At 37.1% G+C, this 144,179-nt stretch overlaps 4 protein-coding genes and 1 pseudogene across 5 annotated transcripts; 2 read left to right on the top strand and 3 right to left on the bottom strand.

Moving 5' to 3' along the window:
- Nucleotides 1-7,222: 7,222 nt before the first annotated feature.
- Nucleotides 7,223-58,388, top strand: LOC149820238 (K(+) efflux antiporter 4-like). The gene is made up of 20 exons (XM_089983885.1): nt 7,223-7,516; nt 9,917-9,960; nt 11,557-11,624; nt 11,779-11,857; nt 12,007-12,068; nt 12,153-12,228; nt 12,396-12,470; nt 14,565-14,636; nt 14,772-14,855; nt 15,910-15,978; nt 16,560-16,637; nt 16,724-16,812; nt 40,326-40,422; nt 40,566-40,619; nt 43,164-43,259; nt 44,407-44,595; nt 44,685-44,762; nt 57,533-57,577; nt 57,656-57,748; nt 57,840-58,388. The coding sequence occupies exons 1-20, from the start codon at nt 7,303-7,305 to the stop codon at nt 57,918-57,920; spliced, it is 1,743 nt and encodes a 580-aa protein (XP_089840011.1). The 5' UTR covers nt 7,223-7,302; the 3' UTR covers nt 57,921-58,388.
- Nucleotides 58,389-60,106: 1,718 nt separating this feature from the next.
- On the bottom strand, nt 60,107-61,813 carry LOC149820239 (transcription factor KUA1-like). Its single transcript, XM_089982401.1, has 3 exons — nt 61,506-61,813; nt 60,716-60,909; nt 60,107-60,646 (listed from the first exon to the last, which is right to left on the bottom strand). The coding sequence occupies exons 1-3, from the start codon at nt 61,759-61,761 to the stop codon at nt 60,245-60,247; spliced, it is 852 nt and encodes a 283-aa protein (XP_089838527.1). The 5' UTR covers nt 61,762-61,813; the 3' UTR covers nt 60,107-60,244.
- A 30,389-nt stretch (nt 61,814-92,202) lies between these two features.
- Nucleotides 92,203-106,627, bottom strand: LOC149820240 (putative glycosyltransferase At5g03795). Its single transcript, XM_089982262.1, has 6 exons — nt 106,424-106,627; nt 106,040-106,327; nt 104,440-104,726; nt 102,982-103,214; nt 94,886-95,043; nt 92,203-92,738 (listed from the first exon to the last, which is right to left on the bottom strand). Exons 1-6 carry the CDS (start codon nt 106,595-106,597, stop codon nt 92,637-92,639), a joined length of 1,242 nt encoding a protein of 413 aa, XP_089838388.1. The 5' UTR covers nt 106,598-106,627; the 3' UTR covers nt 92,203-92,636.
- Nucleotides 106,628-114,911: 8,284 nt separating this feature from the next.
- Nucleotides 114,912-125,265, top strand: LOC149820241 (inactive protein kinase SELMODRAFT_444075-like; annotated as a pseudogene).
- Nucleotides 125,266-135,499: 10,234 nt separating this feature from the next.
- LOC149820242 (abscisic acid receptor PYL2-like) lies at nt 135,500-138,352 on the bottom strand. Of its 2 annotated transcripts, none has more exons than XM_089982377.1 (2): nt 137,692-138,352; nt 135,500-135,834 (listed from the first exon to the last, which is right to left on the bottom strand). In XM_089982377.1, the coding sequence occupies exons 1-2, from the start codon at nt 138,269-138,271 to the stop codon at nt 135,821-135,823; spliced, it is 594 nt and encodes a 197-aa protein (XP_089838503.1). In that variant the 5' UTR covers nt 138,272-138,352; the 3' UTR covers nt 135,500-135,820. The 2 variants fall into 2 exon arrangements, with proteins under 2 accessions (XP_089838503.1, XP_089838502.1); XM_089982376.1 differs by having other exon boundaries at nt 137,683-138,352.
- Nucleotides 138,353-144,179: the final 5,827 nt, after the last annotated feature.

The following is a 144,179-nucleotide window of genomic DNA, read 5'->3' on the forward strand; positions in this document are numbered from 1 at the left end:
AGTTTGAATCACTACCTTAGTTGACTAACTTTACCCCCAAAAGAACAGAGTGAACTGAAGTCTTAAACTTGAACTTTTGATGTAGGAGTGTCAATTAGCAACAACACGATAAAGGTTATGGTTGTAATCTTTAGGGGCAACGCGTTAAAGGTCATGCACTCGAATCTTGTTTCATGAGTGACTTCAGGAATAACCCAATTCCTTAAACTGTGGCCACACAATCACACTCACATAGATGGGCTTCTTCAGAGATGCACTGCTAACATCTCGCCTAGAAGGCTTTGAACCCATTTAGAGTTTTAACTCTTCCTTAACTTGCAGCTACAACACCTTTCCAAAGTAATCAGAGGAACAAACACAGATATATAGTATCTCATAAATAAGGTGCTATCCAGTTTACCCTACAGGTTGTTATTACCACATTGAACCTACTTTGTGGGATCTCCACTCAGATAGGTTGGGTTGCTACTGTAGATGAGCTACGGATGGGTTTCAGTCTCATCCCCTCTCTGGATTTCAGAACTAATGACTTATCTAGTCCTTTTATTAATGGATCAGTTGTGTTCTCTTTGGATCCAACATAGTCCACAACAACCACTAACTGAGACACCAGTTCCCTTACAGATTTTATTCCGACTTGGATGTGTCTTCTCTGATTTTGGTTATATTTTGTGCTTTTAATTTTTGCAATTGTGGCCATATTGTCACAATGCACAGATATTGGAGGAATTGGTTTGCTCATTAAAGAAAGTTCCTCAAGAAGTCCCTTTAACCATTCAGCTTTCAATCTTGTGATATCTAAAGTACAAAGTTCAACCTCAAAAGTAGACCGTGACAAGATGGTCTGCTTTACTGATCTCCAGGCGACTGCGGCACCACCCAAGGTAAATACATAACCTATCACGTCATAACTCCCAGAGTTCATGGCTATCTAGCTCACGTCACTATATCCCTCAAGAACTGCAAGGAATCTCTTGTAATGCAAACTCAAGGAAATAGTTTCTTTCAAGTACCTAAGTACCCTGTCTAATGCCTTCCAATGAGTGCGATTTGGACAACTTGTGTATCTACTTAATTTTGTTACGGAGAACGAAATATCCGGTCTCGTGCAATTTGTTAGATACATTAAACTTTCAATAATCTGGGAATACCTTAATTGAGACACAAGAACACTAGTCATATTCTTATTAAGAGGAATAGAAGAGTCATATAGAGTTGCTATAGATCTCCCTTGGTTAAAACCAAATTTTTTAAGTACTTTCTCAACAAAGTAAGATTGAGAAATGACTATCCCTTCAGCTGAATGAGTCAGCTTTAAGCCTAATGTCACATTTGCAACACCCATATCCTTCATATCAAACTTACTATTAAGAAACGACTTTGTCTCATTCACAATTCTTATATTGGAACCAAACAATAGAATATCATATATATACAGGCATAAAATAATACACCCATCACTTTTAACTTTACAATAAACACACTTATCAGATTAATTGACAACAAAGCTAAATGATAAAATAACATTATCAAACTTCTCATGTCATTGTTTAGGGGCTTGTTTTAATCAATATAATGACCTAACAAGTCTACAAACTTTGTTTTCATTACCAGAAGTCATATAACCCTCAGGTTGATCTATATAGATCTCTTCTTCAAGATCGTCATGCAAGAAAGCGGTCTTCACATCCATTTGATGGACCGAAAGAACATAAATGGAAGCCAATACAATAAACACCCTAATTGTGGTCATCCGAGTAACCAGAGAATGGTTGTCAAAATAATCTATTCTCTCTTTTTGTTTGAACCCCTTAGCAACCAGTCTTACCTTATACTTGTCAATGGATCCATCTGGTTTCAACTTCTTCTTAAAGATCCATTTGCACCAAATAGTGGAACTACCACGAGGGAGGTCAACCAGTTCCCAAGTGCCATTAGAGACAATGGAGTCTATTTCACTCTTTATGGCTTCTTTCCAATACCTTGCTTTAGGTGAAGCCATTGCATCTTAGAAAGTGAGAGGATCATCCTCGATAAGGTAAGTGATAAAATCACTTCCCAAATCCTTGGTAATCCGTGGTCTTTTGCTTCTTTTAGGTTTAGTCATTTCCTCAGACTCAATGGGTCTAGGATGAGAACAAGATAGTTTTACCCCCACATTTGTCATCCTTTCCACATGTCCGGGAATAGAACTAGAAGTTGAATGTATATCTAAAGTAGAAAGATTCTGAGGTACACCAACTTTCATGGGAAATACATCCTCAAAGAATATAGCTTCTTGAAGCTCAACAATAGAGTTTACATCTATGTCAGATATCTCAGACTTAATTACTAAGAACTTATAGGCATAGTTGTTCTCTACATAACCCAAAAAAAAAACATTTACGGTTTTAGGACCCAACTTCTTCCTGTTGTGTTCTGGGACAAGTACCTTTGTAAGGCACCCCACACTTTAAGGTATTTTAAACTCGATTTCCTATTTTTTCAGAGTTCAAAAGAGTTATTGTCCTTATGATTCTAAGAAACTCTATTCAGAATATGACAAACTGTATTCAGAGCATCCCTCCATATATAGGTAGGTAATCTAGAACTTCCAAGTAGAGCATTTATCATGTGAGTTAGAGTTCTATTCTTTCTTTCTGCAATCCCATTAGATTGAGGAGAATATAGAGCAGTAAACTTATGGACTATGCCAACAAATTTGCAATATTTATTGAGTTCATTAGAGGTATATTCCCCCCCTCTATAAGACCTCAATCTTATAAGTTTTCTATCAGTTTGTGTTTCTGCTTTATTCTTAAAATTAAGAAACTTATCAGAAGGTTCATCTTTTGATTTTAGCAAATACTCATAACAATATTTAGTGTCATCATTTATAAAAGTGATAAAATAATTTTTATGATTTCTGATTAACACTCCATTAAACTCACAGATATCTGTGTGCACCAGATCCAATATTTCATAATCTCTAACAATCGTATGAAATAATTTCCTACATTATTTTGCTTGCACACAAATTTTACATTTTTTAGTTTTATCAATGGAATGCTCAGAAATCATTTTCAAGTTCATCATGTGTTTCACAAAATTGAAATTCACATGACCTAATCTATTATGCCACAAATCAGATGATTCTATTTATATGCAACATTAGACAATGAATCAAAAGAAACAATATTTTCTAATTTATCACTGCAAACATGTTCAACATGAAGTTTAAACAAACCATCATCTAAATACACCTTGCTAAAAAATGTTTCAGAATGTAAAATAACAATTTTATTACATTTAAAGTTAAATTCATAACCCTCTCTAACAAGACATGAACCACTTAGAATGTTTCTTCTAACTACAGACATATGGTGCACTCTGTGTAAAGATAGAACTCATCCTAAAGGAAACTTCAGATCCACACATCTAATCCCTAACACTTTTGCAGCCGTTGAATTGCCCATAGTCACGAATCTGCCTGCAACAGCCTAGTATGAGACAAAGACAGACTTATCAGCACAAACGTGCACATTAGCCTCAATGTCAACCAGCCACTCAGTTGCCTCATAAACGTGATAGATTTGCGGGTTAATAGAAACATACCCAGTACTGGTCCCAACGACCTCAATCACCATGTTGACTTGAGGCGTTTCATCTATGGTCACATGAGCTTTGGCCTTCTTGGAAGGACATTCCTTAGCCCACTGCTCAACCTGCCCACAGTTCCAGCATAGTTTGTTCTTTGTTTTTTTCTGGATTTTGGCCTTAGGTTTAAACTGATTTTTCATTGCAGATTTCGGTTTTTGTCCCTTGCCCTTAAAAGATCCGGTCATCAAGTTTACTTTAGGTTGTTCAGTTGGCATCACGACCTGCTTCTGGCTCCTATGCTCTTCTTCAATGGTAATGGCTACCATAAAATCATCCAGGGAGATCTTCCTTCTACAATGCTTGAGAGACATACAAAAGTCTACCCAAGACTTAGGAAATTTCTCCACGATGGTCATAACTTGAAACTTCTCAGGAAGTTTCATATCAGCCTCAGCTAAACTATGGAGCAACAATAGAAACTCGTATGCCTGCTCAGTGACCGACTTACCCTCAACCATCTGATATTTCAGAAACTTGGCAACCAAGTACTTTTCAAGACCTTGGTCTTCAGTATTGTACTTTTTGTCAAGTTGATCCCATAGGCCTTTAGCAGTGGTAGGCGAAAAACATTATACATCGAACAACGTGTTGGATAGAGCCAACATTATGCAACCACGACATATACTGTCCTTTTCTTTCCACTCTACAGCCGCAGTGACCGCAACAGGGTCAGGGTCAGTTTCAGAAACTAAGGGCAGTCGAGTTCTAGAACAGATAACAACCCTATCATTGTAAACCATATTTTCATGCGTTGCTGCCAACGCTTGAAATTCTGACCGACAAACTTTTTTGGCATACCGGACATGTCCACTTTTGGTACAAAAGCAGAAAAAGTTGACATGCTTAGAATCTTCTCTAAGGCTGTTGGATCGTTTTTTAGATCACGCAGTTTCACAATCAACATCATGATATAAACATGATATAAATCAAGATATGCAGCAAAATACACATCATGATTAACAATAAATCGAAACAGAAACATGGAGCAAACATGTCAGTTTCCGCATCATACCAAAATCCAAACAACAGCATAGGAACAACCAGATGCAAAGAACAAAATAAAAATAATACAAACATGTTTAGATTATGTAATAGGCTAAAGCGTACGAAAGTACTCCCTTTAGAGAAGATTCACCCCCACATACAGTGCAAACCGGGTCTGGCATCCTTCCCCCTGAATACAATAGCCTCGATGATCAAAACCGGTGCACTCTGACAGATCGTCCTTCAAAGACAACCGCTACGAACCGAAATTGCAGAAAAACCCCTTCAGGGAAACTCAGAAGAGAGAGAGAGCGAGAGCAACAGGGAAAAAGAAAACACATAGCCTTTCTTCAGAATTCTGTGCGTCTAGGATATGCGTAACTCCAGCCCTAACCACACTTTTATAACCCACGAACGGTTATAAAACGTGGAAGAAGCTCTTTACGGAATCTGAAACACCGAGACCCGTTAACGGACTCTGAAGAGTCGAGATCCGTTAACGAAATACGAAGAGACAAGACCCATTAACGGGCATGGACTACGAGGAGTCGTGACCCGTAATCATTTCTCATAACCCATTAAAGCATCCAAATAAACATAGAAACTTTGGGCAAAAAAGTACTTTGGTGAGCCCGACCCGGCACAGATAGGCGTGCACGCATGCGTGTGTGGTAGTTATCCTAACCTATTGTTCTCAGGAACAAGTGTAAGAGTTTGCATTTAGGTTATAAAGCCTACAACAAACTTAAACACCTTCAATATAAGACTATTCCACGTCATCAAGTCCAACCTTTTCCAAAAAGGAAAACAACCCACTTTTTTTTTTCATTTGAATTCTCTCTTAGCTCCTCTTATTGCACCCAACAGAGGGAATCTCAACTATATCCTTAACTCTAGGAAAGAGTTTTGCTACATTTGGTAACCTTCCTTGGTTATCTTTCTGCCAAACTACCAGTGTGCCGACCTTATCTGTGTATCTACTTGGATCTGGATCAGTCCTCTTTTGATCCAGTTCAGTTGTTTGTGTTAGCTGATTCCTATGTACCTTAACATGGACTTACTATCATTGTCATGCCTAGAGGATCAACCAATGAAAGTAGAAGAATTGCAGAACCGTGGGCGTGTTTCAGTGGTACCCAAGAACAAAAAATTAGATTTTATCAATCAGATATCATCCACTCTAAGAAGTTCTGGGTGGAATTTCAATTTATCTGACAGAATCATACAGTAAATATGTTTTTTCTTTTCAGTAAGACACTTGTGAAATAAGGTGAAGAGGAATCCCCACGTTCAGGTGAGGCCAAAAAAACTTCAAAACTGTTTGAGAGTCGTGAAAGTGCCAAATCTATCATGATGAACTGCCAAACACCTGGTTGGAGTTGGTAATACCTTAAACTCCGTGGTTTTTTTGGCAAAAACATGGAAACCATTTTTACACTCCAATGCAAGTGTTGCACAATTGAAGCTAAAAATTTGGCATTAAAATTTAGCCCGCGACAGCAAGGCTCCCAAACACAGCCTTACCTAATTCCCCAACACCCCCGACTGTGTGCATGCATGTGGCAATAATATAATGATATGATTATTCCCTATGGCAAAGGGACGGAACCAATGACAACTTTTCTTAAAAGTCGCTCCATGTTACCAAAAAGGCTCTTTATAAGCACAAATGTAGGAAACGCCCCTCGTCACCACATCACACACACGCTTGGTGCCTTCCAAAACGGTCTGCATCATCACTACCTCTCCTTGACTCATCCAAATGCTTTGCCGTTTTAGTCATTAGAAATATGTGGGCATGGCTAAAGTTGAAACTGACTAATAGTTGTAGGTTAGGACTGGGTAATGGGTATTGAGTTTTGCATCTGAATCAAACTCCAGTGGTAAATAAATTCTGAACCTGATTTTACATGCAAATGTGAGATTACAAAGTGGTTGGATCTGGGTTCAGATTTAGCTAATTTTTATCCAACTCTAGATCAGAATTCAAATTGCATTATGTTAGATATGATTAGTTTGGACTGCTTTCGATTGCTTACTAAAAACACAAAGAAAACCGCTAGAAATTACATGGACAATGTGTTGAAAACAATTAAAACACGTACCCTAGACATGAGTCTTGGTCAAGTTGACCAAGTGCACCTACATCATCTATATTTGACAAGCCCGGCCGGATCTTTCAAGATTCAATAGGCAGAACCAAGCCAACAAAAACTAAAACAACAGAAGTGGGTCAATGTGTAAATATCGTATCGTATGATATAAACATAGTCTAAAGAATAATCTAAAGCTCGATGAAACATGGTTCGGATCCTGTGATCAAGTTTGCATCGACCAAAGTCCAAACGAGCCAAACATTGGTACAAGCAGCACCAAAGCCAATGCAGGAATTGGTCCAAAGACGGCCCAAAGCACAGACCTGGTCAAAAAATGAGTCAAGGACCAACATGAGAGACGGAAGTGACTCACGACGAATGGCAATTCCTATATTTCCAAACATTTAGGAGCCTTTTCTCGTAATTTCTGTAAGCCGAGCAAAACATTACCTGTTTCCCGAATCTGCCCCTCTATAAATACCGCACCGGATCTCTTCCACCGTGCCTATACTTCAACCACTAACTCCTCCCATTGGATGGCCGGAAACCACCACCGTCTCCGCCCGTCTCCACCTCCCTCAAGATGAGGTGCTCTCTCGCTGTACCCCTCTCCTTTCTTCTCGTCTTCCTCCTCCTCTTCCTTTCCTTCTCTTCCTCGTCCGCCTCCGTCCGTCACTCTTTCGCCGTCGAGGATCAGCGGGACGCCGGGAGCAACGCCACCGCGAAGGAGGACAGCTTCGCGGATATCATCGATCGAGCCCTAGAGAAGGAATTCTCAGAGAGTGAGCATCCCGGTGGTAAGCGTGGATCCGATCTCTGACGCAGCTCCGTTCGATCTCTGACTTTCTGTTTCGCTCGCTTTTGCTCTTTGATTCTGCAATGTGTAGACGTGGAGCGGCTGTCTAGTATTGATGTTTGCTCTGTTTTAACTGATACGTTATGTTGATCGTTTGGAAGGGGTTTTGAGGGGTCATGCTGTCTGGATCCGGTGGATTTCGAGTGAATTCAAGTTTTTGGAATGTGGAGTCGGAAATTCCTCTTCGTTACTTATTTTTGAATGAATTTTTGAGATTGTTATGTAAATCATAAAATTCAGTTTTTTTTTTCTGTTCCAGTCACATTTGATAGAAATGGTAATACTTGTGTTTGATTTACACTAGTTTTTAGGATCAACGCAACATTCCGGCCTTATTATAGTGCTGAAATCAAAGGTGGGATCTTGAGTTGCTCTCTTGGTTGCTTTGTTAGGTCTATGGATGGATTAGGATGACATTTTGTTCTCTAGATGGAAATATTTGGCTGTCTTATTTTTGCACAGAATTCCCGATGTTGATCAGTAACCGGGAATTCACACTTGTTAGAGGAATTAACTTGGGAAACAGGATAGGAAGATAGAGGTTAAAGAGGTGAAAGTTGTTGCATGGAAGCAGTAGTTAGAGGTGTGGAATTTTCAGGTGGATTTAGGAAGGAAAAAATTGAGTTGGTGGACTTTTACGGGGTGTAGAAGGTTGAATTTCGTGCCAAAATCTTTGATTGAATTACCAGACTTGTTTTCAGTTGTCTGGTTCAACTTTTGTCATTGTCTGCACCTGTTCGCCATCCTTCAGGTTATTATAGGTAGGCCTCACGCTTTTGTCTCGTCAACCATTTGTTCCACATGGAAGTCCACTTGTCTTGTGTGCTTCTTTCCTTGTGGCATTGCTTTATTGGGACACAGAAAAGCTATCCAAGTTTTCTGTTAGTATGATTATTTCAATATTCAGATGTTTAGATACATCTTTCATTTGCTACTTTTCATTTTTCAGTTATTTTTTGGACGTTTAGGCCTGCTCCTCAAATATCATATCTAAATATTTCATTGTTGAGTTCAGACATATTGCATATGGCATCCGGCTTAGTTAAAGCTGGTCCTTACTCAAGCTTTACGGGACAAAATGAGCCTAACTTGGGCTGAGTCTTTCCCTATGTTTGATAAACCTGCATGTTTCAATCTGAACTCAACCTGATGCATGCCCTACCTGAACTAGTGCATATTGCTTAAAACTGAAGATCTAACAATCTATTCTACCAGGATGAAACTTATTGGGAATATGTAATAAGGACTCAGGTATCTGAAAAGTGAAACTCATATATTAGACTGTTCCTCGTCTGCACATGTTATATTATACGTAATGAATGCTAGTGCACCCCCACATATTTTATCTGTAAGAAAAAAAGTTTCATACACATTGTGCTATAATATTAATGATAGCACAAAAAGGGTATGCACTTCGGGAGTCTTAATAGTGGCACTGAGTTAAACATGGTTACTGCACCCATATTTTAAGGCATATATCGTTTAAATATGTGTTCAATATCGAATGCTTTTACTATAGCACCAATATTAACTTTTTTATTTACTGTTATTGTGAGAAATTAAAAAAGCTTTACTGAAAGAAATTTTCATGAGAATTTTGAAAAACCATTAAATTGAGTTTCTATAATTGTTGCAACTTATTGTAAGAATAATGAGTCATGTTATTTTTAAAGTATCATGAGAAAACATTCTATTTTTATAAGATTTTAAACTTTGTTATTAAATAAATTGCAATATTTTTGGGGAACCCCACTGTTTTTTTTGTTCTATTTCAATTTGCCTTACAAGTATCATTCTAATACTAATATTGATTATTAGGATTTCTGCACTGTAGCTTATTTCTGTCATAGGGTTTTTGTTGCTTGCAGCATAAAAGACACATCTTGTGCTTTCTTCATTTCAAGTTTTGCTTTGCCAAAGGTTGCAATAACCTCATCCAGGTTGACTGTTGTTTGTCCAAGTATATATGGAGTGAAGGCTGTTATGCAATATGAATTCTTTCTTATTTCATGTTCTAGGGCATGAAATATGCTTCATAAGAATAGTGGACAAGTTAATATAGTCCTTGTTGCTATTGTCATCACCGCAACAACCACTATCACCATGATCATCATCATCATCATCAGCACATTGCTATTCTTTTTATTGCTTATTATTACTATTACAACTACCACTATTTTTTCTATTATTATGACTGTAAGGGGCTGGCTGTTGTCATATGTTGAAATAAGTTTAAGGTTGATTATTTTCTGTTCCTAATTTATTGAGGTTAGCAATTTTGTCTTTATTTATTTATTTTCCATTGGCTAACAATGCACTGGACATTTGGTGCATGTGCCAGAAACAGATGCGGGTAGCTTCAACAACACGGTGGCTGAACAACAGGTGATAAGCGTGAAGTTTTACTGATTTACTGATCCAATATGAACATTAATTATTGTATGTATTTAGGTTTTTAGATCTGGCTTCAAAAAAGAAAAGAACAAATTGATAATGAGGAAGTGACTCTAAACTTTTTAATATTATCTGGTATAGTGATTATTTGAATGAATATGCATGATTTGCCATCAATGATAAGTTAGCGAACTATAATGTATATTCAGCATCTTGAGTGCTATCTCATGATTGAGACAGTAACAAAAATCAGGGACAAAGATGCCGAGGATGTGGTATCACTTTTGTCTTATTTTATTATGTTCTTTGTGTTGAGCTTATTCGCTGGCTATAGTATTGATGCCATGTCAACCTCCTTGAAGTTGATGCAATTTTAAAATCTAAAAAGAATTGGCTTGTTAAGAAAAAAGAGACAAATATGCTTTTCAATTTATCTAAAGTTGAAAAAATACTTTTCTTCTTGGGGTCTATTTTTTAGTAATTAATTCAATCTATAACTTCGTAAACTCAAGTTTGAAAGTTGTAAAGAGGTCCTTTTGTTCATTCCATTCACATCCTTCTTTTTTCACCAAAGTTCTACTTTCATTGTCTGCACTTCCAACATTTTGTTTTGAGGGCCCTATCGCTGACAAGGCCCATTGATAGGGCTTTATCCCAGTGGAAATTTCTTACTCAGGAAGAGGCCATGAAACACCTGGACAATGCAATGCAAAATTGGAATACCGTTATGCAAAAAGAAAAGAAAAGAATAGAAAAGCAGTTGCAAGACCATAAAAAGCAACACACATTATTAGTTAATATTGCTTTATAAAAGGCTCTTATGATCAAATTGCTATGCAAGACCATACATACTTGTCTGGCATAGGCAATGATAGCAATTGTTTGGGACTATGTCATTGCTGGCAGATGTCATTTTGCTGAACTTTATAATTTCTTGTCCATCATAAGTCTTCATTTAAATCTGAATCCCAGGTGAAAGCTGATGATTGGAGCATATTAGGTTCTAGGCTGAAAAATTCTACTTAATTTTTTTTGAGCCAAGGACAAGTCCCGTGTCGTCGTTGCAGGAAATGTTACTACAATCAAACTGTCACATTGTGAAGTGCTTTAATCAGGAGACTTCAACTCAAAAAACTGTTAGATGCTAGCTTTTCAGAAAATGCAATGATACCTTGAGCATTCATTCTCACGTTTGTGAAAATGCTGATTGACCACTACTACCTCATGGCTTTGGGTGTTGTAGATATCATAGGCTGCATCCAAGTAAAAGTTTCTTGTGTCCAAAACCATGAAAATGGTGGCTACAATTTGTAGGTCAGACTCAGAACAATTCTCTTGTTGCATGGATTGTATAAGATAGCTCATTTCTTACTTTGTGGTTTCATTTGTTACATTTATATCCAGTTATCCTTGTGCTAAAAGCATACTTGCTTGTGTTGCAAATGCTGTACATGCCTCTTCTGCCATGTATTTGGAAGAAATCTTTTTATTGTTAGCTGAACCTGTAATTCTAGCTCCATTTGTTGCATCTAGTTGCCCAAAGAACATATTATCTCAACTTTTCTTATTATTTATCTATGTTTTCAGGCGGTTCTAGAAACTGTTGCCCGAGTTACTCGTGACAAGCCCAAGAAAAATGAGACCAAAGAAGAGAAGTAATAGTCCCTTTTTCTAGTTCCAAAATGGTTTTCTTTTTCTTTTTTAAATTTTATGCTAGAAACTTAGAAATATAATCTTATTGATGAGAATAGCAATTCTGTTTGGGAGTCATACATTGGGTGTATTTTAACTCCTTCCGAAATTGACCAGGTCATTTCAACTTCATGATGTTTTCAACTTAGATAATGAGAACAGAGCAGATGATATGCCGACTTTAATAGACAGAAAGGTTTTCTTCAGTTGTCTTTCTTGCTTCCATCCAGTTTGTCTTAGCAATACTGCATTTGATGTCTCACCAGCTAATTTTGTTCACAATATATTGTTCTAGTAATATTTTATCATGAGAAGTCAATGTAAGTTCTTTTGAATGGATTTCAGGACAATGTGTTTATTATATCAAAGCCCAAGTCAAAGTATCCTGTTCTGCAGCTGGACCTAAGGTGTGGCTTTCTAATGGTTATACACAAGAGCCTGATGGTTACAATAGAGTGTTGACTGCTACTTACTGCTTTAATGCCTTGCAGGTTGATATCGGATCTGGTAGTTGTCATTGTATCTGCAACATGTGGTGGCATTGCATTTGCTTGTGCTGGACAACCGGTCAGAACATTGGCACCTGAATTTAAATTCATGATGAATGTTTGAACATAATGTTTTTGATGTATTTGTTGTCAATTTTTTCTTAGCACATTTTAATTCAAGTTCCTGAATGTGTAACTCCCTACAGTGGAATTTATCTTTTTTCCTCTTTTTTTCAAAAATTTCAGGTTATTACTGGATATTTGCTGGCAGGATCCGTCATTGGGCCTGGAGGGCTAAGCTTTGTAAGCGAAATGGTCCAAGTAGGTCTCTATCATTGTTGAATCTACACATATATGTAACCTTCATAAAACTTTTTTGTCTGAGTTGATTGGTTTGACTAAATTCACTGGAATTTGAAAAGCTGTGAGGAAAATATCTGGCTAAGAAAAGTATATTCATGGAAATATGTGCCAAAAGTAGAAGCATATTGACTGATTGATATAGGTTTATATCATTTTTAATTTGTTAAAGTGGCTGCCGTTTTCCCTTTGAGGCAAAAGAAAATACATTAATAAGTAAATCTGCACAGGGGTGATCAGAGTTCCCAATGAACTTAGATAATTCCATGCTGTATTTTGAACTCTTTTAGGTGCCTCTGTTTCATTGACATTTAAATGTTTTCAACTTGCTTTTTAGGCTTGTTGAAACATACTGATTATTATTAAATTTTCCAATATCTGGTAGGCATAAGACCAAGTCAATGAGGTCATGGAATACCAAGATAAAAGTAAAAGGATGAGAAACAGGAGTGAAGGCACTGGAAAGGATCTATTATTAGTATGAATAGGAATGAATTCTTGCCATGTAGGTCCTAATCCAGCATTTATTAACTAAAATATATTATGGATGTTCAAATCCAGATTCTTTTTTATCATAAAGCAGAGAGGTTCCTGTTGCAGAGCTGATTTTGGTCAAATTACATGTGTGATAGTTTTGAAACTTTGCACACGTTTTAGACATACTAAACTCAATTCTCCTTGAATGTGAGCATTTCTGGACTCTTGGATCAAGTGCTATCATCATCCGATTGAGACTGGAAATTCTGCACTCTGCTCACTGTAAAATATACCGAATTTGATCTCTGTTGCTCATTTGGTTTGAAGGCTTTCCAGTTTCTGGATCGAGTTGAATTTTTTTCCTGGAGCAAGATTAGAGTGTGTAGATAGTGATAGAGCTCTTGATTTCATTATTTGGAGTCTGAACAATGGAGGTTTGATAGGATATGTGCAGCAGTTCAGTTTCACTCTGTTTTCTGCTCTGCTTAGTGATAGTTTGAGCTTGCACAAGGCAGTCCATGCAGTTCATAAATTTGTGAAATTATCTGCATTGTGCACATTTGCCTTCCCCAACTGGCTCTTTTGTGAGATATAATTGGTTCCAACAAGGATATAACATGATTTAACAACAAAGCAGCTTTTGTAGCGCATGCACATAAATCTGAAGATTGTTCACTTTAATGTATTCAAGGACCTGCTCTTTTAGGTTCTACTTTTAATAAGAGGACTCTTACATTATCTTTAGACCTAAACCATGATAGTGTGTTGCAATCCTATTTGTTGTTTCCTTCATTTTGTTTCATTACTAGAATTGATTTATTCAAAAACTATATGCTATGTAACACGGACTCTTCTAACAGGGCACCGCACCCGCGTCGCACCCACATCCATGCGGGTGCGACACTTGGACACCACTTCCTTTGTGTCAAGTAAAGTCAACCACACTGGGATCCATTTCTGTCCAAAAGTAGATTCAGTTAACCCTAACCAAGTTCAGTTTTATCTATCTATCTATCTATCTATCTATCTATCTATCTATCTATCTATATATATATATATATATATATATATATATATATATATATATATATATATACATAAATGCACACATACACAGTGTTGTCTTAAAACTGTTAAAATTATATATATACCCTCCCCGCACCCCCACACCCATGTTTTTTTTAAGTATATACCCGTATCCACACTCGCATCCGCACCCGCACCCGTGTCCGCACCCGCACCTATATGACATAGAGTATATGTATGCTGGTCTTGTTGCTTGACCTAAAAGGCACTTGAATTAAGTTGTTCAAACTTCAAGTGTTTAGTCCATTTCTCCTTTCCATTAGAATGTCTTCATATACTTAACTTACATTACTCATAGGATTGTTACTTTTCTGCTTTATCATATGCTCTTGTATCCATTTTTAAACAACACACAAAACTGTCAAGCTTGATAATGTTAGTTGCACTTATGTTGTCATTGCTGTACTTGTTGCTACTGTAACTTTAATGAGCTATAAATTGGGGATATCAGTGTTTCCTTTTAGTTTCTCAAACTTCTGATTCTGGCTGTAGGTTGAGACTGTTGCCCAGTTTGGTGTAATTTTTCTTCTATTTGCACTGGGGCTTGAGTTCTCCATGACAAAGGTTAGTTTCTGTGTGCAGATTCATGTTTTCTTCATATCTTGTGTGTGTGTATGTGCATGCGTGCATGCATAGGTTTTTTTTTATCATGTTACCTTTTTGGTTGTGAATTGACTTGGTATTCCATGGTTTCTGTAGATTCGTGTAGTTCGAGCAGTTGCTGTTCTTGGAGGGATACTCCAAATTTCTCTTTTCATGTGCTTATGTGGCATAACTGCCTCAGTATGTCCGACTCCGAAATCTTGACTATTTTGCAGACCTTCTCTTTGCATAGCCATTTCCTAGTAAATTTGATTCATCAGGTTAATGCACTAACAAAATTAGTACAATACGTATAGTTTCCAGATCAAAAGACTGCTTCTACTATGAAAGTGTATGGTGTATCTGCTAGAAATAAATCCCTTCTTACTTGAACAATTGAACATCAGATGCCATTGTCAGTGTGGCTACATATTTTGGGTTTGAGTTTGCATATTTCAGAGCTGATATGTTGAAACAATGGGAATGTTAAAGAAGTTCACAATCATGGTAAAACGATAATAGACTGAACTTAGCTTGTTCATCTTTTATTTCTTATGGAAGATGTAGAATCTATGTTTTTTAAATCTTTTCATGAAGCATTTGGACTCAACCCCATGATTGTTTATCTAAAACAAAGTTTCGTGAATGTTCATTTGATTGAGCTGAACTTTGAATGGCTTTTCACTTCTTTGATTCGATATAATTTGTCTGAGCTGTAATTTTTTGCCGTCATCTGCCATGGTTTATTTGGTGATGCTATTTGTGGAGATATGATAGAAGACAAACCAAATGTTCATGCACAGTCTATGATTAATTTATTACATACTTTCTATCATGGCCTAGTTGGTATTCAAGCATGAAAATACCTTGCTCTGTCCTAGCCCTTTCTTTTTTTATTTACATATTTCTGGTATTTGTTGCATATATTATATGTTTATTTTTATGAGGTACTGCACGCATTGCATGCTTCTTTAACATACATTAAGGAGATACTGCAACCTTCGATGCTGATTATTTCTTGAAGCTATTTGGCTTATTATATTTCTGTAATTCTCCTACCCTTGAGACATCTAGACCATTTCTTTGCCCCTCGTTTTAGGAGATAAGGCTCAGCTGTTCTAAGTAATAAAAGATTGAAAGTACATCCCTCTGTTTTTTTGTTGCAAAATATTGCATGTTTCTACTTGTTCCAATTGTGAGAAATATCTCTGTTCTCTTAACTACTTGTGTTCTATCATGTATGTGCTTTTTGCAGTTATGTGGTGGTAAAGCCTCAGAAGGGGTATTTGTGGGCACATTCTTGTCTATGTCTTCAACAGCTGTGGTAGTTTACCGAACCCTCTGTGTTGTAATTTTTTGGGATTTTACATGATTCACCAAGTCTGGTCCAAATCGATTCAGATTCTATTTTCATTGCCAAATCCGACCCCACTATTTAATCGGATGTAGAAATTCATGTTGTAATCAGGCCATATTGTATAGGCATCTATGCACAAAGTCTGTAATATGTTGGAAGATGATTACTCATCCACCTCTACTTACAGCTCGGAAATGCATTACCTAAATTATAACTGCATTAATTTGTGATGGCTGGCATTTACAGCCATCTTTGTCTGAAAAGTTTACCTTTGTCTTCAAGCGACTTCCTTTGTGGGGTACTTTTTAAGACTTGAATTCTGAAGATAAATTCCTTTATGTCATGCAAATTTGTTCCAAACTATCTAGCATTTTGCTGACTTGGAAGCTTATTTCGAACAATTCTAGATAGAACTTCTCTTGAGGAAAAGTTGTAGTGCTATTCATTTCAATTTAATATCCCAAGAGATTATATCTTTTTGACAAACAGACTGTTCTTATTCAGGTTTTATATCTTGTTTAACAAGCAGACTGTTTTTCCTTATCCAGGTTTTGAAGTTCTTGATGGAAAGAAACAGTGTCAATGCACTTCATGGTCAAGTTACTGTTGGAACCCTTATCCTCCAGGTAATAACCTTCCTCTTTCCTGTTATTCTTCAGTTTACATGTTAGATGGTATTTAGAGATCAGTGAAAGCTGTCCTTGCAAACCAGGATTGTGCTGTTGGATTGCTGTTTGCCCTTCTTCCAGTTCTGGGTGGTAATGCTGGAGTTCTTCAAGGAATAATATCCATGACTAAATCGTAAGTGGCTTAAACTCTTCATGGCTACCTTTTCTCTTAACTGCATTTTGCGAAAAGTAATTCTGTTGTTTTACTCATCAAGATACTGTATACCAGCTATTTTTACAAATTTCCTTTTTAGATATATATGTTTAATTGTTGATGTTCACAAAATTCAGTGGATGTTAACATGTTTGGGTAGTGTGAGTCATGGTAACATTGTCGACTATATATAGCCAATGAATGTGTGTTCACTTCTTCCACCAAAACCTTGCTGTAATAGAAAGTACAAGCCAAAACTTAGCTATCTATATGCCACTATTTATGACTCAAGTAAAAGCACAAAATTTACACTTGCCTTTTGATCCAATGTCCAAACAAAGCACATGCTAATCAAGGGATATCTGCAAATGGTTAGGTTTTGAGACTTATGTGTCATATGTATACCATCCTTATGTGCTGCCCTTTTTTATTGTATTTATATGTACACAGCATTCTTTTCAGGGGTATTTTTGCACTTTCTCAGGTAGTGTAGAGTCAACAGTTTTTGTCCTGTAGTGGGTACAGGGCATGTCCCTTTATACGTCTGTGTTCTGTTTTCAAATAGAATGAAGTTTCTTCTTGTTTTTGCTCCTCTTTCACTCTTGTTGTTTCAGTGTTGATATGCTATCAGAGCCATTTCAGACCTTGTGAGAGTGATTTTGTTGATCATCTAGAAGGGAAAGAAGAGAAGAAACTCAATTCTGTCATTTGGGCCCTGCCTCATTTTTTGTGCCCTAAGAAAAGGATGTCTGTACAAAAGTTGCAGAATCACTTGATTAAGGTAGCCATTTTCTAGATCTTGATTTTAGAAGACCAACGAATAAAAAATCAGTTCTATCGGAGCTGTATTGGATTTATTTCAGATTTTCAAGTAATTTTTAAATAGTGGTTATTAGAGTGCAGATTTAATGTTTCTGCACATTGCAGTTTAATTGATGGGTTTTGATAGTTGCAACTGATGCATTAGGGTTGTTTTTGGTATTGGATCATCAGAAAATTGATTTTGAGAAGGATCTTTGCATATTTTGGGAGTTTTATACTTGCTTTGGGTTGATTCTTGCAAGCGGTAAACTGGTTTACTGCAGCTGAAGGTATCGGCTATAGTATATTGCCTTTCTTTGGTTGTATATGCACTGTTTTTTAGTTTGGGTGAGGATAATAGTGCATTTGGACATCATTGGCTTGTTTAGCTATAATCTTTGAGCAGTTTTTCCTTGAGATTGTGCATAAGTAGTTTAGCGTTGGTCTTGTATTTGGGTGTTTGCAAGTGTTATCTCTCTTGAAGTCTATTGATGCTATTGTATTTGGTTGTGCAGTTGTTTGTTGCTGCTGGGTCATGAATCTGGCCATTTATTTTCAGTTGTGCGGTGTTTCTTGCATACGTGTAGTGATATGGGAGTGATTGTCTTGGTATACTCCTTGGGATTTTACTGAAGCTGTGAGATTCACATTGCAACTTGTGTAGTTGGGACTTCTTCTTTTAGGGTACGTTTGGTTCGATCACATGAGATTCACTTCCTCGTACACTTTAGAAAGTGAATCTCATTTGCTTTTTTTGCAAAAGCAACCAAACACAAAAAGTACCCTCGTGAGAAAGTGAATCTCATTTGCCTTTGCAAATGAGTTGTTTTAGAAAGTGAATCTCATTTGTGTGAGAACTCGAAGCTCATGAGACCTCATGAGATTTAGAAAGTGAATCTCATTTGCACAGTACCCCACAAGCAACCAAACATACCCTTAGTATACAACATATTGGATTTGGTTTTGCTGTGTTGCATATTGTCTCTTGTGCAGACGTTGAATTTGTAGTTTGGGGGTTTAAAGAGTCTGAAGGAGATTATTCAGGTCATTCAAGTGAAATTCGATAGGACTAATTTCATATATTGGGGCTGATATTGTGCATATCATTGTATTTGGGGTGTATCGTCTGTGGATACATATCTTTTGGAGCTGATATAAATTTGTGGCTTGGATGGTGCGGTAATTAGTTGCCCCTTGCATTGTTCTTGGCTATTTTGTTGCTGTTATTATTAGTTTTGTGCAAGAAATTTATTGTGTAATTGGAGGTTGTGAATGTGATGGAGAAGGGAGATTTGATTCGGTTTGACCAAACAAAGTTTGATGGGATCCATGAATCTGTTTGTTATAATGGTGGATTCAATGATGAGAGGATTACTATGTCAAGAGCATCCAGAGGTGACATGAGTGGCATAAGATATCACTCTTGCAAAGAAATGGGGCATACAAAGCGATGTCGCGCTGCATTGAAAAAGAAGAGTAGAGGTTCTGCAACTTAGTTCATTGGAGAGAGTCCTAGGGACAAGAATGAAAAAATGGATGGTAGTGAAAATACTCAGCCTTCTAACTTGTTTGTGGGAGGGTTCTTTTTAGCATTCTAGTAGGAGTCAACTACAAATTTTTGAGTTGATGCGACAGATGCATGGAGAGATTTTCTAGTTGCAACACTTAACTCAGTCTTGTCCAGAGTTGCCAGTCGAGAAAGCGGGAGCGGGAAGCGATACGGGAAGCGAGGCACTTCTAAAATTTTAGGAAGCGGGAAGCACGGGATGTCTTAGGAGCGAATCAGGAAGCGTCTCGGAAGCGACCTAGGAAGCGTCTCAGAAGCGACCTAAGAAGCGATAAGGAAGCGACATAGGATTCGAGTGAGAAGCGAAAGGGAAGCGAATAAGAATTGAAAGGGAAGCGAAAGTGTAATTATAATATTATATAATTTTTTATTTTATCAAAAAATAAGATTTATGTCATCATTAACAAAATAAAACATGTATCTAAGACAATAAATAATATAAGTTGTAATTATCTAACAAATGCATCATATTGCAACTGTTAAGCATTTAAAAAATCATACATCAAGAGAACATCATAATTCGCATTCTTGTTGCAACTATTTAACAAATGTATGCAAGCACTAAATAATGCATTAAGAAAACAATTAAATTTGATTAAAAAGTGTACATTTTTCAATGAAAGAATCAAATGACTTGTTATTTGATGTTGTGATTGTTGTAAATCTTGTCATCTCTGCAACATAGAAAATGAGAAATCAATAAACTCAAAGATTACATAGAGATATGGTTAAATTTTTAAGCTATAAATTTCTAAACTGTAAATTATAAGCTACAAAGTTCTAAACTCTAAACTTAAAATTAACATAATCCACTACACTTCATCATGCAAGATTCAAAATAAAAGTACGTATCAAACCAACAAAATATTACAAGACCATGACAAAAAAGTAACATTAAAGTTTTTAAGTTGGACTACTCCAACTACATCATCAAAAAAATAATTAATAATTCAAGAGTTCATTAATCTGTCATCTTTCTCTTTCCCTTCAAGTCAACAATAGATCGCGAACTTTCTGCATCATCACATGTTTCTTGTCCTCCACGACCATGTCTTCTGCTCCTTCCTTCATTTCCTATAATGAATACATTAAAAAATAAAAATGTTCAAAAACCATAATTTAAAATATAAAAAACACAATATCAACATACCTTGCCTAGGTCTCCTGCTAAAGAAGCGATCAATCCGACCTTGAGGAACTGATGGTCGCTCTTGTATATCTGCAGTTATATTAGCTCTGTTGGATTGATTTGTATCCTCTTCAACTTTATTTGTACATATGATTATTGGAGGTAATGAAGCTTTTGTTTGTGCATCTTTGGGTTTGGATTTGGAAATAATGCTTGATTGTTGTGCACTATCATCCAAATCTCTCCAACGCATGTCCTCTACTCTCAACGTATTTTCTTCTACAATAGGAAGTTCTGGATTGATATCCTATTTTCAACTAGGTTCTTCTTTGTAGTGATTGTTGCACCTTTTTATAACAAGAATATAAAATATGAATGGTAATATATAATCAATGATAAAAAAAGAGAAAAAAAATACCAAAACAAAAGTACAACATAATTTAATCATACCTGTCAATCAATCAAAGATTGGAATGAATATACACTAAGGTATCAACACGATCTTCATTGAGCCCATTTCTTTTAACATTGTGAATATAACTACAGGTGCTCCACACTCTTTCTGCAGAAGATGTGCTAATAGGTTGAAATAAAACCTTAATGGCTAATGCTTTCAACTCAGGTGTATCACTACCATAAAAACGCCACCAATTAAGCACCGACATTGTAGGATTCAGTGCATCTATTCTTGCTGTATTTCGGCTAAATTTTCCACTTCTTGATGCAAAAGCCATAAGTTGTGACCTATAAAGTGTAGATAACTCTTCATTTCCAATAGATATCACTTCAAGCGTGAGCATTGCACCATCTAAGATATCATTATCCTTTTCTGCAAAAACTATAACAAGAAAATGCAAATGAAATAATAAAATAATTAAATCATTAAACTTTAAACTTTATTAAATAGATAGAATAAAATTTTTACCAGGAGAAACTCGTTTGACCCCTCCTGCTGCTGGAATCTTGAAATACTCTGACTCGTAATATTTTGGAGTAAGCATGTGGGCTAGACTATGGAGAGGCACAATCATTCTATCCCATCTATTTGAGACAATCTTATGAATCTTTTCATACAAATCTGGTTGTCCTTTTAGATTGTCTTTGATTTCCCCCAACATGTTGTCCATGCCTTCATACACTTCACCAATTATAGGGCCTTTCTGATTACAAAATTTAATCATCTTATATATGAGTTTTGTAATCAATAATGCTAAACATACAGAATCCCAATATTCTTCGTCAAGAACAATTGTTTTTGTTATAACAGCCCTTTTTTTCATAGTTTCATCCGTGCATGACTGCTTCCACTCGCTCCATCTATCTGAAATTACTGTGAGCCTCAAGCTCTTCCTCACATTAAGCAAGCGCTTTAAAGTAGTATAATGTGAAGCAAACCTTGTTTTTGCAATCTTTATTAACTATAATTTTTCATTGCTTCTAAAGATTGCTAGTGCCTTTGAATGATTTGTAATATACTTCACAATTTCTTTACTCTGCAAATATGTTTCTCCCAACCAATGAAACTCATGTGCCAAATCCTTAAAAATCAAATTAAGTGTGTGCACAACACAAGGTGACAAAAAAATATACTTATACGTTTGTTTTAATTCTTCACCTGCTAACTTGCAATTTGTTGTATTGTCTGTAATTACTTGCACTACATTAGAAGGCCCTACAAGTCTAAATGCCGTCTTCAAAAACTCGGCAATGTTTGCAGCTGACTATTGCACATTAGAAAAATCGCTTGCATATAAGAACATCGAGCCACAGTTTGAGGCAAGTATATTTATCAAGTGTTTGTTCTTGATATTTGTCCAACCGTCGGAGACAATGGAAACTCCAAACCCTCAAACTTTTCTCGAAATTCATTTAACTCTCTGTGAACACACTCTTTCTCACTGTCAAGCAACGTTGTTCGCGCTTTTTCATATGATGGGGGTTTATATCCAGGCACTTTACTAACTGCAGATATCATCTCTTCCCAATATGGTGATCGAAGCACATTGAAAGGTATGCCATTTGCACACAAAAATCTGATAATTTTGTGATCTAGATCATTTCTTTCTACCTTGTTAAAGGTATCACGAATATCAACTGTTTTTCGGCTTCCACTAGATGATGTAGTTATACTAATAGGCTTCTTCGGATTATCAATTATTGATCTCCTCAACTCAAATGCACTTGATGAAACCTCCGCTCTGCGAACTTGCCTCTTAATTTTTTTTTGCCAATTCTGCATTTTTTGCAACTATAGGGCAAAAGGCAATCCCAACACTTTGTCCCTTTGAAGATCCCATGAGCTGTGCAAAAACTCGAGTATATGACTCATGATAAATATTTTTGCAGTGCCTGCACATAAAAACCTGGGTTTCACCTTGATTTCCTTGCCCACTCTTCTTTTGTTTCAATACATGGCGCCATAGCACTCTTGTTTTATGCATGCTAGGTGGTTCATCATCTTGGTCGTCTTCAGAATAGTAGTCATCCAAGTCATATTCTTCTTCATCTTCCTCATCAAAACAATTTTCATTTTTGTCCTCAAATTGATATGGATAATCAGAAGACCTCTTGGTCTTGCCCTTTCTTGCATTGTCCTTCCCAACACCACTAGACGATTCATGCTCCAAATTGTACAATGAATCATCATCGTCATCATAATTATCGTGATCATAGCTTGTGATGGTCATTAATGAAGCAAATAACAGGCAAATATACCTGCATCATAAAAGTATAGGAATCATTTTAGAACACTTTAAAAAAACTATTATTAATAACAAAAGATGGAGAGTGGAATGCAGAAACAAAACGGAAAAAAAAGATACCCAAAGTGAACCATGAACGTCCCTTGCAATCGAATTCCCGTAAAATACCGTGGGGTTTACTAAACAACTTCAATGTCAACGCACATAAACTAATCATGCTCATTTCTTAAAATAATCCAGACAATATGTATCACACACAGCTTCGCAGTCACAATCTAAATTTCAGAACTGTGAAACCAATCAGATTTCCTTTTTCTAATAGCATTAACACCCGTAATGAATACAGAGGAAAGCATCAAGCCTTAAAATTCAAGTTTAATTAAACTAAATCTCAAACAAACCTGACAGTTGAAAGTTGAAACACCACAGATTTAATTTAAACCAGGAAATCACAAATAGGTAGAAGCCTGATAAATCCAATCTAAAAAGAACTGCAAACTATAATTCTATTTATTCTTATCAAAAATTTTGGTTTAATGCCCATCAAATCAAATTTAACGAATCAGTACATGAATCAACCAAGAGTCCAAGACTCAATGCATATAGCAAAATTTGTGTATAAAACCCATAAGGTTATATATATGATTCTTGAAAACCTGTCCGTAATAAACATCGGAACACAAACATTGATCAATCGATTTAACTACAATCAGTTTGAAACTGTGAACCCATTTTAGAAGGATGCATATTAAAAATCTATAACGCCAATCAATTTATTTCAAACAGAAACAATCTTGATCATTCGTGAACCTAGTACAAGAAACTAGCAGATCAACATTTAAACCAACATATCTAATTTAAACAGAATTAAAATCTCAGCAAAAGTCCTTAAAAGAAATTAGATCTTTTTATGTTCATCTAAAACCCAAATCAGAAAACTGATACCCGAATCAGCAAAGACAGTCAGTGTTCTGCCCGTATCACAGGGGGTGTACCCACAGCTATTCCTATACAAGGGGGCGATAGCCCCTATTCAAGTCTATACAAGGAAACAATCTTGATCATTCGAGTCTAAAGCCCATATCACAGGGGGTGTACCAACATATCTATGGTAACTGCGCTCGCTGATTCCACGTATCACAGTCTAATATTTTTTTATCGTCTGAACAACCAAGAATAGTGGATGAGAGAGGAGAGCGAAGAGGTCGCCGGACGTCAGTGGATGAGAGAGGAGAACATACCTGAACAGAGACATTGCCAACGTCGCTCGAGGAGGTCTTCGGTCGTCGGATGTCAACAAAGGAGGAGGTCACCGGTCGTCGGAGGTCACCGGTCGTCGGAGGTCACCGGTCGTTGGAGGTCGCCGATCGTTAGAGGTCGCAGATCGTCGGAGGTCGCTGATCGGAGGAGGTCGCCAGTCGTCGGAGGTCGCCGATCGTCGGAGGTCGTCGGTGGCCGAAAATGAGAGAGAGAGAGAGAGAGAGAGAGAGAGAGAGAGAGAGAGAGAGAGAGAGAGAGAGAGAGAGAGAACCCTAAGCCTTCGTTATTAAGTTTTCACGATTTTTTAAAATGTCCATTTTGCCCTTATTCCGAAAAATAATTTTTTTAGTTTCTTGTTTTTCACGTGTTAATTTCGTTTTTAAAAAGGGTAAAAAAGATATTTCGTAAATGCGTCCACCTTTCAAGGGGGACGCGTCCCCCTTTAAAGGGAAACACGTACCCCATGAAAGGGGGACACGTCTCCCTTTAAAGGGGTGCGTGTTTCCCTTTAAAGGGGGACACGTTTCTTCTTTTTTACGTGCGCTTCCCCTTATGCATGTGCGTTTCCGGTAACTCTGGTCTTGTCCCTTCTCCAACTTTCTCTTTTGTTCCCACTTCCTCTTTCGACATTGCTTGGGTGACTGATAGACTCAAGATCATCATGTCACATGATTGCTCATGAGTCCTTCATAGCCAATTATCAGGCTTGCAGTGGTACCTTTTGCACTGCAGATGAATGACTCCTTCATGGCTATATCCAAAGTTGGGTCTATTACTCCCAATTCTTGTCCTGGGAGTAAATTGAATATTTCACGGGTTTACCATGTCCCTTCTATTGCAATGAATCTTGTTTATGTTGGCCAAATTACTAAGTTTAATTGTACTTTTACCTTCTGTCCTGTTGATTGTGTTGTGCAAGAGGAGACTTGTATTACTTAGACTGGTTGGATATGAGTTCCCAAAGAAGCTATGAAGTTAGTCTAGTAGCTGCAGTTGTGGATGAGTTAGTTTTGTGGCACCAAAGATTATGTTATATCTCTAGCTCTAGGTTGCAACATTTGGTTCTTTTAAAAAAAGGTTGCAACATTTGGTGTCTATTGGTAGTTTAGGTGGGTCAAAGTTAGTTGTGTCAAGGCATGTGCAAGAGTGTGGGAGTTGTAGGATGGTGAAGGATCACACATTGCCATTTGTGACTAGAGATAGGGAATATGATAGTCCTTTCAATCTTGTTTATTCAGATGTGTGGGGTTCCTTACCTGTCCTGTCCGAAGGGGTTTGTTATATTTTTCCACCTTTATTGATGACTACACAAGATATACTTGTGTATATTTCATGAGAAGAAGTGAACTCTTTGAGATCTTCAAAAAGTTTTGTTCCATGATTGAAACTTAGTTATTAGCTAAGATTAAGACTCTTTAAACTGACTTTGGTGGTCAATATGTCAGTTTTGTGTTTGAGAAGTTCGTGCAGGAAAAAGAATAGACCATAAAAGTCTTATCCTTATACTCTTGAGCAAACAAAGTGGTTGAAAGGAAGAACAAACATATTTTGGAGACAACGAGAGTTCTTCTCTTTGGAGGTTGTGTGTCAAAAGCTTATTGGGCTGATGTAGTTCAGTTGGCTATCTATCAGATAAACCTTATGCCATCAAGCATTCTTAAGGGTGTTAAAATATAGTTTGCGTATGGATTTGGATCCAGATCCATACGCATGGTATGTTAATTGAAAACACATGTTGTATATTACTCATTAATGGCATCCTTGTAATATCTTTGATATTACAAGGATAGTTATATACCTGCTTTATACATATGAAGATTAGGGCTTGGAGGTCGAGCAATTGAGTGCCGCCCCAGCCGATTGTCTCTCTCTCTCTCTCTCTACTTTCCTATGCAGGCTGAACCACAGACTACGAAGTCTCATATGGTATCAAAGCGTAGGGTTGCGGAATCCTGTTAGAGGCCTGTTCAGCGAGATTTGTAAAACCAGGTTTTGGCTCGTCTTCTCCTTTCTCATTCTTTCCTTTATTGAAACTCGTCCCCTTATTGAAACTCGTCTCCTACCCTTATTGAAACTCGTCATCCCTATTGAAACTCGGCTCTTCAATCTGTCTATTGCAACTCCCAATCTGTTGCAACTCCCAATCTCAAACAGGCTCTTCAATTTTCCCTTTTCTCATTCTCTCCTTTATTGAAATTCGACTCTTCAATCTGTCTATTGCAACTCCCAATCTGTTGCAACTCCCAATCTCAATTTTTTTTTATTCTCCTCTCTGACTGCAGCCATAAACCTCTTAACGTCTGTCAGTTTTAATAAAACTGCAACTCATCTCCCCATCTGTCACTTATTGCAACTCTCTTTTGTTTTCCACTTTTAACGTGTCAGTTTTTTTTATTATTCATTCTTTGATTCTAGAATTTTTTTTCCTTTATTGCTATTTAGTGTCCCCTGTGCAACGCCTACAGGCAGATTGTAACTGTTTACAATCTCGATTCTGTTTAAAAAAAAGGTTATTTCCAGATATCGGTTGCACAGGTACATGTCTTGTTGAAGTTCTCCTGATTGATTAAGTGATCTCAAGCCTGTTTGTTTCTTCCATTCGTTTTGTTTGCTTATTCATTGTTCCATTGATATGGATTACTCATCGTCATCCGGTCCCTCTGCAAATTTCTTGAGTCATCTCGTTATAGAAAAACTTACTCATTCTAATTTTTTGACTTGGAAGAGGCAAATCCTTCCTTTTATACGGAGTTAGGATCTCGATGAACATCTGGATGGTTTAGTTCCTATACCACCATAACTTATTTTGCAGGAAACCAAGGATGAGAAGGATGACACAATTACCATCTCTATTAAGAATCCAGAGTATACAGCTTGGAGGAAGCGGGATCAGTCTTTGGTTGCTTATATTACGTCAACACTCTCTCAAGAAGTGTTGGTTACTCTTTCAGATGATTGCACTGCGGCAGATCTCTGGAGTAAGCTGTCCCAAACATATTCTCAGATATCAGAAGCCCGAGTTATGTACTTAAAAAATGAATTTCAAAGTTTGAAGAAAGGCTCCATGACAGTCATGGAATACATAGGCCGCTTGAAGAGTATTACTGATCAATTGGCGGTTATTGAAAGTGCTATTGCAGATAAAGATAAAGTTCAACAACTTCTCAATGGATTGGGCTCTGATTTTGACATGCTTACTACAACTTTATCATGCCTTCCACAGTTGCCCACTTTTGACGATCTTCAAGCGAAACTTCTCTATCATGAGATAATTATGAAACAAAGGGCAGAAGGAAATGAATCAGCTCGTCCTCATTCAGTTTTGGCCATGGACACTTCTGTAGGTTTTGGACGAGGGAATGGAGGGCATCAAGGAGGCAGAGGCCGCAGACGTTTTGGGCAGGGAGGACGTGGTATCTTGCCTACACCTAATATTTCAGGGGTTTTTAGTACAGGGAATCAGAGGAGAGTGCCCACTTGTTTCTTATGTAACAAAAGAGGACATGTGAAAGCTGATTGTTGGTTTAATCTACAGAACAGAGGAAAAATAAACAAAATTGAGAATAAATCAGCTACCACTGTGGACACAAAAGTGCCATCCACAGATGTGCAACAAATTTTGTTATCAGCATTGTCACAGATGACAATCAAGCAAAATGAACAAGGCGAATGGTATGTTGATTCAGGTGCCGTCACACATGTTACGGGTAATGCGGGTAAGTTATCTCACTTATTGCCTTATTTTGAAAAGGTAGCATAGTTACGGGAGATGGAACTTATCACTCCATTAGTCATACTGGCAGTGCACATATCCCTATGTCAAAGTCCTCACTTCACTTGTCCAATGTACTTACTCCCAATATTAAAAAGAACATTGTTTCTGTAGCTAAACTTGTTGACGATATGAATTCTTCCGTCGAATTTACTTCCTCTTCTGTTTATGTTAAGGATCTACGAACGAAGGAGACGTTCGCTAAGGGGGAGCGACAAGGAAACATGTACGTCTTCAAGGAGATTCCTTCAGTGTCTTCGTCTTCAGTCCCAATTCTCCAGTTGAAGTCGTCCAAGCATTCTTCAGTGTCTTCACCTTCAGGGTCTTTGTTTTTCCCTTCATTGGAAGTTTTTAATTCATCTCATTGTAATAAGTCAGATATTTGGCATAGTCGTTTGGGACATTGTAGTCGGGGTTTCGTTGAAAATCTTGTATCTGATGGTCTCCTTCCAGAGTCTAGTTTATGTTCATTTTTTGGTAATGATAATAAATGTTCTTCATGCGAACTCTGCAAAAGTCATGTTCTTCCTTTTCATATTATAAATAAAAGAGCTTCAAAGCCATTTGAGATTATTTGTTCTGATGTTTGGGGACCCGCACCTATTCCTTCTCTTTCTGGCAGTCGTTACTATGTTATCTTTATTGATTCTTATTCCCGTTATACTTGGATATATTTCTTAAAACACAAGCATGAAGTTTTTCAAATATTTCGGGAATTCCATTCGATGGTCAAAACAAAGTTTGCTTGTGATATTGTGCATTTACAATGTGATGGTGGAGGAGAGTATTCATCGAACGAGTTTATTGCCTTTCTTCGAGATAAATGAATAAGTCGACAGGTTTCTTGCCCTCATACTCCTCAACAAAATGGGGTTGCGGAGAGGAAACACATGCATATTGTCGAGAGCGCGATGAGCATGTTACATGATAGCAATGTGCCCGTTAGTCTCTGGACAGAAGTTTTTCACACATATGTTCATATCATAAATCGTCTTCCTATGGCACTTTTGGATCGGAAATCTCCCTATTATACTTTATTCGGGCAAAATCCCTCTTAGGATGAGCTGCGTGTTTTTGGTTGTGTATGTTATATACATGTTGATTCATCTCTGCGAAATAAGTTTCAGGACAAGGCTATCAAGTGCAGATTTGTTGGGTATGCAGATGAATACAAAGGTTATCGTTGCTATGATCCTACTACAAAACGTATTAGGACCTCCAGAAATGTTGTTTTTGACGAACAAAATTTTCAGGTCAATGACTCTGCAGCGTTGCCATCTCGAGAATTAGAAGTATATGATCCATGGATGAGCACAGATCTTTTTGCTAATACAGGAGAAACATGTTAGACAAATTGTCCTTCCTTCGGCTTGAGTAGGGAGTTGAATGATTCACAAATACATGTTGAATTATCTCCAGTTGAGCCACCCCCAGTAGAACGCTTCTCTGGGCAGATATACACTAGACGGGACAAAAATACAGAGCCGAGGAATGTGAAAAGCATCGCCAATGATCCAGCTCAAAGGCCGCCATACATTAAGCATTCTATTCAACGATGGGTGAGTTATGAGACCTTCTTCCTTGATTTCCAGTTGTTTATGTCTCAGCTCACAAAACAGGATGAACCAACTTGTTTTAATCAAGCTCTTCAATCCCGTCATTGGACTGAAGCTATGAATGAAGAAATGAAAGCTCTTCATGAATGCCAGACTTGGGAAATAGTCCCTCGGCCAGAAGGAAAGAATGTAGTTGGCTCAAAATGGGTTTATAAAACAAAGTATAAGCCTGAAGGAAGCATTGACAGATATAAGGCACAACTTGTTCCTCTAGGATTCACACAACAATATGGTGAAGACTACGATGAAACTTTTAGTCCGGTAGTCAAAATGGGTATTATTCGTGTCATCATATCCCTAGCAGTCGATCGAGGTTGGAGCCTTAGCCAGATGGATGTTAAAAATGCATTTTTGCATGGAACTTTAAAGGAAGAAGTGTATATGGAGCAACCTCCTGGTTATGCCGAGAAGGATCCTACTGCCTGGGTGTGCAAACTAAGAAAATTTCTGTATGGGTTGAAACAGGCGTCCCGTTCCTGGTTTGAAAGTTTCTCTATGCAAATTCAGAGTTATGGTTTTAGAAGATGCTCTCTGGATCACTCACTCTTTATTTACCAAAAGGCAGACATTGTTATACTTCTTCTTATATATGTTGATGACATTGTGATCACTGGGAGTTCAGATAATCATGTGCAAGACGTGAAGCAATTTTTAATGAAAACTTTCAAGATGAAAGATTTAGGGGAGTTGAGGTACTTTCTTGGTGTGAAAGTTGACAGACAACAAGACACATTGACACTCATGCAACAAAAATACACTCTTGACCTTCTGGAAAGAGCCGGGATGACGAATTGCAAACCAGTCAGTACTCCTAGTGTATTACATCAAAGGCCGAGCTCTGAAGATGGTCATCTTTGTGTCAATCCTACAACGTATAGAAGTCTCGTGGGGATGTTACAGTACTTTACCTTTACCAGACCTGATATAGTTTATGCTGTCAATCAGGTATCCCAGTTTATGCATGCTCCAACGGAGGGTCATATGGAAGCTGTGAACCGCATTCTACGCTATTTAAAAGGAACTATAGGAGACGGACTTGTTTATCGCAAGAACGATAATCTGCATAGAGGACATGAACTCATCACTTATACAGACGTAGATTGGGCAGGGGATCCAGATGAGAGACGATCTGTCTCTGGATATTGTGTATATATTGGACACAATTTAGTGTCCTGGAGCAGCAGAAAACAAAAGGCAGTGGCACGATCGAGTACAGATGCTGAATACAGATTGATGGCTGCAGGCACGGCAGAAGCCACATGGATTAGACACTTATTGAGTGATCTTGGGGAGACAATTATTCGATCTTTTCTTCTATGTGACAATCAAAGCGCAATAAACATTGCATGTAATCCTATCCAGCATAGTAGAACGAAGCACATTGAGATTGATCAACAATTCATACGGCAGAAAGTCGAGATGAAGGAGATAGAACTACGTCATGTTCGAACAGAAGATCAAGTGGCAGACTTGTTTACCAAGGGGTTAACAGGACGTCAATTTTGGCTATTGAAGAGCAAGTTGTACATGCTCCAAAATCACGTACAACTTGAGGGAGGGTGTTAAAATATAGTTTGCGTATGGATCTGGATCCAGATCCATACGCATGGTATGTTAATTGAAAACACATGTTGTATATTACTCATTAATGGCATCCTTGTAATATCTCTGATATTACAAGGATAGTTGTATACATGCTTTATACATATGAAGATTAGGGCTTGGAGGTCGAGCAATTGAGTGCCGCCCCAGCCGATTGTCTCTCTCTCTCTCTACTTTCCTGTGCAGGCTGAACCACAGACTACGAAGTCTCATAAAGGGTACATCTCCTCTTCAAAAGTTATATACGATGGTTCCAAATTATAAAATGATGAAGGCATTTGGATGTACCTGTTTTGTGCTTCTATCTAACAGATATAGAGACAAACGATCTCCCAAAACTGTTAAATATTGCTTTCTTAGTTTTTTCAATGGTCAAAACTGTAAATCAGGGATGCGTCACCAGAGATTGAGAGAAGGAAGAAGCGAGATAGGAGAAGAAGAGGGCTACAACAATACTTCACACACACCCTTTATGGGTCATGGGTTCTTTTTAATATATTGATGCTACATGTACAATAATGGCCCTAAAACTAATGTATAAAATCTCTTATATAAGAGGGGAAAAACAGGAAACACAAGAATACATAAAAGGGCGTTACATTAGGATGTCAGTCTGGATCCAGAACCAAAGTGTCACATCTCAATAGCCTCCCACAAGTTGTATATGGTGAAAACCATGGACAACTTGCTCTTCAAGTACCAAAATCTTTGCTTACTTAGTCTCTTTGTGAATATATCAACCACTTGATCTTGAGTCCCAACAAACTAAGATGTAATCTTCCTACTTTCTATCTTGCTTCTGATAGAGTGTTGATCTATTTAAATATGTTTGGTCCTTCCATGCTGAATTGGATTAAGTGAGATCTTAATCGCGCTTTGATTATCACAAAACAATATGAAAGTTGGCATCTGTCGATTTAAATAAGATAATAAATACCTAATCCATGTTACCTCCGATGAAGTTGCAGTCATTGACGGTACTGGAATGAGTCACCGCCTTTTGTTTCTTGCTGCTCTATGAAACTAATTTTTTTTCAATAAAGACACAATACCCAGAAACTGATCTTTAATCTGGGTTCCCTGCTCAGTCCGCATTTAAAAGGTCGTCACTGTTATCATGTTCTCACCACTATCCCTTTTTTGATAACAAAGTCCATCTCCAAGCGTACCTTTCAAATATCTAAGTATCCTCTTAATTGCTTCAACATGACTGGTTTGTGGACAATGCATGAATTATGAAACTTGTTCCACTATATATACAACGTCAAGACGGGTAAAGGTGAGATATTGGAGTATACCTACAATACTCCTATACCTTGTAGGATCATCATAAATCTTGCCTTCCTCACGTCCAAGTTTCTGCTGCAATACACTTGGAGTCAACAATGACTTATAATCCTTCATTCCAACTTTGTTGAGTAGATCAATGGCATACTTGTGTTGAGTCAGTATTAATGCATCTTTTCTCCTATCAACTTCTACACCCAAGAAGTATTTGAGACCTCCCCGATCCTTCATTTTAAATCTTCGACTCAACACCTCCTTGATCTCGTTAATACGCTCTTCAAAGACCCCTTAACTATGATATCATCAGTATATATTAGCAACACAGTTATTCATCCTTGACCTTTATAAATAAAAAGAGAATGATCCAGATGGGATCTGCGGAAGTCATGTTTCTGAATTTTTCAAACCATGATTTGGATGCTTGTTTGAGACCATATATGGCCCTGTTTAGCTTACACACATAATTGGTGGGATTCTTTTCACTGTACACTTGTGCCTGTTCCATGTATACTTCTTCTTTGAGGTCTCCATGCAAGAAGGCATTTTGACATCTAATTGGCTCAAAAACCAACCATGATCAACAGCTAGAGAGAAAATGACTCGAATTGTTGTCATTTTCACTACCGGACTGAAGATTTTTTCATAATCCAATCCATGTTCTTGAGTAAATCCCTTTGCAACTAGCCTTGCTTTGTATCTTTCTATGCTGCCATTTGGTTTGTATTTGATTTTGAACACCCATTTTGATCCAACAACATTCTTTAATGCAGTCCTTTTGACAACATCCCAAGTCTTGTATTCATATAACGCTTGCATTTCTTTATTCATGGCTTCAATCCATTTGTTGGCTTTTGCAACTTGATTATAAGACCGAAATTCTTCTTGTTTAGAAATAATAGTAAAAAATGCTTGATGTTCAACACTAAAACTCTTATAGCTTACCCATCTATCAATAGGATGTCAAACTCTTTCAGAACTCTTGCTATTTGGGCATTTTGATCATTCTGCAGTTCAATGGTTCCTTGCTCCAAATCATTTTCTGGATTATCTCTGTCCCTGCGGCTGTACACGATACCTTTGAACTTACCATCTACTGAATCTGATTTATTGATTTGTTGCCTTATAACAGACTACTCTTCTACTCTGTCTCCTGAATCGACAAGCTCACTATTAACTTCATCAGCTTCATCGTACTCTGTAACTGGCTCCACAGGAAACAAACTCACTCATCTAAGGCTGGTATAGCTGATTTGATCGTGATTGTCCACTTTCAAACTTGTCCTTGGAATCAAAATTCAGTTCATTAAAGACAACGTTCCTTGAAATACAAATACATACAAATACACATGTTCTCAACATCTAACATCTATACCCTTTATAATCGTCAGCATATCAAACAAATTTACAGATCTATGCTCTCTTATCAAACTTGGTTCTCAAAGATGCATCAATATGAACATGTTAATTATATAGACTATTGTAAGAAACTCTTCAATCTAGAGGAACAAAGGGATTCACCCTTCATGTATCATGACAAGAGCACTTTCCACTATGTGCTTGTGTTTTATCTCAGCAAGTCCATTTTTCTGAGGTGCCTGGAAACAAGACACTCTTCGATTGACTTCATTTTGTTTAAGATATTCAATAAAATTATTTGAAGAGTACTTGACCCTACCATCACACTGAAAATTAAGAATTGGTAGTGAAAATTGATTGTGAATCAATGCATGAAAGTTTTTAAATATTTTAAAAACTTCATGTTTGTGCTTCATAAAATATATCGAAGTATACCGAGAATAATTATCAATGAAAGTAACGTAATATCGACTCCTTGAGGAAGAAGTATTAGGAGCCGGTCCCCATACATCAGATTGAACAATTTCAAATAATTTAGAATCTCTTTTATTTATAGAAACAAAAGGTAATACATGACTTTTTGACACTTGATAACTTGGACAAACTTTATTGCTGGACTCTTGACTCAGACTTGACTGTGAAACTATACCACTAGAGACAAGCTTTTCAACAAAAGCCTTATTACAATGTGCTAGGCATCTATGCCAGTCTCTTGGCTGATTTGACTATGACTCATTCACAAAACAAGGAGAAAAAGTGCTTCTTAAGTTTTCAGCGGGCTTGTTCTGAATACAAACTGACAAATTGCCTTTTTCCTTCAACGAACGTCCTCTTCATGTGAAGATCCTTCACATAAACATGAGTAAAATCGACACAAGAGTTGGTATCATCAACAAGTTTAGAAATGAAAACAAGATTCTTTTTTATATTAGGATCAAGAAAGACATTAGACAATTGAAGACTGGAATTGGACATGGGAATAAATATTTTTCCGGTGTATGTGATGGGGTGACAGTTGCCATCTCCAGTAATAACTCTATCTTTACTAAAGTAAAGAGTCAAGTTTTTAAATTTACCTTCATCCCTGGTAATATGATTCGCTGCTCATCAGTCCACATACCGAACTCTTTGAATGTTCTGTTTCATATTCAGCCTTGCAATGGCAGCCAATAGAAGCTGCTTATCCATCGGTAACTGCTGCTCTGTGCTTGATCTCTCTGATTTGCTTGCTGCATTCTTCGCATGTGAGTTGGTTTCTCCAGTATACCTTGGGTTATCTTTAAACCAACAGTTAGCTTTAACATGACCCGACTTCTTAAAGATGAAACATGTGGAGATTTTCCTGCATTGATAGGGGATAAGAGGAGTATTGGAAAGGTGAAGCAGATTTGCATACCTCCTCTTCCTCTCCCGTACTACGTAGCCGACATGAGTATGGCTATCTGATGTAGCTAATTAACTCTGTTGTACCTGTCAAATTCATCTCAAAATGAAGTAGTTTGGGATGCAAGGGTTCGAACGTGGGCAGCACATCTAAACATGACAAAGTGGTGTAGAGAACATTATACTCAGCCCTGAGCCCATTAAGGCCCGTTGCACCTTGTCTTTATTAGGAATCTTACATCCGACCATGACAAGCTGATCCGTTATTTCCTTTATCTTATTCAAGAACTCTTTCTTCAAGTACATAATCCTAGCCTCCTAAACTTATGTTTCAACAAGCGTAGCTCATAGCTCCATGGTTGTGCAATCGTCATGAATACTCACTAAGACCTCCTGTGACGATGTGGACATGATATAAGCAACAAGTGCTTGATCACGCTTCATCCAGGACACATATTCCGGATTTCGAACATGAATACTAGCAATAATAACCCCTTTTCATCATTTTCTTCCCGCAGGACAAATTCTAGTGGGATTTTAATTGACTCATCCAGGTCTTTTGAAAGATCTTAGCTTCGAATAAAGTGAATTATCTGTCTCTTCCAGGTAAGGAAATTGGAAGTAGTCAGTTTTTCTTAAACTAGATGGTTAAGAAAGCTAGCTGATAAGACTGACGAAGAAGGAGAAGAATCCATAGCAAATGAAATAACAAACAAAATAACTACTTGAATGCTGCTGTCAAATAAATCAAGATGGACTGAAAGGTTCAATCGCAAACAATACGCTGGTCTGTTTTTTTTTTTTTTTGCAGGACAAACTCAGTTACGAAAAAGCATTTATCAGCAGAAACAAATCGATATTTTCAGTTTCTAAGCAAGAATTCTAAATCTATTGGAACCATGTTCACTCAAATCATGGAGGCCCTTCATTCATTAATAAAAAACTCTTTTTTCTCCAATGCCTCGATTTTTACATCTTCGCCTCCCGGTAAGGTTTCATGGCTTTTGGATTATGGAGACTCATTTTATATGACTACATTCCTCTTTACTTTCCGAATGTTGCGCTAATTGAACACCAAAAAATGTTTTTACCGCCGATGGATCCTATCTTAGCATAAAAAGCATTGAAAATTTTGAAAACACTTCGAAATTCTCTATTCCAAAAGTTAGACTTGTCTTAAAACTAAATTTAAATCTTTTATCTGTTTCACAAATTACCGACCATGGGTATAGTGTCTCATTTTCTTCCAAAAAGTGTTTTGTGCATGATCCAGATTGGAGAAGGCAATAGAGAAGGAAACATTTACTACATGGATCGTCTTATTCCAAAAATCTATTTTTGTTATAATGTTCAAAATGTAAATTTAGCTTTATGGCACCAAAGATTGGGACATCCTAGTTTGTCAAAATTATCTTATGTACCCCATTTAAGCAAATTTTGTAATAAATTTTTTTATTGTGATGATTATTTTATTGGCAAAATGAAGACTCTCATTTCCAAAAAGAACCTTCTTTTCTTCTAAACTATTTGAATTAGTGCAGTCGGATGTACGGGGACCTTCTCCCATTTTATATTATGGTGGTTTTTCTTATTATGTTATATTTGTTGATGACTGTACTAGATACTCATAGATATACTTTCTTAGGCATAAAAATAAGGTTTTTGAGAACTTTAAAAATACTATAACTTTATCAAAATTCAATTTCAGACCAATTTTTTTATCTTTCGCTCCGTCTTTAGGGGAGAATTTATGTCAAATGATTTCAAAACTTATTTTGAAAATAATGGAATTATTCATCAAAGATCATGTGCCTATACTCTTCAACAAAACAGATTAGCTTAGAGAAAACATAGGCACGTAATTGAAACTATTAGAAATCTCTTAATTGCAAAAGATGTTTCAAAACTTTTTTAGGTTGAAGCGTGTTTAACGACCGTATATCTTATCAATCGACTCTCGTTGTCTAAGCTTCAAAACATCTCCTTATGAAAAACTTTTCAAAGTTTCTCTCGAATATCTTAGATTAAGTCCTTTTGGATGCAAGTGTTTTGTTCTCACTGACAAAAATGATAAATTCTCTCCGAAAGTCATATTGTGTGCTTTCTTTGAATATGGAGAAACTCAAAAAGAGTTTAGATGTTTTGATTTAAAAAATAAAAAACTATACATATCTAGGAATGATCGTTTTCTGGAAAATGAAAGTTTTTTTTCAAAGTATGCCTGAGAAAGACTCCGAGTATTCTTTTTTGCTTGAATTATTGCCTCGATGTAAGAGTGATTCTTCGTATGAGAATGATAGAGAAAAAGAGCCTCAATCAAATCAGGATGGTGAAAACATTGAAACTGGAGGACCTAGTATAATTCAATATAAAAGACGCGACATTGATAGTCAACCAAATGCCTTAGAAAGGTACTCTACCTTAGAAAACCAACCGACTGAAGTCGTCAGGAGATCATATAGGACTTTTAGACCCCCTGATAGATTTGTTTCGTATGAATCCTTCTCACTTCAATATAGGGCTTGTCTAGCTAGGGTTTGGCCTTATTTTGAACCTTTCACATATAAACTAGCAAAAGAATATTTTGAATGTGTAAAAGCTATGAATGAAGAATTAGGAGCACTCGAAAAATCCATGACTTAGAAAGTTTATGATTTGTCTAAAGGTAAGAAAACTATAGGATGTAGATGGGTGTATAAAGTTAAAACTAAAAGTGATGGCACCTTAGAAAGAAACAAGGCTCAATTAGTTGCTGAAGGGTATGCACAAAAATACAGAATAGACTACGATGAGACATTTGCACCAGTAACTAGGATGACTTCAGTTAGGACCCTTATTGTTGTTGTTGCTATTAAAGGTTGACCTATATACCAAATGGCTGTTAGAAATGCATTTTTAAATGAAGATTTAAAAGAAGAGGTTTATATGGATTCACCTCTTGGATATGAAATCCTCTCTAGTAAGGTAATTCGATTGAGAAAAGCTCTTTATGGTTTGAAACAACCACCTAAAGCCTGGTATGATCACTTTAGTTATGTTATGCTAAAGATTGATTTTAAGTCTTATTATACTGATACTGCTATGCTTACTAAGAAATTTGATGCAGGGATTATTATACTTTTCTTTTATGTTGATGATATGATCATTATAGGTGAAGACAAAAAGGTAGTAAAATATATTAAATGTATCCTCAAAAAATATTTTGAAATGACTGATCTTGGATTTTTCAGGTTTTTTTTTGGAATTGAGGTTGCTTACTCTCCTGGAGGATACTTGCTTTTCAAACCAAGTTTACTAATGATATTATTGACAGGTCAGACATTATTGATGAAAAGATGGTGGACAGACCTGAAGTTATTAATGCCGAGATGAAGATTGATGATGGGACACTTCTAGATGATCCTACTCCCTATCGCCAAATGATTGACACCTTAGATTATTTAACTATTACTAGGCCTTATATTGCACATGCAATTCACACTGCTAACAAATTCAAACATTCTCTCACTACAGATCATATGAGTGTTGTAATGTGAATTGTTAGATATCTACAAACCTCTACCTCTAGAGGTCTTTTGTTATCCTCCTCTTCCTCTTTTGAGTTGATTGCTTATTCTAACTCAGATTGCAGAGGAGATTCAAATGATCGATGCTCAATTATTGGTTTTTGTTGGTGATTCTCTAGTGTCGTGGAAGTGCAAAAAACAACAAAAAATATTATTATCATCTACTGAGGCCTAGTACCGTACAATGGCTACTACAACATCAAAGATCGTTTGGTTGTGAAGATTGCTTGAAGACATGAGCATTCATCTTGAGACACTCTCAAGATTGTGTTGTGATAATAAGAGTGCAATGTACATAGCTCCATGCATTTCCTGAAAGAACTAAACATATAGAAATGAATTGTCATTATTTCGTGCATCACCCTACCTTATGTGTAATTCTGAGTATATCAACTAACAGACTTCTTCACCAAGGCGCTTCTGTCACCGCGATTTTATTTTCTTCTTGACAAACTTTCGGTGATCACACCGTAAATTTGAGGAAGGGTGTTAAAATGTATTGTGTATATGCTATATATATATATATTTCACTATGTAAGTAAACTGAAATACCCATAAAGGGTATTTCAATCATTTCATGTTGTAATAGGAGTCAGTCCACTAGAGACTGACCAGTTTTTCTTTTTTCAGACTTTTTTTATTTTGATTGTGACAGCTGACAACTGCAGTTGCAGCTGCAGCTGACAACTGACATCTGATTGGGAGCTGGTCCAACTGGCTGTTGGACCCAACAACTAGTTGGGCCAGCCCCTTTATGCACCCTCTCAATAAAATTCTTATTATTTTTTATGTTCTTGCTCTCTTTTGAAAGTTTGTGTGATTAGCCCTTAGTGCCTCTTTGTATTTGGCTCATTAGTAGCTCTTGTTCTTATGAGTGTACACCTTTGTAGCCACATTATGGCATTGTATTTGTGCACTTGTTCTTTCATTACAACCTTGATCATGCTCCGACGATTTCCTGATGGGTATAAGATCATGGGTGAGCAGCTATTGAAAGAAGGGGAGAGGTTAAGAAAAAGGCACACGTCTTGAAGTAAGGATAGATTTGTCGTTACTTTTTCATGCTAAAAATGTACTTTTAAGCAAATGACAAAAAATCCCAATAAAAAATTACAAGAAAGCCATTTTCAGGGGCATATAGCATATCAAAATCAATTGTGAATGTTATTAGAATGCACAAACGGTTGTGCACTGTAACACTTGCCATTATATATATATATATATATATATATATATATATATATATATATATATTGAAATGCATTTCGTGTTTCATGGTGCTTGACCATTGCTTAATGAATAGCAGGAAAAAATATGAAACATATTCCAGCTTCTGTAGTTTTTGTGGTGGAACTTTCTGTGTAGCTTCATCATTGGAAAGTTTGCTATGCTATTTGTTAATATGAATTATGGCATCTGTTTATTAATTGATCTTTTGTTGATCTTTGTAGGGTAATTCTGTTGTGTGCATTCTTGTCTATTTTGGCCATATTGTCCCGTACTTGTGTGCCTTGGTTTCTTAAGCTGATGATAAGCCTGTCCTCGGAGGTAATTGGTGTGCCTGTTTGATGAATAATTTTCTTCAGTCTCTTTTGTGAAATGATTTGTCAATATAAAATGTGCCTTTATTGCATTTCAATTTCCATAAATGTACTGATTATGATTTTGATTAGTACTGATTTATGTTGCAGACCAATGAACTCTATCAACTGGCTTCAGTCGCCTTTTGCTTGCTTGTTGCTTGGGTTTGTCCCTTAACATTTAGGAGCTTTTGGAAGTTCTTTCATCTATACTCTTTAGTCATGTCTGATTCTCATCTAGTTCTATTTATTTTTATACCATATGGTGATCGCTTGGTAGTGAAAGCTGGTAAACCCCTCAGTTTTATTGCATGTACGTTGTGTGTGTTCTAAACTTTTTCTGCATCAGCAATGTTGATGATCACAAAGCACCTTTCCTTTAGCATAATGTGGGATAGAGAATAGTGAACTTAACTATTGGGACATTCAGAAAGAAAGGAAAATAAGTTGGAAGCATCTGATACACCTCAAGAACTATAAATCGTTGCCAAATCTAAAAACTGTAAGCCCTGTTGTGACTACAGTTGCCATTAACCAAGATCACTTTGATGATAAATGATGAGCTACAACATAAACTTGTTGAATTGATCCACTGATTATCTTTAAATAACTGAACTGTCATTGGATCTTGTTATAATTAGATCGGCAACCTTTTCAAATATGATAGAAAACTATATGCAGCCAACACTCACTATAGTATCTTCAGTTGATCAAAGCAAACATTTGCTTACTGTAACTATGCCAGATAATGAGGACCAGCCTATGTTACTTGCAGGCATGGGTACACAGTATTGGACACAGCTGTTTTAGAAAACTAGATACATGGACATGACTATATATAAAAGAGAGAAAGAGAGAAAAGTAATTAAGTAAAAAATAACAGAACTATTTCAAAAGAAAAATGAGATCCTCAGTTCTTTCTTTTCTATGTGGCAGCACACAATTCATCAAATTTGTGAAAAAGGAGAATTAGTTCTTAAATGGGACTGAGCGGGGCTCGACTGTGGTAACAGAGAGAGAGAGAGAGAGAGAGAGAGAGAGAGAGAGAGAGAGAGAGAGAGAGAGAGAGAGAGAGAGAGAGAGAGAGAGAGAGAGAGAGAGAGTCTTTTTACGAATTAGGTTGACTCCAACATAGAGAGCCCTTTCTGTAGAGTGAAGAGGCATGCTTACTCTTATATGGAGGGAAAATATGGTTTAAACAAGGTTGGCACAGTGTATCGGATGTCTAAAATGCTCAAAGAGTGTTGGACACACGACACCAAGTGTCCATTTTTTTTCTTGCACACTTTTATGTTGAAAAATAAAATGTCTAGGAGTGTTGGTGTCGATGTCCAAGTGTCCAAGTGTCGGACACCGATGCGTTGGCCCTCCATAAGTCTCAAGGTAACATAGGGGCCAACCAATTGCTGTGAAAAAATGAAATGAAAAGGCCTCCTAGGTGCTTCTGAGAGGAGCATGAACATTGCCTCCTATATTCTTTCAACTGAGATGGATATTTTAAGCGGAAATTAGCACTGCCGGAAAAGTACCTGGAAGTTTTTATGCTTTTGATGATAATATTTAGTTAGGAAAAATTGGAAAAGAATAGGTTTCTTAAAAAATGCGATAGGAAGAATGAAATTGTGAAAATGAAGTAATCTTAACTTTTTCTCTCAAAAACCGTTTCTTAATAATTTCTTTTTGTACTATTATTAATGGGCCAAGAATTGCAGCTGTAGAAAGGAGGTTACAAGTGCACAATGTGTTGAATAACATTATTTTTGCTAAAATCATTTCCTTATTTTTAAAATTACACCTTTGGAGTTGGCTTTTATTTTGACTTTTTCTTGTGCACTCATTACTGGGAGACTCTTTTCTAGGAATATGATACTTGTGATTTTTGGGTAAAGTTGGACACTAGTGGCATTATCCTTGTATTAACATAAAATCACACTCCCACTCTAATATATTGTATAGTTGACCACTATGTTACATAATGACCATAGCCAGCTTCTTTGCATGCTTGTTATTATATACTGGCCTATGGAACTTTCAATTTTTACTGTCACAAATATTGGTATCGCTATATCTCCGCAAGGCTATTTCTCGCGATATTATGGGTTTGGTGATAAATCTCAGAAAAATCTCGGGGCTTAAAAAATATAAAAATAACAAAAATAAGTAAGAAAATATCATGTTTAGACAAAAAAATACATAAATAATAAAAGAAATAAGTAAAAAATGTAAAAGAAAGAAGAAAAACATATTTAAAATATAAAAAATAAATTAAAACAGTAAAACTAATTGATAATATCACGAGAATATTGTGGTATTATCAAATTGGCAATATTTTCAAAGCATCACAATATTTTACCTATATTACCGTTTGCTGAATTTACAGCGATAATATCGTGATATTTTGAAAATATCGCCAATATCTGTGACTATGTTTTTACTTTCTTCCTCACTCAGGCTGGAAGGATTTTTCTTTGTTGTTGTAATTCATTATATTTTGGAACTTATAAGGATGCAGATATTTAACATATTCTCCTTGTTCTCTTTCTGTTATCCTGCTATTTTTCTGCAAAAGTTAAACTGTTTATGTTTTATCATGTTTGTATTACATGTCATATTGGTTTGGACTAGAATACAGCTTTAATACTTTTTGTCCTTGAGTTTCATTTTCATCAAAAGAATGTACTTAAACCATACTGTTTTTTGTGCACTCAGTGTAGTGACAAACTGGGTTTGAGCCTCGAATTGGGATCGTTTGCTGCTGGAGTGATGATATCGACCACCGATCTTGCACAACATACACTTGAACAAGTATGGGTTTACTTTATATTTCTCGGTTAAATAGTCGATGTTATTTAACATTTTATATGCAGTCTTTATTACCATATTAACTTTGTTTTGTTTTGCTCTTTGTTAAGTTATCTTCACTTGATTCTATGTTTCACCAGATTGAATTTCACATTATTGGAAAAAATATGCATAGAAATTATGGATGGTCATGGAACTTTTTGATGCCAGCTATTGATCAAGATGGCAAATTGTTACTTGATCATGCTTAGGTCTGCCAAGTTGCCAACAGGTCGGTCAGGGCCAGGTCAAAGTTGATCCGGACCCGCCTATATAACTAATAGCTGGTTCGGGTTTTGTTGGGTCACGAGAATAGAATCCCAAACCTGGACCTGCATAATTTTAGAATTTTATTTTTATTAAATATATATAAAATACTTGGGCCAGGTTGGGTACCTGGAAAAAATCATGACCCAAGCCCGTCCCACATATTGTTTGGGTCGGGTTCACGACAACCTGAATATTATTCAGGTCGGCATTTTCCATGCCCATAATAGGAATTCGGGATCGGGTACCCGATGCAAACTGGACCGTTGACAGCCCTAACCATGCTTGATATAGTAAGCGATTCTGCATCATTAAGTACTTCAAAATGCAGATGTTGACTATATGAGAAATTTTGGTATATATTTGGTTTATATTTGGTAGTTTCAGAACTTTTATTGGGAGGCTGTAGGCTTTTAGCTTGCAACATATATGGGTTGCAGTTCATGGGTCTCTATGTTCCCAAAGAACCTAGTGCATTAGAGTTGCACACATCATATAATGTGCACACTGTGTGTGTCTGCTTGTATTCAGTCATGTATCTGATTTCTCTTTGATGTAAAGTTCAATGGTTTTTCTTTTCTTGTTTGACTTTCAGTTTAAAATATACAATGCATACAGCTTAGACAAGGCACATTGGTGTACTGGGGATTTTCTTTTGGCTACCTATTTTATTTTGTTACATGAGCAGTTTCAAAATTTCATAGTCTGCCCCTCTATATGAGCTTATGTGAATTTCATATCATTATTATTTATTATTTAAAGAGTAAGTTACTGATTTTATATTGTTGGTAGTTCCATCATATCCTTCAATATGCTCATTCATGGTATTTGATTCTGCCAACAGGTTGAACCCATTCGCAACTTTTTTGCTGCATTATTTCTTGCCAGCATTGGAATGCTGATTCATGTTCAATTCCTGTGGAATCATGTGGATATTTTACTAGCGGCTGTGATTTTGGTAATAATTATAAAAACAATTATTATCGGTTCAGTAGTCAAGGGATTTGGCTACAGCAACAGGACTGCTTTTCTGGTAAGAGTTCCTTTTCTTCTGTTTCTGTAAACTTCTTCTTGCCCTTTTCTTTCTTTTGGAGAGCTGAATTCTTTAGTTTGATTGTGCAGGTTGGCATGTCTTTGGCACAGATTGGGGAATTTGCTTTTGTTCTTCTTAGTCGTGCCTCCAATCTTCATCTTATTGAGGTTTGCTTTGATGGACATAAAGCCCCCTTCTAATCTCAGATCAGCCAAACTTGGCTTAGTGACTCAAACAACTAAAAGAGGAATGGTTATTTTGTTTTATAATATCAAGCAAAAAGGAAAAAAAAAGTGTAAGAACAAAAAGTTCACTTAAAAATATGGAATAATCATCGAGTCAGCAAATGACTTGGTTGAAAAATGAATTTTGCATATTATTTTTACAATGCCATAGGATAACTCATGACCCAGGGCTGGTAAAATGAGTCGTGGGGAAAACTCAGACAATTACTGGAAAAAACTGAATTGTACTTAGCTCTCAACTCACTGAGTGGCTGGCCTTGAGTTGAATTAGCCAACTCATGGGAAGATCCAGTGAGTTTGTGAACCGTGTGTTAAAATGTACCTCATATATATATATATATATGTATATATAAATATATATATTACATCAATACCCGATAGGGGTATTTTTGTAATTTTACATAGTTGTTTTACAAAACAACTATTTTGTTTAAATGTAAATTTCTTTCTTTATTTTTTTGTTTTTATTTTTGTATTTTTTAGAACCAAAGAGGGGCTCCAACCATAGAGTCGTTGGAGCCCCTAACGGTCACAAATGTGACCGTTGGGGGCTCCCAACGACTCCATGGGAGCCCCCTTTTGGCTCTTCTTTTGAGGCCCTTTGGCCCTCCTTTTTCCTCCTCTCCCTCTTGTATAAATAGGGGTGAACCCCTTGTGTATTTTCATTCTTGAGAGCTTCCTCTCTTCTCAATAAGAGGCTTTTTATATTGTTGCCTTCTTAAAGGCTTGTGCTTGTATTGTCCCTTTGTGGACTTGTGATATTGTCTCTTTTATTTGTTGTAAGTGCTTGTATGCACTCTTTATATTTCCGCAATATCTCATTACACCGTGATCCTAAACTTACATGACCATGATGTAATCAGTGTCATCTTGACTCTATCAATCAAGGCAACAAGAATGTTCAATGTGATCATAATTTTTTCTAGGATTCAGTGGTCCTTCTCATACATACTAAATCAATCAATCCAGTTGAAGGTTTACCATTATAATTGTCTTATAGTGATAGTTCTTGATGGATCCATCAGTAACTAATAGTCAACCTGAGCTGATATCGAAAAAAAAAAGTCAACATGAGCAGATTGCTTTTCTGGGGGGATAAAAATAAAAAAGAAATGAAAAGAAAAAGTCTGCCTACTGAGAGGCCTCCATTTGTTTCATTCTTATGGGAGTGTGGAGAGACAAATTTATTTGTTGCTGGGGTTTAGCACGCACCTTTACTCCATCATTAAATGCAGTGTTAAGAGTGATGGGCTCTATGTGACCAAGTTTGGAGGGTGGAGTCTTGTTGTTTGTCTTGTTCTTATCAAAGTGCAAGGCCTATCTTTGCAAGTATGAGATGATGGACCAAGTCTTGATCCATCTTCCCTTCTTTAGAAAGGGTAGGTTCTCTTAAGATTTGGGATCTTCAATGAACTTTTGCAATACACTTTGAAGCTGATAGTTCAGAATCTTCAGATACATGAACAGATGGGTTTCTGGTTGTTAGCATGTTGTGGAAAGTATGCAAGGGAGCAGAGTCTAGTCATGCTCATTTTTAGAAACCCTTGCAAGAAAATGTTGGCTGGTTTAACAGGATAACAGTTCAGTGTCACCATGGCTATTGCATAGTGTGTGCGGTTGTGGGCATGGGAGAGGATACTGTTAGAATTGTATTTGTATCGGATATGGATCCGATATTGGATCCATATCCGAGCGTATGCTTTCCCCATGCTTGGGCGGTGGCATACTTGTAATTCTGTATATTTTTCATGTATTTTGTTCAGTAGTGTTAGATCCTATATATATCTTATTAAGAGAGGGTCACGATACTTTTAACGTGCCCTACTTTCCATTTGGCATCCTCCTCTTCTCCCCCTCTCCTCTCTTCTCTTTATTTTGTATTTTCAGATTGAAGGCTATTCTCCAAAGCTTGAAGGCGCACTATCTTGAAGCCCTATTCAGATTCTTTCATGGTATCAGAGCAACCCACGATCGACGCCTGTTTCTCCAGCCACGAGCGAGTCTTCTCCAGCCACGATCGACGAACTGCTGAGTTACGTCTGCCTTCTTCATCACGCCTGTCAACCAGGCCACGATCTGCTGAGTTTGATCTTCATTCTTCAGCCGAGTGCCTGATCCTCATCCTTCAGCCGAGTGCCTGATTCTTCAGCCGAGTGCCTGATCCTCATCCTTCAGCCGAGTGCCTGATCCTTCAGTCGAGTACCTTTGGAAACGCAAATATTATATCAGCATAATCATGTCCACCCTCTCTTCGAGTTTTCTCTCCCAACTCATCTCCCAAAAGTTAACCCATTCCAACTATTTGACGTGGAAACGTCAGATAGTCCCTTTCATTAAGAGCCATTGTCTATATGGTCATATTGATGGCTCTACTCCAGCCCCGCATGAATTGATTTTGGGTGAAACAAAGGATGCTACTAGTTCGGTGACTGCTACAGATAATATCCCTAATCCAGCATATGCCGTATGGATGGCACATGATCAGGCTTTAGTTGCTTATATTACTTCTACCCTCTCTGAAGAAGTGCTTGCAGGTATAGATGATGATATCTCAGCTTTTCAACTATGGAATACGCTTGCAAATACATACTCTCAAGTTTCAGAAGCTAGATATCTTCAATTGAAGCGTCAATTTCAAAGCATAAATAGAGGCTCCAGATCTGTACTTGAGTATCTCTATGAGATTAAAAATGTAAGCGATCAACTTGCTGTTATTGGCCATCCTATTTCAGACAAGGATAAAGTTCAGCAGGCTCTTAGTGGTCTAGGGTCAGAGTTTGATATATTTTGCACTGCTCTGGAGGTTCTCCCTGTCTTACCCTCTTTTGAAGACTTAAAGGCAAAATTGATCCAGCATGAGGCTAGTAGAGTTCACAGGCATGATGCTTCCATTTCTACTTCGCCCAGTATTTTAGTTACTTCTACACATGGTGTGTCAGGACAACGTGCACATACTTGGGCTCATACATCCGGACAAGGAAAGGGTATTCTTCCTACTCCTCAGGGCAGCACTCTTGTTAACATGCCAAAGCGTATCCCTACATGTTTCTATTGCAACAAGAGAGGACATGTTAAATCTGAATGTTGGCACAATCCTCAGAACAAAGCTAAGGGAGGTCGACGTGATCACAGGCCAACCCCCTCTATCATTTCTAGAGCGTCTTCCTCCTCATTCACGCCTGATGCACAACAACTCTTAATGACAACTATTTCTAATCTGAATCTCAAGCAAAATGATGATGGTGTCTGGTATGTGGATTCTGGTGCTGCCGCCCATGTGACTGATGATGCAGGTAAACTCTCTAGTGCATCTCCATATTTAGCAAAAGGTTCTGTAGTTACAGGTGATGGCACTCACCACAAAATTACTCACATTGGTAATGCATATGTTTCTTTGCCGCATACTTCTCTTCCTTTACACAATGTTTTAGTCGTCCCTAATGTCAAGAAAAACATTATTTCAGTATCTAAACTCATTGATGACTCTTCCACATCAGTTGAATTCACTCCTTCTTCTGTTTTTGTCAAGGATCCTCTCACCAAGACGATATTCGCTGAAGGAATTCGTGAAGGCAACATGTACGTCCTCAAAGAAGCTCCTCCAGTGTCCAAGTCCAGTTCATCTGTTTCTTTTCCTATCAGTCCGAATGAAGTCAATTTGACTCAAATTGATATGCCGTCCATTTGGCATAATCGATTAGGCCATTGTAGTCATTCTTTTATTTCTAGCCTTGTTAATAATGGATTGTTGCACAAATCCAGTCTGAGACCTGTTAGTGAGTCAGGCATGTGCTCAAGCTGTCAACTTTGTAAGAGTCATGCCCTTCCTTTTAATTCCATCAATAAAAGAGCTTCTAAATTGTTTGAAACGATTTACTCTGATGTTTGGGGACCAGCTCCTGTCTCATCTCCTTCCGGCAGTAGATACTATGTCATTTTTGTTGATTCTTTTTCTCGCTATACATGGATACACTTCATAAAACACAAATCTGAAGTGTTCCGTTTGTTTAGCCAATTTCATGCCCTCATCCAAAATAAATTTTCATCCAACATAGTGCATTTTCAATGTGATGGTGGTGGTGAATATTTATCATCTGAATTTACTAAATACTTGCTAAATCATGGCATCACTAGACAAATATCTTGTCCACACACACCACAGCAAAATGGCATTGCAGAACGCAAGCACCAACACATTGTAGAGACTGCCTTAAGCATGCTCCATGACACTGATCTCCCTATGACTCTATGGACTGAGGCATTTCACACGGCCGTTTATGTTATAAATCGATTGCCTTTAGCTCTTCTCGCAGGGAAATCTCCTTTCTTTCTTTTGAATCATGAGCATCCTAAGTATGATGAGCTTCGGGTTTTTGGATGCATTTGCTATGTTCATGTTGATTCCAGCCTCCGGAACAAACTTCAGGCTCGGGCTATAATGTGTCAGTTTGTGGGCTATGCAGACCATTATCGAGGCTATAGGTGCTATAATCCCCTAACAGGCCGTATACATATTTCAAGACATGTTGTTTTTGATGAACTCAGATTGCAGTTTCACACTTCTTCCAAGGCTATTCATGATTCAGCGTCCAGACTATATGATCCATGGTTATGTGCTAATATCTTAGGCGATGGGATTCAACCGACCACTTTTCCAGCCCCTTCTGACAGTACTCACATTGAAGCAGAAATGTCTGATGCCCAGATGGATAGTACTCACATTGAAGCAGACATGTCTGATACTCAGATGGCTGATCCTCCTTTAGACAGATTTTCTGGCTTGGTTTATTCTCGTCGCACTCCTGCCTCTACTACTGATTCTGTCATTGTTCCTTCTCATCCACGAAGGTCCACTCGAGCGAGACATCCCGTGGATAGATGAATAAGCTATAACACTTTCACTTTGGATTTTCAGCTTTTTATGACCAGTTTGCATAAACAGACTGAACCAAAGTGTTATTCTCAGGCCTCTCAAAATTCCCGTTGGATTGAAGCCATGAATGAAGAAATGGAAGCCTTGAATGAATGTCAAACATGGGAAGTCGTTCCACGGCCAAGGGATAAGAATGTTGTTGGGTCTAAATGGGTTTATAAAATCAAATATAAACCAGATGGCAGTATTGATAGGTATAAAGCTCGTCTTGTGGCTAGAGGTTTCACTCAACAACATGGGGAAGATTATGATGAGACTTTCAGCCCTGTTGTTAAGATGAGTACCATTTGTGAGAAATCAGATGTGGGAGTCACCTTACTATCGTAGCAAGAGATAGAGAGAGAGGTAAGAGGGAAGAGAGAAAAAAAAAATGTTGGGCGGCAATGGGATCTTCTCCCCTTTCCATTGATATTTATATGCTGTACAAGTGGTACAATACAGTACAGTGGTACAATACAGTACAGTATGCTGTACAAGTGGTACAATACAGTACAGTGGTACAATACAGTACAGTGGTACAATACAGTACATGAAATATATCCATTTACATATACATATTTAACAGCCTCCCTCAAGTTGAGGATGATCTTCAATCATGCTCAACTTGCCCTTAAGTAACCAAAATTGATGACTAACCAATCCTTTGGTGAAGATGTCTGCCACTTGGTCTTCTGATCTGACATACGAAGCCTCAATTTCTTCTGTTTCAATCTTTTGTCTAACAAAATGCTGATCAATCTCAATGTGCTTCGTGCGACAATGATGAATAGGGTTAAAAGAAATATTAATGGCACTTTGATTATCACATAAAAGCAGAGAGGAAGAGATGGGTTCATTCAACTCTTGAAGAAGATGCCGTACCCAAGTGACATCAGCTGTCCCTGCTGCCATTGCCCTGTACTCTGCCTCAGTGCTGGATTTAGCAATGGCCTTTTGTTTCTTACTACTCCAAGTGACAATATTTGGGCCAATGAAAACACAATATCCTGAAACCGACCTACGCTCATCAGGGTCCCCACCCCAATCTGCATCACAATATGTAAGTAAACGGTGTCCTGTAGTGAAGCTTTCATCTTTGTGATAGAGCAATCCATCTCCAATAGTCCCTTTCAGATATCTGAGAATACGCTTAATACATTCCATATGACAATCAGTGGGAGCATGCATAAACTGAGATGCTTGATTTACAGCATAAGCAATGTCAGGTCTTGTAAATGTAAGATATTGCAACATACCAACAATGCGGCGATATAAAGTGGAATCATGATATAATTGGCCTTCTTTTGCACTAAACTTATGATTTAAGACAGATGGGGTGCTGAGAGGTTTACAATTAATCATACCAGTGGTGTGAAGAATGTCAAGAGTATACGTGTGTTGACTTAGAGTGAGTCGATCATCTTGCCTATCGACTTCAACTCCCAAGAAGTATCGCAATGGGCCTAAGTCCTTCATCTTAAATTTGGCCATGAGTAAAGACTTGACCAAGGCAATATGTGCATCATCACTCCCAGTGATAATGATGTCATCAACATATATAAGAACCCAAGTAGTAACATGATCATTCTTATACATAAATAAAGAATGATCAAGTATACTCTTAGAAAAGCCATGCTGCTGAATTTCCATGGAGAAACTCTCAAACCAAGACCGAGATGCCTGTTTTAAACCATAAAGAGACCTTCTCAATTTACAAACCCATGTAGCCGCATCATGTTCACTATATCCAGGAGGTTGCTCCATATACACCTCTTCCTTCAAGTCCCCATGTAGGAACACATTCTTGACATCCAACTGGCTAAGAGACCAACCATGCTGAAGTGCCAAAGTGAGGATCACACGAATGGTGCCAATTTTGACAACAGGGCTAAAAGTTTCCTCATAATCTTGCCCATATTGTTGTGTGAATCCGCGTGCAACAAGGCGAGCTTTATATCTTTCAATGCTACCATCTGGTTTACGCTTGATCTTGTAAACCCATTTGGAACCAACAACATTTCTATCAACAGGTCGAGGAACAATATCCCATGTATGACATTCATGAAGTGCTGCCATTTCTTCGTTCATAGCTTCAACCCAAGCTCGAGAATGGGCTGCCTGATGGAAAGTAGACGGCTCTTTCTCTTTGGCCACATTGGTTAGAAACAACTGAAAGTCAAGAGAAAAATTGTTGTAACTAACCCAACGATGGATAGGATGCCTTTCACGTGTGGATCGTCGAAGAGGGGGAGCCTCGTGAGATGGAGTTGGAGGGGCTCCTCGACGGGCATAAACCAAACCTGAAAACCGTGAAGGTGCATCCTGGATGATGGAGTTGTCTGCTTCAAACTGAATTGGTTCATCAACAACAGGATCTCTGATAGTCATATAGCAAAGTATCACAAAGCCATGGATCATAAGTAGTTTGCTCATATACCTGAGAAGTATCACAAGTGCTGAAATGGTCATCATCAAAAACAACATTTCTAGACACCTTAATCTTACCCAAAATAGGATCATAACATCTATATCCTTTATACCCATCAGCATATCCCAGAAATCTGCACTGAACTGCTCTGTCCTGAAACTTGTTACGTAAAGAATGATCCACATGGGCATAACAAATGCATCCGAAAGCATGCAAATAATCATAAGAAGGGTGAGAACCGTGAAGCAAATAATAAGGAGACTGATCTCCTAATAATTCCATAGGCAACCTGTTAATGATATGCACTGCAATGTGAAAGGCCTCAGTCCAAAGAGAGAAAGAAATATCAATATTGTGCATCATACTTAACGCGGTTTCAACAATATGCCGATGCTTACGTTCTGCTACTCCATTCTGTTGTGGAGTGTAAGGACAAGAGGAGTTACGTGTGATGCCATGGTCCTTTAAATATTCACTAAAATCATGAGATATGTATTCTCCACCACCGTCACACTGGAAATAAGTGATATTTGAATTGAAAAGGTTCTGAACAAGAGCATGGAATTGTTTGAAAAGTTTGAACACTTCAGATTTAGATTTCATAAAGTAAATCCAAGTGTAACGAGTGAAAGAGTCAAGAAATAACACATAATAACGAGAGCCAGATAGAGATGAAACAGGAGCTGGGCCCCAAACATCAGAGTGAATAATTTCAAATGGCTTGGAAGCTCTTTTATTGATACTTTGAAAGGGAAGTACATGACTCTTGCAGACATTACAACTAGGACACTTATGATGTAATTTGACTTTGGGAATAAAACCCTGAGAAGACAATTTGTCAAGGAACCCTTGACTACAATGACCTAACCGACGATGCCAAGAAACTGGCTTATTACATTGCATAACAGAAGAAGACTGACTCAAATAAGCAGGAAAAGATGGAGTCACGGTAGATGACGTCTTCAAAGTCCCGGGGGCTGCTTCGAAGACGTACATGTTTCTGCGTCGTTCACCCTTAGCGAGCATCTTCTTGGTTCGAAGGTCCTTAAGACAAACAGAAGACGGAGTAAATTCCATGGATGAATTTGTTTCATCAACCAATTTAGAAACAGATAAAATGTTTTTCTCAATGGCAGGAGTGAGTAAGACATTTTTCAATGGTAGTGTAGATTGTGACAAAGAGAGAGATGCATTTCCAGTATGAGAAATAGGGTGATGGGAACCATCTCCCGTGACAATAGTGCCAGTGCCAATATAAGGAACCATGTTGGAAAGTTTACCTGCATCAGAAGTAACATGTGCGGCTGCTCCAGAATCAATATACCAAACTCCATCATCATTCTGACGCAAATTCATGTTGTTAAATGCAGTCATCAGAATTTGTTGCACATCATGTGGCAACCCTGCACTCTGTCCCTGATCAGTACCCTGATGTGCTCGAAAATTTCCTTGCGGTTGCCCCTGAAACTGTCTAACATTCATCTGTCCAGCTCTTGGTCCTGGCCTCCCTGCCTTGTTGCGATTCTGTGGGTTGTGCCAACAATCTGCTTTCACATGGCCACGCTTGTTGCAATGGAAGCAAGTAGGGACACGGGTACCTCTAGTGGCAGGTGGAGCAGTAGGAGTAGGAAGGAGTCCTCCACGGCCCATATGAGCAGCAGGTGGACGAAATGAGGTAGACCCAGATGTAAACATGACAGGATGAGGATCATCAATAAGATGATCTTGAGTCAAACTAACTTCATACTGTAGGAGTTTGGCCTGTAAATCCTCAAAGCATGGAAGTGTAGAGGCAACCTGTAATGCAGTGCAAAACATACGATATTGGGGCCCAAGGCTTCCCAATACCTGCTGAACAACATCTCTGTCAGAAACAGGATATCCAATAGCGGTCAACTGATCAATGATAATTTTGATATCCCCTAGAAATTCAGTAATGGTCTTAGTTCCCTTTCGCATAGATTGGAACTGCCATTTCAGTTGAAGTGCACGTGATTCAGAAACCTGTGAATAAGAGTGAGCAAGATGTCTCCATAGTTCTGCAGCAGTAAAATGGTCAGAGATAGTTTGTAATATACGATCAGATAACGTGGCAGTCAAATAGGCAACCACAGATTGGTCCTTCTGAAACCAAACATCATACGCAGGATTTGGAATAGCAATGCAACTCACCTTCCCATCATTACCAGTTACCTCTTGCGTAATAGTCATAGGTGGGGCGGGTGATCCCCCATCCAGATGCCCGGAAAGACCATGACTTCGGATAAACGGCAGAATTTGGCGTTTCCAAAGTAAGTAGTTATCATGAGTTAATTTGTGAGAAACAAGTTGAGAAAGAAATCCGGGGCTGATTTTAGAATCCATAAGGAAGAAGATCAAGGATGAATCAAACAGCACGACAGAAATTCGTAGGTTGTACGGACAGAACCATACAGACAGAAATTTTTGAGTTTTGGAAATCACGATTTTTCAGTTAATCGTGCAGAATGTACGATTTATCAACTATATTGCAAGAAATAGATAAGAAATCACAAGAAGTTTGAGAAAAGCGGCACTTTTGAGAAATGAGGGTTCCCAAATTTGGGGAAAACAAAAATTAGGGTTGATAAAATTGGGGATAACAGAATATGTAAGAAGGAAAAGATGCACGATATGAGGAAATGAAGAAACGACGTCGAAATATAGTGATTCAACGGAGAAACAACAGAGAAAAGATGAAAAAAACACTTTCCTTGAGAACGCCCAAAAACGCACGTCAAGGTCCTTAGGGGCCTTCCAGATGATCGTGATTACCACGCCCTTGGCTCTGATACCATGTGAGAAATCAGATGTGGGAGTCACCTTACTATCGTAGCAAGAGATAGAGAGAGAGGTAAGAGGGAAGAGAGAAAAAAAAATGTTGGGCGGCAATGGGATCTTCTCCCCTTTCCATTGATATTTATATGCTGTACAAGTGGTACAATACAGTACAGTGGTACAATACAGTACAGTATGCTGTACAAGTGGTACAATACAGTACAGTGGTACAATACAGTACAGTGGTACAATACAGTACATGAAATATATCCATTTACATATACATATTTAACACCATTCGAGTTATTCTCTCTCTTGCTGTTACTTTTGGATGGTCATTACATCAACTTGATGTCAAAAATGCTTTTCTTCATGGTTTCCTCAAAGAGGACGTCTACATGGAACAGCCACCAGGATATGCTACTAATGATTCTAATCTATGGGTATGCAAGTTGCACAAGTCATTATATGGATTAAAACAGGCTTCTCGTTCATGGTTTGAAAGGTTCTCCCTTCACATTCAAGAAGCTGGTTTTCAGAAGAGTGCTCTTGATCATTCTCTTTTTATCTATCACAAAGGAGGGATCACTACTTGGTTATTGATATATGTGGATGACATTGTTCTCACGGGAAATACTTCCTCTCATATCGTCCAAATCAAAGAAGTGTTAGAACAACACTTCAAAATGAAAGATCTTGGGGACCTCAGATATTTTTTGGGTGTTGAATTAGACAGGACTGAGGATTCCCTCACTCTTTCTCAACACAAGTATGCCCTTGATATTCTCACATCCTCTGGTATGTCTGATTGTAAGCCCATTAACACGCCCAGCGTTTTGCATGCAAAGTTGAACGTTTCAGATGGCAGTCCTGCATATCCTGTTCCAACCCTTTACCGCAGTATTGTTGGGAAACTTCAATATTTGACATTCACTCGGCCCGACATTGTATATGCTGTCAATCAAGTTTCCCAGTTTATGCATGCTCCCACAGACACTCATATGGAAGCTGTCAAGCGTATCTTACGTTATCTCAAGGGGACTATTGGCGATGGACTTACTTATAAACGCATGTCTCCTACTGTGGATGGTCATATTATCTCTACTTACACTGATGCTGATTGGGGAAGCGATCTTGATGAACGCCGATCTGTTTCTGGCTATTGTGTCTTTCTCAATTCTAATCTTGTCTGTTGGAGTAGTCGCAGACAACGCGCCATTGCAAAATCAAGCACAGAAGCTGAATATAGGGCCATGGCTGCTGGCACTGCCGATGCTACTTGGCTTCGTCACCTCCTTGGGGAATTATCTCTTCCTATTGCTCAATCTTCCATGCTGGTTGACAATCAAAGTGCCATTAAAATTTCATTCAATCCCATACTTCACAGTCGTACCAAGCACATTGAGATTGATCAACATTTCATTCGTCAGAAAATAGAAGATGAGGAAATCTCCCCTGCATATATACATACTTCTGAACAAGTTGTTGATCTTTTCACCAAAGGACTCACTGGATCACATTTTTGGCATTTGAAGAACAAGTTGGGCATGATGAAAACTCATGCACAACTTGAGGGGGGATGTTAGAATTGTATTTGTATCGGATATGGATCCGATATTGGATCCATATCCGAGCGTATGCTTTCCCCATTCTTGGGCGGTGGCATACTTGTAATCCTGTATATTTTTCATGTATTTTGTTCAGTAGTGTTAGATCCTATATATATCTTATTAAGAGAGGGCCACGATACTTTTAACGTGCCCTACTTTCCATTTGGCATCCTCCTCTTCTCCCCCTCTCCTCTCTTCTCTTTATTTTGTATTTTCAGATTGAAGGCTATTCTCCAAAGCTTGAAGGCGCACTATCTTGAAGCCCTATTCAGATTCTTTCAGATACTGTTTCTCTGTCTCATGTATTTCTACTGCAACATGTCAGTTGTCTGTTTTCTGTATAATTTACACAGCAGAACAAATCTGAATAAAACTTAACTATTGCCTTTTTCTCAAAAAAAAAAAGGGATAACGGTTACTGGAAGATAACTTGAATTGTTGCAGCCTCTTGAGCTCTCTGGCACTAAGCTTTGATACTAGTAGCATCTAGGAGTTTGGAACAAGAGCATCAGTTTTAGTTCTTCGGATGATCATGGATGTATTCATCTTTGACTGTTGCCACTGTTTCTTGGGCACTATCTGTTGCTATTTATTTGGTTCCTTCTCAAGAACCATTCCTCTAAGGGGTAACATGCATTTAGTGATGTTTCTTGAATAAGCATTGAAGTTGTGATATAAGGGGGCCTGTTGAGCATAATTATTTTGCTTGTTCTATAATCACCCTCTTATTAAAGTGCAGTACTGAATTATGGTTTAGCTGGGGTTTCTTATTTTATAGGGTTCCAGATGCTGTAGCTGCTTTCTCCATGTGGCTTCCTTTTGCCTGCTATATATATAATGCTTTTGGATTGTGATCCTTCCTTGTAGACAAATATGTGACAGTTTATTATGATAGTATTTCATCATATTTCCAAAAGAATAAACCTTATTGTGTACATTTTGACAGGGTAAATTGTATCTCTTGCTTCTGGGGACAACGGCTCTTAGTTTGGTGATTAACTTGACTTGTCTTTTCCATCTGTTTTCATTATTTTTGCTATTTCAATGGCTAACATAAAGAGGAATCCAGGTGACTACCCCATTGCTTTTCAAGTTTATACCTGCTGTTGTACATTTAGGAGTTCTTCTGCGGTGGTTCTCACCTGACAGCAGTTCAAACGAGGTATGTTCCCCATCAATCCTTTGTTCAAGTTGTGCTCTCCATGCTCTCCTACCAGGGTTTTTAATGTCATTGAACGCATTTTCAATTCCAGATGGGGTTTAAAGGCGATAGCATTCGGGCAGATAGTGCCAAACGTATTACTCTGATGGTCCAAGGCACTCATGATTCATGACTATAAATAAAAATGGAAAAACTCCAAAAAAGGTGATTTACCTGATTGGCTGTATCATACTACTCGGGGACAGGTATCCAAGAGCACGAAGTAAACCGAATTTTGAGCACATTGTTGAGGTGGTTGATCTTCCTGTCTCTCCTCATCTAGGGAAAACAGAAGACACAAGAAGTGCCCCCCCTCACCTGGGGATCTTAACAAGACGGAAATCAAGGCCATTACATTCCCTTGCATCAGTTTGACGAGGACACCCATCCCTTCTCAATTTTTCGTGTAAAATAGCTGGTTTTGTAATGTATTAGTTTTTTATTTTCTTGGGGTATAATTTTTTTCACCTCTTTTTCTTCCATTTCCTTATTGGTCCAAGTTTGTATTTTGTAAAAAGTTGCAGGCAACACGATTGAAATTGTAGCATAACAATTCTTGTAGTTTATATGATACCAGAACTGGGAATGTTCTGCTCTTCAACTTTCTTCTCGTGCAGTTCTTTATGAGCTTGTGTCCAAGAAACAGAAATGGACTCGTTCTCGCCCCTTTTTCTTTTTCTCTTCTCATTTTTTCTTCATGGTGGTATTCATGACTTGGTATTCATGCTTAATTGGATTCGAAGCACGCGTATTATTGCATAGCTTGCAATGCATGGCGTACAGGCAATGCTGAATGGTATAACTAGAATGTAAAGCCCTTCAAATCCGAGTTATATATGTGACTAGGAACCCTTGCCGAAGTGAGGAAAACCCTGGTTGGGGCCCCACAACCACCCTGCCTTACTAGACCCACCTCTGAAAGCTACAGACACACCCATGTGCCAGTGGGGCTTGATCTGGCGCCTTCATGTGCACTACTGAATTTTCATTGCTGCATTAACTGTGTGATATGGAATACGAGGTTTCAACTCAGCTTGGACTTGGGCAAACCAGGCCATCCCATGATGGCCAAGATGAGGCTGATCCAACACTTTTCGTGAGCGTCCTGTGTGTAGCACTTGCCTCACCTTGAGCTCGGCTTGGATGGTGACCAATTCAAGTCTAGTTTCTTTAAACCGAAGTCCAAGTTAAGCTTTTAGGCTCTACTGAGGCTTAAAGGAAGCGATCACACTACACTATGCAGACCTCAAATAAGATCAGACTCCCAGACCATGGCGGGTCTCTTTGCGGAGTGTATTGCACCACTACCGAGATGTAAATTCTATGTAACGAAGATGGAACTTGGTGTGAGGCAACCCCAATGTTTTCAGAGCCCAAAGTTCCTGGCTATTCTTTGCGCTACCTTTAACCTTTGCTCTAGAAAATGAGAGCGTGCTATCGTGTGAATAATCACCACAAAAACAAAGAGAAGATTTAAAAGTGTGCGTGTGTGCGTTCGACATGCATGACTATTAAGAAATGCATTTTTCAGATCAAGCAGTTTTGATGCAAAAACATAATTTTTTTAACTGTGAAATTTCACTGCATCGTAGATCAATCGATTTTTGAAGTGCTTGATGAAAACCTGCATATGCAACACAATAAAAAATCACATTTAAACAAAAACTTGTAGATCATATCTGTGGAGTTTGATCCACAAAAAGATGAAGAAAATGAACTGATGTTTTTTATTAGAGGGTACTAGACTAACAAGCGTAGACAATATTTTCCATGTGTTTGTGTGCGCCTGACAAGAATTAAATGACAAATAGAGCATACATCACGTTGCTTTCCTCTTTTCTCTGTAAAGCCCATGCGATAACCATTTCTTCACACTGTAGTGTGGACATCTCCAAACCAGTTTTCAATATGAGAAACCTTGAAATATGTTAATGATGTGGTAGTTACAATTTTTCCGGGGCCATCATGCTTATGACAAGTGTTCATTGTTATAACAAAACGGCACATAATCATTCTATCAGCACTGTTGTCCTTCCAAGCACTTAAAATGAGCAGATGCTCTTTTTTCTTTTTGTTCCAATTCTCGAACAGGAGCACATGCCATGCTCAGAAAATTGAAGCCTTGTTATGTCCACAATCTGAAGAAAAGGCATTCAGGCTTTATAGCATTCAGAACCATTGAAGCATAAACCTGACAATGAGCATATGAACATTTGGTTTGTGATTGTCACTCTAGTGCTCTTCTTACACGATTTTAAACAGAACAGACAAAGGGATAAATGTCCCCTCTAAAGTTGGCAGTTTGTTGAACACACAATATGGGCCTAATGATATTTATTTAAATTCACAGATAAATTCTAGCAGCGGATAGCAGCATAAACTGCCCTTGTTTATGCATTGAACTGCATTATACACCAACAGCATGTTAAATGGCGGTACATATTAATGATTCTTGGATCAGATCACACTTATGGCTCCAATTAGCAGGGGACCTGGCGATGTTTTGCTTCGATCGGTAGGTTGAGGGAAAGCAATAGTGAGCTCCAAATCAGCTGGTTCTATAGGTGCCGATGTGGATGAGGATTGACAACTGAGACTATGTGATGAACCAAGTGGTTCATGTAATGAGCAAGAAATTGACTGGATGCTACTGCTTTGCAGGTGGTTTCCCAAGATGGGTGCTGTTTTTTCAGGATTGTTAAGATTGATCAGGTATTTATCATCCTGAATTCGAGGGAAAATTCCAGTAAGGGACAAAGTAGGATCCGGTAAGTTGCGTGAGAATATAGGATCCTTGCCCATTACGGGGGCCTCATTGATGTTGGAGTCTTGATTTGGAGCTTTGCTACTGCTTCCCACCTGCAACAGTATGATTCATATAAGAGCCAAATGAGGCAGCAAAGATCAAGTGTCTGCGCAGAAAATCACCATGTCGAAAAGGCTTGACCGGCGCTTCTTGTTAATGCTAGCCTGCCTGAGAAAATACTTCTGTGCATGGCTTGCTACTTGAGTAGGAGTCCTGGTAGTAACATAATTCCTTGATATTCCTCTCCAATCACCCTTGCCAAGCTTCTCAAGCCCAGCTAGAAATGTTCTGTGCTCTTCCTCGGTCCATGGAACCCCTGATAAGCACAAAAGGTTATGCAAAGACCACAACTAATCCACGAAAAATTAGTGCATATAAGATAAAAAAACCATCGAAAAAAGATGTGAATAGAAAAAATCCCTGGATCAAAATGTGCAAAAGGAAATTCCAAATTATGTGAAAATGTGAAAAAAAATGTGAACTTGGATGGTCGGTAGTGCTTCAAGTGAACAAGGAGCAAAACTTCACATGAAATCAAGTTAGCACTTTAATGACCACCAAAAAACAGAAAAAAGAAGGGTATTCATATTTCTCATCCACTGAACGTAAATCAGCATGAATGTGAGAGGTTACCAACTTGAGAAAACAACTTTTCCCTCACCAATTTGACATAATCATTGAACCTCCAATCTGACCAGAAAAAAAGGCAAACAGAGCACCTCGGAAACAAAAACCAACTGCAACTACAACACCTGGCATGCACTACACAGGCACCCCCCAATGGGAACCTCAAAATCAACAGTATAAAAGGAAACTTTTAAGAGAAAATGGAAGACAATTATGAAGGTAAATCGGTGGTAAAGGAGCACAGTGAAAGAATAAAGTCGAAAAGAAGAAAGATTGGTCACTCACCCTTCTTCCTTTCATGGGCTCTGCCACATGAGTGCACAAGTCCATCAGAAAGATAACCATTATCAGCGTTGCCACTGCCATGGTTGTCCTCCACAGAGTTAGTATACGAAGGTGATAACACCTCCATGCTAAGACTCTTCCTCATTAGAGAAACCTGCAATTGAACCCCAAACAACCTCAACCCACCTCCTCTGTAATTACTGCAAGTCCTAGAATTGTGGCCATTGATCCCACAATGTGAGCACCTCCTGACCATCCTCACCCAAAATTCACAAAACCCACCCACCGACACAGAGTCAAGTTGGATAGGGAGGAGAAGGGTTTATATATGGGAAGGCTAAGGCAGGGGAGGAACAGGATTGGTTGGACATAGTTTTTTGGTGGATATTTCTCACTGGCTATTGTGTGACAAAAGCAATACTGGGTTCCAGCGATTCAATGGTTCTCTAAACTTGGGATGTCATATACGAAAAGAGATGGCCAATGATTTGAAAGGTGTTAGTTGGCTTGGAAATCGCATGTTGGGTAGCTGGAAGAAGAAATCAACTCATCCAAGTGGTCAGTAAAGGGAAATGTTGAAACTGTATTGATTTGTTTAGACTTTAGAGATGGTTGAAAATCGAAATGAGGGGTCCCTTTGTTATTTGCGGATTAATATGTTTGCCTTAAATTATAATGGGTCAATTGCCAGTAAGTGCCATGGATGTATGTTGGTTCTATTATATAACTATTTAAGATACTTTTATTTTTTTCTTTGATAGGAGCTATTTAAAATACTTGAGAAAATCAGAAAATAAAGTCATGAAAGAAAATTACGAAAAAAAAAAGAAATTGACTGCCACCACTAGCATTTACCTTTCATCATGGTCTCTCCAAAAACCTAACTAGCTCAAGGCATCACTGACATAAAGAATGTAAGACCCAACTTCAACACGAGTTCGGCACAAGAATTGGAGAATTTTGTTTTTCAAAAATAGGATATGAGGACAGGGTTTTTTTTTTACTTTCAAATAAACAAAAACTATTTTTTTGATATCTTAATGCATAAAATGTGACTTTATTAAAATGTTATTAAATTTTTTAGAGGAATAAATGTTATTAAAATTATTAAAATAAATAAAAACAATGCCTAAGCATGTCTGACCTATGTCACCGGGGACAAACCACCAGACATAGAGAGACTTGTTTGACATAGATGCATAGTTACCAGAAAACAAAATGGATGGATACAATAAGCGATGTGTGAAGTGGAAGCGGGGAAGCAAGTCTTAAAAAGTAGCATGAAGCAGGAAGCCGGATAAGGTCATCAAGCGATTATGCAAGTGCATGAAAAAAATGAAAAGCAAACACGTAAAAAGCAATATGAAAGGCTGATGGGAGCAAATAAGAAATAACGTGAATACCAATATAAAACCAATATACAGACTTATTATAAAAAATTATAATTTTCTAATATAAAAAATGTAGAAAGTGAGGGGGTAGTGAGTGAGAATTGAGGAAAAGGGAGAGAAAAACTTTAAGAGAGAATTGATTTGGAAAGTGAAGTGGAAGTGAGCCTCCCACTAAAATCGGGTTTCCCAAATCTTCCTCTCATTTTGGGGAAGTGAAGAGTTTCCGGCTTCTAAGCAAAGCATTCTGAGAAATGAGTTTCCCTATGTAGCAAGAAGCTGCAGATAACTACACATCAGCGACTGCCTTTTAAGGCAAAACTACTAAGTGGAAGGAACATGAACCAAACACACACTCTCTCTCTCTCTCTCTATATATATATATGATAATATATTCGTCTTAAATAAAAAATGTTAATGAAACATGTTAAATGAGGTTTTCAGACTTTTTTTGTTTTATTTTAATTTTTGACCATACAGATGTGATCTATGTACTTGATTTTATAGGGTTCGCTCTTGAAGCGTTCAATTTTGACACGTGGGTGGTTTTTTATAAGGTTCAAAAAATCAATGTCACAAAATCATTGTAAAATTTTAAGGCTCCAAATATCATTTTTTTTCATAGAAAACACATAATCCAGGTGTGAATTCCAAACAAATCGACCATGCCTAATACATTTTCAGGGTCGAAACTGCCAAAAAAACAACAGAAAAGCTAAAAACCCATTTAGCATTTTTCATTTAACACAGATGTACTTTATATATATATATATATATTATGGCATCGTCTGAACCTGAATTGCGTGCATGGGCTGACCAACTTAGGATATCAGATTATAAAGAATACGTGCTCTGGAAGCACGTACACCCACCTACTAAAAACCGTGAGTGTGGGCCACATCTTCTAAGTCATATGTCATAAATGCATTTAGCACAGTTTTTTTGATAAGAATCATGCCTCCGATCAAGTTTTCGGACTTAATTAGAGGATCTTTCAAGTCTTGAAAGGTACATTATGAACCATTTATTTTTTAAGATCTTAAAAAACTGGTTTTCTATTAATAAATTTATGTAGATCATATATGTAAGGTTGGATCAAATAAAAATAAATAAAACTATGAAATTTTATGGTTTCTAGTAGGCGGGTGTTGGTGCGCCTAGAGCACCCTATCATCACTAATATGTATGACTACTGCTATGATGCTCTCAAAGCACTTACATCTACCTACTAAAAATTACGGGTGTAGACTGCATCTTCTCAATCAGATCTCACATACGCATTTAGCATAGTTTGTTTTATAAGAATCATACCTTGGATCATGTTTATTGCTTTTAAATGTAAGTTTTTTTAAGTCATTAAGTTTTGGCACATTGTGAATCTTCCCTTCTTTGAAGATCTTAAGAAACCTACATGTACATATAATCACATGAGAGAGAGAACAGTTTTATCTCCTGTATATCCTACTTAAAAAAAACATAGTTATAGGTATTTTTTGCTTTAATCTAAACCTATAGTTTTGTTTATCATTGTTTACATTGTGCTTTGAATCAAATCAATTTCATCAAATTTTTTTTATTCTTTTCATCATCAAGCTTCAGTGTGATATGAGTCATTGATTTTTCTTTTTCTTTTTTATAGCTTAAGAAACACATCTGAGCAAGAAAAGTACTTCATATAAAGCATGTTTTTAATAAGTTATGTAGAATACATCTCTAAGTTTTAGACTAAGAAAACATATACTTTATAAGCTGCTTAAGATGGTGTACTCCCTGTGGGCATGGGGGACTTTAAGCCAGCCAATGTGCTGTGACTGATGGTGAGGTTCTTTCCTTGGATTATCCAAAATAAAAGTTTAAGAAATAAAACTGATTAGGATCTATAAACTACTCTCATTCAGAAAACAACATCATGTTGTAATTTTTTGAAATTATCTTAATTTTAAAATAACATTTCTTTCAAACCGTACCTAATCTAAGATTTCAATTTAGCCTTAGTTTAGCTCATATATTCTTAACCTACCCACAAAAAATCATATTTAAACTCGTTCCCTGTAAAGAGAATTAAATCTAACACCGAAACCTATTTTTATCAAATCCCAATCCTAAAATAGACTTGACCCAAACCCATATCTTAAATTCTTCTTTTTTTAATTCTCAAACAAGAATGACTCTGAATCCCAAGTTTTTATCAGACCTTCTTTAGCTTATCCTAAGTTTACTCCTAATTTTTTATATTTTTTTAATTGGTATTCTGATAGTAATAAATTAATCTCTCATCAGAACCCAACCAGAACTCTATTACCATTTTTTTTAAAACTTCTCAGAATTTTATTACCCAAAATACAAATTTTAAAATCTTGAAATTTTTACCCAAGCTTGCCCCATGTATCCCAAAACTCCTCTTAAATTTTCAACATTTTATCTTCTATCAATTGACATAACTGAATTTCTGACTGAACCACCCAAACCACTTAACATTACCTATAAACACCATTGGATCTCTATGGCACAACTTTTGATTCAACCTCTCAGCATATTTAAAACAATGGGAGATCATGCTTTTTTAATGAAAAAACATGATTTTATGGCATAGGAAAATATCACACATTATAGACCATTGATTATTGAAACATTATAAGAACTGCCTACGTGTCATAATTAAACAATCTAAGATCCGGTTTTTATTAAGAAAAATATGTAAGGTTAGTTTCATAAAAAAACAGCCAAAAAAAAGCAAAAAACAAAGGCGTTTGTGCCTCCTATCACCATTACTAAATGTTACCTCTTTATATATCATCATAAACTAATAATGTACACATAATCTTTTTTTTTTGCTTTTGAGATGAAGATGTTCTTCCTGCGATAGAATTGTGGCATTCACTTGGCTTCTTACGTGAAGGATGAAACTGATCCGAGTCATCAATTAATGCACCGGCGTGTGTATGGGTACGTAGTTTGCTTTACGAGCATATATATATAAATGAAAACTTCTTCAATGGAAACCCCTTCCAAACACTTCAATGAACGTTTTATTAGATTTTTGGTATTTTTTTTTCAAAATTCTGACTGTCCAGATGTGATCTATATGTGTGTTTTTATAGAAATCAGTTTTCGGAACATGTGATTCTGATGCATGGATAGGTTCTTATAAGATTCAAAATCAGTGGCGTACAATTTTTATAAATTTTTGAGGCTCCAAATACCATTTTTTCTATCCAAAATTCATGATCTAAGTGTCGATTTATAGTAAATCAATCATGCTGGATACATAGGTATGGTCAAAATTTTGAAAAAAATACTAGAAATTTTTCATCGAGAAAGTTTGGGAGGGTTTCCATTGGGAAGGTTTTCATTCCCCTAACTCGTATCTTCAATCAAAGTGTATTTGAAGATACGTTGTAGGAACTGTCACCGTTGATCGTGAGCGATCAAACAGCGAAGATTCATCATTTTTTTTGTGCACTGCAGAGATTTTTTTGGGTAAAAAAATGACATTTAGAGGCAGTTCAAAACCATGCTAAATATCATTTTTTTGAAAAGAAAAGTGCGGCATTACACTGTGCGTTTGAACATGTTCAAAGGGAAACCCGTTCGAAGATACAGGTTTTCCTATATATATAAAAGAACAAGTAAACATCGGCTGGCTTTAACATTGCTTTATTAGTGATATATAAGAGAACACTTAACATTGGATGCGCGTCGAACACACGTCCAGTGTTGGATATTGGTCATGACCGCCGCTAATGTGCTGGGCAGAAAAATGAGAATAGCAGCAGTTGTGACCACTACTAATTCTCATGTTTCAGTTAAAAAAAAGGTCCGCCATTGATCCGCTCGAGATTTACTTGTCCACTATTACAGGCTTCTCTCTCTCTCTCTCTCTCTCTCTCTCTATATATATATATATATATATATATATATATATATATATATATATATATATATATACTAGAAATCATAGTTGTAGGCTGAATCTTCTCAATTAAACCTTATGGATGTACCACTTGTTTGGTAGGAGCTGTTAGTGCATGTCACCTTGTGTTGGGACGTTGCAAGTTTAAATCCCAATGGTATGATGCAAAAGTGGAGGGGGTCACCTAACCCCAACTTGCCTATAAAAAAAACCTTATGGATGTACTCAACATAGATTGTTTGACAAGAATATGCTTTGGATCATGTTTTTTGGACATAAAAAATAGGAATTTTTAAGTCATGAGATTTTGAAACATTGTGAGCCATTGATTTTGAAAGGTTTTAAAAAATAATACATGGAAGACATAATCACATGATCCAAAACTTGTTTTCTATTAAATATTGCTTATGGATGTAGGGTCTGATCAACAAAAAGAGTTTAAATTTTTTGAAAATCTAAAGCTTCATAGGCACTCCAAGCACCTTATCATTACCAATATATATATAATCATTCAGCCATTGGAGTGCAAAGAAAGAAAAGGCCCTAGCTCAGGGCATTGTATGCTTTGTAATGACCTAAGATTGTTCTGGTATTCAGTATTCACTCCCCACTACTAAGTGGTGTCACATCAGTTCTAGACTAACAGAGGGACTTGAAAGCAAAAACCTTCTAAAAGGAATACACATAACCTAATGCTGGGAATTTGTTCAGCCACAACAAAATAAAGTAACTTTAAATATTTATAAATGTTGGTCAGCCATTAGTCTTTTAAATGGTTTCAAAGAAAAATGATTCTCTGGCTGAGAAGCCTGGTTGAGAAAACACTGCAACTATCACCTGTAAGAGAGGGTTGTGTATGTTCGCCCCCGATGATTCATTGAATCCCACGTCTGTGTTCGGGGCTTTGAATGAGCACCACGTATACAAGCACATGGGGCTCGTATTCCCGTGTATGTTGACATAACTTTGCATCGGACTCTGGTGTTGTTGCAAAGAGTTAAGTACCCTTTATTGCTATTCTTCTCATAAAGTGATGGTTTGAGAAAATGACAAAAATGCCTTTCATTCAAAAAAGAAAAAACAAATAGTTCAAAAAAAGGACAAACATGTCTTCCATCCAGAAAGTCGAGGATGATGTTGACTCTTCAAAGTCTTCTTCTTTTTCTGTTCAAAAAAAGGACAAACATGTTTTCTTCTTCTTTCTCCGTAAAACACTGTAAAACCCTTTCTCTCTCTAGAGAAGAAATCAAGGGAAACAAAGAGTTCTTCCTGGAGAAGGCCATGAACATCAACCCTCTCACTCTCTCTCCCTTCTCTCTCTACTTCTGTGCACATCCAACAGACGATCCTACATTGCTGCATCGTCATCTTCTTCTTCTTCCTTCTTCGTAAAACACTGTAAAACCCTCTCTCTCTGTAGAGAAGAAATCAAGAGAGGTAAAGGGTTCCTCTTGGAGAAGGCCATGAACACCAACCCTCTCACTCTCTCTCCCTTCTCTCTCTACTTGTGTGCCTGATTTAGAGTTTTTGCTCTTACAGGAGGGGGGTCCGGGGGCTCCCCCCCGGCGCGGATCCCGCTGTGCGGGGGTCCAGGGGGGGCCGCCCCTGGCGGGGGGCTCGGGGGGCAGCGCCCTCCGGACCAAAATTTTTTTGGGCCTTCCAACAATGATTTGTAGTATTATCGGGCTTTCCTACAACAATTTGTAGCATTTGTAGTATTATCGGGCTTTCCTAATTTGCGGAAGACACTATAAATCGCTATAGCGATTTGCGGAAGACACTACAAATCGCTATAGCGATTTGCGGAAGACACTACAAATCGCGGATTTGGAATATGACCTCCGGTTAGGGAGATATGACTCTGACAAGTTGGTCCTAATTTGCGGAAGACACTACAAATCGCTATAGCGTTTCGCGATTTACGGAAGACACTACAAATGCTACAAATTGTTGTAGGAAAGCCCGATAATACTACAAATCATTGTTGGAAGGCCCAAAAAAATTTTGGTCCGGAGGGCGCTGCCCCCCGGACCCCCCTCCTGTAAGAGCAAAAACTCTAAATCAGGCACACAAGTAGAGAGAGAAGGGAGAGAGAGTGAGAGGGTTGGTGTTCATGGCCTTCTCCAGGAGGAACCCTTTACCTCTCTTGATTTCTTCTCTACAGAGAGAGAGGGTTTTACAGTGTTTTACGAAGAAGGAAGAAGAAGAAGATGACGATGCAGCAATGTAGGATCGTCTGTTGGATGTGCACAGAAGTAGAGAGAGAAGGGAGAGAGAGTGAGAGGGTTGATGTTCATGGCCTTCTCCAGGAAGAACTCTTTGTTTCCCTTGATTTCTTCTCTAGAGAGAGAAAGGGTTTTACAGTGTTTTACAGAGAAAGAAGAAGAAAACATGTTTGTCCTTTTTTTGAACAGAAAAAGAAGAAGACTTTGAAGAGTCAACATCATCCTCGACTTTCTGGATGGAGGACATGTTTGTCCTTTTTTTGAACTATTTGTTTTTTCTTTTTTGAATGAAAGGCATTTTTGTCATTTTCTCAAACCATCACTTTATGAGAAGAATAGCAATAAAGGGTACTTAAGTTAACAACACCAGAGTCCGATTTAAAGTTATGTCAACATACACGGGAATACGAGCCCCATGTGCTTGTATACGTGGTGCTCATTCAAAGCCCCGAACACAGACGTGGGATTCAGTGAATCATCGGGGGGGGGGGGGGAACATATAACCTGCTTTCCCCTAACTGCCTCCTGGGAAATCTTAAAAGCGCTTCCTTTGTTCTCCAAAACATTTTTAGAATGATCATATTGTTAAAAGACAATTTATAATTGGATCTAGACCTTTTGCGGGTTCAGTATCAAATATCCAAACTGACTATATATCCAAGTTGGATGTCGGTCATGCAATTAGGTTACTTTGTAGATATGAGGTTGGTTGACATTGCTGACTCTTAAAGTGACTTAATACACATACTTATATATCCTCCGTTGATATTGGTTGTAAAGAACATAAAAGTATGGTGGCAAATGGTTGATGTAAACCATGCCACCACTAGAATCAATGTTGTGTTCCGTTCTTGTTCTTTTCGTTCAATTTTAGACAAGCCATCAAACAACCCTTTAAGTCACGTTTGGTTCATCACATGAGATTTACTTCAAGTGAATCTCATTTGAACGTTACTCCAAAAACAACTAAACATAATTTTTTTTTGTATAGATTCTTAAAATCAAGCCACATAAAAAGTGAGTTGACAAAGAACCCAAAAGTAAAATTTAGAAAGTGATTCTCACTTTCTCTATGAAGTCTCATGAGATTTTGAAAGTTAATATTTTTTTAACAATATTTTCACTTTTCAAAAACACAACCAAATGTACCCTTTTCGCTGTGCCAACACGTATTACTAAACTCTAAAGTCTAAACTCAAAAGATGTTTCTGCTACCAGATACCTAGAGCATGTTAGTATTTCCCACAATACTCTTCCAGTGGGAAACCGTACTCTCATTGAAAATCAGGATCCTTTTCACAAGGAAAGAGATTTTGATGCTTGTATCGCTGCAATGAGGCCCTAGAAAATGCACACACACACATGCATGCATGTACATGCACTCGTGGATGACGACATGTGCTAAATATAAACACTGCTTGTTTTACTTATTGAGATTATTAATCACTGCTTGGTTTTATGGTTTCTTAATCCGATGCCAACTTGCATTATTTAAGTGTAATGTTTGGAATACTAAAAACCACTCGCTTGGCTGCATACCACTTTAACAAGAATCTTTCTTTCTTTTGAAGGAAAAGATGGAATTCCAAATTCAGCAAAATTTTCTATGATTGTTTGACTTTTAAAATTCAATTGATTTTGTGATATGCTCATTAAAATACTCCCCACGACGAGACTACTTTCTTTACTTACTCTTAAGCACATATTCCATCCCCTCAAAAGAATTTATCCAATGCCCCCAACTTTTTGACTTGTCTAAGGCCCCATTCAGATATCGCTCTCAAATCCCACTTTTCTATCATTCAAGTATAGAAGAACCCGGCTTTCCTATATATATATATATATATATATATATATATATATATATATATATATATATATATATATATATATATATATATATATATATAGTCTACATGTATATATATTCTACATGTACTGGACCGTATGTTCTATATAGTTTATAAATTATAGGTGCAACACACACACACACACACACACACACATATATATATATATATATATATATATATATATATATATATATAGAGAGAGAGAGAGAGAGAGAGAGAGAGAGAGAGAGAGAGAGAGAGAGAGAGAGAGAGAGAGAGAGAGAGAGAGATTTGTACTAATAAGGGTACAAAACTATTCAGCTAGAAACCATGGGTGCAAGCTAATATCAACTTGATCAAATTAAATAGATGTATTCAACATGGCATGTTTGCTAAGGATCAGGCCTTGGATCATGTTTTTTTGATGTAAGAACACAATTTCTTCAACTATGTGCTTTTGATATATTTTAAGCAATTGTCTAGGGATGTAAACAGTTCGGATTCAGATCAGATGTGGGCAGTTCCATATTTGACCAATTGGATGTGGGCTAAACTGATTCAAATTCAGATTGATAATCTCATACAAGATCCATTTTTTTACATATAAACAGATTTGGATATCCATCAAATTTGTCGGATTCAGTAGCAAAAAAATCAAAACAATATCCACATCTGATTGTAATTAGATATGGTTTTGGCTTATCAAAAGCAACTAAAAGGAATCAAATTCAATCGGTTATTGAATACAATCTGATTGATTGACATCCCTACAATTGATGTTGGAACCTCTTCAAAAACTTACATGCCACAATCATGTGATTCAAAATTCATTTCCTACTAACCACAATCATGTGATTGACATCCCTACAATTGATTGTGGCTAAGACTTAGAATTGGATAGGAAAAGGTTTCCAATCAGCCGATTGAGTATTCTGATTCGGATTACTATATGCTTTACCCCACTCAGACTAATCAATCTGAATTTGGTCAGTCGAATCAAACCCAATTTGCTGACATCCCTAATCATAGGGCAACCTTTTGTTTGACAAGATTTGATGGTATAAACCTTCCCATGGAAGACCTTTCCCCCTAAAAGAAATCCTATGACCCCAATAATTTGATCCTTTCTACTTGATGGTGACATTTATGTCATGCAACACCAATGTGAAAGGGAACGGTGTGCTGCTACATGGATTTTTTCATGTACAAAAGCCATCACAGTGCAGTGTGTGCGCCCAAAAGGAATAAGATGGTGTTACAGGACATGGGATCAATGGAAAAGGATACTGTAGCTGTGGTTTTGGAAAAGTTTAGTCAGGTTCTTACCTTCCACACATTGGGAAAAGTGAAAGCTGTGCATGATTCATGTGAAAAGGGATCTCATAGACTTGTTCTCACTACATAAAATCAAAACGTTAATTAGAACAAAAGTAGAAGAAACTTTGGAGAGAGAGAGAGAGAGAGAGAGAGAGAGAGAGAGAGAGAGAGAGAGAGAGAGAGAGAGAGAGAGAGAGAGAGAGAGAGAGAGCACATTACATGTACCAAGCAGTATTCTAGATCGTTGTTTATTAAGATTTGAAATAATTGATGGAATGGAGCAACCGATCATTGTTATGGTAGGCATCATTTTTTTTTCACTTGACCCTCTACCTAACATAACACTGTATGCGAGTTATTAAGTGAATTAATTAATCGATACATATGAGCTAACTGTTGATTTAGATATGATGTTTCCTTACTAGATCTATATCCAGATGGATGGCATGTTCATATGTTGGTGACTGGGATCCAAATAATGTAAAATTATATTGCCACTTTTTTTTAGATAGGCACATTATTGTCAAAGAGATTCATTGTTCTTGACCTTGCTGCACTTCAACTTTTACTTGAACAAAAAGATCATAATAAACGGAAGTTACAGGAGTGGTTAGCAGCTACAACCCTCTTAGGTTCACTTGCGTCATCGATAGTAGGTTCATTGACAAGTTGAGTTTCTTCCAAATGAACCTCGCTTCATATATATGGATCAATGTTTTCGTTTTTTTATGGTAAAGTTGGGGGGTAAGGCCCCTGGTACAAATAAAAAAGAAATACTACATTATCAACTACTACTGCAGATTTATGTTACTAAAGCAGAAGCAGTGAAAAGTAAAAGAATTTAATGCATAAAATTCAAGAAAAATAATAATAATCAATCATCCGACTCATCAACTCCACTTGAGAAACCCCTATAACGAGTATTTATAGGAAAACGAGAGATACCCTATATCTATTTTGGACCCAAAATAAATCTATTACATGATAAAAATGTCCAAATTCAAATAAACAAACTCAAATCAGCCTAAACCAAACTGGATCTAAATGGATATCTTATGAACCCGAATTATAGCTGCTCCGCTCCTGAATCAGCCCCCAATATGATTCAACATAAGAACCAGGGTAAGGTAGTGTGACTAACCAGTTCCTTTATCTTATTCACCCAGCAACCATGCTTATGTTGGAATATATTGCCGACCAGTTAAAGAAACAATCTACTAATGTCCACTTTGTAACCTGGGGTTGGTTGGACATCCACCCAAATTAACCCAGATCTTGGTTTCTGCATTCGATCATAGTTTTCCAAATAAATGGGCAATATATTCCTCAAGTAGCTCCCTCTGAAACTACTGATTTAGAAGTTTGTAAGTTATCCCTAAAGCTATGAGAATGAGATAACTCAATAGTTAGGCTGCACTATCATCAGTGGCGGAGCCACACACTGACCAGGGTGGGCAAGTGCCCACACAGACTCTAAAATCCCCGATAATTAAAGGGGTTTGGGTCAGGGTCGAGTCTCTCTCTCTCACTGCTATATCATAACCGAGTGGTAGAATCCCATAGGAGCTATCCCCCTGCCTGCCTATAGAAACTAAAGCTATACTTAAAGCAAAGTCATCGTGGATCATCAGAGTGGTTCCTTAGATGGTGTACAAAGAAGCAATTGTGTAGTACTAGGAGTCAAAGTTATTGGTCCAATTGATAGAACACGGAATAATAATAAGGTTCACAATAATATATAAAGCAGTGAAAAATATCGGCCATTTTTTTAAAATCTTATGATTTTCTCATGAAATTTTCCAAATGCCAATATAATCCCCCAAAAAATTGATGTTTTCAGAATATCGCCTATTTTGAAATGCCATGGTTTTATCGTGATTAATGCAAAATTTATACTTTTATATTTATAATATTTTTTGTTATAATTTTATATATTTTATATATTATTAAGTTAATCTCACACTACATACTATTTTCTCCCTTTTAAAATAAGGGCAAATTATCTTCTAAAAAAATAAGGATAAATTATATTTTCTAAGCATCATTATGCGACATCTAAAGCCTATAATGAATTGTCAAATTCCACTCAAAACTAGCAGATAACTTTGTTTCAAGTTCATAATTGAAATATATTCTCCTCACATATGTAAATCGCCTGAACTAGGTAAGTTTTCCCTAGGCCAAACTCAAGGATGGCATGTCTGGTCAAGATTTTAAACAAAGGAAACAAGATGGACATGTTAATTTTATGCTTATTCCCCTTCAAAAGAAGCCTCCGTAGTCCCATTTTATAATCTTATCTTGAGAATAATTTAATAGAAACGAAGATACAAGACTTTGACCAATGTCTTTTTGACCTCAAACCTCCTTAAAACATATTCAATACCTTTTAAAAAACGATTTAACATCAAAACGGTTTGAGAGGTTGACCAACTGGTCAAGGGTCATTCTAGACCTATATTGGGTGTGCCACCTGGCCTTAATGCCTAGCCCAATGTTCTGGATGTTAATGGGTGCATGTAGGGATTTAAAAGCCATTAGTGGGTACATGCAAGGCTTAGCCATTAGTGGGTTGCAATAAGCTGCATGGTTGCCCTAAACTAGCGGCAGCTCAGCTGCAATCCTAATATAAAAAAAGAGACTGCATCGCATATGACAATTTAAAAAAATTAAAATTAAAAATAAAAATAAAATATATATTCTAAGTTAGCATTTAATGATGATCATTAATCGTGCAATTGGCAACCAATAACTATCCGGTAAAATATTTGTATCTCCCTCGTTATGAGGAGTTTTTACGAACGGTTTATGACATACGAAAGATGGTGAAAATGTGCATATACTGTAGAAAAATGAGTTCAGGTCTTAGTCTATGTACAATATGGTGTTTGTTGTAGCAACATGGCAGATTTTGCCTAATCGGGTCCTGAACCGAGCACAGATCGGTTAAGCTATGCTATGTATGAATTTTTTATGTTAATACATGGTTTGGAATGTTAAGTGAGCATGCAATTGTGACCTGCAATGTTGTGTAAATGCATGTACATATAGGATTTTACGCCAATTATTTGACAATTATATAATATTAAAATACATATATATGCATGATTTGAAACTTTGTAAAAAGTACGTAACAGACAAAAATATATATGTATAGATATATGTATATATTTAATACTGAAAATGCATGTTTTAAATTACGTGTACATGACCTGAATGACGTACGTAGGAATTATGTATGCTGAAGGTTTAGATGTTTTATATTATGGAATACGCATGTTTACGTATGCATGCATGGGATTTCATGTGTTATATACGTTTTTTTGGATTATGAAATACAACCGATTTAATGTATCAAATATGCATGCTTGGATTTTTGTATGCATGTTTTGGATTCACATACACATGCTTCGAGGTTCAATGTACAAACATATGGAGTTTAAATAATATGAAATGTGATGTTACATGTGGCTATATATGTTACAATATACTTTTATTTAATGTTGATATACCACATTATGTGATATATGATATGATGCATGTATGAATTACATTATGATATAAATGAAATATGCAATAAATTTTTTTAATATAAGATCAATTGAATATTCGAGCTCAGATAAGTGACTCATGAACTTGTGGATAGTCAACTGAATTGATATGTGTGGATGCCCCAAAGTGGTGGTCAATAACCTTATGATTGATTAATTATACATGCTTGTGCCTAGATTGGTGTCCATCAACCCTGTGAGTGGTCAATTGTGTTTATGCATGTATGACAATTCGTTGAGGGACTGTTCTCAAGAGGACAATCTCTGTGAGAATATGCAGGTTCAAGACAAGGTAAATTCGGCTAGGATGATCCCTGTGAGGATATACATGTTCAAGATTAGGTAGTCTCACAGGAACGATGATTGTGAGGGTGTACAAATCCAAGACCAGGTCAATCCGGTTAGGATGATCCCTGTGATGATGACCATGTCCAAGACTGTAATACCCATAAATTTTCTTTAGTTATTATACAAATAAATAATAAACCAAAGGAATTTAGAAATATTTCGATAGATAACCTTAGTTAAATTTTAAGGACAAAATTTCTTTAAGGATGGAAGGATGTAAAACCCATAAATTTTTGATATTTTACGAAAAATAACATTGAATTAAGGCTAAAGTATTATTTGATATTAAGATGAGAATTAATTTATAATTCAAATATTTATTAGGATTAAGAATAAATTTTCAGTGGAGAATGTATTCTAAATCAGGGTTTCGATTTTTAATCATGTTTGAATTTGAATTTGAATTTGAATTTGAATTTAATAAATATGTCTCAAATATTATAATTAGATTTGAGTTTGATTCAAATCTAAATTAAGATTTAATTAAATGTTAATTCAAGTTTAAAAAATATAATAAATTATATTTTTGTTGAAATTGAATCTATAATTTTAAATTTAGTTTAGAATTGATTCTTCAGGGTATTTTTAATAAATAAATAATAATTTTTATGACAAAAAAGTATAAAAATATAAATTAGCCTAAGAGAAATTATAAAAAATATTATATGAAAACTTAAAGTTGATTCGAGTTATTTTTTATGAAATTCGCATTAAGAAATCAACTTATGAAATAGATTAAAATTTAATAAAACAACTAATAAATTTTACCGAAATAAAGTCGAATAGGATTTCAGACAAATTTAGGATAACTCGATATGTATGTAATATAAATTCAATAAATTTGAATTTAGTTTCATGAGTTTAAAATCTAATGAACAAAAAATAAAATAAAATAAAACACTCAAAACGACTCTAGGTCTTGTCGACCCTGGTAGAAATCGCTTTTGAAGTTCGTTTATGTGAAAACATCATTTTTAGAAAATAAATTAAACAGTCTAGATAATGATAATTTGCATTGAGTATAGAGTATGTAGGACATAGACAAAATTTTTTAAATGTAAGAAACACCCCTACACGCCCAAGGGTCTAATCAACCCTATTAAGTTTCAATTTTTCAGAAATTATTTCTGAAAAATTTGAATTAACCTCTTAAAGAATATTTAAAATAAATAATTTAAATGCATAGAAATTCAAAATTTTATAGATGAAATCTATTTATATTTAAGCCTAATTCAGAGTCCTTTAATGTTATTTTATCTAATTTCATATTTGAATTTGTAAAGAATTGAATTTTAATTTAATTAGGCATGAAATTAGAGTTTAATCATAAATAAAAAAATTTATATGGATTTAGACCTTAAATTAGATAGTGGATTTAACTAATGATATTTGAATCAAACCCAATTAAGTTAGATATAATCCATAACATTTAGACCAATTTAAGGATAGATTAGATTGGATATAACACAAGATATTTTGAATCATATATCATTTGATTGGACCCATATGGTCGAACGCTCTAAAAAATATTATTATTATTTTGACAAAAATTTTAGTTGATAAATAACTTATCTATTAAATCGGAGTCAACCTTGATGTTCCTCATTTCGAGGGCATCAAAAGTGACTATTTACATGCCAAAATTGGTGTTAATTTGAACATTTTATCCTTGACTGAAGTTCATGCTTAGTTATAGGTCAAAAATTAACATTTTTCAACATTGACTAAATTTTATTGTCAATCTGTATATGTACAATTAAATCTAAGACTACCATAATGATCTACATTTTGAGGGATATCAAATCGACAATTTAAATACCGAATTTTGATAAGTCTTTGGGTTTGTAGGCCTCCTGGAAGGTTACCAAGTCACTAGGGCCCAAGCCAGGGTAATAAGACCCCACTTTTCTTTTCTAGCTTAAGTAATTTAAAATTTTAATGAATTATAATTTATAATAAACTTTTTTATTTAATTAATAAAAAATATTAACCTTTTATATTAAAGATAAGACTCTTGTCTAAGCCCATCTATAAATAGAGGTCCTCATGAGGAGGATTAACAAGGTTAGTTCTTCCTCTTTCTCATATTATTTTACTTCTTCTTCTTCTCCCTCTTCTTTCTTAGAGCTTTTCTAGCAGCCATTGAAGCTCCTTTAATGTTTGAAAATTGGAGATTCATGGTAGTAGAACAAGGTACGAGTGTAGAATTAAATTTTCACCAAAAAGGTAAAGAGCTCTATACTCTACACGTAATTCGAGATTCGTGGGTATAAATACCTTCAATCTTTCATGAGTACAAGCCCTAAATCATTCCTTTCACGTGTGGGTTTAATTTAGGGTTGTCGGATCATGTGTTTGGAAGGGTTTTTTGAAATAAAAACCCTCTACAAATTGCTTTATATTAAACCATTTTTTTCAAAAAATATAATCGTAAAAACTATAAAAGATTCATGTTAGTTGATTGTTTTTTTGAATGTTTAGATTTGGGTTTGTAGATTATAATAATATTAATGTTCTGTAAAAATGTAAAGAATTTTTATGGTCATTTTTTATGAGAAAATATGTGTTTTATAATTCAGGTTCTTCAAAAAACATCCGGTATCGTATTTCTGGCCTGACACTCGATCGGTAAATCGCTTGTATCTCCCTCTTTCGGAGGAGTTTTAATGAGTGGTTTGTTAGCTTTGGAAGAGGGAGATACAAGAGATTTACCAATCTCTATCAATAGGGTCGATGAGACCCTTGGGCGTGTAGGGGTGCTTCTTATATTTAGAAAATTTTGTCTAAGTCCTACGTACTCTATACTCAACGCAAATTATCATTATCTAGACTGTTTAATTTATTTTCTAAAAATGATGTTTTCTCATAAACGAACTTCAAACGTGATTTCTACCAGGGTCAATAGGACCTAGTGTCGTTTTCAGTGTTTTATTTTATTTTATTTTTTATTCATTAAATTTCAAACTCATGAAACTAAATTCAAATTTATTGAATTTATATTACATACATATCGAGTTATCCTAAATTCGTCTAAAATCCTATTCAACTTTATTTTGGTCAAATTTATTAGTTATTTTTATTAAATTCTAATCTATTTCATAAGTTGATTTCTTAATGCAAATTTCATAAAAATTAACTTGAATCAACTTTAAGTTTTCATACAATATTTTTTATAATTCCTCTTAGGCTAATTTATATTTTTATACTTTTTTCTCATAAAAATTATTATTTATTTATTAGAAATACCTTGAAGAATCACATGTATTAATTCTAAACTAAATTTAAAATTGTAGATTCAATTTCAATAAAAAATATAATTTATTATATTTTTCAAACTTGAATTAACATTTGATTAAGTCTTAATTTAGATTTGAATCAAACTCCAATCTAATTATAATATTTGAAACATATTTATTAAATTTGAATTCAAATTCAAACTTGATTAAAAATCAAAACCATGATTCAAAATAAATTCTCTACGAAAAAATTATTTTAAATCCTAATAAATGTTTGAATTATAAATTAATTCTCATCTTAATATCAAATAATACTTTAACCTTAATTCAATATTGTTTCTCATAAAATATCAAAATTTTGTAGGTTTTATAAAGACCAGGTAATTTGAAGAAAAACTTATTTTCAAGATAAGGTGAATCTCTGAGAATAAACACTGAAGGTGAAGACTAGAGGTGTTGAAAGCTCTCTCTCGACTAGGTCATCCCTTAGTTGAGACTGGTGAAAGGTGCTCAACAAGGATTAAGTCATAACTTATTTGAATATACCCTTCCTGAGCCATGGTCCTAATCTAGGTTAAGCTTGTGTAGTACCTACATGGCTAAAAAGTGAAACCTTAAATGTTTGTGCATTTATATATTCATGACATGCATTACGTAAAATGAAAACTTAAATAAAGGCAATTAAAATAATTCATGCATGAAAGGCAATCCTGTGAGGGTGGGTTTTCATCTTAACAAAGTAGATTCACATATCAAACACATGCAACTTCTCTGTTTCACAACCCCCACGCAAAATTGCTCTCCTTGAAATATTATACCTTGCTCCGTTTTGCAACACCCTTGAAGAATACACAAATTTCATATATTATAATATGAACTTCACAAATATCTGCAAACCTTCATTATATATATATATATATATATATATATATATATATATATATATATATATATATATATATATATATATATATATATAGAGAGAGAGAGAGAGAGAGAGAGAGAGAGATCTTCTGCCTCATTTGCGGACTTTCCGAACATTCGTAGATTGGACATAAGATTCACAAATTTTTTGAAGACTTAAATGTGAACCTCTCATTTTTAGCAAATGTTCATACTAGCATTAAATGTGATGATTTCATATTTATTTAAAAAATGATGGTTCACATTTTATGGTTTTGTTTGTGGTCCCCAAGCCTTTTCTGCACTATGTTTTCCTTGAATTTTTTTTGGTGAGCATTTTTGGTGGCACTTCATCAATAACTTTTTAAGCATCTCGGACACCTTCGATGGCTAGATATTTTAATAAGCATATCATTAATGGCTAAAATAGTTATTTTTTGAAAATTTTGGCATAAATCAATTATTTTGGTATTCTCTTTTCTTGTTAAATGAATAGATAAATGTACAACTCTAAAAATTGCTTCATATTCTACCTGTTGAAAATATCTAATTACAATGTTGTCAACAACGACTCAGAAAATCTCACATTTACTTCATGTCAATTTTTTCATCAAGGCCCTCCGACACCTCCTCCTCTAGATCTTTTTGTTTAGCTTCTAGACCTATTGAAGTAGTAGGCTTCACTTTTCTTACAGGGAATATTTTTGTTGTTGTCTCTTTTGCTTTGTTGCCTTTTGTTGGGCTGCCTCTTTTTAGTTCTTTTTTCTCAATTTCTTGTAGTAGTTGATTATACGCCTTGAAAAAAATATTATTAACAAATAATTAATTAGCTTACATCAGAAGAACATAATAAAATAAGAAATATAAACATATACCTACATGAAATCATAGCTCTTGTTGCTGCCCAAGTATAACATGTACATCAGGACAAATATACAACAATCTTTGATGTAACAATCATATAAAAAGTCAACATGTACAAGTATGTATTAAGTTTAGACATATGTGCAAAGTAATTACTCTTTCTCTTATTGCAGAATATCATCAACAGGACAACCATCGAATCTAAGTAAGTGTTATAGCCAAAGCACTTTGAAAAAAAAAAAAAACCTGCAACCTAACATTAATCATTCCTAATATGAGAGAAAAATTAAAATATTATTGAATAAGTAATGAGTTTGTACTAGATTTTTGATATTCATATATGCATTATATATGGATCCTATAAAATTATAGAGCCTGAATTCCTTTTCTTTCAAGGTCATCTCCCATAGAACCCTGTGTTCATTTCCTCAGTTGAGAGAAATTAAGATCTGTAACATATCTCGAGTTCAAGGCATATCTATATATAAACGTAAATGTAAGTATAAAATACATGTTCAATGGATACCTTGTCATATTCTTGAAAATGATACAACAATTTTTGGTTCTCCAAGGAAGTACAAGCTCATTCTTTCATATTGAAATATTCAATTATTTGTTGTGAACAATGTTAATCAATTAGTTTTTCTGAGTCCGTAGAAAAACATGACTCATTTTGGAAACTCATCAAGAAATATGAAGGTAAATGATCTTTGTTTATTCATTTCTTGTTGCCATGTCATGATTGTGATTCTGAATAAGTCTTTCTATGAATTTATATATATGCTAAACAATGGGCATATGTGATATATTCATGTTAGATCCAAATGAGTTTACATACAAATGTAACAAACAAACATGCAAATTTAACACGTGCATCGGTGGTCAATAAAGTGTCCATGTAAAATTCATGCTCGGGCTATTTTACAACCATACTCTTTCCATTTAGCTAGTTGTCATCAACCTTTTTTTCCTTCTTTATTTAACATTTTCATTTAGGTGTTATACTACAAAAGGCTTAAGATATGCATAGAAGTTATAAGACATTGGACAAATAAACATAAATCTTTTACAATATAAACAAATATATATTTATGAAAAACCCTAAACGATAAATTAGATTGCAAATATTAAATAAAATATAAAAAAATAAAAAAAAAATATCTACTACAACAATCAAACACAAATACTTATGGAGAATCATAAATGCTCATATCTATAAACAAAGAAAAAAGTTTGCGATAAAATAAAATAATATGTATATATATTGTATATATGAAACTCATCTTTCGACCTAACATGGAAAGTCAATGCGAAGGATACTGCAACTTAATCGGAATGCAGCAAATTTTTTTACAAAAATCACCAAAGGAGAAAAAAAATGTTGAGGGTTCTAGAGGAAAAAGAGTTAGGGTTCTTTCTAGAAACAAATGAGAAAAATAAACAAAATGAACAAAATTGACTATATATATGATTCAACAAGCACATGAATGTAAGAAAAATTCACATGTCAAAAGGAGATCCACACGGTTCTATACGAACTTCATAATATATATGTGAATTTAGTAGAATATTTATAAAGTTTTGACAGGAAGTTTACATATTTCATTATGTGAACTTTGTACTATATATTCAAAGTTAGTTTGCGAATGTCTAAACTAGCATTAATTGCGACTAAAAGAGTAAAATGAGGGAAAGAGAGAGAAAGCGAGGACGAGCCAAGGAAGATACTGAGAGAAAGGCAAATTTAGCGCGGTTCAATGAAAACACCTAAGTCCACGGATGAATCCTCACCTACATCCATGGATGAAAACAACTACAATCAGCATGTGAAGGCCTCTATTTATATTGAATTATGCATGATGGGGTTGATCTTTACAGATAGGAACAAGAGTGTATCGACCTGTATGGATAAAACTCCTACTCTTATCACAATTCATTACATAAAGACTCTTCTTTAACAAATTCAATTTTGGAAGTGTCCTACTTAGCTGAACCTTTAATGACTCCTTATCTATCGCTCCTTCTAGAGCCTTCATAGGGGACGTTCAGGGTGATGTACTCCTTAATGAAGTTTTAGCTCTAGATGGAGATCTTTCTTTAGAGACCATAATTGATAAGACTCTTGCATTATTGTTATTATCTAGAGTCTTTTGCTTAGGTGGCAGCATAGAGGTTTTCGTGTGAAGTAACTTTAATGGAGGACTCTTAGTAGCAAATGGCATCCCAACTGGCTCCTTATCAACAACTGCAATCATTGGATTTGGAGTTGAATCTGAATCTAGATCCATTAATTTAACATACCCCCTCAAACTCAATAGGCAAAGAGAACGTCGAGTTTGGATTAGAGAAAATTAAACCTGCCATAAGGTAACAACTTGGTCAATATGTCAGCAATCTGATCTTGGGAGGAGATATGTCTCACTATCAACTGCTTTTTGTGAATACGATCATGAACAAAGTGTACATCGATTTCAACATGCTTGCTATATTGATTAAAAGTAGGATGGGAATCCATAAATATAGCATTAACATTGTCACACCATAACACTAGAATGTCTTTGAAAAATAGACCAAGTTCATGAATGAGAAATTGTATCCAAATAAGTTCTACAACAGTATTAGCAATAACAAGGTATTCAACCTCTGTACTGGATCAAGCCATAATAGAATGTTTCTTAGAGCTCTATGAAAGTAGATTAGTTCCAAGGTAGATTGCATACCCTCTAGTGAATTTCCAATCATCAGGATAGCCTATCAGAAAATGCAGACAAAGAGAAATCTCTAGCTGGGAGAATGAGCAGACCAAACTGGATAGTATACTTCACATATCTAAGGATCTGTTTAACTATTGTCTAGTAGTCTATAGGATGGGCCATGAACTGGTAGACCTAATTTACTGCAAAAGCCAAATCTAGTCTAGTCAAAGTCAAATATTGCAAGGCTCCAACAATAATCCTCTATAACGTGGGGTCATGAAAACTAGATCCAGATCAAGCAGAGTGTCTGAGAATGAGATAAAGGAGTTTGAATGGGTTTTGCACTAGTCATGTATGCACGACTCAACAAGTCAATTATATGCTTTCGTTGAGAAAGCATCAATCCTTGAGAGGTTTGAATAACTTTAATTTGCAAAAAGAAATGAAAATCACCAAGATTTTTAATAACAAAGGACCGTCGAAGCTTAGAAACAAGAGTATTAATAAAAGGAAGTGAGTTGCCTTTGACCAAAATGTCATCCACATACACTAGTAGAAAGACAAATATCTTGTCATTATTAAAAATAAACAAAGATGTGTCCCAACTTTCTGAAAGGGAAAATGAGTTCCATCAAACACTACTTATGGAAATAATGATTTTCTCGGTAGTGATGTTAAGGCATTGATAACCACGATGGCAACTATTATACTAGAGAAAAACATGCCTTTCTGTTTTATAGTCGAGCTTATTGGAATGATAAGGTCTAAGATAGGAATAACATGCATATCCACAAATCTCCAAGAATTTATAATGAGGACATTGCTTAAATAATATGTCAAAAGAAGACTTGTTTTGATTAATAGTTGAAGGAATACGATTTATCAAAAATACAATTGTACAAACTTGGTAGAAACAATAAAATGACGCATCAAGATCAACCCAATATCCATAATATGACGGTGCTTCCTCTCTGCAGTCATTTTGTTTATGTGAATATGGACATGAAAATCTATGTGAAATTTCACACTCATGCAAAAATGGATCTAAAGTTTTATATTCACCTCCTCCATCAGTTTGTAAAGATTTTATTGTTTGGTTAATGAATATTTCAACCTTTGATTAAACAACCAAAAAAACACTAACAACCTTAGACTTATGAGCAATCATATATATCCAAGTAAATTTAGAAAAAGCATCAATAAAATGAACATAATAATGATAGCAGTCCAAATTAATAACAGGAGCAGGCCTGCAAACATCTGAATAAATGAGTTCAAGAGGTTCAAAAACTTTATGAAGAGATCTAGAAAAAGGTAATGCATGGCTTTCCCCTTGTTGACAAGCATCACATTCATGATGTATAGAATTCTGAAAATAGGGAAGTCCATATCGTTGTAATACTTTCTGCCAATGATCTAATGAAACTCTTTCTCCTACTAGAGCCACCACCTATACTTTATTACTTTTATTTTTTGTTGAATAAAGTGTTATCTAATAAAGTACTTAATTGTTCCTCTCTCTGATGATCTCTTTCCCTGAAGCAGGATCCTTAACACAACAATGTTCAGGGTGAAATTAAAAAACAACATTATTATCACGAGTAAACTTATTTACTTAAAATAAATTTCTTGTAATATGAGAAACATGCAAGACATCTTTGAGAATGAATTTTGAATCATCAACAAATAAACATAAAGAACGAATATTTTGAATTTTCAAACATGATCCATCACCTATTTTAATAGTATCTTTTCCTTCATATGAGGCGTGCAGAGAGAGTATTCAAGTCTTGAGTAATGTGATGCTTCAGAGTATGGGTACCATTTGCCTTCATATAAATTAGAAGCAAAGGCTTGATATGCTTGAGGCTGGGATTCATATTGAGAGTTTGAATTCTTTGAAAAGTTTCAAGTGAACTGGAAACACCTCTTGGCTGTATAACCTGACTTCTTACAATACTAACAAATCATAGTATCATCACATGTTTCATTTGAATCCATTTTTCCTTGATTTTGGCCTCTAAGTCATCCTCTATTATTATTTTGGAACTGTCTGGGTTGACCACCAAAATTTTGATGCTGAATTAAATTTGCAGACAGATTAGTTGACACTTCCTCTACATCACTCATTTGTGCTTCTTCAATGAGAAGAAGGCTATGGAGCTCTTCAACAAAAACATGTTCTTTACATGTTGAGATGGAGGTTTTAAAGATAGTGTATTCTTGAGGGTGACCTCTCAAGAGATGTACAATAATGTCTTCTTCATTGACAAGATGTAAGGCAATATCTCATTAATGAGAGAACATTTTTGCCTCTAAAAATACTCATTTATGGTCTTGGAACCTTTCCTTAAATTATGCAGTTGTTCCTTTAACTACAAAACCTTGGAATGTGACTAAGAAACATAGGACTTTTTAAGAGTATGCCATACTTCATAGAAGGACTTAAGCCCAACAACTTAGGCATGAACATGCTTAGAAAGCGACTAAATAATCCAACTAATGAGCAATTAGTCATGTCTCAACCAAGTCAAATATTCATGATTAACAACTTGGGTTATGCCATCACTGCATATAATATATTTGTTCGGGCAAGTTTTCAACCCATTAATGAACCCATAGAGATCATAGGATAGAATGAGAGAAGTAAATTGAGACTCCCATAAAAAAAAGTTGTCTGCAATTAACTTAGTGCTCAAAAAGTATGACAGACTAGTAGGATCTAGCAAAATCAGCTAAGAAGAATAACTTGATTGTGAAGAGGATGAATCTGTCATTGAGATCCTGAATGAATTATGATCTTGAGACAACTGATGCACAATCTCTGAGGTTGGCTTTGATGCCAAAAAAGAGTAAAAAGAGGGAGATAGGAAGAGCTAAGGATGACATAGAGAGCATGCTAAATTCAACATGGTTCGATGAATACACTACATCCATTGATGAATCCTCACACACTCAACTGCAATCGGCATGTGAAGGCCTCTATTTATATTGAATTACATAGGAGGGGCACGATCCTTAAAGATAGGATCAAGAGTGGATCAACCCATATGGATAAGACTCCTCTTTAACAAATTCGATTATGGAAGTGTCCTGCCTAGCTGAACCTTTGATGACTCCTTATTTGCCGCTCCTTCTAGAGCCTTCATAGGGGACATCTAGGGTGATGTACTCCTTAATGAAGTCATAGCTTTGACTAGAGATCTTTCTTTAGAGACCATAATTGATAAGACTCATGCATAATGGAATTACCTGAAGTCTTCTGCTTAGGTGGAAACATAGAGGTTTTCCTGTGAGGTCACTTTGATGGAGAGGGACTCTTAGTAGCAAATGACATCTTAGCTAAATCCCTATCAACAATTGCAATTATTGGATCTGGAGTTGAATCTGAATCCAATTCTATTACTTTAACAATGATGTTTTGATATTTAAAAAGCGATGATTCATATTTTAAGGCTTTGTTTGTGGTCTCCAGCCCCTTTTGCTCCACTGTGATTTTTTGTGACTAATTTTGGCAACTATTTCCTCACAAGTATCGTTGACAAAACTTTATCAATGACTTTTTTAGTGTTCAGAACATCATCGGTGAGAAGATATTCCAGTAAGCATATTGTTAACGATTGAAACAACAAGAGGAGGATGTCGTGGTTATGGTGGAGAAGTTTTTAGAGAGGATAGAAGGTAGAGATGTTGAGGTGGTGAATGATGTTGATGGTCTTCAGCTGAAAGAGAAGGCCCCAATTGTAGAGAGTAGCACAGAAAGATGCTGAGGAGTTTGAGGATGTGAAAGATGAGCCCTTGAAAGAGCAAGTGCATGCTCTGAGTCAGATTGCAAGATTCACATGCTTAAGAGTTGGATTGTAGAGGAGACAATTTTGCCTCAATTATTTGCTTGAGAGAAGAGAGGGTCTACAGACAAAAATAATAATTTGACTGACAATAAGAAGCCAAAGAACGAATCCCTTGATGTTGAGCCTTTCCTTATTTCATTAATTAATGACCCTGTGTGACGAAGTCCACCGAACCCAAGTAGAGCGCTTTAGAATTCAGGATACACTTTCAATTGCATAAAGAGTCCATGCAGGAAAAAATATATGCCTCCCATTGGCTGTGATAGTGGGCATGTGCAACATTCTAACCCTTCATCTTTGCAAATGTCAAAACCTAAGCTAGTTGATAATGATTTTCATGAAGTTTGTAATGAAGTTCTCATTTCTACGATGCAGCCCCCAAGTCCATTGCTATATACTGTAAATGCTTATAACATGTTCATTTTTTTAATGAATGAAATGAATATATGTATGAATATGTTCATTTCTAAATGATTGAAATGAATATACATATATACATATACATATATACATATACATATATATATATATATATATATATATATATATATATATATATATATATATATATATATATATATATATATATACACACAGTTAGAAGGATGAAGAAATGAAAAAATATATTAGTTAAAAGAGGTCGGGGTAGGCCTAAGAAGACTTGGATGGAGATGATAGGAAAGGATATGAATGCTTTGAATCTCATCGAGGACATGGCATTGGATAGAAATGATTGGAGGAGAAGGATTCATGTGGAAGACCCTGAATGATTTTTTTTTGGTTCATATTGCCGACCCCAATTGTTTTGGGATGAAGGCGTAGTTGTTGTTATATATATATATATATATATATATATATATATATATATATATATATATATATATATATGAGCAGGTGGTCTAATTTTTGAATGAATGAATGAAATGAATGACTGTATGAGCATGTTTATTTTTTAGTGAAGGAATGAATATATGATTGGATGAGCAGATTCATTTTTAATGAATAAAATGAATATATGTATGAACATGTTCATTTTTTAATGAATAAAATGAATTATTATATCAACAAGTTATTTTCGTGCGGATCTCGGGAGTACTTGAAGATGGACATCCACAAATATTTGATCAGGTTCACACATTTTGATGAACAAATATGTCTAATTGATAAGGTTAGCAACTCATATGTGAATGTTGTCTAATTATGGTGAGTTTCACAACTCTGATGTGTATTTACATTCATATATTCATACATTCAACATGCAAATATAAGAAAATGCACACACTAAAAATTTGCACAGATCTCCCTATATTTGTGAATCTCATTGATGATCAGCTACAAAGGAGATCCATACAGTTCTATGCAAACTTCATATAATATATGCAAACTTAGTAGAATATATGTGAATTGTTGACATGTTTCAGTCACAGGAAGTTCACATATTTGGTTATGCAGATTTCATGAAGTATGAAAAAAAAATTATGAATCTACATTTTAGAAAGAGTTTGTGAAACCTAGAGAGTGTACCAATATAGTTTACGCAAAAATCGAGATTTTGTGAAAACATCATGTGAATATAGTTTTTAGTGAGAGGTTGCGAGATCCAGAGAGTGCAAAGATGTATCATGTGAAACTCGAGAGGCAAATCACATGTTTAGAAGAAAAATTACATATTTGGAAGAAAATTCACACATTCACATATTTGAGAAGAAATTTACATATTTAGGAGGAAATTTGCACATCTGAAAGAAATTTGCTTATGCAAAAGGTAAAAAGATCAATTTATAGCTGACAAATTGTAAAGTTTCTAGGTTTCAGTTACAGAAAGTTTACATATTTAGTTATGCAAACTTCAGACTATGTATGCAAAGATAGTTTGCCAAGTTTTTAGAGGTTTTAGTTACAGGAAGTTCACAGATTTAGTCATGCAAACTTCATACAATATATTCAAATTTAGTTAAATATTTATGAAGTTACGACAAGTTTTAGTTACAGAAAGTTTAGAAAATTCACTTGTAAGAAAGGTAAAAAGGTCCTTTTAAAGACAAGAATTTGGGAATTTGAACATCAGGTGGATTTCAAAAATTGTAAGACATTTAAAAAAATAAGCCATATTTGTTGTACAATACAGTCATTTTCTGTTAAATATATGTGTTCACGTTATATGCAGCATTGTTGCATGCTGGGCATGCAGTGACCTACTTGACAACCACCCATCTTGGCATTTCTCATAAATGGGTATGGTATCCATCTCAAGAAATGTTAAGATCAATGGTCATCAGCATCATGGCTGCATACTAAGCATGCAATGACCTTGCATAAAAAATGCCTTCTAATGAAGACGTATACCTATTGCGATTTTTCTAATGGCAACAAATTAATACAAAATAAAAAATGAATTTTTTCCTTGCCTATTTCTCTCTTCTTTGAGCTGAAACATTAATGGTTGGCCCTTGTCTTTGATCAGGTGGGCTGGAAGGAAATCCTCCTTTGTGGAGGGTCTTTCATTCACCTCTTTGATATGGGATTATTTCATAAAAATGAATAATGCACCCTGCCCAAACACGAACACGAAACCAAGAGATACATTTCACCTACAACCAATAAAAGGAAGAAAAACTCCTATTAGTAAAGATGATCAAAATCTAATCAGTGAAACCAAATAAAACACACACACACACACACACACACTCTCTCTCTCTCTCTCTCTTTATATATATATATATAATAGTTGGTGCTATTGATAGCATAGAACTATTGAGCTGGAAATCACAGGTTTAAGCTTTATCAATTCAATCTAACCACATAGATGTGTTCAACATGGTTTGTTTGCTAAGGATCAAACTTTAGATGGTGTTTTTTGGATCTAAAAATACGAGTTTCTGAGTTTTGAAGTTTCAGTGTATTGTGAGCTGTTGATTTTTGACGCCCTTCAAAAACCTGGTTAGATGTGTCACAATAACATGATTCAAAACTCATTTTCCACCAAACAAACCTTATAGATTACATCCATAAGATCTGGTCTATAAGAAAATCTAAAAAATATGAAAAAGTGATTTGTGCACAAATATTTCCATGCCTTCAATTGCACCACACAAGACTCCTGGAAATTCCTCCCAAGAATGAGATTCGTGGTTATGGTTACAAAGATGGTCAATTGTAAGCAGTTGCAAGGTTATGCTTTCTCTACTGGTCTAATGTGAATTATTCAACATTTGTTCTCACATTTGAGCAGCTTGACAAAGAAAGCGACCGCACAGAGCATCATTGTTAAGGCAACAAAATTTGGTGAACTCCCAAAATTGTGTAAAAAGGTTGGTAGTGGCAAAATGACTAGAAAAAGAGTTTCTTAAAATATTGACAAGACAATGCCATCCTGGAAGACTTTATTTCCGGAACACGATTAAAAAGTGAGCCTTTTTTTTTTCCTCGGTTTCTTTTCAACACCTAATTAAGACCTACTGCTTTTTGGGAGCAAAAGTCTAAACTGGAACCACTTATATAAATGAAATAAGGAAAAAGCAACATGAACGAACTCAGAGGCCGTTATATCCCACTTGACCTTGTGATTCCAACTGTAAGATCCATACCCCAAAGTCAACTTGAGTGAAGACAATGGGAAGTGGAAGGCTATCTGTTTAACGAAAATAAAACCAATGTAGTTGTGCTGAAGAAGAAACATGATTCAGCAAATCAATAGTGATATCGTGCCGGCTAGTGTCTGTTTCTAATAGCAAGCTTGCTGAGTGGAACCAGCAAGTCCGGTCCATGAATCAAGAATTTTGTCTAGACCACTGCGTCCAATCCCACAAAACTTGGTGAATGAACATGTTTAGCACATAGTGCCTAGCGATGCGTGGAGCTTAGTTTCTCGTGAACATTTACTCGCATCATTGCAAACGTCAGAAAGTGGGGCTATGATTTATTCCCTCATAAAATGTGAGTCGGAGTCACGGGGTGAAGTTCGTTTACTTCCCATTCGGGGTGAGGCTTGTGACCCCGATTTTCTCAATAGAATCCATCAAAGGGCCAAGCAAACATGTTGCAAAGCGAAGGTACATGCCAAAAGGCATAACATTTTTCCTTTTTTACTCCTATAGTCTGAAATGGACAACTTAAATACGTAAAACTACATTGCACAAGATTCCATATAATCCACCAAGAGCCAAAAGAGAGGAGAGAGAGAGAGAGACCCTTGAAAACGGTCTCACAAACAGAGGTAGAGATCTGCGTAGCTGGTGACATTGATCTCATCAGCCCCCCTTTTATTGAATCTTTTACAATAAATGACCTTATCCGGTCATTTGAAAAAGTGTCAGTAGGCATAGTAATAAGTTAATAACATTTTATTGTCGAATTTAAAATGATGCGCTTCTCAAACAGAGGGATGTTACAGTGATCCGATACCTCGGTCCAATCAGGCCTTAGAATTTGTCAAATGAATGATTTTCCAAATCTCAATGTCTCTTTATTTGGACCCAGTTTCACGTTAGACAGGTCCATATTAACACATCAGCATAAATCAAAACAAGGAATAAAGTAGAAATAGACAAAATACCTAAATTAAAAAGATACATTAAATAAAAAATACAAATATTTCAGAAATTCAAAGAACCGTGGTCTGTCGTTTTTCATTCGCTATATTACACGTCGTCCTCTTTCCTCTTTACACGAGCACAAGAAAATAATATAGTTCTAATTCCCAAGCCTCAATTCTCATTACTTGGCTGACCATATTAGAAGTGGCCAAGATCAAGTGTTTGCGTTCCTGTGGAGCAGAAAAAATGGTTGCCCAATATGATCTGCTGTGCAGCATCCACATCGGAGGGTCCTGCGCTTCCGGCAAGTCCTCGCATTAAAGCCATTTCAGTAGATTTTCGAATTGTAACATGGTAAAGGAAATAAAAAGGTTTTGCAATTCTCAATTTCGTGCTGCAAACTGCACTCCTCTAGTTGAATCCCTGACCTCCAACGGAAACACCGAATGTTGACGTTCTTGAGCAAAGGCATCTAATACTTGATGACATGTCGCCTTAGCCAGAGCTCATACATAATCATGTGGAATGCGTCAAAACTGACAGGAGGTGAATGCCACTCAAAGTGTTTTTGGACCTGTTGAAACAAAAATGGCAATCAGATGAGGAACAAAATCTGCCATTTCCAAGATACATTCCCACAACATTTCTTTCTTCAATACTTTGCTTACTTCAGTTGGATGGAATTGGGAGAGTCTGAATCAAACAAAAAGGTGAAATTTCATCACCAGCTGCTCAGGAGGTAGACTGGAAATTGCTAAAGGTGGGACTGATGAAAATCAACTTATCAGGTCTTGACTCTATGCATGACAGAACATGGTTCCTAGAGAACCTTACTCAAACGACATAAATTTTCCTAACATCGTGGTTGCCCCTTCAGTCACAGAGAATCGGAGCCTATGAATAGATATTATTTTATCATGTTCCTTATTCTACTAATAAGACCTCCAAATCAGCAGAAATATCACAAAAGTAGATCAATGAGCATTCGTTTTCCTCAGGTTTTTATGTAGCTATTTTATTCTAATCAGCATTTTATCGTAATGTCACAATACTCCTGAAACTAGTTTTAGGGCTTATCATACAGCAGTACCTACACTTGTGAAATTGCCGCTTTGATCTTTTTTTTTAATCTTTAAACAAGTTCAGCCAGTTTTGGTTGGATTTTTTAGGTATATTAGGGTTGCTTCTGACCTCTTAACATATTAAACTTATTTTTCTCACATTAGATGTGCATTTTGGGCTTTCCTAGAGTTAGAGTTTTAGAGGTTTTGGGGGTACTTCCTCCTATTCTCTCTAAAATCTAAATCAGCAATGAAAGGGAATCGGTTTTCCACTCATTGTGGACAAGGAAGGTGATATATATTCTTCTATTTTATTATGTTCTGAGGCAAGAAATCCTTTACCTTGGATCTACAAGTAATTTAGTGATATAGCCCCCCAAAAATGCAATGATAAAGGAGAGAATAGATGAATTATTACACTAGTTTTCACATGTTCATATAAATGGTTCATTGTTTTGGGGCTTTGAGTATAAATTAACTGTGTGAGGAAAAGGTTGCAGATCTAGAAATGATCTAGCATAGCGATATTGCAAACCACCTGGTTTCGGAAGAGATCAATGATGCATCATTCTTGTAAGACTCATAATTCATGGCAAGATATATGCATTCAAATTTCATGTTGTATGATGCAACCTCTACGTACAACAATGCAATACTCTTAGTATTCCAGCCAATGTTTTAGAAAGATTATTGCCAACTTAAAATAAAGGAATAAAATAAGGGCACAACCACTGTCAGAAGTTATATCAGATTCTAAAGATGAAATGATTGATGAAGATAAACCATCTTCACGGCAACCAACATCAGAAATTTCAGAAACTTCCTGGAAGCGAGGACATAACTCAAACGAAATTTTAAATGACACATTTAGAAAAACTTTGGAAGTAGTTGTCCTAAGGTGTTTAGAGTTAGGTTTTAGAAAATTAGAAGATAATATGTTTTTAAATTGGCTTGATTGTTGCTTAAGATTTTTCCTTTTTGTCCATCACCAAAATGTGAATGCTTTTTACAAATTTGTAATTGCGCTTGTTGACTCTAATCTGTTGTATGTTTATTGCATTATTTAGATTTATTCCTAATCACAATTATGCGATTTTTTAAACATTTAAGTTTATATTATGCACATTTAGGACCCTTAGGATACATCATTATATGATGCCATTTTTTGGCAATTATGGTACAAGTTACAATATGCATTGCACAACATTCGTTGTTATCACCTTATGGTTTAAGAATATGTCCACTCACTGAATTACTACAAATAAACTATCACAGAAAACAAGGTAAACAACTCCTACTTAAAAGGTAATCTAAATATTTTAATATATAATGACTTTGAAGAGGTTTCCTCTAACTTTCTCATCACTCTTAATACTACTCATTCCAGTCTTAAGTCTGAGAGCAGACCAAGCATATGATACAAAAACCAAGGCCATAGAATATGTCAAAGTCAAACTGTAAACAGGATGTGGCAGCATTTAAATTTCTGTAAGAAATACAGCAGCATTAGACCATTAGCATAAATTATTGCAGAACAACCTGTCTAGATGCACATAAAGGAAGATACGCTCATTTCCAACGAAAAGTTCTAACTGCTCAACCCAACAACAATGCATTATGCAGCTGTCTGTAATGAATCATATACATGCAGAAGTTTTACCTCAATCAAACGCTTATGCAAAGAAACAAATTCTTCGTTTGATACAGCCTTCAGGATAGATTTCAGTTTATAGACATCACTCTCTTTTAGTATCAGAGAGAACTTCCGCCAGTCAAGGATGTCATTAAAAGGCAAATCATAGTAGTTGGATAAAATCACTGCAAAAAAAAAAAGAAAATGAACAAAGAGAATACTAAGACCTGCTCAGCAAATAAGCTTCTCTAAGGAACATAATCAACAAGGATGAAAGTAAATGTTCACATGTCTGCATCTGTCATGCATTTTTACATGTGTGTGTACATGTATGAGTGTTCAATTGCATGAACGTGTGCATATGGGCATGGGAGGAGGGGTAGAGTCAGAGGTGGGAAATGGGCCGGGCGGCCCAGCAGCCGGCCTGGCCTAGACCGTCATGGACCGGGCTTGGGCCTATAAATTAGGCCCAAGCTATGTCACACGGACTCTTCTAACAGGGCACCGCACCCGCGTCGCACCCAGGCGGGTGCGACCCTTGGACATAGCTTCCTTTATGTTAGGCGAAGTCAACCACACTGAGGTCCATTTTTATCCAAAAGTAGATTCAGTTAACCCTAATCAAGTCCATTTTTATCTATATTATATACATAAATGCACACAAATACACATAGTGTTAACTTAAAACTGTTAAAAATTATATATATATCCTTCCCGCACCCCCGCACCCAAGTTTTTTTAAAGTGCCGCACCGCCGCATCCGCACCCGCACCTATGTGACATAAGGCCCAAGCTTGGCCCTATAAATTAGGCCCAAGCTTGGCCCAAACCGGCCTGCGGCCCATGTATATATATATATATATAACATAAAATATATATTTTATATATAATATGATATATATTATATATAATATAATAGGTCCGGCCTGGGCCGATTAGGCCCACATGCCCAACTTGCGGGCTGTGGGTTGGAGTTTTCCCAACGGGCCAGCCCAAACTGGGCTTTCGGCCCGGCCCGTTGCCCACCCCTAGGTATAGTGACTCAAAGTTCAGCTTTTCTGAGAACTCCTATTTTTATTAGTGTGTATTAATGAAAACATTTTCCTGAATTTACAAGAAACCCATTTTCCAATAAATTCTCTTTTTACATTTAGTTCTATTAATACCTTGTCCCACTACAGACTACTTCAGAGATTATGCACATCATTAGTGATCCTTATGCAAATAGTCAGCTAGTATTATGATCTCCATTTTAACTATTTAATTTTTTCATTAAAGATCCTTTCCAGTGCATGATCATTAACTATACACTTCACTTAGCATGTGTATCCCGTGTAGATACGACACGGTACTTGGACACTTCATAGATGCGATATGACACTTCATGGACATAGTCAAACCAGCTTCACCAACAGTAAACATTGTGTCACTAACTTTATCTATTCCTTTTATGATGTTATTTACTTATTTCATATTCACATGAGTTCTTTTTCTTATAAAATTTGTCAACAATTACACTACATTTCAATTCAACTTAGTTTCATTTTTTGCTGTTCCTAATTATAGTGATTTAAAATTGCTATTTTAAGCATACACACATATCTATATGTGTGAAGAGCTGTGTCCTTGTCTCCTAGTTTTTGAAAATTATCGGGCGTATCCGGATCACAACTCACTCCTGCATCCATATCCATGTGACATAGAACATTAGAAATGGAACGTAACATAAATGAGACACCAAGACAGTGGGTTAACAGGCAATAGATACCCAAACCAAATGAACGTGTCATAGTGAAGCAAGCATTTGAAGAAAGGAAAACATCAAATCAAAGCTAATTAAAGTTGACCCTTTTTCAAACACTACTCCTGCCAGTGGTTCCATTTTGTAAGCATGCATACAGAATCTCTGGAAATTTTCTAAAATGTTTTAAATACAAAATAAATTCAAAATAAACTGAATATAATCTAAATATATATGCTATATCTAATATATATATATATATATATATATATATATATATATATTACAACAATTATAAACTGAAAATATAATTATAGATTATAAATTGAATACAAACTTGTATGTATGGAGGAGGGTAAAATGGTGTGTCGAGGTGTCTCTAATGAAGTAAGCGGAAATAGATATAAGGAATGCTAAAGCATACCCAATGTCCTATAACGGACACCCACAAGTGTAACCACAATGAACAAGTCCACAAGGGACAAATACAAAAGCCAATAAAGGGCTTACAAATAAAAAAGGATGTTATTGAGCATAAGGGCTTGCAAAAGCCTATTTTACAAAGGGGTTAACACCCCCATTTATATGAAGAATTAAATCAAGTGATGAAGATGAGGAAAAAAAACTCCCATGATTCTTAAGACTGCACTCATGTGCACCGTTGTAGGTGCATGTTGAAACTGACTGACTGCCGAGTAATGAATAAATATGTCAGAGACCCGACAAGTTGACGATAGAGAGTAGGATCTTCAAGAAGAGTTCAATCTTCCAATATTAATTTGGCATTGATAACTTCAGGGGTTTCTGTCTTCTTGTCATCGAAAATGTCACACTTTGAACAAATGTCAGCTGCAAGTTTCATTTGAAAAAGAATGTACCTTATGGAGGAGTACGCCACTTCAATACCTAAAAAATATCTTAAGAATCTAAGATCAGACATGTCAAAATTTTCTTTTAAAACTTTCTTGATATCATTAATTCTCTGCTTATCACTTCCAGTGATAATCATATGATTTACGTAAAGCAGGAGAATAACCACCAAAGACCATGTACTTTTCACAAAAAGAACAATGTCAGTATATCACGAATGAAAACCCAAATGTATCATTATATTGCTAAATTTATCATGCCAAGCTTTTGGGGCTTGTTTTAATCCATATAAAGCTTTGTTGAGTTTGAGAATTTTGTCATTACCAATACATAACCCTGGAGGTGGATCCATGTAAACCTCTTCATTTAGTTCACCATTTAAAAATGTATTTTTAACATCTAATTGATAAATATGTCATTTTTTAATAGAAGCAACAACAATAAAAGTCCTAACACTAGTCAATCTAGCAATCGGGGCGAAGGTTTCCTCATAATCAATACGGTATTCTTGAGAGTATTCTTTAGCTAGTAACCTAGCTTTCTAGCGTTTTAAGGATCCATCGCTCTTAGTTTTGACTTTATAGACCCATCTACATCCTATAGATTTATTTTTCATAGGTAACGAAGTTATTTTTCAAGTCTTTGCTTTTTTAAGTGAACTAAGTTCTAAGTTCATGGCTTCAACCCATTGAGGAAAATTCTTAGCCTCATTATAGTGAGATGGTTCATGGAATGACTGTAACGCAATTAGGCATGACCTATATTTTGGTGTTAAGGAATCATAGGAAACAAACATGTTAGGAGGATTGGAGACACAACTGGATCTTCTAAGTGAAGTTTCCTCTATGCTAGAATTCTGAGAGTATTTTTCCAATGAATTCATGGGAACTTGTTGACCACGCCGAATATAGGTTTGAATTGGTCTACTATCAATTATATCGTTTTCATCAACATTTTCATTTTCAATATTGTTAAGAGGAGTGTCCTCTTAGTCATTCATCGAATTTTCATTAGGAATCTCTTCTTCTTGAGGAAGAAGATCAAACAAGAAAGCATATTCGCTTTCGTTAATGTCTTTAGTTTTCTCAAAACCATTTTCATTTTCCAAAAAAGTTGCATCTTTAAACACATACAATTTGTTATTTTTGGACTCAAAGCATCTAAATCCTTTTTTATTTTCTCCATAACCTAAGAATACACATTCAATAACTTTTGGTGATAATTTATCTCTTTTATGTGAAAGAACAAAACATTTCAAACAAAAAATTCTTAACCTATTGAAATTGGGTATTCTTTCTAATAGTTTTTCATAGGGAGATATATTTTGTAAAGATGATGAAATCATTCTATTTATCAAATAAATTGATGTTAGAGTGACTTCGGCCCAAAAACTTTTTGGCATTTCTTTTGAAATAAGAAGAGTCCTAGTAGTTTCCAAAATGTGTCTATGTTTTCTTTCGGTTAAACCATGTTGTTGAGGAGTTTTAGGACAAGATTTTTTATGGCAAATTTCATTGGTTTCTAGATTCTTTTGAAACTCTTTTGACAAGTATTCTCCACCCAAATTGGACCTAAGGATAGAGATATTACTTAAAAATTGATTTTTGACAATCATATGAAATTTCTTAAAGAATGAGAAGACATTGGATTTTAAGTTAAGAAAATAAATCCATACATATCTAGTAAAGTCATCAATAAAAGTAACATAATATGAATATCCTCCTTTTGATATGACAGGAGAAGGCCCCCATACATTCGAATGAACTAATTCAAAAGGCCTCTTAGACACAAAAGTTCTATTTGGAAAAGGAGTGGATTTCATTTTTCCAAAAATACAATCCTTACAAACAAAATTTTTCTCATTACAAATTTTTTCTCAAAGAAAAAGAATACATTTTTGAGAAACTTGGATGTCCAAGTCTTTTATGCCAAGTCTCAAAATTTTTGTCTTGGACATAATTACAAAAAGAGTTGGTGGGAAGTTTCAAGTAGTTCATGCAATAGAGATCCCCCCTCCTATGGCCTTGCCCAATCTGCTTCCCAGACCGGAGATCTTAGAGGATAGTAAGAGGCAATGGCGGCACCAGATGTAGATGGAGATTTGAGTAGAATTTGAAGTGTCTCTGATAGTTGAGCAAGAGAAAAAGAATCTTTTCCTTTGGTTGAATCTTTCTTCCTTGGTGTGGTTTCTTTAACAGAAGCAACTCTAGGTTTGAGAGCTTCATTTATCTTGGGACAATTTGGTCTTATGTGTCCCGGTTCTTGACAATGATGGCATATGGCCTTCTTAATATTATCATTATAGTCATTTTGCCTCCCAAAATGTAGAGGCTTATAGGTCTTAACATGGTTTTCAGGTTTGGATACGGCTAAGAATTCATCTCTTCCTTTTATCATGCCAAGACGGGTTTCTTCTTGGCATATTTTGGCAATCACATCTTCTAAGAGAAGAGGCTTAGATCTATGGAGGAGAGAAGATCTAACTTGCTCATAATCGGGCTTAAGCCCATGTAAAAATTGAAAAAAGTATTCTTTTTCCATTTATTCTCTTCGAAGCTTCACATCTTCACTAGCCACCCACTTGGGTTCTAGGAGAGAGAGCTCATCCCAAAAGGGACTAAGAGAGCTAAAGTAGTCACGGACACACATGTCCCCTTGCTTAATGGTGCGAATCTTTTCTTGAAGAAAGAATTGTCTAGCGAGGTCTTTTTGAGTGTACATACCATTCATGAAGAACCATGCCTCGTTAGCTTTACAAAATTTGACAATGTTTGCACAAATTTTTAATTCCACATTGTTCATAAACTATGCAAGTATCTTTGCATGTTTACTCTCCCAATCCTTAATCTTGGATTGATATTCTTCAATCGCCTTGATTTGTGCACTTCCTTCTAAAGCCTTTTCTTGATCTCCTTCCATTTTGGTAAGTTGAAGTTGAGGTTCTGAAATGGTGCCCATCACATAACCCCAAAGCTTTTTGCCTTTGAGGTTGTTCTCCGTAGCGGATGCCCATACTAAATAGTTTGAACCATTTAGCTTGAAAGAAAGATCTATCTTTTGTTCACCCTCCATGGTGATAAAGAGAGAGAAGCAAGAAGAGAAATACAAGAAAAACAAATATAACTTTAACAAGAATCAATAGAACAACCTCCCTCTGATACCATATAATGAAGTAAGCAGAAATAGATATAAGAAATGCTAAAGCATACCCAATGTCCTATAACGAACACACACAAGTGCAACCACAATGAACAAGTCCACATGGGACAAATACAAAAGCCAATAAAGGGCTTACAAATAAAAAATGATGTTATCGAACATAAGGGCTTGCAAAAGCCTATTTTACAAAGGGGTTAACACCCCTATTTATACAACTCAAAAGGGAGACCATTGGGGGGCTCCCACTAAGAGTCGTTGGGAGCCCCCAACGGTCATATTAATGACTGTTGGGGGTCCCAACGACTCTTAGTTGGGACCCCCAATGCAATCCCATAAAAATAAGAAAAGAAATAAAAATAAAGAAGAAAAAGAAAAAGAAAAAGAAAAAGAAACTAAAATAAAAAAATGACTGAAATGCCCCTATTGGGCAGAAATACAAGAATACCCTTTATCGGGTATGACACATGTTTTAACAGTGTCGACGTGTGTCAACATGGGGACACGTGTGTCAACATGGGGACACGTGTGTCGACATGGGTACGGAGGGCAAAATAGAGTGTGCGTGTGACATAGGAAATTACTAACCCCATGTAGCAAAGCAATTGCAAAGAGTCAAGTAATGCATACAGTTGATCTAGTAAAGAAGTCATTAAAAACCCTTTATTCGTATTATACAACTGGATTAATGACTTGTTTGAAATTTTAACAGGATATTGGAACACAAGTGTATATCCAACATTGTGCACCCTAGTGGATAGGCCTTCAAGCAAATTCCATACCATTAGAAGAATCACATTCCATGTACTAATTCCTCATATCAGCTGGTTGGAAGGATGCCCAAAAGAGAACCTCATAACCACATCTTATACTAAGTAACATAACGAGTTCCATTCTTTTGATGATTAGATGCTAATGTATTATAAAAGAGTGCCTCTTTAATTAAAAGGACGTTTCCATAAGGGTTCTATCAGTAGGTTATTCTTACATGGTGTTGTATTATAAAAGAGCGCCTCTTCAATTAAAAGGATGTTTCTAAAAGAGTGCTATCAGTAAGTCAATCTTACAAGGTGTTGAAGGCAACTAAGAAGCACAAGGAAGATAGAGAGAGCATGTCACAGAGATGTGTATGTTAAGATGGAAGATCAAGTTAGGAAAAAAATAAAACTATAAATGAATATACCAAAAAAGCAAAAAGCATCTAGGACTAGAAGTTATACCAATAAAAGAAAATATTAGATAATGTCGTTTAACACTGTTTGGGAATTAATATGAAGACCTATTACAACACCAGTAAGAAAGGTTGACACGACGCAAGGCAAGGAATTAGGAAAAGAGATTAAAGACTTGGAAGCAGGCAGTGAGAGGTGATATGCCAAGTTGTAGCTCTAGATAGGAAGAAATGGAAAAACAAGATTCATAATGCCAACGGTATGAATTAGGGTAAGGCATGATGATCATGATAATGACAAATCATTCCTGATGTTGCATCCAGACTTGGACATATGAGAACTCACTATCATGCACAATCACCACATTAAGTTCTACTTAGAACAATACCCAACCTATGTAACACGGACTGTTCTAACAGGGCACCGTACCCGCGTTGCACCCACACCCAGGCGGGTGCAACACTTGGACACAACTTCCTTTGTTTTAGGTGAAGTCAACCACACTGAGGTCCATTTCTATCCAAAAGTAGATTCAGTTAACCCTAATCAAGTCCATTTTTATCTATATAAATACATAAATGCATACACATACACGTAGTGTTAACTTAAAACTGTTAAAATATATATATATATACCCTCCACGCACCCGCGCACCCAAGTTTTTTTAAAGTGCCGCATCGTCGCATCCACACCCGCACCTATGTGACATAGTACTCAACATATTGATTGACGAGAGCATATGCACATCGTTATGTCTTCTCATACTTTTGGACCACGTATCTAATTAGGCCACTATGAGCATACTTGTTTCAAAACAAATCTAAGTTCCTAATCAGGTCAACCAAAGCTTGTTTTGGCTCAAATTGATTATGGCTAAAATAAGCCACAAGTAATGCACATATTTTTTGCTTTCAATAGAGAAAAGTAAACATCTAAAGAAACCACGGGGCATTTCACATGTAATAGGCCTATATATGGGATCCTAGTAATACAGCAAAACACGAAAGTTCTGTTTCCATTGAACAACAAGATTATATATCAGAATTGTCTTAAAATTCCAATAAGAACAAATAATTTCATGCTTAAAAGCAGCTTACAGAATGGACAAAACCGAATACAAGTTGCAAAATTCCCTGTTAAGAACTTAAATGTAAATACAGCATGCCATGTTTGAAAATTCTTACCAGGCACACATCCATAATGAATTGAGTCTGCTATCCGTGCACTGTTGACCTGAGAACCACCAGGGCATACGCAGAATTTTGTTCTATAAAACCTTTTTTGGTAAACCAACTCTCCAATGGCTCTACTTATACGGTTATTGCTTATGGCCAGCTCAGTGTCATTCTCCCATACACGTGCTAGGATAACCCTTATCCTAGAATTGCGATGACCCGCCCAAAATCCAAGCACTGTTCTGCAAAATGAAGAGAAATAAATCAGTCTCAACATGGTTTATGCAAAAAAGTGATAAATTTATATCAAACATTAAATGATGAAACAGCCTCATTCCTCAAACACAGATAACATGAGCTTAAGCCTTAAAGATAAACTGTGTCTAGAGTTTCAAAGCATTAAAATGGGAACATTTAAGCTATGCCCGTCAAAGCCACAAAACACACAGATAAGACATGAATTTATTAAATCCGCATATTTGTTCAATTATTTTATGTTTGGTACCATGAACAATAATGAAAATCTGCTTCAAAAGATGGAACACAATGAGATGACATAGGCATGCTGGTTAAACTCCCACTAGTGGTGAAAAATTTTATGCAGCTAAGAAGCTGAGGTCCACAAGCACTAAAATTGCAAATCTTGAGCTAGACCTTTCAAAGCAGAAAGCCTGGCAAGCAAATCTATTAATAAATCGGTACTTTGTTCTGTTATTTATGTTGGGTTCCACAGGAAGTAATTGAAAAGCCTCCTGCAGAAAAATGAGATATAATACAATTTATGTAAGTATTATATCAGTTGAATGCCCCCTAATAGAGTAAAATTTTTTTATGACTATTTATTTCAATTTTAGAATATACATGGGCAAGCCATGGGACCCAAGAAGCACTATGCATGAGTTGTTAATGGATTAGATGATATGCCTATAAGCCAATTACTCTTTCTGACACAAAAAGCTGCATAGTAGACCTGTGTGTTGTGTATCATACCCAGGCTATGTCACTTTTAGCAGGTATGTACTATCACTAACCATGGAACCCAGCTAAACTTTTTTCCCTTCCTAAAAGCCTACCCTTGCTTTAGATCAATATAGTATCAGCTACTGCACTGTCTAACTAGTGGTATGTAATATGGATTCACGTTAGAGTATTCACATCAAAGCATATCTACTTTAACGCTGAAGAAACACTTCCGAATACATGCTGCATACAAGCAATACAAATCATACATTTTCTGACAAAAAGCAGTTTAAGCACATGGTATTTCATGTAAATCAGTCACAGCACTAGAGAAACCCGGAAGAATGCAATTTCAAGAACCCTATAGAGCCCAACAGCAGCTGGGTACAGCGATAGTCTTTTGGCATATACATTTCAAGTTTACATGATTGCATGAGTCTAACCTCAGAGGCACTTTGGGATAGAAACTCTCAATGTAGGATATACTTTCAATAAGCATGCACTCACCTGTTTTCAATGTCATTTCCTCCAGCAGGCAATGCAAATGGCTGTAACACTTGAGGAAGGGCAACATCTTTGTGTGGTATGTATCCAACATCATAACTTGGAGAACAAACAACTCTAATGGCATTCTTCACAAGAAAAGGAAGCCCTTCTGTTGCCCTCACTCCAACATCATGACAGGTGACAAAGAAGTGGTCAGCACCCAGGGTCCTATTCCAATAAGGATACTTGCTTATAAGACCATCCACATATTTTTTGACAATTACTGTCATGTTCTCATACGATATGCCCTGCAGACACGGTGGCATGTCATATAACAAAATAAAAAGTATAAAGGATGAAATTAATATAAGTCAGCAATAAATTTCGCCTTTTAGATTCAAGAAGAAATAAATCCAGCAGCACAATTTATATAACATATGCAAGAAAAAAAAAACGTTTATAAGAAAATGGATACATATTGCAGCATGCATGTACAAATGTGCATGCATGCACATTTACAGATGATATTTTACGACACTTTGTAAAATATTTTGACTATTAACACAGGAGTGACAGGGACCTACAAACAGATACAGTATTATGAAAACATCATCATTGACAGCCGACAAATACTAATAAATGGCAAAAACTCGAATTTGACAGCAACAATAATGATTAATATCAGATTATTGTAGGGTGTCCCATTTAAGCAGATGTCCAGCGACCTAGGCCATCTTTCCTCTTTCGGAATGGAGAGAAACATTCTAACCTAGTGCCCAGGCAAATTCATCCAGAGGTGCCCATCGATATTTTGGCACCAACAGACATGGCCAGTTGCAATCCATTAACCCGACAAAATAACCACTGAAAGCATCTCTAGAATAGAGAAAATATCAATTGTATTGACTATTTTGGCCGAGTATTAAGCAGATCCCTCCTTTATTTTGACTTTTATTGGTCGCAAGTTGCAGCCAGTACACAAGTTATGTCTACTGTATCACCTCAAAGCTTGAGTGCGACATCTTCCTCAAGCAACTCATCACCAAACTTACTCTAACATGCTGTTCCCACTCATCTAAGAGGCAGCGTTTCCATAATTAAGTATATCCTCTACAGACTTGAACTCTTCTTTTTCCTAAGGAGAAACAAAATTGAAAGGTAGAAAAAGATAGCATGAGGAAATGATCAGAGACTGAATCCATGACACATGGATTGAAGAGGGGATAAAGAAGATGAGAAATCAATCAATCTGCTTAAGATAAACCCAAGAGTAATCCCTTAGTTTCAACTAAAAATGATGGGTTTTTTTTACTTAAACGTTATACAAAACATAAATCGGAAGAAAAACCTTGAAAAATGTACTTAATCATTTAATTACAACTAGTATTATCCTCACTGTAAGATGATTCCCCTTAGTTCCAACAAAAACTATGTACTTGATCAATACTACAAATCGTACCTCCTCACTAGCACACAAATTCCTATAATCATAAAATCGGAAGCAAAACCACGAAAAAATGAGTCAATTATCAATGACACAGATCTAATTCCTCAGCAACAGCACGAATCTTGATTTCCAAAAGTTAAACACCAAAGAAATGAAGCAAATCAAGAAGATCACCTTCCCTCTCATCTTATGACAAGAGATTGGGATGAAGAAGAGATCCGCCCTATCCGGATCGAGCGTCGTGAACCTGCTCTCTCTGATATTTTGGAAGAAGAAGCCCTCGCTCGCGTACTTTCCCGTGAGCTTCCGCGGGGTCTGGAAGTAAGTGTCCGGATCTCCATCCGGATATATGAACACCCTAAAATTCTTCTCCATCTCCGCGTAATTCCTCCGGAACACCTCCGGAGAGTGGTAGACGGACGAGAACCCGCCGTCGGCGTCGTCACCGGCATCTGAAACGGCCTTTACATGAAAACTCCCGCGTGAAAAAGACAAACTGCAGAAGAAAAAGAAAGAAATAGTAGGAAAACGGAACCGAAAAGGCTAGAAGGATCGTACCCTGGAGAGATTTACCGGGGCATCGAGGCGATCGTGAGGGGAGAGACGCAGGGATCTGAGGGAGAGGAACGTGCAAAAGATCAGGGTTAGCGTGACGAGGGTGAGGATGGATCGGTAGACTGAGCAAGAGGACGCCAGGCCGACGGCCATCGCCTGAATCTTCACCGTCTTCATCGCCGCCGTGAAACGTGGAAAGTATCGCCTGGCTCCGGGGAGGCGCGCGCTTTCGGGACGACCCTATTTATCATACTCGCCAGTCGGCAGCTCACTCACTAGTAGCGTGTCAATGAGTCGGGTTTGACCCCGGACTCGACCAGTACCAAACTCTATAGGGTCAGGGTTTGGTGATAAATAAGAAAGCCCGATTAGAATGTAGGTCGGACCTTTCAGGTCCGATTAATATATGAAGTCGGGTATGGTTTTTGAAATTTCATACTAGACCCAGTCCGAGCTGAGATCCAATTAAGATCCATAAATTTTTAGTAAAAAAATAATAAAATATATTATTTTATGGAGTATGGTCCAGGTTTGGTTCATGTAATTCTTATAAGATCCAGGTATGGTTTCTCTTATAGTAGATCCGATTATACCAAATTTCAGACCCACACAATAATCTAAAGTCTGGTTTGGGTCTGAACCAAACCCGACCCGTTGATACTTCTACTCACTAGCATCATAAACTTAACGGGAATATAACGGAAGGGAAGAAAAATGATCCTTTTAAAGGGTGAAAAGAGAGAAATCTCTCTAAAACGAGCTATCAGGGACGAGAGTTCTGAGTTGGGACGGAAATGGAATAATAAAAAATCAGACTGATACTTTTTTTTTTAAGTGGCGTTATTAACGTAGTCATTTTTAACTGAAAAGTTTTTACAATCCATTCAGTAGACGGGCGTATTAAACACCATAAATTACGAAAAGAATCTCAACTTATAACTTATTTAGAAAAACCCCACTTGATTGACCATGATTTGTAAAAAATGATCAGAATTTCCTAAACATTTGTTTTATAAAAATAAAAGATGCGTTATTTTTATCAATAAAGGAATAGAAAATCAACTTTATACCTCAAGCAGGAGGTGGCAGTTGGTAATAAAGCAAAAGTTGGCAGTTTTTTTTTAAGTTTCGCAGTTTTTAGTAATTCATCCTTTTAGGGTAATCAATAACGATTATTTTTTAATATCTTAATATACACACTATATTTTAAATAAAAAAGTATATCAAAATAATGTTTGTACATCTCCGAGTCATGTCGGCGTTTCACAGCATGTTCAAGTGTGTCCCACAAACACGGACACTAGGCAGAATGTTGCTGCGACACGGCACATGGGCACGCTAATAAGACACGAGAATAAAATGGAGTATTCGTATGATGTGGGCTCCAGGTTGCATAGAAGCAGCAAAGACCAAACATTATTTTGACTCTCTAAGCTCAACGGAGAGCGGTCTACACCATGCTGATCATGGGCTCGACAAGGGCTGATCCTTTGAACTGTGGCTTGGCTCGGGTGAGTCAAAGCAGTCTCGAACACAAGATTTGGTAAAGCTTTGGATATGTGATTGGGGTCCCCTAGCCAAACTGAGCCAACCGAATGTTGGAACCGGTATACTTACAAGAGATAACAACCATAATGTAGATGAGACAAATGGTTGCGGGTGGTGGTGGTGGTGGTGGTGAGGAGTGAAGGGCAGATTGTGAGGAACCTATTGCTAGCGGTTTTATATAAGGTTTGGCTTTGGCGGTCATCCAAAATTAGAAGGAAACAAACAGGACATCTGCTTTGGCTTGTGCGCATGAAATCACCTCTCTCTCTCTCTCTCTCTCTCTCTCTCTCTATATATATATATATATATATATATATATATATATATATATATATATATACGGCAGCATACTCCCCCAGGCCGTTCATCGCTGATGATCGACGGCCCAAGTATAACAGCTTGCTGCGGGTGCAAAAACCTCTTTAGCGGTGGGTGCCAGTTGCTACCACCGCTAAAAGTTATTTAACGACTTTGATGTGTGCAGATCATCCATCGCACTCACGTTAGCTCGAGTAGGCAGGGAAGGGTACACGTGCACAGCAGCTCTCTCTCTCTCTATTCTTTTCGATCATCCCTCGCACTCACGTTTTCATATATATATATATATGTGTGTGTGTGCTTATATGCTTATCTACAATTAAATTTAGTTGTCTTTTTCCTTGCCGTAAGGTCAAAAGCTGGTCGTGCTCTCCAGTGGGAAGGACCACAACCAACCAAAGGATGTGTGGTCAGTGATGGGCTTTTTTCTCATAGAGTATTTGAAAAGAATAGTTGTCTTTAACATTAGATGTATTTAATCAATTGAAATGCTAAAAATACTTTTAAAAACAATAGCATCTTTAAAAAAAGAAAATAATATTTTAATTTGAAAAGAATAAAAAGACAAACACCTTTTTATTTTGAATTTGCAAAAGTAAATGATCTTTTAACCTTAAAAACAATCCTTTTAAGGGTGCTTTAGTCATGTCAATAAGTGAATGTTAATAATGTCAATAGTTTAATGTTAGAGAGAGAGAGGTGTGTACGATCATGTGTGAGCACAAAAATGCACTCAAATTTTCACCGATATTTTGTCTTTTTAAAATTTTAACCACAAATAGTTTGTGTTCTATACAATCAAATTATAGTGATCAACTTTTGAATCATCCAATGCCAACACATAAGTAGGTTTTTTTAAAGGTTCAAAATCATGGACCATAATTTTTTAAATTTAAAATATTATAAAATCATGCTTTTGATAAAAAACATAAACCAAGGCCGGCTCCTAGTAAATAAAACATGCAGCTGCATGGTCAAATCACCAAAAGACTGTCTCTAACACTAATGCACTTGAGGCGTGCGCACCTACCATTTTCTCTTTGGCTCTCTCTTTCTATATATATATATATATATATAGATAGATAGGTAGATAGAATATGAGAACTAGAACTAACACTTTTTTTGCAAATCCAAGCATGTGGATGTGCTTGGCATGGTGAATTTGCTAGAAAACCAACCACTGGAGTGTGTATTTTTGATAAAAAAAATATGATTTTTGAATGCTTAAATATTTATGAAGACTATGAGTCATTGATTTTAAAGCCTTAAAAAAATATTGTTTATTCATAAAAATAGAATGATTCAAGAGTGAGTTCTTATAAAACCAAGCATATAGATCACATTCACACAATTAGATTCAAGAGAAAAGAACAAAAAATCCATGAAAATTCCGGTTCACACATTAGTTATCATATTTTCAGTTCTCTCTCTCTCTCTATATATATATATATATGGGTGCTTCTGTGGCTGTATTCTATTACTATAAACTAGGTTGATACAAACTTGATTTATATAGATCTAAGCTCCAAAAGCAAAATCTAACCTTTTGATGATGTTTATGTTTGATTTATTAATTTTATATGTTAAAATCGACTCAAATAAGATGTTTCATACAATTTCTAAACCACACTAATTTTCATGAATTGTGAGCCCTCACCATCTAAAAAATGAATCTTATGCTGTTTTTCATATGATAAAACCTTCCAGCATATTAAATAAATTATGCTAAACACATCACTATGGTTATATCTACCATTTAGTGGCTAGATCCATACAAACAAGTGTGTACCACCATAAGGTATCATTATACAAAACCTCCATATATGTTCTATGATCAATGCATGCACAATTAACCAGGAATCACATAGTTGTAAGTCTTTTTAACTCAGCCTAACCCCTTAGATGTGCTCTACATGGTTGACTTGATAATTAACCCTTGGATCTTGTTTTTGGATGGAAAAATATGATTTTTTAAATCATGAAAATTTGATTTGTATTTCTAAAAATCATGTTCCAAAGTGTTGTTTGGATCTGGTTTTTGGATGAAAAAATATAATTTTTTAAATCATGAAAATTTGATGTGTTTTTTTTTTAAATCATGTTCCAAAGTGTTATTCATAGTAAGCAAACCACGTTGAACACACATCTACATGGAAGATTGAGTTGACATAATTGCAACTAGGTGTTTACTAGGTTTTCTACTAAATAGTTCCTTCCCAATTACCACATGTCTGTGTAAACAATAAAAGAACTATCAAAACTAATGATTTCTAATAACCAACAGTTATAAATAAGTAGGGGTATCAAAAGGGTCAGGTTTGGTTCTGAACCAGGTGGAACCAGACTTGGACCAAGTTTTTGGATATGGTATCGGGTCCAGACCTGGGTCTAATTGGGTCCACTATAAGAAAAACCATAGCCAGACCCAATAATAACTGCCGTAGGACTGTCAATATATTATAGTACCTCTTGAATTACGTCTCCTTGATTACTGTCTATGGTGCTGAGAATTGGGAACGGTATCTATCAGTTGTGCAATCAGATTAGCCTTAGTATTGTGATTTACTTGTTTACAAGCAAAAATTAGGTGGAGCATGAATTTAGCAGAAAAATTGGCGAATCTTGCTAACACAAACTCGTCTGTTTTACAAAGTCACCTGTGAATTGAGCAGACCCTTCCAAACATCACTCTGACTGGTACAACCCTGCTGATTATTAGCTTTTAAGGTTATTGTATCAGCAAAATCCCCTCTTAAAACCTTACCTGGATCAATTAAAAAACCACTTTTCTCAAGTGAACTTGTTTCATTTTCATGTAGCACATTGTTCTTAATTTTTCCATCTGCTGCTCCCGTCATCACTCTAGGATTGCAGACATTCTCTTGCACACAGAATGTGTGTGTGCTCAGATAGTGCAGGTAAGGTTCAAATCGACACCTTAGCCTGACACCTTCCAGGAAAGCATCTTCAGTTTTCTCTCCTCTCGGATCAAAAATCAATATTTGACTTTCATCATGCATTACAGTTCATTCAATCAAGTTCCTTCTGTCATAATTCAATGGCAACAAGTGCTCCAATTCTGAAAATAAATTCTGGAAACTATAGCAACAGAGAAGGGGCATTGCCACCTTAGATTTGACCTCTGCTGCAATGCTTTCTTGCTGCAGTTCATCATTTCGAACAACACCTGAATTTCCATCAACGGTGCTCGGGAAAAGCCTGTTCTGCAGCTGAGCCTCTCGGTCAGCTCTCTCTTCCCTTTTTTTCATCTTTTTCTTCTTCCATTATACTAGAGACTTGACTTTTCAATTGAGGTGATGTGAAAGATGTTAGGTGTAAGAAGGAAGGGAAGAGAGAATTCAAATATGAAACTGGGCTGTTTTAGAGAAAGTGGTTTTGATGACGTGGAATAGTCCCACATTGTTCGTGTTTAAGTTTGTTGTGTAAGAAGGCATTAGTCACATCAAGTTGGCGAATGGGCTATCCACGAGACACAACAATAGTGAAAATAATACGAACTGTGGGATGTTTAATAACTGGACTAAACATCTCAAAATAATCAATGTCTTCCTCTTAACTATAGCCTTTGGCCACAAGATGGATTTTATATCTCTCAAGAGTTTCATCTGCCCATCATTTGATTTTGTATATCCACTTACACTTGATAATATTGAAGTGAGGTTGCAGGGAAACAAGACTCTAAGTGCCATTTTGAGCATTAAAGTCATCTGTCATGGCCTGACGCCAATGAGGAGGTTTGGTGGCTTGGGTGAAACAGGTAGGCTCCACATCATGAGTGAGTTCAGTAATGAAGGCCTGGGGAAAAGGATATTTGGGCAAAAGAAAACTGTTTGGTTTCAATGGCTAGTTAGAGAATGAGTAATCATATAGTGAGTCCTGGCTGGGTTGAGGGAGAGGTGGGGGAGGTATAGGACTAGGTATAGGGTCGCTGGACTCCAAGGGGAAGAAGGTGGAGGTGGATCCAGATTAGTGAGAGGGCTAGGTGCTAGCCTGCTAGGGATAGATCACACGGTGGATCCGCATCCAAGGTAGGGCCCAGGTATACATGGGAGATAGGAATGGATAGAAGAGGAACGGTTGGGGTGCAAATAATGGTTGGATATGGGGAGAGTCCATTTTGAAAAGAAAAACTAGTTCATCAAATTAAACATTACGACTGATGATGATTTTCTCAATGGTAGAATCTAAACAAAAATAGCCCTTATGTTGATTGTTGTACCCTAGGAACACACATTTTTTACTACGATATTGGAGTTTGTGGCTATTGAACAAATTGGAACTGAGCTGCCCATGATTTGGGCCAGATTGGTTAGAGAAATGGCCCCCTTCCACAAGAAGAGGTAAATCAGCTTGGTTACCACGGCCTCCTGGAGACTGGCCGTGACTCGAAGGTTAAAACACTAAATTTGTAGTCAGTTGTTTTGGTTTCTCGAGTTCTTGAAGTTGAGCTTCATGAATAAGAAGCATACCCAAAAGGTCTTCTGGTAATATAGGATCATCTCTAGTGTTTAACACGGTTCTTAAAGACTCATAATCACTTATAGGTAGACCTGCAAGGATATGCTTAGTGAGATCTTTATTAGAGATAGTTTTTTCGGCCATAGCCAATTGATGAGCTATGCTTTTAGCTTTGTGAAAATAATCAGTAATGTTGTTTAGTCCCTTAAGTTTTATAGTTAGGACTTGAGTTGTTGAACTCTTGCTTTAGAGTGGGGCAACATATGTTTTTCTCAATGTAATCCAAACACTGTAAGATGTGTTGAGACCTGCAACATATGTTTTTCTCAATGTAATCCAAACACTGTAAGATGTGTTGAGACCTACAACTTGACAGTGTATAGTGTCACATGGTGAGGAGTGGATCCAACTGAGAAGCAATTGATCCATGCGTTCCCACTTCACATATTCAGGGTTTTTCTCGGCCTCTTTCCTAGGCACATTTGTATACCGAGGTTTTGTTCCATCAACAAAACACATACGGTTGTAACTCTTTAACAAAAGTATAAATTGTGATTCCCATAGCAAAAAATTCTGCTGAAAGTTTTATAGACAAAAAATATTGCAAACTAGCGGGAGCTGGAAGTAAAGGGAAGAAGTCATTCGAACCTGTTGCAATAGTTAGAATATTACTGTTTTCTGCAGCCATGGATGCTGATCTTCTTAGAGGACTATTTTTTCAAGGAGACGCACGAATCCTAAGAAAGCTTGAGTTGATTGTTAGATCACCACCATACCATGTTAAAGTAGATGCAAGCACAGATACACAACACTCAGAAATTAACATGGTTCGATCAAACAATGATCTACATTCACGAAAACTGAAACTTTCTCTCTCTATCTCTCTTCACGTGTAATTAGAGATGAGAGGTTCCTTTATATTCAAAACGATTATAAGTTTAAAGCAACAGAAGTCTCATTATGAGGAGAATTCGGTTTCTCATGTACTAGTATCTCTTCACATTTAGCATTATCGACTTCAGCTCCTTAACATCTTGAAGTTTATCTTGATGAACCTGAACTGGATCTGGACTTCTCAAAACTCCTTAACCACTTGAAGTCTACCTTCTCTGAACCTGAACTTCATTTGAAACTCTCACATTTGAGGAAACCGTGGGAGCCCTTGTGTGAGCTGGAGCTGGATCCATCTTCCGGTCCGGATCTGATTCCACATTAACATTGGCGATATCGTTGAAGCACGCTCTGCTAGAAAGCTCAACGAATCGGCCTCTTTGATCAGGATGCCTGGTTTGTGTATTTCTGCCACAAATTTCTAAACTGTTACCGGATTTAATATTGATTTTTGTGCTCGCCGTCTGGATTTTAAACCTTTTCCCGAGGTTGGTTGCTTGAAGTTTGCTTCACAACAACTCGCATTGCACCTTATTTTCTTCTGCTGCATTTGGAGATTTCTTATTATACACCAGCAATTTGCGGTTGGATCTTTGAAACAGAGGCTCACGAAGTTCCTCATCTTGGTTCAAGGTGGATTTTGTTCATTTCTGCTTAGTTTTGAAGGTTTTCATCTGTGCTCAAATTGAAGTGGAAAAGTTTTTATTTGTCTTTTGCCTAAGAATTTCGATCCCCATTTGGCTATAGCAAGATTCCAAGACCGTGCTGGTCTTCCATAGTTCTCCGGTCGCATATCAGCTGCATTTTCCTGGCCTAGATGGTTACCAGATTCTGTGGAACAAGGCTGTAGATGAATTTTGAAGATTTTTTCAAATACAGTGTGTTTGACTGTGCTTTATTGTAATGCTAATTGAAATGGTGGGTATTCGCTTTCCTTGCGCTTTTATGGACTACAGGGAGGGTACTCTCTTAACTGCAGCCATCGAACAGTGGAAATTTTTGGAGCCCTACTCCCTTGTGGTGGAAAAGGATGTGATGGGAGACATCTTTCTTTTCCTCTCTTTTCTTTTGATGTAAGCGAAAATTCCCTTTCGCCGCTGTCTTCTTTTCTGTTCTGTTCTACCATTTGGAGAAAGGAGACGTCATTTTGTATAAGTGGGAGAACCTCGTTTGCAGAGCTTTGGGCCGATGACGATGTTCTTCTGAGGTGGGTGTTGTGAAGGAGTTTCTGGGTGAGTGGCCTTGAGAAGGCGCCATGAGTACCAGCCTGCATTTGAGGCGCAGTAAGCAGGAGAAAGGGTTGGATGTTGCAGAGAAGGTTGTGGTTAATGTCAAGGCATCTAAGGAGATCCCAAAGACTGCATTAGTTTGGGCTCTGACTCACGTTGTCCAGCCTGGGGATTGTATAACTCTCTTGGTGGTGGTTCCTGCACACAGTTCAGGTACTGCAACCCCATTACTTTTTCCTGTTCTGTTCACTATAGGAAATTCTGGGTCCTTGGCTTGGTTGTTTTGCTGGTTTGAGTTCTGTCATGCTCTTCCTGGATTTAATGATAGTCGACCGTATGTTTTCTATCTAGCATCAAAAGGTGTGTTTTGAAATTGTATGTTGTCTTTATTGTTATATGATTGTATGCTTATTTTTCATGCTGAATATGTGGTTAATGTCTTGAGCTGATGCAGAGGGGCTTCAAGTTGTTTAACGGAGCCAAATCATTGGGTGCTTTTAGGGAGTGTTTGAATGTGCGTCCATCGCGGACGCACGGGACACTGTCCCTGTCAAACAGCAGCGAGGGAACGTTATTTTTAAAAACAAAAAAAACTGTCCAGAACAGACTGAACAGTGAGTCCTGGACGATAGAAACATTATTTTCTTACAAATGGCATTATTAAGTATTGAATTTTATTATTTTAACTGGTCAAAACTCACCTTGTGGTCTGGATAGTGTGCATTCCATGATGTACACCTTTTGGAGGTGAGATAGGCTCCAAAAACCTGATTTGGAAGGCCCTACCTTCCAAAATCTGCTGAAATGTCGCCTCATGAAAACAAAAAAGGGTAAATGTAAATCAACGATAGACAAATCATGCAAGAGTGGGTAGTGAACACAAAAAATCTTGGCCCAAGTCTGTGGAGTCTAAGCTGAGTCCAGCAAGAGAATTACAGGTTGGTGCGACTTATCTAAGCTATGGTTGACTCCAAACTGACTGGAACTCTAGGCCTCTTCTGAGTTGATTTTGAAAATCTGACAACTGTTTCGTTTGGTTTTTGTCGATCTTGTTTTGGTGTAATTTACCATCTTTAAACAACATTTTGTTTTGGTGTAATCTACCATCTTCCAAGAACATTTTTGTTTGGTCGTCATTGATCTTGTTTCGGTGTAATCTACTGTTTTCCAGGAAGAAAGTTTTGGGGCTTCCCTAGTTTTGCTGGAGACTGTGCAAGCAGGCACAGGTCTCAGCTGGGAACTTCTGCTGAGCACAAATGTGAGATTACTGATTCATGTTCTCAGATGATGCTACAACTTCATGATGTTTATAATCCAAATAAGGTGAACAACGGTCTCTTCTTGTCTTTCCATACTTGGAATGGTATTTTCTTTGGACCCTTCATTGGATTGACTCACTATTCCGCTAGTTGGATGACCATGTCTCATTGGAACTGGGGCTTCGTCAGATAAATTTATCTGATTTGGTCCAGGTCAATGATCAATTTTTATTGATTGCTAGTTATTTTTAGCCAAGTTCTGTCCATTAGCATATCTTGAATTTGCAGTGTCTCGACTTTGTGAGATTAACCGTGTCTTGACTTTGCACCTCTTCTGTGAGTTTAACACACTACTATCTGATGGATATTTGTTGCTTAAATTTTGATATGGTGCAGATAAATGTCAAGATAAAGATAATCTCTGGGTCTCCTTGTGGCTCTGTGGCTGCTGAAACCAAGAGAGATCAAGCAAACTGGGTCATATTGGACAAGTAATATACATAAATTCGTGCATTCTTTTGTTCTGTGTGCTCAATGCTACGGTTGTTGAACTTGATTCATTATTTCCCCATAGAATGTTGGCAGATTTCTGATTTTCGCTCCAGTAATAGGTGTTTCTTGCTTTTCCCATCTGCCTGTGCATTGTGTTGATCGCATACTGATATGTGTTCTTTGTCCTTTTAAATATAGACATCTGAAGCAAGAAGAGAAACGATGCATGGAGGAGCTGCAGTGTAACATTGTTGTTATGAAAAGTTCACAACCAAAAGTTCTCCGCCTCAGTTTAGTAGGGTCGCCAAAGACACAAGCTGAAGCTGCTTGTGCTGTGCCATCTGAATCTGAGAGCTCTGAGAATCCACCAAAAAGCTCTGGTAATCCAGCAAGTTCTTTACGAGCACCAGTTGTGACTCCAACAAGCACCCCGGAGATTGGGACCTCAATCACCACTACTGAAGCAGGGACAGGGACCTCTTCAGTATCAAGCTCTGACCCTGGAACTTCTCCTTTCTTTGCTTCTGAATCTAAATGTGGATTATCCTTTAAAAAGGGACTGACATCATCGAATGGGAATGCATACTTTGATGAAGGTAGTGAATCGGGAGAACCAGCAATTTGTTCTGATTCGGACAGTGATTATTCAGACCCAACCTCAGCAAGAAAATTCCAACCATGGATGCAACGGGTTCTTGATTCTCATCATAGGCCTTCTTCAAAGCATGAGAGGATTGCATCTCTTAGGGTTAACAATAAAACTAAGACTGCCACCACAAAAGTGCTTCTTGAGAAACTATCAAAGTTGGACATTGATACTGGAGTTGGAAAGCAAGCAGATTCAAACTTCTCATCTGATGTTAGAGAAGTGATTTGATTATCCAGAAATGCTCCTCTAGTCCTTCCTCTTTGCTCAATATGTCAACACACAGCACCAGTGTTTGGAAAACCTCCTAGGTGGTTCAGCTACGCAGAGCTGGAGCTTGCAACTGGTGGATTTTCACATGCAAATTTTCTAGCAGAAGGTGGATATGGGTCTGTTCATAGGGGAATTTTACCTGATGGACAAGCCATTGCTGTCAAGCAGCACAAACTGGCAAGTTTTCAAGGGGATCAGGAGTTTTGCTCAGAGGTGGAGGTTCTTAGCTGTGCACAGCACCGAAACATTGTGATGTTGATTGGCTTCTGTGTACAGGACAGGAGAAGATTGCTGGTTTATGAATATATATGCAATGGATCACTTGATTATCACCTCTATGGTAATGCCTCTTCAACTGTGGGTTTTGTCATCATGAAAGTAAATAGATATTCAGGCACAATTTTCACTATTGTGTTCTTGCTTGACATTATAAATACTACAAGCGCTAGCACAGAAGTCAGCTACAAAATTGATTTTAAAATAAATTTTAAGGGTTCCATAGAACATCAAAATTAAGGGAAGTACTGCACCGATATAGTCTGTGGACCCTTATCATTACAAATGGTCTGTGGATCTCATACAAAACAGACTGATAAAATGCTTTTATTTAATGAAAACCGTCCATATTTGTAGACAAAGAAGGTGAGACATGGCATTCTAGTGTCTCGTATAGTGTTTTCCTAAATAATTGAGTTGCTTGACTGAACTTTCCGTATCTTAAATTTGTTTTAGCTGTTCCATAGCCCATGTTTTGTCAACTCTTTGCGCCATACATCCTCTGAAAATTCTGTACAATCACTTGTTCATGTTGCTGTTGAATCTGCAGGAAATGACAGGGAGCCATTAGAATGGCCTGCTCGACAAAAAATTGCAGTTGCGATACCTCCATGAGGAATGTAGAGTTGGCTGCATTGTTCATCGTGACATGAGGCCAAACAACATTCTTATCACCCATGATTTTGAACTATTGGTATGATCCTCTCCTGCTTTACTTTAGTATGCATAATTCTCAGTCATTTTGTATTAACCATGACCTTTTTCTATTTTATGGTTTACTTTTCAGCTCTTTTTTGTAAAAAGATCATCCTTCAGGTTAATGTAAAAGCTTTAGGTGAAATTAACCGTAGCCTCCTGTCATGACTTCCAATTACTTCTCATTGTGCAGCATTGGTGACTATGGAAGTCAATTTAATGCTGGATTAATCACAACCTGGCTGAGTTGACAATCCCACATGCATGCAGATTGCAGACACAATTCACAAGTGAATAAATAGTTAATCTTGGAACCAACTTCAAACAAAATCCTTCTATAATGGATCAGTTCACAGTTTATAAGTTGATTTTAATCTTTTCTTCATTTGTTCAGTATAATCCCTGTGACTGGAAATTTGGCATGACAAGTTTCCATGCACAGAAAAGAGCAAAGTGCACTCAAGTTGTAGAAAGTTCATGGTAATTAAACTCAAAACGTGGACAGCTGGCACAGCATGACTTAGCGGCAGCTGATATAAAACATCTGGTTTCCTGGCATTGTGTTTTTCCTTTTTTGCTTCACCATTTATTTTCTTTGTATGGTGTCTCAGATGCATTGTCATTATTGTCTTGGTCATCGCTATGTTTCCCCTGTAGTATTTATGGACAAATTATCTCGATGATATTGTCTTTTTGTAGTTAACAAAAAGACGAAAATGAGAAAATCCCCAGTATCTCTTGTTTAGGCTATACAACTGTTTCCACGTTGGCACTTCATGTTTATATTAGTTGCTAGTGTTATCTCAAATTTTCTTGCCATCCATTTCTTATGGCCTGTTTGTTTCGTTCCCATGGGAAGGAACCTCCTTTCATAGGACTGGCTTGAGCTTTCCCATGAAATACCTTCCCCATGGGGAAAGGTACGAAAGGGTTTACACATGAAAATAGAAGGGAGGTGGGAAAAGCTTCCATCATTGCCAGTGTGGGCTTTTCCCTCCCCATTGCTGTGGTGTTTGTTTCAGCTGGGGTTGGAAAATCACTTTTCCACCATCTCAGCATTTTCCTGGCAAAGTGCCCTGAAGAAAACAGGTCCTTAGTGTGTGTTGCTAGGCTTTATATTGGTGTTTGCATAAGAGTTTTCATTCTTGGTTTGCTTTCAAACTCTTTTATTGATGGAAGTAAATGCTCTGAAGGTAGGAGATTTTGGCTTAGCAAGGTGGCAGCCAGATGGTGATCGAGGGGTGGACACACGACTAATAGGAACATTTGGGTAAGTAAAACAATTATGTTCTGCATTTCCAACTAATTGTTTAGGGTGCATCTACAATTGCTGGGAACTGGAGTTGCAAGGGCTGAAATTATGTGGGTTGTGGGCAGACCATTCCAGACTGTAGAACTTCATAACTAAGTGTGTAGTCCGTGCATGTATGTGCACAGAAACCAGAAACAGGAAATAGACACAAGATTTAATGAGGTTCAGCACCAATTTAGTGCTTACGTCCTCCACTCTCACACACACTTTTTCTATTATTTTTCAGGATAATTGTTACAGAGAAGAGAGGAGAATTTATAGAGAGATTTGTTTCCTATTACAATTATAGAAATATACTAACTCTGATCACAAAAACTTTCCCAGTTGTTGCCTTCCTTATTTGAAGATATGGTCCAGATAGGCAACGATATGGACCACTATCTATTTCAACACCCGCCCTCAAGTTGGTAAGTAGACATCTACCATACCCAACTTGGCAATCGATTCTTCAAAGAACTTGGCTGACACTGCCTTTGTTAACATGTCTGCCAACTGTTGTTCTGATCTCACAAATGGAAACGATATGATCTTTTCTTCCAGATTTTGTTTGATAAAATGTCTATCAATCTCTATGTGCTTGGCCCTGTCATGTTGTATTGGGTTGTGGGCTATCTCAATTGCTGACTTGTTATCACAATGTAGCTGCATTTCTTCTTTTGGCCCATATTTCAATTCATTCATAAGTTTTCTCAACCACAACAACTCACATAGGCCTTTCGACATCCCTCTGAGCTCTGCTTCTGCACTTGACAGCGCAACAACATTTTGCTTCTTACTCCTCCATGTGACCAGATTTCCTCCCACAAAGGTGAAGTATCCTGACATTGATTTTCGATCTATTCTGTCTCCAGCCCAATCAGTGTACCCCCAGACAATACGAACCAGACAGAAGATTACACGGTCCGCATACTAGAGGACACAGACCGTGCACCAGGGGATACAGACTGTACACTGGTAGATGGAGAAGAAAGACCAGGAGCAGGGGTGATACAGTCACACGAGGATCCAGAAGAAATGCCACGCTTGAGTCCTCCCGAGGATGCTCCTGAGGTAAGTTCTCTCATCTCTGAAAGAAGGTATCCCATAAGAACTAACCGAAATGTACGACCTAAGCGGTATAGCGAAGAAGGGTATGCGATATCTAACTATACCAGCACTGAAGGATTGTCTAACTTAGTCCAAACTTTCACTAAAGAATTGTCGAAAAATCCAGTACCAAACACTGTGGGAGAAGCATTGCAGGATCCCAAATGGGTTGAGGCCATGGAAACTGAGATGAAAGCCCTAGAAATCACTAAAACTTGGAATTTGGTAGAACTACCAAATGGGAAGAAAACAGTCGGCTGCAAATGGGTGTTTTCTGTGAAATATGATGCCACAGGTAAAGTTGAGCGATATAAGGCAAGGTTGGTCGCAAAAGGGTACACTCAGACATATGGTATAGATTTCCAGGAAACTTTTTCTCCAGTTGCAAAGCTTAACACAGTTTGGGTCTTATTATCTCTTGCAGCAAACTTTGACTGGCCCTTACACCAGTTTGATGTGAAGAATGCATTTTTGCATGGTGATTTAGAAGAGGAAATCTATATGGACCTACCGCCAGGGTATTCCCACCAACAAAACAAGAAACTGGTGTGCAAGTTGGAGCGCAGTCTATATGGCTTAAAACAGTCCCCCCGTGCATGGTTCGGGCGATTCTGTAAGGCCATGAAGAGCTATAACTACAATCAGAGTGATTCTGATCATACTCTGTTCTTCAAGCATCGTCAAGGCAAGGTAACCATCTTAATTATCTATGTTGATGACATGATAATTACAGGGGACGATAATATGGAAATCAAGTGGCTAGAGCAGAGGCTATCGCAGGAATTTGAAATGAAGGATCTAGGCGGTCTAAAGTACTTGGGAATAGAGGTACTGCGTTCAAAAGAAGGTATATCCCTATCACAGAGAAAGTATACACTTGACTTACTCGCAGAGGTAGGGATGCTAGATTGTAGGCCAGCTGATACACCCACTATTCCGAACTTGAAGTTTGAAGACAACCCAGAAGATTCGGAGGTGGATCGAGAAGCTTATCAGAAATTAGTAGGTAAACTCATTTACCTATCACATACTAGACCCGATATTGCATATGTTGTGAGCATGGTGAGTCAGTTTATGCATGACCCGAGAAAACAACACATGGATGTTGTGATGAGAGTTTTGAGGTATCTAAAGAAAACTCCAGGAAAAGGCATTCAATTTAGAAAAAATGGACATTTAGAAGTCTGGGGGTACACGGATGCTGATTGGGCTGGAGACAGAATAGATCGAAAATCAATGTCAGGATACTTCACCTTTGTGGGAGGAAATCTGGTCACATGGAGGAGTAAGAAGCAAAATGTTGTTGCGCTGTCAAGTGCAGAAGCAGAGTTCAGAGGGATGTCGAAAGGCCTATGTGAGTTGTTGTGGTTGAGAAAACTTATGAATGAATTGAAATATGGGCCAAAAGAAGAAATGCAGCTACATTGTGATAACAAGTCAGCAATTGAGATAGCCCACAACCCAATACAACATGACAGGACCAACACTCAAATCTTCAAGGTGATACAGTCCATTGTGCTTAATACCACGCCCAAGTATCTCCTTCGTTAGAATGTCCTGAAAAATGCAAAATTTTGGGTACATTAGAACAACACAGTTTAAGTCTTCAGTTAATCTTCCCACTGATATGAGCCTCGTGGTCAGCGAAGGAACTAGTAATGTTTCTTTTAGACATAGAGATGGAGTAGCAGTAACATTTCCTGACCCTATAACTGGTGATTTAATCCCATTCGCACTCACAATTTCTTTTCTGTTTGATTCATGGATTTTTTCTAAATCAGAATCTAAATAGGTCATGTGATCAGTTGCTCCCGAGTCTATTACCCATTTTCCTAGATTATGTGCAATAAAAGCATTACCTTTCTCGAAAAAAACCTTTGTACCTTCAACGAAATTGGCTAGTGTGAGAGATGCCCGTCCTGTGTTGTCTCTGTGGCCTGGGTTATTATCTGTACGGTCTGTGCTCACCGTCTGATGAGCATGTCCCTTCTTACTTGCTCCCTTTCTCTCCTTCAACTCATGCCACCAGTCCGGGTACCCATGCAGTTGAAAACATGTCTCTCTAGTGTGCTTTGGGTTGTGGCAGTGGGTGCATCCTCCTCCTTCGACCCTTTTCCCTGGTTTGTTTCAGTTTTAAGAGAAAGTGATACCTCAGATGTGCGGGCTGTGTGACTACTCACACGGTCCGTGTTCCAGCCCGCGCGGTCCGTGCCCTTCACCGCCATAACAACCGGGTTGGAGTCACTGTTGCTGCACATCACCTTTTGCCTCATCTCCTCCCGTCTAATTCTAGCATACGCTTGCTCGATAGTTGGAAGAGGCACCGTATGGATTATATCGGCTCGAGTGCTATCCAAACGATCATCCAGTCCAGCAAGAAACTTGTATACACGATCTTGTTGGACCCATAGGTTGTGCCTCTCAATATCCATCGTGCATGTCATGGGGTTTGGCCTCCTGAAGTCGATTTCCTTCCACAACCCCTATAACTCATTATAGTATTTCTCCAATGATCCCCCCTTTTGATGTAGCATATGAGCCTTTTGTTGAAGATCATAAATTTGAGAGGAATCACATCCATCAAAAAAGGTTGTAGCTAAAGCATCCCATACCTCCTTTGACGTGGAATACCGATGGAAATTACCAATCAGAACTGGGTCCAAGGAATTTAGAATCAAACCTTTCACCATTGAGTCATGCATCTTCCACTGCTCATAGCCCACATCGCCTATTGGGGGTGTTGGTTTTTCGCCCTTCACATATCCCAACTTGCCCTTGCCGGCCAGATGTGTCTCCATCATGGACAACCATAGTCCATAGTTGTTTCCGTCGAGTTTGACGATGGTCGAGTTAAACGGAACTTCAACCGGCACGGCCGTCGCCTTCTGTGTGGAGAGAAGTTCCTTCAATGCTTGAAGCAAGGTCATGTCAGTGCTGGGGTCTGAGCTCTTCCCTTCACTCATCTTCGTACTATGGTCCTCCATCTCAGATCACCAACGTCAAATCTACGCCTGGTGCTCTGATACCATGTAGAACTTCATAACTATGTGTGTAGTCCGTGCATGTATGTGCACAGAAACCAGAAACAGGAAATAGACACAAGATTTAATGAGGTTCAGCACCAATTTAGTGCCTACGTCCTCCACTCTCACACACACTTTTTCTATTATTTTTCAGGATAATTGTTACAGAGAAGAGAGGAGAATTTATAGAGAGATTAGAGATTTGTTTCCTATTACAATTATAGAAATATACTAACTCTGATCACAAAAACTTTCCCAGTTGTTGCCTTCCTTATTTGAAGATATGGTCCAGATAGGCAACGATATGGACCACTATCTATTTCAACACAGACTCTGGAATGTGATAATCTGCTGAAGCTCTTATCAAGCCCATGGGGACCTCATCACTGATCAGCATGGCAGAAAGGGATTTTCATCGACAAAACATACTATTCCTGGGATTTATGTTCTTTTGGAATCATGTTTCTAACAACAAATTGTTCTATGAAATTAAGGTACCTAGCGCCAGAGTATGCCCAAAGTGGCCAAATTACAGAGAAGGCAGATGTGTATTCCTTTGGAGTTGTGCTGATGGAACTTGTTACCGGATGGAAAGCTGTTGATATAAATCGCCCAAAGGGTCAACAATGCCTCACAGAATGGGTAACGTATTTGCTGTGCAATTCTTCATATTGTATAACACTGTGCTAACCTTTTTACTGTCTCATAAAATTTCATGTTTACTGATCTTTTATTTAGTACCATGAGTTCATTTTGATTATGCTTGTTTTGTCACCATGGTTACCACATTTTTTCAGGCACGTCCTCTATTAGAAGAACATGCTATTGATGAACTGATCGATCCAGGGATGGGAGATCGATTTTCAGAACATGAAGTGCTTTGTATGCTGCATGCTGCATGCTGCATCATTATGCATTCTGAGAGATCCACATTCGAGATCTCGCATGTCTCAGGTGCAGCATTCAATGCAGAAAGAAATTACCATCTTATCTTTTCCATTCATGGGTGAGCTGTGTCTACATGATTTGTTTTGATGTATAGTGAGTGTTAACACACAGTTCCTTCATCTTGCATAGGTTCTCCGAATATTAGAAGGTTACGTGATCGTGGACACCGATTTCCTGTCAACGCCTTTTCTTGACACAGCTTCCATTGGAAGCAGCAGCAGGGTGCAGAACGAGCAGCAGCAGCAGCACAGTGGACCTATGTTAAATGAATCCACTGCAGCATCATGTATAAACAATTCATACATGTCTCTCAGAGCAGCTTACTGGGAGCATGAAAAGATGCGCCGTGCCTCATGTGATGATCTTTGAAGCTGCATTTGAGCTTTCTGGGATACTATCGGGGGGCTGAGTTTTGTTTCATTTGGGACCCCAAAGTGCGGTGCAGTTTGTCATCCGAACAGTGTTTTGGTTGCTTGAACTGGATGCACTCAATGCTGCTTGGCCTCACCTGAGCCCCTGGTGGCATGGGGATGGCTTCAATTATCAAAGTTCGAGCTTGGTTTAAAATCAAAGCATGTTTGGTCGTGTGTAACTTGTAATTTTCTCTTAATTTTGGTTATTTCACTTAAAATTCTCTATGTACAGCATGTTGATTTGGAAATGCCAACGGTTGCTATTTGGAGCTATTCACTGGCAGAGTGGAATTGCTCCCAGCTGAAATCGAGATGAAGATGAGAGTCAAGTTTTTCTTGGGTGATTTAGGTATAGACGCCTAGGTGTACGGTGAATTTATGTTTAGCCATCTTAGTTACCAAACGTTTAAGACAAAATGCCTACATTTTTAAGAAATTGCTCAAATGACTACTTTTGTTACTTTTCTCCTTTGTAATTACTTATTTTTCCTTAACTATAGCTACAAAAATGGGAAGTTGTAAAAGTGACATTCAACAATTTAAACACCAAACATGACCTTTTACACACCTCAATTTTGATCAAATTAGTTCATGTCAGGAGTCTTATACAAAATCCACCTGTTTTCAAAGTTATTCAAATTTCAACAATATTTTTTGTTTTCAAAACATCCTCAAGGTTTTTATCCAAAAGATGGGTTAAAGTAGAGATTTTTAGCTTTCAAACAAGTTAAGGATCATATCAATATGATATTTTAATTGAGTTATGACCAAAATGAGGTGATTTTTTTTTAGTTTAGGTTCATATCCTCTATCTCACCTAGCTAGAGTATTGCCGGAGTCACTACATGCTTGTCAACATCATAAAAAATGACTACTTAAGCCCGAGGTGAGATTCAGTTTCTTTGCACTTTTATTTGCATTCATTTTATTTATTTATTTATTATAAAAGTTCATATTTTTTAATGTTTATCATACTTGCCATATTTTCATGTTTTTTGAAACCTTAATGGTGACTCACGCCATCAATCTCACTTTCTTTTAGGATTCAAGTAGGAGGTATGAACTCTTGCAAGTAAAAGCCTAGCCATCGAAGATTCTGAAGTTTCTGGTGACACTGATCCTTGTTTAGCTAAGGAAGAATGGTACATAACTTAAAGAACGAATCCCACATTCTCGTCTTATATTCGGATCTAGTTTTCGAATCTAATATCCTTTTTCTAGAATACCCATATTTTGGTTTCAAAATTTGGAGATCCATAGAATGACGATCATGCTGAGACTGAGCATCTAAACATTAAAATAAAAAATCTCTAGGATTTAGCACTACAAGGTCAATTTTATCATTTCTTTATTTTTTAGATATTAGATCCACCCCATGTCCAAAATCCATTTATGCTTTACTTTTCCTATTTGACCCTACTCTATTGGCAAGGTCATATCTCTAAATCTGTGAGTCGTATCATCGTGTTCTAAGAGTCGGTAGAAAATAGACATCTAGGGCTATGTTTCTCTTTTTAGTGTGAGTTCGAATTCTACCTCAAAGGCCTACGAAAATGCATGAGAATCGGAAAAGTACTCAGTTTTGCTATTGTTTTCTATCGAGTAGTTCATGTGTTTTATGTCGTATCTCAGTATCCTGATTTAAAAAATTAGCTTTTTTATAATAGTTGAAAACCCGATATTATGATCTAAATCTTATCTATTTTGAATTAGAACTGAAAACACATCTAGGATTATCATTTCTAGGTTCCAAGACCGAGGTAGATTTTTGGTTTGCAGTTGGCAGTTTTATGTTTTGGGAGCAATATCTCTCAAACCATATATCTGATCTGGGTGATATTGGTGTCGTTAGAAAGATGGTTCCATGTCCTTTTTCTGAGTTTTTTGTTGTTTTTGGTAATTTTCAGTGCTGGTAACTAGAAACTAGAGTAAATATGTTAGAACAAGTGTCCCGACTCTTGTTTTTCTCTTACTATAAGCATGTTGTTGGGGTTGTATCCCAACGCCCGTCTATTGTTTTTCAGCAATTTAGGTATCATTGGAAATATCTGTGAGTTTTCTGTTTTCTCTTCTTTTGTTTTTTTCCAAATTCCATCATTTTTTGAGCCCAAAATCAATGTAAAAACTAAAACTAATTTTAGACTGCAGGAAATTTTCTGGCATCTGTTTGGCTTTGGGGTCGGATCTTGTTTTTTGGGTATTGGAATCCAGTGATTTCAATGCCCTTGCATTGTGGATTGTCTTGGTGTGCTCTTGTATGGCACTTCGATTCGAATGGATCCTTTTGAAAGGATCTCTTTTGGATATGGTTCCCATGATCTGCATTCATACGAATTAGGTCCTTTTAAAGGCCATTTCTCGTGAAAATAGATTTTTTGATTTTTTTCAAAATTTTTAGTTAAAAAGATATTTTTTAGTGTCCTTTTTCTTGCTTTCATAGGTAAAAACCCTAGCTAGCATTGAGTGTTTGCTTTTTTTATATTTGAAAATTTAACTAGAAACCCTTTGAGAAAAATTATCATAACCTCAAATAAGTTAGCATCTCTGCCCGCTTGAGACATTGTTTGCATCCTCTGGGCTTCTCTCTTGATTTTATCATTTTCTTAGGACTTTTATCGAGACACTATTTTCTTTCTTGGTTTTTGAAAACCACCTATCCTGTCCTACTTTTTGGACTGACCCCCCTCCCCACTTGTACCAAAAGCCATAATCTTGGATATATTAGTGGTGGTCCAAGGAGGTCGAGTACTTGCTCGCACGTACCAAAAGTCATTAGTTCGGGTATATAGCGAAAGGTCTTACAAAGAGTAACTCTTACCTAGTAGAACCCTAAGGAGTGGCCTCGTAAGTTCGTATAGCATACAAGGAGATCTAAAAAAACTTATTTTTTAAGAAATTGATATGTCTGTTGTGTGTCTTATTTGGACTCTTGTTTATGGGTAGGACCTAGACCAGTGGTTAGAGATTTGAAGAACGATTCCCAACTAGAACCTCCTAAAAATCTCAATCACCCAAAGTCAGGACAAGTTTCTTAGAACCCTAACTCAAATCTACAATCTAAGTCCCTAGTGTAATAACCACCCAAGCTTCCTAGTTGGAAGCCAAGGGGCACCAGAGAACCGCAAAGCATATTAGGAGATGGTCTGAACCCAGGGATGGTGATACTCCCACCTAAGGTGGATCCTTTTAACCAATTAGATGGGGCAAAAACAAATCTAGAGGACAGGGAAGAAGAAGTCTAGCTAGTCCACCAAGCTGTAGATAAGGGCAAGGGGATAGCCTAGGGGTCCACTAGCAGGTCCACCTATGAGAATCTACAAAATAAGAATGTTTCCTTGAGAATAATGATGAGGACAATTCAACGGAAGTTCATTTAGAATGAAACCAAGTTTAGAAACATTCAGTAGGCAGAGTCATAGAGACAAAGGAGACAAAACATTCTAGCAAGGCAAGTCCAGCCCACATATATTCTAGAGGTCGTGGTACCCATAAATGAGTACAAAGAAAGGGTTTGAAACCTTGAGGAAGAGATGAGGAATATGAGTCACCAAATGCAAAATGTCAATGGTGAAAGGAGGCCTTATGAGATCCAAGACTTCATCCTGAGTAAGGATAATGAGCCTCTAGGAACCACCCGACATAAGTTTTTCAAGTTCAATGGGTCTGGAAACCCCAAAACCCACATGCCTTTATTCTTGGATGTCTATGCAGATTGCTTAAAAAATAACCAAGCCCAGATTCAATGGTTCCCAAGAAGTTTAGAAGGGAAGACCTTATCTTGGTTCTCTACCCTAGATATCCTCCAGATTAGGAAGCTCCAAACCCTAGTGAATTTGTTTATAGAGTGGTTGCGGTATAAGATTGATGCCTTGCCTACAATCAGCCAACTCTACAATCTTAAGCCAAAGAAAAATAAAAACGCTCAAGACTTCGTACCCGGGTCCTATAAAGAAAGTGAGCTTGGTGACATAAGCCACCAAGACTAGGAAAAAAAGACAAAAACAAAACCAAATATACGAATGTTATGGATTTTTAGGCTCAAGCTTATGTAGCCCTTTCTACGTTGTTGATAAGTGCGATGGAGCATAAGCAACACTTCGGCTAGGTGCAGGCTCCAAAAAGAAGGTGAGATAGGAGATATGGGTCCTAGACTAGGCTACATAGGTTCAACTATTCTAGGTTAACTAGGTTGGCTAGGATAGGTCAACTAAGCTACGTGTACAGAGATTTCGGCAGAGTAGGGCTAGAGCTAGGACTTGGATTATAGAGGAAAAATGTAGATACCGAAATAGGAAGTGGCTTCCTATTTATAGTTTTTTCTGGCAGATTCAGATATATTTTCTAGGTATTCATGATCTGTCCTTTTGGGTCTGGTCTAGATTGTGATAGACAGTTACTAATGAGTAGCTTCAGAATAAACGATAGAGATTCATCCAAGGCATATTGCCTTAGATATATGGATTGATTTTTGTAAAGGGGTTTAGAATTTAAAATATTCCAATCTCAGTTTGGAAGTTGGGTATGGTGGATAAGGACGGTTTTATCCAGAAGATGTGTTTTCCTTAAACTTGGTAGCAAAACTGACGACAATTAATGTTGACAACAAATGTGATGTGTCATTACCAGTAAGTGCTAGCAACAATTCCTGGGGGTGGCCAGCTCCTGGGGGTGGCCAGCTCCTGATGAAGCATCAAAAAAAGGTAAGATTATTGACAACAATTCAAAGATATTGATAACAAACAAAGAGAATGCTAATGACAATCAATGTGTCGTTAGCACCTAAAAAGTTGTTTTGGTCATAACTTTTGATCCTAATATCGAATTGACCTGATCTTTGGTTCGTTGAACAGATTATAACCTCCTCTTTAACTCTCTTTTTGGTAAAAAAAAATTAAAAAGATGTCATTTTTAAGGCTAAAATTGGATCAAAGTTAATATTATTTTGGAGTAAGCTCAAATCATGAATTTTTTGGTACGTAAAAATGTCTTGATAAAAAATGTGGTGTCTACAACCATTGAAAGGACTTCTAACTACACAAAAGTTTAAGACACTTGTGGAGATAATCGAAACCACCAGCTGGATGGAAGCCAACCACAAGAGAAGCATGTACAATAGTATGTTGGCTAAAATCAGAGGCAACAAGGATTACGGGTCCAAGAAAACAAACTATAAAAATCAAGTCAACATAGTGAGTCTCTAAAAACCAAAACCAATACAAGCAGCAAGGGGTCAGAAGCAGGGGCAACCTAGCTCCAATCGATTTCCAACTAGAAACATGATCGTAAGTTTACTTGATTCACAAAGTCCTTAGTAGAAGTCACTATTGCAAGCCAAGATGATCAAGTTGCCAGAGGTTCCCAACCCTCCTCCGATCAAGAGAAGGGATCGTAAAAAAATTTATAAGTTATATAGGACTATAGGGCATGATACAAAACATTGTATCATCCTTAGGAATATCATCCAAGATTATCTAAATAAAGACAAACTGAAATGCACCAAAGAGGAGCAGCCAGTTGGGAATGAGAATCTCAGTATCTATATGAATTCATTCTGTGATCACCAGCAAGCCAATCATATACAAGTTGTTAAACCGTTAAAGAATCTTGATCAATGCGAGTAGTCTCTACCACCCTACCATTAGTCTAACGTAGTGGTGATCCCCCGTGTCAGTGTCAGGCTAGAGGACAAAGAATAGTTCTAGGTCATTCCTAAGTGGACCACCATGTCGGTTGTTAAGGTTGATCAAAAGTCAGAGAAAGAACAAATGAGCAAGTCAACAATAAAAGTTGTATATCTAGACCAGTCTATAAGGAAGAATTTTAAGTCATCAAAAACCTTGGAGTAGTCAGTCAGAGAAGTCAAAGGCACTCTCTTTAATCACTATTCTTTTGGGTCGTGCCCCAGACCATATCACAAGGTTCGAAAGAGCCTACTAACTTGAGCACCTACATAAGGGTGTTCCTCTTTTCTCCCATGAGACTCGGTCCCAAGCATGGTTGAATAATAAAAGGGATCCTAAAAAGTATTGTAAGTTCCATAGGACTGTAGGGCATGATATAGAGAAATGTATTATCCTTAAACATATCATCCAAGATTAATTGAATAAAGGTGACCTGAAACTTACTGGAGAGGAGCATCCAACTAGGAATGTGAATCTTAATATCTATACTGATTCATTCCCCAATCACTAGCAAGCCAATCGTGTAGAAGTTGCTAAATTGTTAAAGAATCTTGATCAACAAGAGCAGTCTCTACCACCCTACCACTAGTCCAATATGGTGATGATCTCTCATCTCAGTGTCAAGCCAAAGGATAGAGAGCAGTTACAGGTCGTTCCTAAGTGGACCACCATACCGATTGTGAAGGTGGGTCAGAAGGCTGAGAAAGGAAAGTTGAGTCAGTCAATGTCATGTATCTTGACCAATCTATAAGAGAGATTTTCAATACTATTCCTTTTGATCGTGCCCCAACTATTACGGACCACCCCAGACAGGTCCGATCTAGAGGGCCGCCCTAGCCCAAGATCCATTTTAGAGAAACCACCCAGCCTGGAGTCTCATGTTGGCTGAGACTTTACAAGGAAACCTGCACTGCCTAGAGGCTGGGATTGTAGTGGTCAACCAACCTAGAATCCCATCTAGGTTGGGACGTCCTTATGTGTATTATTCTTTTGCCCTTATAAAGTTTATATATAGATGTACTCTATTAGATTATTTTTAAATGAATAATATTAAGAACTTTCTCTACTCTTCATTCTTGTTCGTGTGAGTTTTTTTCTTCTAAGAAAACAATTCTTCTCCCTCACCCATCCATCGTCTTTCATTCATCATCTGCCAGAAAGAATGTTCTTCTCCCTCCTCTCTACTATCGACCTTGCAGTCCCACCACGTTCAAGTGAGCCGACCTCTCTCTCTCTCTCTCTCTCTCTCTCTCAACTACCCAAGACCGTGTCCCCTACCTTAGGATACATGCATTTTCCTTTCTCCCTTGCATGCCTATAACATGTCAGTTTGCTACACGAACACATTGCCTCCTTCCCCATAGTTGTTGATGCTATTGCGCCCCTGTTGTTGCTGCTGCAGTGAACTAGTAAGTTGCTTAAACCATGCCCAAAGTCACACCACATTTTGCAGGTCCGGATTCACATGATTGATCTCTGTGTGAGTTCAGATCCTAATAGTGGTATCAGAGCAATCCTTCTGAAAGCTACGCCGACCTGCAGATCTTGCTTCGATGATGCGGCAAGGGCCCACACCCTTCTTAGTTTTTATTCAGGTTTGAATCAGTGATTTTTTTTATTTGGGGGGGATGTATTTGATTCAATAGTGTTGATCTTGATTATTGTGTAATGTTAGATCAATCTCAACACTAATCTAACAATAATCCAGAGGATTCAACTTGATTCATGACCTCCAAATTGTTGCTTGTTTGAGCAAAGAGTCAGACAACAATCTCTGACAACTTTGTAGTTGTGTGGTTGATTAGTTCCCAGCCCACACTGAGCCCAAATTCGTATTTTTGGATAGCCTAAACACTTTTGAGAGTGTCTAACTGACCCAAGTTTTCGACAGTTGCTCCAAGATGATTCTGCCTTGTGTGCAGGAGCCTCTTGCCTACCTAACTATGTGTACACTGGATGCTACCGGTACTATTTTCCGTACCTCTACCCCCACATATTTCCTTTGGTAGTTGAGCCCCCTAGGTCTAGCTCTAACGACCAAGACATCCTCTATTAGTCCCGTGTCTCTACAGCAAGGGCCTAAACCCTTCTTGAATCTGTTTTCGTAGACCATGTCTATCTCGAACCTGTTCATAAGCTTGGACACCCGAGATATGATGCAGGCACAAGAGATGATAGGAGAGTTATGTACAGAGCTTCAGGCTCATGATGACTAAGTGAATGTGCAGATCGCCTGCTTGACATAGGATCTTGTTTGGCTTCATTAGGAAGTGAGTATACTCAATGAGAAACTAGATGCACGATTCCAACAAATGCTCACCCTTCCAAAGACTGACCAAAGACCTCTGATGAGGATCAGGTAGGGTTTGCCTCGATCCACATGGAGGAGGAGGCCATCCGATGGTACTACTGGTTGAAAACTCAGTTGGGAATGCCTTCACAGGAGGCCTTTTTTAGAACTTTAGTGATATGTTTCAGTCTGTCTGCCTACGCTTAATCACCACATCACATTGTCCAATGTCTGCTAGTAAGGTAGCATTATCGACTTTCAGGCAGAGTTTGAGAGGTCTCACCGAACGGTCCCAAGAATTGTTGATTAGGACATTTATTGCAGGTCTCAAGTCAAACCTATAGATCGAGGTCCAGGCCACGAGACCCATATCCTTGATGCAATGTTTCAAATTGGCACCCTTGGCCGAGGAGAAACTCTCTAGGATGAGCTCATGCTGGACTCATATCGGCAGGACATCCAGCCAGAGATTCACACCACGGGTGAATCTGACCTTCAGTAGATCTGGCACTTACAGGAGTATATGGAGGAGAGCCGCAAGAAGGGCCTCTACTATCATTGTGATGATGTATGGATGAGGGACCATAAGTGCAAGGTCCTAAATATGTACCTATGTAATAATGAGTTCGAGGACGGAGCACCCAACGATGTGGAGTTATCTAACTCAGCTGCCCTTAGTTCCTCAAAGGACTACGGGGATTTCTCGGCCTCACCAGGTACTATCAAAAATTCATCCAAGGGTATGCCCAAATCGACCACCCCCTGACCACCCTACTGAAGAAGGGTGCCTTTGGCTGGAGCCCTGAGGCGACCACAACCTTTGATTCCCTGAAGGAGTCCATGACTCGGGTGCCTGTGTTGGCTTTATCAGATTTCATGAAGACTTTTATGGTGGATACCAACACATCCATGATAGGTGTAAAGATTGTTCCCAAGTGTTATAAACATGCCCATGAGGGCCCTGCTCATCTGATAGGGGTGACTTGTGAAGGTCATCAAGTTGAAGGGGCATCATGAGATTGAAACCAACGATGCACGTCCCTTGCCATGAAGTCACAGCTAGGTACACTCCCCGGTGGGCAAGAGGAACCTAAGGTTTTTATAGGAATGTGCTTGCAAGTGAGTGAGATGGTTTTCTCTAGTTATCACAAAAAAAAATTTTTTTTGACAGCCACCTTGTTTTGTGACTAACTGAGAGTCCGAGGCTCTTATTAATTTTAAGGCTATGTTTGAAAACTGGTAGTCCAAGGCAGCTTATGAATTTGAAAAGATGGCAGCTGCCAAATCCTGAATTGAGGTGGATACTACCAAATCCATTCATTACTACAAATGCAAATGGAAGAATACCACACTTCCGTGTCAAATAACTCACGTCCCAGCTACTTGTTTGAACCATCCGGTAGCTTGACCAAGTTTCTACCAAATGCATTAATTCTCATCCCACCTATCAGTTTCCAAACAGAGCCTTACACGATAGAGAAAACTGGGGTTAGACCAGTTATACAACCATATACCATAGAGATTTGAACTTGAAACGTCCCAACACAAGGTGACGTGCACTAACTGCTCCTGCCATCATAGTGACAAAGGCTTTTATCGGCAAAATCTAGTTTTTCAAAAACTCATGAGAAATTGAAAAAAATTCATAAAATATTGCATTTTTTTGGCAAAATCTCGGCAATAAAAAAATTAATTTAAAATTTTAAAAATTATTTTTTATAAGAAAATATTAATAAAAATTATTTAAAAATAAAAATTCACTGTTTTTTCATGATAAATAGCCGTTTAAAACGTAAATATCGCATTTAAATCACGGTATTTATGTTTTTTTCATAAATCTCATGAGAAATTGCCGTTTTAAACTTTCAGGCAATTTCTCGCGATATTATCGCAAGATTTTCATAAATCTCGCGATATTTTTCATTATGCCTGCCAGACAAGCGGAGCCCCCGTTGGTAACTTGCACTGCAATTTAATATTTTATAAAATAAGAAGAATAAACAGCAGAGAAATACAGTTGCCATAAAGTTGACAACTAAGAGTACGTTACACTATTGGCTGATTTGTTATTTATTACTATGCGTTAGACTTTGCTTCAGTTAGTACCTACAAAAGTTAAAGTATACGGTATGCCATGTTTTACAAGATTAATTCTAGTCACTAAGTAAATAAAATTACTCTAAATTATGCCACAATCCAATTTCTTCACTAAAATCAAATATGGCCTGGATGCTATAGCAGAAATATTGCATTATATCATACCGGAAACTAGGAACATAGAAAATTATCCTTGATATGATATTACAAATTCATTCTCAAAAAGCAAAAAGATATGATATCACAAATTCACAATTTGGTTTATACAACATTAAAAACATATTTTAAAAGCCAAAATTAATAGAAAAGACTAGCAACACCATCTGTTGACAACTAAGAGTACGTTACACTTTGGTTTAGGAAGTTTCTACAACATCTAAAACGCCAATATGCCACGTTTCACAAATTCCAGTGCATAGCAAAATAAACTATTCCACGTTGTGCTACGGTCCAACTTCTGTCAAAAAAAAAATGCAACACTAGATTAGATTGCATTATATATTATATAGTAGCAACTAGTGTTTTCTCAAAACAAAAATAGCAGCAACTAAGGCATTCCGAAGAGAATTTTATCTAAGCAAACTAGCCAGAGCTAAGACCCTCTAGGTTTTAGTGCATGTAATATATTTGGTAAGATTCAAAACAAATGGAAGTATGAAAACTCACCCTTGATCCAATGCTCTATGGCTAATTAAAGAAAAATAAAGAAACAATCTCAGATTTTCTAGACAAAACTTGCATACAGAGATAGACATACATTTTTTTTATATATATTTTTCATGATGAAACCGGATCTAGGTCGGTGACCTAGCTGCACTGGGTTAACCTGCCGAGCTTACTGTCAGGTACCCAGGTAAAACTCCGTGGCTGGAACCCCTGCCCTCAGGACCTGTACTTGCACACATGAACCACCTCCTCGAGGTTTAGATGTTCAGGCAAACTTGCATAGAAGGATAGACATAGACTTTATGCATATATCTTAAAGAGGCTATTTTTATGCAGCTCCGTTACTTCTGGCTCTCAACACTGCCAACACTATATGTATATCTTGATAAATGCCAAGATGGATGGTTGTCCGGCAGGTCATTGCATATAATGTGAAGTCTATATTGAATCAGTGAAAATCAAAGAGGACTCAACCAAAAGCATTCTTGATTGCCACTAATTGCAAGTTGACCGAGGTGTTGTCTTTAAAATAGGAGTTGATATATGTAGAATATGGAAATTCCTTGCGTATGGAAGCCCCTATGTTAATTTTTATTCTTATGAAAGATCTTTAACATGCTCCAAACATATTTTTAAGAGTGCATATCTTCAGAAGATTTGACATAAGATGCATTTTAATTTCTAAGTCAACTGTTGAGAAATTTCATCTGTCCTCCTGATGCTTCATAAGGAATTGATTTCTTAAAAGCAGGTTATGCTTCCTCATACGATGTGCTATCATCGTTTATTATACATAGGCAAAAGCTTATTCCAGCAATTTAAAGGAACCTTCACATGGCTGAGTTTTGCTCCACTTAGTGTCTATCCACAACGGGTTTCCTACTTTTTGTTAATTTAAGGCATGCCATCAACTACTACTACTTCTTCTTCCTCTTTTTTTTTTTTTTAAGCTTTTTCTTTTTTATCGTCGGAAACATTATTGAATTGAAGAAGCATATTTTCACTTGGAAACTTGACGCGTTTCATCAGTTGGCTGCTTTTCACATGTTCCCCATGCCCTCGTCACATGCATGCAAACACACACACACAGGTTAGCCATCCAAAAACCATAAAAACTCTAGTTGACAATTGGCACATCACTGTGAAAATCGAAAGAGTTACTTCATCTCATATATATTGTACATATAGGAGGATAAAAAAAACAGTAAAAGAGAAAATTTGATAAAAAGAAAAGAAAAACAAAAGCTTGTCTTCTTCCATGAGGAAGGGAGAAACCACCCCTCAGAGTAAGAGACATGGTCACGCTGGTCAATACCTGACAACTTACGGTGGCTTCTCCGGCGGCATAAAACCGTAGCGTACCCTTTGCCCCAAGGGGGTCGCCTTGGTTATAATGCAAGGGGTTCGCCCGTGGGATTGAAACCTCAACTGCCTGCCTAGTAAGCCCCATCCCACTACACCAAACCCCTTGGAGCAAGAAAAAAAAAGTTTTAAGGTATTCATCTGTAAGCTCTTATTTTGACAATTAACCTACACTACAGGACCCTCCGTTCCTTTACACTAACATACACACATACATGCATAAGAGAGAGAGAGAGAGAGAGAGAGAGAGAGAGAGAGAGTTTTCAGTGTTTACTACCACAGCTACCTTGTTCATGCACAGAGCCCTGGGCAATGAGGGCAAGCCTTTGGAGGTTCAACTTGATGACAGTGTCCACAAACATCTTGGTGTCCTCCCTGGTGTTCCCTTCGGGTATGTCCACCACATAAGACTCCAGCACCACAGTCCATACCTTCCCACCATCCCCCTCACCCCTAAACTCATTCAAGGAGGTGACAGACCTGTAGTTCTTCAACCTGTGCTGACCCCCCAAAACAGAAAAACTCAGTATGTGCTTCTCATCATCCAACATCTCCAACCTCTCGGTGCTAGTGGAAGCAGGCAACCCAGAGATGACAGTGACCTTCCTGATGCTGCCAACCCCACCATCGCCTTCCACCATGGAGCTGCTCTTGATGAAGTGTTTGTACCTCTGTGGGCTGTCAAACCTCCTCACCAATGGCCACACATGGGAGAGTGGGGCGTCCACCCTTTGGGCTATGAGTGATGTGCATGTGTTGGGGGAGGGCTGTGAGATGGTGTGGTAGCCATTGATGACAGGTTGGAGCTCAGTGAACTCTCTCTGGGTGAGGCCATAGGGGGCAGGATATTTTTCTTGGGGTTCCATGAGAGAGAGAGAGAGCAAAAAAAATTTGTGGTTTTTGGGAGTCACATGAGGGTGAAGAGAGTTCGGGAAGATAAGGATGAAGGTTTTGGCACTGGGGCTAAGGGGGAGTCCCTAAGGCTGCCTTATATTAATGGTATTGCGTATGCCTTTAATGGCAAAAAGTGATATTTTAATCAATAGAAATAATAATCAAGCATTTTTTGCATTTAAAGATAATTTTAATGTGTTGGGGGCATTTTTTATAGTAATTTACATATAAGTGCCTAACTTATGGAAAACTTACATTTAGCCGACTTAGATTCTTGCTTTCAAGCGGAGTAAACAACCAAGGACCTCATCAACCAGCTCCCTTTCATATGTGGGTCGGTTGCGATATCATGAAGCACTAGCCTTAACTAGTAAAGTTCACTCCGAGTGAGGAATTTTCTTTTTTTTGATAGGCAAGCTGTGGTTAAGCAGACCCCCACCAGTTACACAACATACCATTGGGTTTTGAACTTGCAACCTCTCAACACATGGTGACGTGCACAAACAGCTCCTACCAAACAAGTGGAACAAAGCAGGAGTTTTTTTATTGCAACAATGATATGAACTAGTCATGTGGAAATGGAAAAGAGATGTTTTTATGAGATTCACCCTCCTGCATGAGCGAACCCTTTAAGAACTGATGAGGAATGGGTGCCACTATCCCTGCTCAGATCCAACCACGTTCTGTTGATCATGTCACCTCCCTTCTCAACAATAGTATTTTAAGAAATTTCTCAAATGGCTGTTTGGGTTACTTTATATTCACTTAACTCTAGTTAGAGCTTAAAAACTACAATTTTAACCTTTTCCAAGGCAAGTAAGGTGGTGATTTTATAGAAAATAGGATTGCTATTTTGTTGGTTTTGTAAGAAGATAGTTCATGCCTGCATGGAGACTATGGAAGGCATTTGGTTGCAAGTGGGATAGCCATATTCTACTATCCATCTCATACATCGCTAGACACTAGAGAGAGAGAGAGAGACGTTTTTTTTAAATATTTGAAGTTTCAGGTGGCTAATGTAAATTCACCATATATTAAGCGTGTATATGTAAATTACCACTTTTATTATCGGTTTCTTAAATGAACTCTTTGTTAAAGGAAGAGAAGCAGTGAAGGTAAGTGTCGGGAATGATCTCTTTACCCATGAACTTACAACTATAAGTTCATCCACTAGTATGGCTAATGTAAGAAGCCTAGCTCTTGAGAGGGATGTAACTCAGGTAAGTAGGGGTGGGCACCCGGCCCGGCCGTGGCCGTTTAGAGTTTGGCACATTTACTAATGGATTGGGCTTTGAGCCGGTTCGGGTTTGAAAAGTAGCCCATGACTTGGCCCATTAGCCCAATAGGCCAATGTGAAGCAGTTCGGGTCAGGCTGAACCCGGCTCAGCCCAAACCTATAGGTAAATAATAAACAAGTTCCCATGTAGCCAACTATTTATCTTTCTAGTTTTCATAAAATTAATGCAACATAAGTAGGTAAATAATAATAGTTACCAAGTTACTATGCAATTAATTGATTTTTTTTTAAAATTATATTATTAAATATTAATATATAGCTCAGGCCCGTTGGGCTCGCCCGATAACCCGTAGGCCGACTCATACCCAGTCCACATATATAACAGACCAGGTTTCACCCTGATAGCTAATGGGCTCAGGCCTAAAACCTTGACCCAAACCTAACCCATAACGGGACGGGTCGGCTTGGCCCATCCAGCTGCCCGGCCGTTGCCCACCCCTACAGGTAAGCCAGATTTTGTCTAGGGTGAGTACGGACAAGTCAATTTACTGATCAATTGTTTTCTCATGTTACAAAAACCAAGCATGGCCCCCACAGTACTGGGGTGAGAATGGACAATCCAATTTACTGATCAATTGTTTTCTCATGTTATAAAAACCAAGCATGGCCCCCACAGTACCGGGGTGAGAACGGACAAGCCAATTTACTGATCAAATTGCTTTACCATGTTATAAAAACCAAGCATACCCCCCACAAACTCAGGCCAATTGAAATGATATAGTTTGACTGCAGCTAACTTACATTTGGGCTAAAAACACTTGGCTCCTCTAGCTTTTTTCTTCCTGGCCAAGTACTTGAGCATTTGGTCTTCTTTTCGATCCCTACGCATTTCATCACTCAACTGAAAATATATTCTTTCTGCCTCTACTAGAAGTTGACTTGGGTTAGGGATTGAAAGGCCACCTAGACCATTTACAACATAATTAACCCTTCTCTAAAGCTGAGATGTAGCTGGCAAGTGCTTAGCCTAGAACATGTGTCAATCTTCTCACAAGGCTAAGCATGAAAATGCCTTTTTTTCGATAAACAATGAAAAAGACTTACCACAACTAGACTTGAACAGAAATATACTGGATGAAGTCTGAGATTAGTGAATCTATCATTTACCATCGAATCACTTTGGCCCTTTTCGGTTCATTGGAATAGCTTAGTCAGTTACTAACTCATTCTTTTCCGGTATTAGAAATCTAATTAAAGATCTTTAGTTTAGTCGTTCGAGCCTCTTCGATGCTCCTCTGGATCGGAGCTTGTTACGACTCAGCCAAAGAAAAGCTCTATACCACCTGTCACGATGGTCTTTAGCTAAATTTTAGTATGTTAGGAATCAAAATCCAAGACGAGTTTTAATAGGATAAATGATAAAGAAAATGTTGGCTATACTCGTACAAAACACATGAATGTGAAACTCTTATTCTTCTTGTGTATGTTAGATTTTATGGGGGTTGAAAAATCAATGACTTATAATGTATCAAATTTTTAACCCCCAAAAAAAAATCATACTTTTATATGGAGAAAATCCGATGTAAAGGTCCATTCCTAATGTTTTGACCACGTTGAACAACACATCCTTGGAATCAGATTTGGTCAAAATGACCGGGCCTTATGAGTTTCATAACCCATGAGTGCAGCCAATAACTTTCAGATTTAATATATGTGAAAATTAGTAGAAGGTTAATAAAAAGTCCATGGTTACAAATGGAGGGTCACTTTTGTCCCTTTCAGCCAAAGCTAAGTTGTGCTTGACTTTTAGTGACCCTTTTCCTTCAACTCTCATGTTTTATATATATTGTTCGATGGATACAAGAAGGGTTGAGGGTTGGAGGTAATAAATGTTAGGGACTGTCGTTTTCATTCAAAGGAGGGATGCAGATTCATGACTCATGTGAGAAGCCTAACCAACCAACACCTACACAGCGTGATCCCACCTCTCACCCTGACCTTTATGCACGATTCTTCCCACCAAAACACTTTCCCAATTTATAAAATAAATCTGTCATCCCACCATCTTCCTTTCTTTCTTCATTTTTTAAATATATTTTACGCTTGTAAAACTGCTTCTGGTTTGCCCTAACATGTAAAATTGTAAAATATTTCTTTCAAAAGTAAACAACCTCTCTCTCTCTCTCTCTCTCTCTCTCTCTCTCTCTCTCTCTCTCTCTCTCTCTCTCTTTGCTGAGCGGGTATTGGGTATGTTTGAACCTTGTATAAAGTGGGGAAGGGTCTAAGCTTCATCATCTAGATAGGCATTCTTTTGGGTGTTGGGCTCCGAAGCCATTGGGTTGGCCCTAGCTACTCTCATATAGGGTTTGGTAAGCTATGATGATATAGGTATCACCCCCTAGGTCGTCTTATATACCATTAAAAGAATAAAACTATTAAATTAATAATTTTATGGTAACAGAATATAGAGGAGCCAACTACTCATATGGTCCTAGAAAGAATGTCACCAACATGGGTGACAGTTGTGGTGGATGCCGGTGGTGGGGAAAATCATAGATGCATTGGCACTCCATCCACTAGAGTATCACGTATCAATATCAGTATCAAATACTGGCCTGAAACTAATTCTGAAAACCATAAATAAAAATATCAAATGTTTAAGAAACTCGTATCAATTATTTGAAAAAACCATACCATTACTCGTAAAAACTCATCTTATTACATTATAAATGAGTATGAGACTCTTTGCTATCAGCATCTCTATATGCAAAGAATTTTGTAAATACTACAGAAGATTCTATAATATTATTGGGACTTTTAGATATTAAGACCCTACCAAGAAATAATAATACAATAATGATATTTAAATATGCATGTTTAACTATTTAATTTTTTAAGTATTTTTAATGAAAGGGTGCTTCTATGGTGGCACCGTACCACCATAGATATGTGCTTTAAATGCAAAATCTAACCTTTGGATCATGTTTAACACATTTTATTTACTATTTTCATGTGTTAAAGTTGACTGAAATATGATGTTTTATACCAATTCTAGACCGTTGATCTTCATTGTCTAAGAAATAGGATCTTTTGATGTATTAGACAAGATAAAACCTTCTAACATAGTAAATAAACCATACTATATAAACACCTGTAGGGTTAGATCTATCATTTGGTGGCTAGATCCATACAAACAAGAGTGTGTACCACCGTATGGTATCATGGTACAGAACCACCTTATATTTTCCCTTTATGAATATCAATTCTTTCAGAAATTGTAGTAATGTTTATTAGAAACTCGAACCAAAGTTTTTTGAAGCCATATTTATGTGTTCAAATTAAAAAATAAAAATTAAACCCTCACATATCAATCAGTGCCTTTTTCTTGTACCAATACCCATTACCCATTTCTGGCAATTATGGGGTACACTATGATAACAACAGTGTTATAGTTATAAACAGCAAGTGTTTCTGTAAGACAAAGATAGCTTATAAATAACTTAAAATCTATGTAATAACAAGGCACCGCACCCGTATCGCACCCAGGCGGGTGTGATACTTGGATAAAGCTTCATTTGTGTTAGGTGAAGTCAATCACATTGAGGTCCATTTTTATTCAAAAGTAGATTCAGTTAACCCTAATTAAGTTCATTTTTATCTATATTATATATATAAATACATAAATGCACACACATACACGGTGTTAACTCAAAACTGTTAAAAATTATATATATATATATACCTCCCACACCCAAGTGTTTTTTAAAGTGCCGCATCCGCACCCGCACCTGTGTGACATAGCTTAAAATGGTTGAGGCATGTTTGTTTGGTCACGGGTGAGACAAGCAACGGCAGTCAAGAAATAAAAACTGTAATTATTAGTAACAGGGTCAGTCTTATGACCAACTTTCACTGGTCAAGGGAGAAGCGTTTTCAAGTGAGAATCGCAAGCATGTTTTGCTAAACTTGAGAAAGTGCTATGATTATGATTTCAGATAACAGAAAACTGAGAATTTAAGGGCATGTCTGCTTTGGTTACAGGTGAGATGAACAACCACAACTGATCAAAAGCTGTGATTTTTTTGGTTTTACCGACTTTCAAAAGGTTCAAGATAAGCATTTCAAGTGAGAATCACAATCATAATGTGCACTTTCTCATGTTTGGCTGAACTTGAAAAGGTATTGCGATATTGGTTTGCAATCACAGAAACCAGAAAAAAAAAATATAACAATCACAGGGCCTTTCAAACCTTTCATTGACATATTTTATGCCTCAAGTGCAATAGTACTTTTGTTGTTACAGGTTCACTGCATTTCCCTTTTATAGGGGCAACCCCATTTTGCTTTTGTAGGGACAAATATACCCGAAAATGATGAAATGGACCACTTTTGAAGATGATGGTCCCATCTGTGTTTAGAACAATGATAGTGCCACCCCATCTTTAATTGAGCTTGCTATCATGCCAAGAAAACAAAGATCTCTCCAGTTTTCCCGAAGCCAAAATGTCGACACCAAGGAAAAGACAATGATGATGCAGGGTATCTGTAGATAAAGACAGGTCAACCCAAGTGGATATCTAATTTAAAATTCTGAGTATACAAAATTCGATTAATGTATGGGATAATATTTTATTAGTGTTGCA

Source organism: Nuphar pumila, chromosome 12 (assembly GCF_984573655.1).
Source record: "Nuphar pumila chromosome 12, dmNupPumi1.hap1.1, whole genome shotgun sequence".
Lineage (NCBI taxonomy): Eukaryota > Viridiplantae > Streptophyta > Magnoliopsida > Nymphaeales > Nymphaeaceae > Nuphar > Nuphar pumila.

What these genes read in the sequence shown, in the direction of transcription:
- LOC149820238 (XM_089983885.1), top strand. Translation starts at nt 7,303, where the DNA reads ATGAGGTGCTCTCTCGCTGTACCCCTCTCCTTTCTTCTCGTCTTCCTC. An exon ending in ACACGGTGGCTGAACAACAG is followed by an intron (nt 9,961 to 11,556) that starts GTGATAAGCGTG and finishes CTATGTTTTCAG; the next exon opens with GCGGTTCTAGAAACTGTTGC. An exon ending in CCAATCTTCATCTTATTGAG is followed by an intron (nt 44,763 to 57,532) that starts GTTTGCTTTGAT and finishes ACATTTTGACAG; the next exon opens with GGTAAATTGTATCTCTTGCT.
- LOC149820239 (XM_089982401.1), bottom strand. Translation starts at nt 61,761, where the DNA reads ATGGTCAGGAGGTGCTCACATTGTGGGATCAATGGCCACAATTCTAGG. An exon ending in AGCCCATGAAAGGAAGAAGG is followed by an intron (nt 60,910 to 61,505) that starts GTGAGTGACCAA and finishes TGTGCTTATCAG; the next exon opens with GGGTTCCATGGACCGAGGAA. An exon ending in GGTCAAGCCTTTTCGACATG is followed by an intron (nt 60,647 to 60,715) that starts GTGATTTTCTGC and finishes ATACTGTTGCAG; the next exon opens with GTGGGAAGCAGTAGCAAAGC.
- LOC149820240 (XM_089982262.1), bottom strand. Translation starts at nt 106,597, where the DNA reads ATGAAGACGGTGAAGATTCAGGCGATGGCCGTCGGCCTGGCGTCCTCT. An exon ending in GGAAATGACATTGAAAACAG is followed by an intron (nt 103,215 to 104,439) that starts GTGAGTGCATGC and finishes TTCATTTTGCAG; the next exon opens with AACAGTGCTTGGATTTTGGG. An exon ending in TGCATAAGCGTTTGATTGAG is followed by an intron (nt 92,739 to 94,885) that starts GTAAAACTTCTG and finishes TTGTTTCAACAG; the next exon opens with GTCCAAAAACACTTTGAGTG.
- LOC149820242 (XM_089982376.1), bottom strand. Translation starts at nt 138,271, where the DNA reads ATGGAACCCCAAGAAAAATATCCTGCCCCCTATGGCCTCACCCAGAGA.